Here is a 121,896-nt window from a genome sequence, read left to right on the forward strand (position 1 = left end):
AGACTCTAGAACTCAATGTCTAGGATTTTTTATTACAGCCAATCAGAATGTTTCAAGTTCCACTTTGTTCATTTATGTTTACATTTTTAAACTGAGATTTAGTTTTTGTTTTCTCATTAATTGTTTTTTTTTATTTTAGGCAAATATGCAACACCAGACATAATAGTGAAGCACACTAAGGCAATTGTTTCACTTATCTCATCCATTATCTAGTGACAGTCAAACATAGGGATTACAATTTTGAAAGTTTCTCCTGCATAACCTCTCTTGATTGGCTAGAAATTACAATTTGAAACTAAATTTGTAGTTTTAGCTAAGCACCAAATTTTACTTGTGAATGGTTGTTGCCTAGACATTGAATTCTGGCTAGAAACATGTCTAGACATGGGATTCTAGCTAGACATGCTTGTGAATGCTGCTTAAGAAGATAGCTTCCCTTGCCTGGGTAGCATCATGAGTAAGAATGAAAGGTGTTGCAAATATCCAAGAATTGTAATAGCCTAGCCAAGGTGTAGAGACTTGTTTCAAATGAAACAAGTTTAGTCTTTTAATATTATGGCTCAGAGACTTGGAGAATTCAGAAGTCTGAGGAAGATGTGCAAGATATTTTCCAGAAGAATTGCCAAGGATGGCTTAAGACAATTGTTCAAGACTATAGACTGTAGGCCTATACCAAGCATAAGCTGTATGTAGGGCTATTCATAGGGTTGGTGGTGACCAGGTAGAAACCAATAGTACCAAAACTAATTACATTGCCACCCTCCTGACTCAAATATAGGCTTAGCAAATATCAAAGTAAAAGATTTGATCAAACTGGGCAACCCCCAGTCACAGCACTTAGGTCAGCTACCCCCTCCCCTTTGAACAGCTCTGGCTGTATAAAAATCCCATGATCTACAGCTATAATGCAAGAAAGGTTAGGATGGTTAGGTTACACTTTAGAGATGAAGGGTGATAGGTTGCCAAACATCAGGCTTTTTGGCCATATAAACTTTGTAGATTAAAACCATAGCTTCCAGAATTAAATCTACAACACAACTGAGTCCTGAAGGAAGTATGCTATTTTGAGCCTACTGACTGCTAAATTCTGATTTAGCCCTAGGCTATAAATTTCCTATAGGCTAGAACTCTATGAAAATTGTCTTAAGCAGTGTTCACAAGCATGTCTAGCTAGAATCCCATGTCTAGCCAGAATTCAATGTCTAGGCAACAACTGTTCACAAGTAAAATTTGGTGCTTAGATAGACATGCTAGACAAGGTGCTTAGCTAAACATTCAGTTCTAGACTCTAGAACTTAATGTCTAGGATTTTTTATTACAGCCATTCAGAATGTGTCAAGTTCCACTATATTTTTAAACTAAAATTCAATTTTTGTTTTCCCATTAATTGTTTTTTTTTCATTTTAGGCAAATATGCAACACCAGACTTAATAGTGAAGCACACTTAGGGAACTGGGTAAATTTTTTGTTGTTCATATTATTGCATTACAAATAAAGTAAACATACCACTCAATGCCTTTTTTATGCTCTTTCCAAATATAATAATCATTTTTGTCAGAAATGAATTTTACCCCCACCCCTATATATACCAATTCAGGGTATGGTAAAATCCTACTTTTGGCTATCTTGGATGGGGGTTAGGTTAGGAGAATGAAACTTTCAGAGATGGGTCTACAGGCTAAAGTATGTCCTGGGAAGGTATTTTGAAGTACCTACCTTCACTCATTCTCCTTCTGGTGGGTCCTGAAATTTGCCAACATGACAGGTCTATTACCTATTGAAATTCTGACAAAACAACATTTTACCTTAATTTTCAGTTATCCGTTTCTTTTTCTCTGGCTTTAGTTCTGAAAGAGCAATTCCTGTTATTTGAGTAGATTTTAAGCCATATCAATGTTTTTTTTTCAAAATTTAGGAAATGTATTTGCATATCTTCAAAACCTTATAAATTGGGACTGAGCAAAGTTTTGAAGCTGAAAACAATTTTGTTGTACTTCATTTAAGCAGAAGATCTATTTTGCAAGGTTTAACTTTTATAACACACAGGTTTTTAAAGGTCATCAAAGGTCAGGACCCTCTAGAGAGAGAAGGAGTAGAGGTAGGTACTTCAAAATACCTTCCCAGGACATACTTTAGCCTGTAGACCCATGTCTGAAAGTTTCATTTTCATAACCTAACCCCATTCCAAGATAGTCAAAAGTAGCTAAAGTAGAATTTTACCCAGGGTATATATTTGCACATTAGGGGGGTGGGGGTAAAGTTAGACTTACCTCATATTTAGAAATAAAAAAAATAAAAATAAATAAGAAATAAAAAAAAAGAAATAAAATTTGATATTTGGAAAGAGATTAAAAAAAGAAATGGAGCGGTATGTTTACTTTATTCGTAAGTCAATAAGATGATTTGCGACAAATTTACCATTTTCTTCTTCACATTAATGGGAGGGCAGCTGCCCCTGCCCAAAAAAAAAAACGACGCCCCTGAACGCTGCTTTAGAGGCCTAGCCTAATTAATTAAATCCTAGTTGGCATTAAATCCTACTCATATCACTGGAATTGTATTTTCAACAAACGCAGCCTACCTAAAGTAATTTGGTAATATTAGTCCTTTTATTCTTTTAGTATTTCTTCTACCTTTGGTGGTTGAGGCTGCAAATCAGTGTTGTGAAATCGGCGTTTTTGTGGTATTATTTGATTTTCTAAAATGGGTTTCCAAGAGGCAAATACAAAGAATAATACGCTTCTTAATGATAGCTTTTCAAAAGCTACACTGTTTCGCGGCAATATACATTTGCTCAAAAGAAATCGTCAGCATAATTTTGATGTCACCATATCCCCCCGCCCCAAAGGAAAAGAGGTAGTGAGGCCCTTGCCTAAAATTCCACGTACCCAAGACAAATTTCAAATTTTACTTCTTGACTGATTTCCCCCTCCTTCAGAAAGCCTGGATCAAGCATTTGGGGTTTCTCCATCAAAAATGACAGAAATATGCATAAAAATAAAGCATTGCTGATGTTTGGAGGCATGAGTACTAGGCTTTAAAGACTCCCTCTGATGCCATGCAATCTTACTGGTAGACCCCGACGCCGCGCAGAAAAGTCGGTGGCGCGTCATTGAAAAAAAACGGTGCCACGCCGCCGCGCGTGCAACCGCGCGATGATGCCGTCGCTGAATCGATCGGCGGCGGCGTCACTACTCCGCCTTCGTTTTTTCTCTTTTTTTCTCTCTTTTTCTTACCGATATCGACCTTCGGGCTTCATCCTTCATCCCGGCTGATCTGTTTCTTAAAGATAAAAACTGTCATCTTGGGCTCGTCATCTGTGATTCCACTTCTACTGGTTTTGGCAGTAGAATATTTATTTTTGAACTTTTCTACTTTCAAATATTAAATCTACTTACTCTCTACTTATTTTTGAAGGCATCTACTCAAGGTTGCTACGGGAGTACCAAAGTACTATTTTAATACTATTTTTTTTATCAAAGATGTACTTTCTGAGAAAACAGTACTTTTCGAATACTTTTCAAAAAGTATTCTTTACCCATAAAAAATTAACGATTTCCGGTAATTTCGTTGATAAATATTCGTGTAACAGAAAGTAACGCATAACATATTAAGCTAGCAATAGCATCTTTATTTATCGATTTTTCTATTGTCTTGTGATGCTGAAGACGCTTTTAGATGCTGAAGACCTTAATACATTACAGGACAGGTTAGAGACAAACAGGCCAGACGGCAGACAACATCTGTATAGTATATATTCAGTTTTATTCATAAGAAGAATAATCGATCAGATAGACCAAACATAGGTAAATATTATTTGAAAAGTATAGGCTAATAAGAAATTATAACATAGGTAATTCATTATTAAAATACTGGGTTGGGGGGGGGTACTCTCAAGACACTGTCGTACAATCATAGATATTAAAACCAGTAATAATATAGGAAAGAGCTGTTTGCTTTGTTGGTGAATGTTTTGAAAAATATTTTGAACATTATTTAACCAGATAAGTCTGATAAAATTATTACTGCTCTATATTCTGGAAGTGTTCTTGGTACTTGTCTAATATACCACAATCAGTCGAGAATTTTTGACACAAAAAACTAGTCAAGCAGCTTCTATAACCAGAGAATTGCTATTGTGCGCTAAGCAAACAGGGGTTTCTCACTCCATGAACAATATTCCTTTGGGGTAGAAGGGCAAACAAAGGTACCTAGGTTAGGTTAGGTTACGTATTTAATATATTCTCTGCTTTACCCCCCCTCCCTCCCTAACGCTCAAATATATAGCCCAAAATTGTTTCTAAACTATTGAACTTTCATCATATTGTTTAATTTAACTAGCAGTAATCAAACTTCACTTCTCGAGTGGTTGTTGTGTAACAGACTAGTACCGTGTTTTTCTCGACATTTGCCTTTTATCGGATTTTTTTAAAATCTATTCTTGTTTAACCGTTTACCCTAATCCCTCCCTTACTTACTCCGTGAATATTAGGTATCATTGGCGTAAATTTGAGAAAGGGCTACCCCCCTCCCCCTTTGAGTCTTTGCCTCTATACAATATTAAAAAAAAGCTTTGATGAGTCGTTTTATTTAAAAACTATGTACTATGGATTATAATAGAAAAACACAAGAAGTGAAGTTTTGTGGTACTGGTGCATTATTCGTCATCCACCGCTATAGACTGTACAAGGATATATCACAAGAAAACCAGACACCCGGTTTTTTTCTATACAATTTGATCGCAAAGTGTGGTGTCTCTTTTTGTGCAAAAGATTTAAACTATTTTATTTGGGGGTTGAGGGGGGGGGGGAAGGTACCGCGAGGAGTTGACGTATTTAGTATATGTAATGCTTTACTCCATCGCTTCCCCCTTCATGTTCAAACATATAGCCCAAATTTATTTCTAAACAATTATAAATTAATCATATTTTATTTAATGTTCATTAACAAAACTCGACTTCTTTAGTGGGTACCTTATAATGCACAAGTACCAATTTGGTTAATACTAATGAAATAAAACAAAATATGATGAAAATACCATACTTTATTAGCAAAAATGGGAAACCCACTACAACTTAGAATTATGTGCCCAGAACACAGGTCAGAAATGTTGGTTAGGTTAGGTTTTACAATTCCAAAGATATTGCTTCTCGTACGAGTACAAAGTAATGGTGTCTCCATTGACCCACTGTTTTGTTTTGGGCAACAACCTCTTATCCTGTAAAAATATAATTGCTTGTTCTTCCGTCCTTGGCAAATCCCAAATCTTAATTTGAACATCCATGGTGACACACTTTATTCTATCACCATCAAGGCTGTACCCAAAGGGGGGGGGGGGGTAAGGGGGTTTTACCCCCGCCCCCAAAATTTTTGTTTGACTCGTAAAAAGGTAACAAAAATGGATATAAAAAAATTTTGTATGCGTTTTTTGATTTTTTAACCCCCCCCCCCCAAAAAAATCTTTTAGTAAAACCCCTCCAAGACAAAATTCTGGGTATGGCTTAGATCACTATGCATTGTGAACTAGCATATCATTGTATTATATGATCTTCGCGATAGAAAATTGGTTCCCGTATAACCAATTGTTGCATAAAATTATTCTTCATATTAGATTAAATTTTTTCAACCCCCCCCCCACCGCCTAGGGTTTGAAAAGGACCTTGCGTGTCACCGGTCGTGTATCATTTTGTTATTTTAACACCTCTTCTATACATAATGAAGGAGGGGGATCTTGGGGCGAATTAAAGCAGCGGTGACTTTGAAAACCAATAGGTACCAATTTCTTGTGTAAAAGGTTATAAATTGTAATTTTTAAAGAGTTTACCTTTTTTTTACCCCCCCCCCCCCCCCAAACACTCCATACGATTACTAGCGAGACGAAACATTATAGTTTTTATTTTCATTTGGACCTTCGACACTCTTTTTTAACCCGTTTTAGAAAAAAATATAAAACACACAGACGAAGTAAATACAAAGAAAAAAAAAATTAGGATCTATATTTTCGTACGGTAGTTGGGTGGGTAAAATGTAGTTCAATCGTATTTAAAATCAGTAAACCAAAATTTTTCTGCATATAGTAAATTAAAAACAAAACTTTCTTAACACATGTCCTTTCTCAATGACCCTAATTCTAGGCTTACGCTATTTTTTGAATGTAAATGAATTATAATTTTTTGAAATTGCCTTTAGTTCAGAAAGAACATGAAAACAGACTCGTATCCCACTCTTTAACAACAAAATAAAAGATAAATGATTTGGAATTTTTTTAGTTACAAACAACGGAGGAAGGGCTGTGTGGGGTCTATAGTACTTTTAGATTTTTTACACGCTGCCTCCCCTGTATCGGCCTTTTTTTACAACTTAATCCCCCCCTCTCGACTTCCCATGAAAGTCATAGTGACCTCAAAATTATTGCTTCATTATAACTAAGAGCTTATCATTTTAAACGAAATTTCGGAACGATAGTCGGTGTTTGGGACCAATCCATTTAGCTTTCCGTAGTGTTTTGTTTTCAGTAAAACAAGTTTGTCAATCAAATATTAATGGGCTCTGAGAAATGATCCACCTCAATTTCATTTATATTTGGAAATTTCCCTCCGGTTGAGACTTGGCCCGTATGTTAATCTTAATTATGCCCACTTTAGGTTTAATGGTATAGACTTCGTGTTTCACCTAAGCGTTTGTTCTACCTGACTATTTATTATTTTATATTTGTTTTAGTCTTCATTTTTGAATTGTACTTATTGTATATTTTTTTTAAATTATAATAAGTAAATTAATCTTTTTTACTATGTTTGTTTGTTTACTTTTAATTTACCATCACTGGCTTTTACTTTTTTTTCGAAAATATTATTTTTACGCTTTTTTTCAAAATAATTCCCTTTATTATTTTTCAATTATATTCGCTTTATAAAATATAAAATAAATAAAAATCCGTGGTATTTTTTATAGCCGTTTTTTTATAAGAACCAATAGAGACTACTGAATGCAGTTTCCAATTTAGAAGTTCTACAAAGATTCCCAACTGAAGCTGTTTCCTTTTTAAAAGTGTCAAAATTGGCTGAGAGATCTACTATGTTAGGCACATACTTTTAAGTTCACCTTGATATCAGACAGCAAAAAGGGCTCATCCTTATAGTAGAAATAATTTAGACCTATATTAAAATGGAAATTGACACGACTTTTCTGTGATCATCTTGTATGTATAATTCTTAGTATATCAGTAAGTGTTTCAGCTATCAGTCGGGGCTGTGCTGCAGCCCCTTCGCGAGATAAATTTTATTTAATTGTATTTGTATTAGCCCTTTCCTATTTTTTTTTCATTTGAAAATTTTCGCTTTTATAGGATGCTGAACTAAGCGTTCCTCAAGTTTCAAAAAATTGTCAAAAAATCAAGTTTTTGTGAGCTTTCATATAATTTAGGTTATTTCTGATTGTCAGTATAGCTTGTTTGACTGGATTTTACGGCCAACATGTTTTGATCCTGGATGAAAAGGGCTCCATTCTTGTTATAGCATTTCTGAAGGTGTTTATAGTTTAACTTAAGAGTATTGGTGCGGTTTGCATCATTACTTAGTCTGGAGCGCCAGGAAGTGGTAGTCAAAGCTGACCAAAATTGATTTTTTTTTTTCTGTTCTTGTGTTTTTCTTGATACTAATAACTTAAATATCTTTTTTTAGACTGTATCATGAATATAAATAAGACTATGTTCCTTAAAAATAAAATCTACAAATTAGTTTTTTATATTATACTATTTATATATTTTGTCAAATATTAAAAAAAATTTGTACAAAAATGGTCAAGTGGAATGTTTTTCTATAAAAAGTGCAGAAAAGAATACAATAATCAATAAATTAAAAAAGTTTTTTTTACTGTGGTTTCAACGAACAAAGTGTCCTTTGTCTATATCAGGCATTGTTAATTATTATTTGAATGTTTTGGGGTAAAAAAAAATTAACAGCTTTGTTAAAGATAACTGATAAACATGAAAATATGCACTTCGAAAAACTGCACATCTGCTCACTTATGGGCCTCTAAAAGTGAACATCCAGATATAAGATGTTTTTCCGTATATTTTCATTTCATATAAGTTGCTCTTTTCTATCACATAAGAAATCAGTTGAGAACTATCCATTGAGAATAGGCTGTGAAGTTATAATTTTTGTCCGTTTTAAGTTTCAACTTCGCTCTTTACTTCGTTCAGAAAAAGTTGTTTAAAAAAATTAATTCTATATAGAAGTGTTTATGAACCCACTTTAACTCCTAGAGACTCAACAAATTTTCTTTTAATTAATATAGAGGACAAAGGTCATATGTTGTGGACGGGTTATTTATCATGGAAAAACCCCCCTATATTTTCTCTAATTTTTAATCCTGGTTTAATTACCTCCGCATATTTTTAATATCATTATTTATATAAAACACACGACCGGAAGTTTTTTAGGTCACCCCCCCCCCTCAAACAAACTTTCTGGGTATGACAAGTTAGAGGACTAAATAACTGTTTAAAAATTTTATTGAATGATTGAATATTTAAAATTTTAAGTCTTTCCCCAACACCGATAGCTAAAAAAAAAATATAATGTTCTTGCACGTTAGTCGAATGCAAATCAGGAGACGAGGCGTTCCCTACTCCCTCGCACCGACTGGAGCTCAACGGTGCCGGCAGAATTTCATGAAAAAATTGCTATATCACAGATTTTCATGTATCACCAGCTGTAAACCCCGGCCCTGTACGGGCCATCACCGTGCACTCATTTTACACCAACATATCAGTTAGGTCATCCGTCGTCAAGATGTTATTTACATGTTATTCATCTGTTCTATTTGAAAAATTGAGACACATTAACCGATACAGTTTGCCAGTGAGGCTGCAGTACTCTATTCAAGGTTCCTTGACAAATCCAAAAAGTCATTACTTTTGAACTTTTTGGTGGCCTACTTCTGAAGAAAACGGGGAGTACTAAGGAGATGGAGAAAGACCATTTTTATTGCACGTTGTGTTTACGAAAGGCTGAGAAGGAAGCCCTGTTCAAAGACATTTACCGAGGTTTGGCAAAGTACAAGAGGAAAGTAAGCACGGGAAACTTGATCACACATCTCAAGGTGAACCACGAAGAAGAGGAAGAGACAAAGCGAGCCTTCAAGCTTGAGATGAAAAAAGACCTACTGACACAAAGAAGAAGCCCATTTGGAGCATTATATGGGACCCCAAGGTCCAATGCTAGTATGAATTCAGATGCAAAGTATGTTCTTGGCAGGGATATTGCTTTGCTGTGTGTACAGGATAACCTTCCCTTCAATATTGTAAATGAAAGAGGTTTTTCACAGTTTTGTTTGAAGTATGATATTGTTGCAGGTGCAAGAGAATTGCCAAGTGAAAGAAAAATTGCCATTTCCTGCTTACAGGACATTTATGATGCAACATTTACAACAGTGAAAGAGATCGTTTGCAACAGGGCAGAGTTTAGAAGTGGAGCTATGGCTATGGATATCTGGTTGTATAACCACCGTCATCTTCACTATTAGTGTTAAATACTCATGAACATCACTTCATATTTTTAGATGAAGAATATAACTCTTTCAACCAACTGCTTTGGTGATAAGCGAAATACAGCTGACAACATTAGAAAAGAATATCGTGCCTGTATTAAGCTTATTGACATTAGAGGAATGGAAATAACTGTTGTGCGTGATCAAGGTGCAAATGTCGTAAGAGCCTGTGCAATTATGGATGTGAAGTCAAAAAATTGTATTGCACATGGGCTTCACAATCTGATTACAGTTGAAGGAGTGTCAAAAGTTGCCAAAGTTTGTTCTTTGGTGAAAAAGGCTCGACTTAGTGTCAAAGCCTTGACTTACAGAGGCTCTGATTTAAGCTGCAAATTCAAAAAACAGAAATCCGAAGCCTATTTTGTAATCGAAGAACAGAGCGTGCTTGATCAGGTTTCAGATGCAGATTCAGAGCTGCCCATTGTTCAAGGGGCCGAGAAAATACCCTGCAGTAGAAGAAATGATAATTGCAGGATGCTCAACAGAGATCTTCCCACGCGGTGGAACGCCACTTATACGATGTTGGAAAGTATTTTAATCCATAAACTTGTTGTATCGACTCTCCTTTGTCAAAGTGGCAAACCTGACTTAGTTCTGGACGAAGATGATCACGAGCAAATGACTGCCCTTTGTAAGCTGCTTTCTGCTTTTCTTAGATCAGTTCAAGCACTTGAAGTTGAGATTTTTCGGATACTGAACGTTGCTTTGTTATTTAGAGGAATGTTAAAGGCACAGATGGAAGAAAAGGGCGATGAAATTTCCTCAAGAGTAGAGCTCAAGCAAAACTCGAGGGCCAAGTTTGATCAGTATGTCCCTCGAGACGATTTGATGGTGTCAGCAGCACTATTGGATTTTGAGACCTTTAGACTAAAGGAAATTGATGATCATCTCCTTGAATTGTCTCAGAACCAACAAGATTTCCTCTTTGACATGATCAAAAAAAAGTGTGACAGACAATGAGCTCAAAGAATTCGTTCAAGAGATTGGTGATGGGAAAAATGTAAGTGTCGCTGGTTCTAGTACCGCTAATGCACAAAAGACAGAAAATGAAAACTTGAGTGATTTGGAAATTCCGAGTGATACTGAGGCACCATCAGAACCAATTGTGAAAAGACTCTGTTCATCTGATGGCACTGAGAAAATGTCAATTAAAAAAAAATTACTGCAACAGATGAACGGTCAGAATGTTAAGTCACTTGCAGAACAGGAAGAGATCAACTTGACGATCCGGCGTCAGGTTGATCTTTATTTCTCGTTGGCTGCTGATGCCAACCGGATGAATTTATTTGAAAATGAAAACCAGACGTTAACCTTCTGGAAAAGATACAAACATCAGATCCCGTGGGTGGCAGTTTATGCTCGTAAAGTTTTGGCTTTACCAGCCACGAGTGCACCAGCTGAAAGGCTTTTTAGCACGACAGGACTAATAGTCAGTGAAAAAAGATCAATGCTGGCTCCAAGTAGAGTGAACAAACTCACTTTTATCCATGACAACAATAAACTTGTTCAGGGTGTCATCTCTAAATTAACCTTTTGAATTTAAACCTACAGTGTTACACTTGCATACAGTGTTTTTTTTTGCTGTTGTTACTTATTTTTTTTTACTTCTTTTTTGTATGTATTTGCTGAACAGAATGTGTTTGAACTTAAAACTTCAAAATTTATAAAGACATTATCCCGAATCATTAACAATAATTAAATGACTAAATACGGGATTTTATAGGAACGATGTGATGCTAAACATAAACACAATATAGGTTTCCCTGGATCTAGCGCGTAAAAAGGATAATTCTACTTGGTCTTATTGACGGTGAACATAAAAACTTTCCGCACGGCCCGACAAATTCCTGTTTTGTCATATTGTTCTGGTATGTTTTTAGCTAACCATTCAAAAATGCTTATTAAAATCAAGTTGAGGCTGAACGCGCTTGGTGAAGTGGAATTTGTATTATTATTTTTAATTAGAAAAATCGGCGCGCCGTGGCGCGCCGCCGTTAAGAAATCGGCGGCGCGCCGCCAAAAAAATTCGGCGCTCGGCGCGCCGCCGCCGATACTAAATCACACATTCGCCGCCGTCATGTCGGCGCGGCGCGGCTTCGGGGACTACTTACTGGGTTTGCAGTGACTTTGAGGTCATTTTTTCATTTCAAAAGTCACTTTTTTATCTTTTTGGAGAGTGGGATAGAAAACAGAAAATAAAATTGCTGACAATAAAAATCGTTATTATGATCAAGACTAGTTTTTAATGAGAATCATGGTATTAAGGGTAATAAAAACGTTAAAAAGAACCATTCAGATGGACAGAAAAGGGTCAATTGGAATTAGACAACCTGTCATTAGATTCGCCAACGCTTACGTCCGCTGCACTGTACAGAATATTTTGAGTCATAGCAATGCACTCATTCGAAGTTGCATTAGCCTTTACTTTGACGACCCGCTTAACAAGTCCCGGCTCTAACTCCACCTTGCCATGGCTATCTTTTAGCTGGCGTTTCAGACCATATTTGACTTTTAATGTCGACGAAAGAGTTTCTGAGCTAAGGCGATTTTGCCTGTCAGTTTTCACGTCCTTTAGAACACTGAAAAGGCGCTCGGAAATGACATTTGACAAAGGCAGTGAAAAAAAGTACTGTATCACTTTCAGGACGTTTGGAAACATGACTCCTCCTGTAGGAGATTTCATTGTAAGAATATGGCACCAGACCACTATGTCCAATTCGTCCAAATTTGCAAGATTACACCTTCAGGTAAAGTTACATTTGATATCGACCGCCATTCTTTCTCCAGCTTCGCCTTTTCCAAATACCAGAGTCATAGTGCTCCAAGAATTAATGAAAACTAAGAACTCTTAGTTCGTAGCTAGAGCTTGGAGTCAGGAAATGGAGGAAGTTGTAGATCTTGTCAGAGAAGGGAAAACGATCAAGCATTTGCTTGATAGCTTCAATGTAAAAGTCTCTTACGGAGCAACGAATTCGGAGACTCTCGGCTACAAAACGACCATCAACGACTTCCCTCGTTTCCAGCCTGTTGGGGTTCCACCCCTGTTTCTTTTCTTTTCAGATAAATGACCTGTTTTCGTTCTAATTATATTTGCTTAGATTTGCTTATAGTATAATTTGCAATAACAAATTTAAAAGCCTCGTTGTTAAGCTATAGTTGTGTTACAATAAGTAAGCTTTGAAGTCAATTCTATTTTTGTACTTCCTGGTTTGAGTCATTGAATAATAGGGCTAGAAAGGCAGAAGTGGTTTTGAATTGGGATTTACTGGATTGGCTGGGCCAAGTGAAGGTCCACCCCTATGAACAGTGCTGTAAAGATTATTATTTTGAATTAGTCTGCGTTTAGACCCCGATCAGGGAAACATATTTTTGTGGGATTATTGTGACCCTTTTGGAAGAATACAAGTAAGGTATTTTCTACAAACTGTGTACTAGCTTCCGTAACCCAGGGAGGGTAGGAATGGAGTTACGAGATACCGTCATTATTATATTGACAAGGGGGTTTGTTACCTCCAAGGAGAGAGTTAGAGATTTTCTAGCCGTAACCCAAGGCGGGTACATTTGGCTTTAGAAAGTGACCATTTGACCGCTCGATCACGTTATCATACCCTGGGACAGGATATACTGTAAATAGGGTAGTACCAAAACCGATATTTGCAGAAACGGTGTAGTAGACACGGGCATCACATCATAATTTGGGGCTGGGGCTTCCCCCTCCCAATAAGTGGTGACACCCGTATATTACCACGCCAGTGGCGTTGTGGCCTACCGGTATAACACTGGTGGCGAAATACACGAACACAGCCCCATAAAGAAATCATGTCCTTTATATCCGATATAGACGCTGTTATCGGGAAGATAGTTCTCTTCATCGCACGGGTTGATGGCAAAAGGATTAGTTACTCGAATATAGGAAGGTTTCCTGAAATTCATACCAAAAGTACGAAGGAACTTTTGTACCCTGGGATGCCAAATGGACACTTTTAGTGGCTTTTGAACACTTTTTCACTGTGAGGGACACCGGGACACTATTGGGTCAAAAAAGGCAGCTTTTTGAAAAAAAAGGACACTTTTTGACATTTTTTCAAATCAAAACCAAATGCCTTTGTTTTCTTTCTTTTTTTAAAATACGACTGCTTTTAATTTGTACTTTACTTTTAAGCTTTGGTAACGGCTTGGGGGTTTTACTTAATGTTTTTGCGCCCTGCGCGAACACCATTTATCAACCGAATAGGAATAGGACCAAAAGTCTTAACCAATGTGGTATGCTAGAACTATCGAAACCATCTTTTTCTTCTATCTTACGGTTGACGTTTGTCATCATGTCGATCAACTTCAAAGACCCACCTACTGCTGGTGGCAAAGTTACCAAAGCCGCTGAGAAGGCTGGAAAGAAGAAGGGAATGGCCATTCCCTGCTGGCACGTTCCACGTAAATCCCTGTGGCGTAATAGCCATGTGCATATGACTATTATTACCCTGCTGCCATAGAAAGAAAGGAGTTTCAAAGAAAAGCTGTGTTGCGGCTCAATTTTATTTGTAGCCACTAGCGAATGTTTCTGTTTTATATTCTGTACTTTCAGCTGTGTTTTTTTTTGTCAAACACTGGTCGCCAGTTTCTATCGAGCATAATTCAAGCGAATTTATTTCAATCGGCCTTGTCTTCTCACTTTTTTAGTTATCGGAAACGTCATTTTCGCTCAGGGCTACTTCTAAATTTTCAGAAAACGGCAAGATAGAGGAGTTGTTAAACGACTTTAATCACTTTACCAACTAGTTGACTGAGTGGTTAAGGAGATCGATGTCTTTTGTTTAACTTTAAAACCATGTAGGTCAAAATAGACATTTCGTTGCTACAGCCGTTCGGACCTTGTCGCACCCAAAGATCCTTAATAGCTACCGAAGATCGACGACTCGCATCTTTTTCGCATAACTTATGAAAATGGCGAAGTGAAAATGAATCTCTATGATTGGTTCTTTACATTTTGACTAAGATAGGTAACAGTATCGATAATCGGTATAAAATTTCGCTCTGTTGACATTCTCATGACGATTTCTCATGACAATAAGCTTGCCGTGAAAATGAGGTATCAAGAAGCTTGCCGTTAAAATGAGGTACCAGTGCTTGTCGGGCAATGTTGGTTGCTTTTGTTCTACCCAGACTAGCATGGCTTAGCAAATCTGGACCTGAGCTTCAGCAAATCGTCAGAAAGCGAATAGGGTAGATCATGGTCAACAAGAAATGAGACAAGCTCTGCTTCCACAGTAGCCACTCTTTCACTTCTGGAATTGCTGGAAAAGTGATAGTCCAATGGCAAAGTCTTGGAAGACGAATCTATCCATACTCTTTCGCTTACTTCGTGAACTTTGCTCTGTTTGTGCCTTTTCAGGTCATATTTCCACTTCTTACAAAGAAAGTCCTTTTTGCAATAGAGGCAGTGAGCTATATATGCACTGCTTTGGTTGTTCCGCAACTTTGCCCTCTCTAACCATACTTTAAAGTCAGATTCTCTTTCCCACACATACCATATTTTTGATCTGAAGACTTCCTTGCCAACTTCTGTTTTTTTAAGAACTTGTGGAGGGTTCATCATCCAAGTCTTTAACCCCATCCTCATACTCTTGATTGGGATCTATCACTTCAGCCATTTTAATGAAGTATGTCCACCCTATAAACAAGAAGAATCAAGTCAGAATTTAAGCAATTTGGTGGAATCACCCTATTTTCTTATTTTTCAGAAAACTTTCAGATTACTATTATAAAAGCTATGAAAGCAAAAACAAAGCATTTACTATATGGCTGATCCAACATTTCCAGTTAAAAGAGGAGAGAGGGGGGGGGGGGCTTTGGCGATTAACAAAAAAAGCAATCTTGTCTCAAGCACTCTTAGTTGTAGACAAGGACATTTCTACCCCTTCTCCTTTTGGAAAGGGCAACAAAGATGTGCTGACAAATCAGATTTGTGCAAAACTTTTCTATAAAGAAGGAAGAAAATCCAAAGATTTATATTACTAAAAAGTGTACTATTCCTTATATTTGCATTTTAGACAACTATTTTAGAGAAGCAAATGCCTGTAAAACACTAAAAGCCTAAGTTTAAAAAAAGTTAGCATTAGGAACTATCTTCTTTTTGTTTTTTTGCTAGTAAAAAAAGTGAGAGTCTAGGATGGAAAAGTGTTTTCTGACATGAAACACAGTTTACTTTGGGATTTTTCTTTAAAACCTGCATTTTCTATAGATTTGCCCTACATCCTAGTCATTAAGCAAATACACTTGAAAAGGGATATTAGCCTATGTTGTGAAGATTTATAAAAAGGAGAAACTTTACTGTTGTGAAGCACTTAAAATAGATTAACAAAGTATATAGGAGACAACTGGGACAAATGCAGCAAGCAAAATCCTAGGAGAAATTTGGGGGGTGGGGAGGCCAGTGACCACATTAAACATTACAAAGTGTCTTTTTCTCTTGCTTTTTTCTTCTGTTATACCCATGTTTTAGTGAGTAAGATGACTTCTACACAAAAACAAACTGAAAAGAAAAGAAAACAAAAAAGAGAGAGATAAAATAGTAAAGGTGCAGATTAGGGACCTCTGCAGTAAAGCGTGCAGAGTTACTGCCCAATAGAACCAGAATATACACTAAAAAATGAGTTTTGTTTTACTGGGTACCATTTCTGCAACCTTACACCAGTTGACTGAATAATTGATGTAAGGTACCCAATTGGGTATAAGTTTACAACCACTCCAGGCTATAAGGAGATATGTTAAGAAAACAATTCTTACTTCTTAATATGTATACTAATCCTAGTTAACATATTTCCAAGGGGGAACACCTTTATCCTCACTATTTTGTTGTACAATTTTTTTCAGAAAGTTGCAAAAAAAAAACAAATTTGACTGCATTTATCTGTTTTGTAAATAGTCTATATATGAAAGTTAAACACCATCACTGCCATCTACCAAAAAGATACAGATAGGCAAATATTGATCAATTTAGTTCAAATTAGGTTAGGTTAAATTAACTAGCCACATGACTTGCTAGTTTTGAATTTTGCCGACATTCCGCGTTGAAATGTCATCTATGATTTCAATTTAAGAGCGATTATTTGACTTTTTATGGTGAGTAATGAGGATTTTATTGCTATAGATGCGGTAATAGAAGCTATTTTGCGGTATACGGTATCAAAAAAAAATTGTGCGGTATCTTTCCTTGAAATTGCGTTATTATACTGTTATAAATGCGACGATAGAAGCTATTTTGTGGTATAATTGCGGTATCATAAGAAAATTGTGCGGTATCTTCCTTGAAATTGCGGTATTATACCGTAAAATGCGGTGTAAGTGGCAACACAGCTGCAAATACTGGTCAGCAAATATTTCATCTGTTTCTTCTGCAAATTCGAAAGATTTATCATACGTTCAACAGAGCTTATGGTTCCTTTACACATTCCGGAAATGCATGCAGAAATCCGTCCGTATCTTTTCGAATGATGGCTCAGAAAACGCTTTGTTTTAAGGCATAGTTTTCAAAGAAATGCATCACCGTGGATGAAAAAAGGTTATAAAAGAAAATTATTAGCTAATTTGACTCTCTGTTTTAGTTCTTATACAGCGAAGGAGGCATGGGAGACTAAAAGAAAAAGAAATTCAATCTGAAACAGCAAAGATTTTGATGTTCCATAGCCGCGTTATTATTTATTTAAAAACCTTGCCAAGAATCCATCCGGATTTGACAAAATCATTGCGGAAGGCTAGAGTTTTTCCAGCAAGAAAACGGACGAAATCTCTGGACGGATTTACGCAATGTGTAAATGAACCATTAGCCCGTTGAAATAAATTGCAACAACTTGCTGAATAAGCTTTAATGAACGATTGTGCTGTACTACAAGCAGCTCGGAGATAAAATGTATTTCTTACAAAAAATAAAAAAAAATCTTGCAAACTCCCACAAACTTTGAAACTAATCGCAAATATTAACTTATACTAATAGCTAAATATTCCAAGAACCTCTATATCGGAGATAAAAATGCATTTCTTACAAAAAATAAAAAAAAATCTTGCAAACTCCCACAAACTTTGAAACTAATCGCAAATATTAACTTATACTAATAGCTAAATATTCCAAGAACCTCTATAAGGAAAAAATGCAGATCTTTGAGCTCTGAAGCACAATAAGTAAAAATGATTTTCAAATGGTTTGCATGAGTGCTTCAGGACACAATAAAATATTTGTAATTATCAATTGAACGACGGCCCAAGACCGATTCCAACATGGCAGGCTTTCGTGATGTAAAATTTAACTCTCGACACCTTCTAAAACTATAATTTTTTTAATTCTTCGTTTAAATACATCTCTTCAGATGGAGCTAGGATTAAGGGTAAATTCCTATTCTTTTCAGACTGATTTAAACAACCTCTCATAAAAGTGTTAGGCTAAGAATGCAATTTTTGAGGTTCCTAGTACCCCTCTCCCCTGAAGAAAGACTTACTATGTTTTGACCAAATTTTCATGCTTAGATTAATAATTGAGAAGAGTCCTGAAATTTATAGACTATGACTAAGGAGTTGATTCAGTGATAGAAAAAATTTGGTGAAGGCCCTACCCTGTATAGTATACCAGGTACATAGATTAAAGTGATTAGTGCTATAGTTGCGTACGGGAAAAATATCGCTGTGATTATGATTAGAAGTGAGGTTAGTAGCTGGTTCGGTGCAAAAACAGAGGTTAAGCACGGTCGTGTCTTACCTTCTTTGTATAAATTATCTTCATGGACATTGTTATAAAGAACACATTAAAGGCTTTGGAGGAACGCAATGAGTGTGTTCCAGGTGGAAATCGCAATTTAATTCGTGTTTACTTTAAATTCAATACGAATTAACTGCCAACCTGAAACAGTTTATCAACTAATACCTTAATATGCATTCTAATTTATTATTTAAACACGAGTAATTTTAATGAGCAATGAGTAAAATATGAAAAATATGAGTTTTGATCCCTTAATACTCATTAATTACTACTAGATTGGTCATTTGCCTCCATTTCTCCCATTTGGATCATGAATGTACAGAAGTTAATTCAATAAATACGCTAGTTAACCGTATTCACAAAAATTTAATACAGAATTTAATACGAATTTAATTTTCGATCGTTCCAGCTGTTAATTCGCTCTCACCTGGATGCTCAATGTCAAATGGTAAGGTAAAACTCTTTTGACTCCTAGTATGCAGATGATTCTTGTGTTCTAAATAAAAATGTTAGCCAAACAAATGAATTTTTGGACAGACCAAGTCACTACAAATATAGATAAATAAGGATGAAGAGGTAGTGAAAGCGAGAAACTCGACCAAGCGAATAGCTTCTCTTACCGGGGTCAGGGGTGGATCCAGGATCTTTTTTAGGGAAGGGGGGGAAATATGTTGATCCGATAAAAAAAAGTTAGGGGTAGGGGTGCAAAATAGGTTCATCCGATAAACTTCCATTAGGAGCAAGTTTAATTAACGCAAACTTGAGTTAATTAAGTAAATTACACTACTCTAGACTACGCTAGTGGGGGGACGCCCCCTCGCCCCCCTGGATCCGCCACTGACCGGGGTAGCATTATTATCAACGATGGTGAATATATAAAAGATGTAAAAAGTAGAATAAAAAAGGTATAGAATATTTTATTTTTGCTGCTGAAAAACTTTTGAAGAATAGAAAGATAAATCTTCAACTAAGGTTAGAGCACTGGAAGCCATGGTAACGACAGTCGCTATTTATGGCTCTGAAACCTAAGCCCTTCGAAAGGTTGAGGGAGATAATTGAATCTTTACCAGAGAAATCATCTAAAAAAAAGTTTTAGGTACACGTTTGCTTGACCACATATCAAACAACACGCCTCAGTTTATAGGGTTATAATGAAAGAAACGCTAAGAAGCTTAGGATGACATATTTTCAAAAATTGTCATTTTATGCCATCTATTTGGGGCCAAAGGAAAAGCAAGACGTCCTCGAAAGGGGCGGGAAGAGATTCTAAAAAGGATTTAAGGAAAATGGAACTTCATGAGAGGGATAAAAGGATAGAACTTTGAACAAACTGGGTCAAAGAAGGAGCTTGCACGGTTGTAGTGGCCTCGGGCGGTAATACACTGTTAATAGTAGTGATAGGATTTATTTACAGACTTGCTAACTAAGGGCCGACTTATGGCCAACAAGCCCGAGCCCGCTCCCCATGGGCCCTTGGTCCTCGGAAATTATCTATTTTCTTCTGTGGCAAATTCTGAGATGTCTATTTCAACACCAAATATTTCAAGTTTTTTTTTCAGGATGTCATATTTCTGAAAACCCCATTTCTGAAAAACATCACCAAGTGCTGAAAACCATGTTGTGACCAAGATGGATCCAGGATTGCACAAAGCCCCCATTCATGGAGGTCCCAGGGACTTCTTGCTGTCCAGCTCTAAGCCGGCTTAAGCACTTCGGTGTAGACTTGAGAAGATATGTGATCCCCGTCCTGCACTGGTATCCGGGATCATTGCTTTTCCTGAGGCGAATATAATTTCAATGATTTAAAGAACATGAAAATTGGAACTTGGAATGTTACGACGTTAAAAAATGACTATCGTATCGACATTTTGACAGACGAATTCAAGCGATTTGAACTGGATTTATTAGGAGTTTCAGAAACTCATATCCCAGGGGTAGGAAGTATGAAATTAGGTGATACAGAATTTGTTTACTCAGGCAGGAAGGATGGGGTACATAGACAGGGAGTAGGGCTCATGATGAATAAAGAAGCTGCTAAGTCTTGCTTAGGCTGGGAAAGTATTAATAATAAAATATTAATTGCTCATTTTACGACTAAAAAGTTCAGGGTATCAGTTATAGTAGTATATGCCCCTGTAGAAACGACTGACGGAGATACTAATGACTCAAATAAAATTTATTTACAGTTACAGGAGCAAAAAGACAGGGTCCCAGATAGAAATATAATGTTGTTACTCCTTCTTTGCCTTTCCTTTGTAGCAGGACTCAAGCATCTCCGCTCTCCCTGGCGTCCAGTAGCTTCGTCATTGTAGTAAGCCAATAGTCTCGGTCGTTTGCGAGTGGCTCAATCAAATCAAGCCAGGACTTTCCCATCTTCCATACTTCTTGAAGCCACCGATTGGGTCTAGGTTAGCCTTGATACAGGTGAGCCACGTTTTCTTTTGTCCCCCATGTCGCTTTTTCTATCCCGAAAGAGGTGTACATCTGAGGGCTTTATTTACAAAGGTGTGGTGTGGGCGGCGAAGTGTATGGCCGAACCATCGGAATCTTCTTTGTTTAATTATAGTGGCCAAATCAGAACGTTGATAGCAGATTTTGCGGAGTTTGACATTGCTGAAACGGTCACGGGGTTTAATGCCAATGATTCTCCTTAAACATGAATGGTTAAATACGTTGAGGGCTTGAATGTTGGATACTTTCATAGTCCATGTCTCACAGTCGTATAATAAGACAGACCGAACAAGGGCCTGGTAAATCCTTATTCTTGTCTTCAGACGACCCTTTTTTTTGTTCCATAGAGAGTGACTTAGCTAGGTGAAGACTCCGGCTGCGGAAGAAATTTTTGATTGAATTTCTGATATACATCTTTCTATTGGGTCTACCATACACTCTAGATGCTTGAAGCCGAGTCTCTCGTAGATAGATGACTGTTCTAGTAAAATTGGGCGGTCTTGAGATGATATACCGGACGCCATGACTTTTGTCTGCAGGGAGCTTATTTTCAGGCCGACCAGAGGGGATTCGTCAGCCACCTTCGATAGCATAGATTTGGCTTCTGGACGAGACTCAGCTAACAAGCAAATATCGTCGGCGTAGTCTAGATCGGTGATAACAAAATTGGGACTTACTTCAACGCTTGAAAGAGTCGTCATTGCTCTGGTCATAATCCAGTCGATCACGAAATTAAATAAGACGGGAGACAATATACATCCCTGTCGGACACCAAAATCAAATTGGAACATCGAGGACAGTTCTCCACCGATCTGGACTTGGGCTTGCGTATGCTGGTAGTATGCTTTGATAAGTCTGACTATCTTCCCTGGTACTCCCTCCTCTGCCATGGCCTTCCAGATTCCATCCCTTAGAACCGAATCAAAAGCTGTAATGAAATCTATGAATAGAGACACTGTTGGTTTCTGGTGTTTTGCCCTGTGTTAATCAATCTGGTTTTTTGTTCTACCATCTCTTGAATGCCATGTGGCTCTGTGGCTGGGCTTGTGTTTGAATAAGGTATTAGTAAGGACCAAACATTCGTCATGGCAAAGTGAAGAAGTTTGGATCCTCGGATACATCTAGCTTCAAGGCAGAAGTGGCCAATGGCAGACTCAGCATTGGATACTTTTCCCCCAATTCTGTCGTTAAAGTCGCCTCCAATAAAGATGAGGTCTCGTTTTGGGATTTTCTTAAGCGTACAAGTTAAAACTTGGTAAAAAAAAGATCTGCTTCGCTCTCCAGTACGTCTCTGGTTAGAGTATAAACTACAATAACTGATATGTTGAACAGGTGGCCTTTGGACCGTGCTCTTGCTACTCTATGTGGGAGGTTCCCACTCTAGAAGTGACTTCGCTGATAGGGGGCTTAAATGCCCCCTATCAAAAAATGCCCCCATACGCAGATCCATCAAGAGACCCGGAGTTGAAAAGGGAGAAAGAAGCGTCGTCCTCAAGAGTTCTAATCTCTGAGCCTACCACATTGCCGTTGATTCTAGTTTCTGAAACGCACATTTTGTCTACGTTTTAACGAAACAATTCCCCAGCGATAAACGACTGGGTTGTTAGGCATTTCATCGAGCATACGTTCCAGCACCCTACACTGAGGGGTTGTTTATGTTTCCGAAGTAGTACCTCAGCTTGCCAATATTTCGGAGAAGGCACTGATGAAACCTTCAACGCATCGCTTGCCGGGGATGCCGTAGTATGGGCTTGCCAATTTTTCGGAGAAGGCGCCAATGAAACCTTCAACGTATCGCTTGCCGGGGATGCCGTAGTACGGGTTGGACTCTTTATATTTACTTGCATTTGGACGTTTTGTGGAAATATATTTAACCATGCGAGTCTCCACTCCCTGATGACACCCTCTGCGGTTTGGCCTAGCAAGAATTGGGATAGGCAATTCCGGCCGTTTCCACCTGACTACCACGATGAGGAAACCACAGTAGGATTCCTCCTATGTTCAACTAGTGACGGAAGACTAGACGAACCTGATGGGGGGACCACACCTCCCAAACCATCAGGACCATCCAGACTTTTTCAACCCAACCTAGTTCACAAGAGCTTTTAGTCAGGAACTAAAAGCTCTTACTGGGATCTTACTGGATGTTATTACTGGGAGATTTTAACGCAGAGGTCGGTAGAAATAGGGATAGATGCTATCCTAGCCTAGGTAAATTTGGTGTAGGAAAAGAAAACAGTAATGGATACAGACTTTTGCAATTTTGTAAGTATGACAATCTAGTTATAACCAAAGCGGTGTTTGGTCATAAAATGGCTCATAAGTTAACATGGTATTGACGTGATGGTAAGACAAAAAACCTTATTGGTTATGTTATAGTAAACCGAAGACTGGCATGATCAATAAAAGATACTAGGGTATATAGGAGTGCCGTTATTGATGTTAAAAGTAAAGATCACCATCTAGTAGTGTCAAAGGTTAATTTAAAGCTGAAATATCGGAAGGGTAACTACCTCCCAGGAAGTTATGATGTTGGTAGACTGCAGGATGAGAATTTGAGAGAAACTTTCCAGGAACAGTTGAATACTAAACGTGAGAGTTTAAAATTTGATAATGTGGAAGAAAGCTAGAACAGCAGCTAAGAAAATTAGTGAAAAAGCTTTATGTTTAATAGAAAGGAGAAAGGACTTGTACAAGAATTATCTGAGTGATAAATCAGATGAAAACAAAAGGAATGTAAAGAAAGTGGAGAAAGTCTTAAAATATGAACTAAAGAGGTGTGAAGTGGAGGCCATGGATAAAATTGCCGAGGATCTGGAAGATGCAGCTAGACGGCATAATAGTAAAATATTGTACTGGCATGTTAACAAATTGAGAGGGAGTAGTCAATCTGGACTTGGCCCAGTTAAAGATAGGAATGGGACTGCAATTAGTGATAAGGAAAAAACTAAAGAGAGATAGGCCGAACATTTTGAGAATTGGCTGAACCGAGATAGGGTTGCAGGAAAAGATATAGAGGAAAATGAAAAAGTTTGTGATACCTTGGATGTGAAAGAAGATTTTTTTTTGTGAGGATTAAGAAATAATAAGGCTCCAGGTGCTGATAGGGTGGTAAATGAGTTTCTTAAATATGGTGGCTCTGAGGTTAGAAATAAGTTATTGAAGATTATGAATATGACTTTTGAAAAAGGGGAAGTATCTAACGAATTTAGGAAAACCTTAATTAAGCCACTTTATAAGAAAGGTGATAAGAGCGAGTGCGGTAATTATCGAGGCATTAGTCTGGTCTCTGTAGGTAGTAAATTACTTAGCAATACGATAATTTTCAGACTGAGAGATGCCGTAGATAGAGTTTTAAGAGAAGAACAGTGCGGTTTTAGAAAAGATAGAGGATATGTCGACCAAATTTTCACTCTTAGGCTGATAATTGAGAAATGCCTGAGTTTTCAAACACCTTTGGTCCTCAGTTTTATAGATTATGAGCAAGCGTTCGATTCTGTTGATAGAGGTGCTTTAGTAAAGGTTTTATCCTTGTATGGTATTAAATAAAAAAAACAAGTTTTTTTAACTGAAAGTAAGGAGCGACATTAAAACTTAAAACGAACAGAAATTATTCCGTATATGAAAGGGGCTGTGCCCTCCTCAACGCCTCGCTCTTTACGCTAAAGTTTTTTTATTGTTTAAAAAAATTGAGTTGTGAGAAAGTCAAACCTTATCGTAAGGAGCGAGGCTTTGAGGCGGGGACAGCCCCTGTCATATACGGAATAATTTCTGTTCGTTTTAAGTTTTAACGTCGCTCCTTACTTTCAGTTAAAAAAACTTGTTTTTTTTATTTAATTTTTGATTGTTTTTGAATTAATTCAGGTTTTTATTTTGGCTCACCGTACATGAATAATTAAAAAAAAATTTGCATATCATATTTGGTTAAATGGCTTTCTCGAAACTTGTTTAATTTTATTTACGAACGTTTTTATTAGTAATAAATATACGTAACTTAGAATTAACTTACGTAACGACCTTCTATATTCATAAATTTTTAACACGTATATTAGGGGGTTCGCCCCCTAGTCAATACCCTGCTCTTTAAACTATAGTTCAAATTTTTTTTCCAGTTCTTTAAAAATGACCTCTTAATCACAATCAGTTGATCAGTTGAAAAACTTGTTTTTTTTTATTTAATTCCTGATCTTTTTCTTTAATAATGCTGGGAAATCCGGCGCCCCCTTCATAGCAATGTCCCTTCCCCCATGAAAACTTCCTTCATGGAAAGATCCTTCCATATAGCCCCCGACCCTCTCCTTCCCCCACCTACCAGAAAAAATCTCCTCTGAAAAAGTCTGTATACTTCCCAATAACCAATACTATATGTTAACATTGAGTAAAGTTCATAACTTTCAGCCCTCCCCCTGGGGACTTTGGGGGATCAAGTCATCCTAAAAGACATTTTTATCATATTTTCGACCATGCTGAACAAAATGGCTATCTCAAAATTTTGATCGGGTGACTTTGGGAAAAAATGAGCATGGGAGGGGCCAAGTTGCCCTCCAATTTTCTTGTCACTTGAAAAGGATACTAGAACTTTTAATTTCCGTTCCAATGAGCCCTCCCACGATATTCTAGGACCACTGGGTAGATACGATCACCCCTGGGGAAAAAAAACAAAAAAAACAAACAAACAAACAAACAAATAAACACGCATCCGTGATCTTTCTTCTGGCAAAAAATGCAAAATTCCACATTTTTGTATATAGGAGCTTAAAAACTCTACAGTAGGGTTCTCTGATACGCTGAATATGATGGTGTGATTTTCATTAAGGTTCTATAACTTTTAGGGGGTCTTTCCACCTTTTTTTGAAAATCAGCCAAATTTTCTCAGGCGCGTAACTTTGATGGGTAGTTCTAAACTTGATGAAAGTTATATATTTGAAATCAGCATTGAAATTTGATTCTTTTGATGTATCTATTGGTATCAAAAACCCGTTTTCTAGAGTTTCGTTTACCATTGAGCCGGGTCGCTCCTTACTTACAGTTCGTTACCACGAACTGTTTGATACCAGATAAACACATCAAAGTGATTAGTGCTGCGTACGAGAATAACACTGCTGCGGTTAAGGTAGGAAATGAGGTTAGCAGCTGGTTTTGTATTAAATCAGGAGTTAAGCAGAGCTGTGTTCTATCCCCCTTTATATGGATTATTTTGATGGACTTTGTCTTAAGGAGCAGAGGAAAGGCAATGGGAGACCATGGGATTAAATGGGAAGGAAAAATCCTCCAGGACTTAGATTATGCTGATGATTTAAACATCCTAGATGAAAGAGTGAGCAAAATAAATGAATTTTTAGAGGTTTTACGAGTGCTAGAATAGATTTGAAAATTCATTTTAAGATGACTAAGTCACTAAGGCTAGAAATAATAGAAGACGAAAAAGTGACGTTGTGTTATGAAAAGATTGATCAGGTGGGCATTTCACTTACCTTGGTAGCATTATTAGTAAAGAAGGTGGGAGCAGTGAACATGTTAAAAGTAGAATAGCTAAGGCTCAGGGTGATTTTTTTTCACAGTTAAAAAAAGTTTGGAAGAACAGGAAGATAAGTCTGCAAACTAATATTAGAATATTGTAAGCTACAGTGATGATAGTTGTCAAATATGGCTCTGAAGCCTGGACGCTCCGAAAAGCGGAGAAACATTTGCTAGATGTTTTCCAGGGAAATTGCTTAAGGATTGTTCTGGGTACCCGGCTGACTGACCGTATTTCAAACAATAGGCTATACAAAAAAGGTGGTTCAATACCTCTCTCTAGGGCTATAATGAAAGAAAAGTTGAGGTGGCTAGGGCACGTTGTGCGGATGAAGGATGACAGATTGCCGAAGATTGTTCTTTTCGACCAACCGTCTAGGGCTAAACGGAAAGCAAGTCGTCCTCGTCTGGGGTGGGAGGACGTCATAAAGAAAGATTTAAAGGAAACGGGAACTTCGTGGGAGGGTGTAAAAAGAGAGGCTTTGAATAGATTGGGATGGAGGAGGAGCTTGCATAGCTGTGTTGGCCTCAGGTGGCTTGGTGCTGCGGTGAGTTGTCAGTAGTAGTAGTAGTAGTATTTCACATTTATAGCTGTAGCAGCTCAGTTTCTCTATTCAGTCCACAAAACAAATCACATATAGGTCAAATGCCATGGCGATTTTAGTTATCTTACTCAGGTTACAAGGCAGAGGACAACCTCTAAACGTTGAAACATGTCTTTCAGTAAAAAGAATGCATAAATTTTTCCTTTGCCAAGAAATTTCGCAGCTTTCGGATTAAAATGCCTATGATTTGCAGGGAAAGAATTCAATTAAAGCGACTTTATACTCAAAATATATTTTATCTTTCCCATTCTTTTCCAAATGCGTTCTTGCCATGTAAAAGGATTGACATTGCCAGTTTTAGAAATTAATTTTCTACTTGCTTAAGCTGAAATTACTGAACAATATTTGGCCGATTAAAATAATTATTACAATAACAAGATGGTTATAAACTAACTAATACATAACCCATAATAATGCACTACATATTTGTAATATTTCTTATGAACATTCAAGATGTTTCAGAAAGTTTCCATCATTGTCTATAAAGGCGCTGGGAATGATGCTGGTTAACAGCACTGCAGAGAAAATTTGAAGGTCACCGAGAGGAGAGGAGGTGGGATAAAAAAAGCACTCAAAAGCACTCACTCAATTTCCTGGAGAACAAGATTAAACTTTGTTTTATTTCAAGAATTAATATATAAAAATTCATTAAAAATTATTAACTTGAATATATGATTGGAATGTTTAATTAATTAGCTCGTTTTTGTCAACTCACCGACTTCTTTTTTAACGTGTTTTCATCGGAGGAGTCCCTAGGAGAGTTTTGATATTTTATTATCCTGAAATTACTAGATCCGAAAGGACCTGAATATACAGCCTGGGATGCAACACATAGATTTTTGCAATCCGTTTTGCAGCCCATATTTTCAAATATATTCACAGATGCTCGAGAATTAAAGAAAATATTTTCTACTTTTTAGGCCATTTTGAAGACGAATTAAATTTTTTTGCATATTTATTACTTTATAAACCATATCTACTGAACAAATAAATTATTTTGAATTAATGTACTTTTTCTTGTGTTTAATGATTTGGGGGTTTCGGAAAAAAAAAACTAAAAACAGTGGTACCTGAAACTTCTATAATGCAGTTTTGTGCGCTAAATGAAAGCTAATAAAAAAAAACAAAAAAAAACATTTTGGATATTTTAACCACAGAATTATGTTTCGAGTACTTTTTTGTTTTTTTGGCTGTACTATGATATACCTGGCATCTGGCAACACCGATTCAGCCCAAAGTGTGATTTAATATGATTTATATATCTTAGGTCTTGACAGTATACGATTGTCATATAATGCTTTGTACTAAAAATATTTTAGTATACTATACAAAATATTTTAGTATACTATACTAAAAATGTATAGTATAAATTTCTAAACATAAAAAATGTTTAGTATACATTAATATTTTTAATGTATACTGAAATATTTTTAGGGACTGCCCTTTCCTCAGCTTTAAATCACAATTCTGCACCGTTCTATCAAAACAACAAAATTCACGCTTTCTTATGATGTAAGTTTCATTAAATATAAATATCTCTATCTCTAGCTCAAAACAGGAAACGTTAAATGGGTTTCCTAAGATTTTCAGGAATGTCAGAGTTGACTTTTAGTTTTTCTTGTCGTTTATTCGGATTCTTATCAAAACTATACAGGCTATAGCAAGACGTCCCAATCAATTCTGAATAGTTTGACTACACAAACTAAATAAGTTTAAAATCGACTAGATAGGGTGATCCTTTAAGTTATCGAACGGCCTTAAAAAATATAAAAAAAAACGGTTGGAAAATATTATTCCACAGAAGATATATATAAAAAGTTCTACAAATGGACTAAACTTCACTTTTTGGCTTCTTTATCTTTCTGTGAAGCCAAAAACTTTTCTCGGAATTTTTTACCCTCCACCAAGAGCTTTCTTTCCATTTCAGTAAGCCGAGGTAATATCTTGGTTACAACTCCTGTACCAATGGTTGCAGAGCCATCTCGGATGGTGAATCTCTGTCCTTGCTCCATCACGCATGGCTTTTGAAGCTTCATTTCAACTCTATAAGAAATTTTATTTATTTATTTTTATTTTATACAATAAAGGAGGAAGCCATAGGCTTGTCGCAATACAAACACAGGAAATGACAGCTCAAACAGCAATACTGCAAAACACACACACACACACAAAAAAAAATCATCAGTAAAAAACAACTATACAACAACTATATTACAGAAACTGAATACGTAGAATAATTATGTGGGATTAATTTTGGGGGATGAATAATTCTGCGAAATGGAAAGTTCATTTTTTTTTCAGAAAAGAGACAAAGCTTTCAAAATTCATATATATATTTTTTATATATTATATAATTCATATATATATTTCAATATATATATAAATTATGAGCGTAAATCAGGGTTTGTGTTAATTCTAAAGCAATATCAATGTTGCATTAAAATAGTTGACGATATTAATCAAGGTTTTAACTATAGTTATTCAACTGGGGAGCCACCAATAATCGAATTTTCTTCCAGAGTGAGTTCACTTTTACACTATAAGTTCTTTTACTCATCTTTCTGCTAAGATCTTATCTGCTAAGATCACTTAAAAGTGAAATCTTAGCACTAAGATCTTACATCTTATAGCGCTCTTTTACAAACGTCTATCATCATTCTGCTCTGATCAGCGGTTTAAGAATAATGATGAGTATATTATCAAAGTTCTCTCATCATTCATGTGGCAGAAAGATGGCGTCCTTCACACTTTTTGCTAACATCAGTGAGCTGTAAGATCTTAGAACAAAGATGAGTTAAAAGAACAGAAATCTTTGCAGAAAGATGTGAGATCTAAGATGGAAGATCTTAGTGTAAAAGAACAGGCCTTATATTTTCAAGTTAGATAGGCCTAAGTCATATTAACTCCAACAGAAATTCTGAGGAAAATCAATAATTGATTACGCATAAAAATTAACCACAGAAATTTAGTTCTTCCAAGCTATCAGACATTCTGTGGAAAAATCTTCCAAGAACTCCTAGAGGTTGAAACTCCGTGCAGTTATATTTTTATGATATATTCTTCAAGATGACAATGTAATACCGGGCACAGTGTCACTAGATAGCCTTGTTCTTTTCTTTGCTATCTCAGAAAGGAAGTTAAGTTATTAATAAACAGTGACACAGTTAAAACAGTGACAACCCTTTCTCCATGCCATGAAGTATATCAAAAACTAATCATACGTGTTATATTATGGGAGACAGTCACGTAGCCTTAGCTAATTTTTGCTGAACTCTAAAGCAATAACAATATAGATAGAGTTAGGTTTTATACCTTCACGTGGCAATACTGACAAAATGCGGTACTGCCGTGAAAACTTCATAGTTTTGAAATAACCAAAGGCAAACTGTTAGAAAATAGATTTTTTAGAAAAAAGATCAACCTGTGATGGGTCCAGGGGACAAAAAACATTTTTATTTTTGTTTCCTTGGTACTTTTACAAAAAAAAGTCTACTGTCCTGTGGATAAGATCGACAGGAAGTGTTTAGTCTGACTGCGTTAAGTTTTCTTTCATGCTCTACTCATACTAATCTATTTTTACTCTTTAGTCTCCCATACTCTTTGGGGCTAATTCCTAAAGAGTTACTGGTGCCACACACTTTGAGAGCTGGCTGTTCGCCCATGCAGATATTCAGTGGAAGGGGAGAGGGTCTGTGAAACGTATGTCCCCCTCCCAATCTAAAACTCTTTATGAGTTCTCCCATAATTACTTTGGTTTTTCATGTAAATCATCTATTTTTCGCCCCTTTTTCGAAGTTGTGCCTCCAACACCAGCCAAGAAAAATCCTGTGTACTTGCCTGAACACATACGAAAAAATGGATTATTTTTTCTTACTAGTAATAAAGTCAATTAATCTATGAATAAATTAATTTGCGAAAAGTAAATTTAAACCACAATATCCAATTTTTGCCAACTTCTCTTGTATCCACAATAAGTCTTTTACCACGAGTCTGGGGAAAAGGATCTTACATTCTTCGTCTGCCTCCCTGGATACACTAATCGTTAAAACAATACATCCTATTGACATACTTTAATTGTGTGGAAGATGGAAACACAGAAAGTTTCTACACAGGGGGAAAGGATAGAGAAATACCCCTGAAACATTTTAATACAGAGGGTCTTAGCTCTCACAAGCAAGGTCTTCCGGTATTAGCATCTAAAGTTTCCCTCTTTTTTTTTCTAAGATTGGTCTTTCTCTTAATCATGATAAATATGAATCCTAATTTTTAATGGCCTGGAGTCTTCCCCTGCCCCCTAAGTTTGCCGTAGTTTTCTATACCTTTCGTTCCTATTTCTTGGTGGTTAGGTATTATAGTTACTGCTTCAATTTCTAGCCAATGAAAGTGCGCCTATGTTCTTGATGTGAAAAAGAAAATTCAAATTGACCATTCAAAGATTGTTGCTAATCAAGGGTAGTATAATAGACGTGCACTTGGTAGGCTTTATTCTAACCTAAGGCCTACTGGCCTGTAACGCCTATGAGCTGCCAGGGTCAGCTGTTTGCTGATTTTCGCTTTATCATCCTATAGTCTGTCTGTTCGGTTAAATTCATTGTTGTAAAATTATAGTATATTCTCTCTTTTTTCATCATTTTACACCAAAAGTGTCATTTCTGCATATGGCGTGGATCAAAAATAAATTTCCTAAAAAGTTCATATTTTGGCCAGTCAAAGAGCTCAGGAAATTTCGAGGAAAACACGTTACAATGAAATAGCAATGAATAATTTATTTAAGCGAAATATAAACTCTTACCTTGCATCTTCACCAGGCATAACTAGTTCCTTATCTGGTAGGTTTATTTGACAAGTAATAGTCCATGTTTTGGAAAACATATTCACTTGATTATATGTTGTAACTGGTCTCTGGCGACCACCTTCATCCTTATTCAATACGTAAACCTATATTGAAATAATAGTTAATACAATGATAAAACCTTTATATATATATATATATATATATATATATATATATATATATATATATATATATATATATATATATATATATATATATATATATATATATATATATATATATATATATATATATATATATATATATATATATATATATATATATATATATATATATATATATATATATATATATATATATATATATATATATATATACATATATATATATATAACACATATTTATATATATAACACATATTAAAAAAAAAAGTCCATGAAATTCGATGCGACTGCATCCGAATGCGTCGCTTTTTTAGGCATCCACATCTCGAGGATTCACTCGACTTCTCCTCAAGTGGAAAGGATCACTCTATAAGCTAATATATAGAGAGATGATTGCATTTCTGCTTCTATTTATTACCGTAAGCCTTATTTATAGAATGGCACTGAAAGAAAGCCAACAAAGATAAGCAGTGAATGTGCTGCAATAATAAAGTGCTGCAATAATACATAACACACAGGATCTTGGTCCTCGTTGTTGTGACTCTCGTCTAGTATATTTAGCAAGGTCTAAAATAAGCAAGGTCTTTTAATTATGGCTTCTAAGTATTCCCGTTTGTTTTCTAAGGTCTTTCTCCTAATGGTGATACATATGAGTATCTAGTTTTTAATGGCTTGACTTCTTCTCATACCGCAATATTTATTTAGGGGTATGTGTTCAAGGGTGTGGGGACAGGAGCGTACGCAGCTATGTTGATCTCAGGCGGGATGGTGTTGCAGTGAGTGGTTAGTACTAGCAGTATTATACCACCTAATAAACAGTCCAATAAAAAAGGATTTTTTTTAAAGACATTAAAAGTAGTACCGTTAAATTCTATTTTTTATATGTATAATGCTACAGAAACCGAATTATAGTTGCTGCTACTTATTTTTTAATTTTCTCATAAAAAATCAGGTTAAAAGTTAAAAGAAGAAGCTTTTTTACTCATTTATCGTTAGAAGCGATCTCGTGGCGTGAAAGTAAGAAGTTTTCTGAAATCCCCTATGGTCCTCATGTTATTATTAGCAAAAACTGTTCCAAGGTCTGAAATAAATTATAGCCTTTTTTCATCAAGTTCAAGAGGGCCAGAAATTTCGCCAACTAAGATGTTTTTGAGCTTATAAATTCGGATCATTGGATCAGCTAGGCTTCAGATTCAAACTACAACACTATTTCGTGTCGAAGGTGGTAATTCCAGAAAATACTAGACAATTTTGGAAATTGAAAGGCAAAGCCAGGAATCTCGTCGACCAAGAAGTTTTTCAACTCATTAATTCGGGTCAGCTAGCCTGCAGATTCCTGCAGACGAACACTATTTCGTATCCAAGGTGGCAATTTTAGACAATACTAGGCAATTTTACAGCAATTTTTTTTAGAAACTAGTTAGAACGTAGAAAGTCAATATCCCTGATTTAGCACTGTTTTTTTTTTATAGAAAGTAGTTTCTTTAGAAAGGTAATTTTAGAGAGCAGTTGGAAAGTAGAAAGCCAATTTTAGAAATTAGAAGGCAAAGCCAGGAATCTTGTCGACTAAGAAGTTCTTCAGCTGCTTAATTCGGGTCAGCTAGGCTGCAGATCCAAATTAGAGTTCAATCGCGTCTCCAAGGCGGTGATTTTAGAAAGTATTAGGCCATTTTGGAGTATATTTTCTTTAGAAAGTCAATTTTAGAAAATATTTAGAAGGTAGAAAGGCAATTTTATTTGATTTTGCACCATTTTTTTTAGACAGTTTTTTTAAAGGCAATTTTTGAAAGCAGAAAGCCAACTTTAGAAATTAGTAGGCGTAACCGGGAATCTCGTCAACTAAGAAGTTTTTAAATAAGTTGAACAATAGCAGAGCAAACAAGCATTTTTTTAAGAGGAAGAAGAATATCAAAAAGTAGAAGCACAAAAAAAGAAGGTTACCACTAACATTTTTCCAGGCCATACAATTGTTTTTTGAGCCTGAAAGATCCTTTTCCCAATATGCCTAAACTTATCATTAATAATAACAATATATTATTTACTCTAGATTACAGCACATACGATGTACAGCCCGTGGGATAAAATAGAAATAAAGAGACAAGGGTATAAAAAGCCATACAATTATAAAGCAACAAAAATAGGAAATGATATATAACTAGATATGCGTTGCGAAAATCTCTTACCATGATGCAAATACAAAGGTGACTAGATTAAAAACCCAATCTACCTAGCACTCAATACTTCAACTCTAGTCTGAATTGATATTTGTTACAACGAAAAGCATACTCAAAAGAAGCGCATATTTTTTTAATTTCGTGGTCTGTGAGTTGCTTTAAGAAATACTTTCCGTTCAGGGTTGTTAATATTGGTATTGGAGTCCAGGTTAACTCCAATCTAATTAAAACACAGGTTATAGGTCACGTCTTCAAACTACGCAAGTTCCATCGGTCTGTCCTCTTCCTTTTTTCTATCTTACTTGGTTCTCTAGATATTTAGAGATTTCCATTTTCATCCAAAAAATATGCTATATATCCTCTTTCTTCATTCACAAAAATAAATGCAAATTGCAGCCGCGGATATGAGAATAGTTTTTGTTTTATCTTGGACAAAAAAGAAAAAAATGTTTGGTGCTAATAATTAAAAAAGACTAAATATACAGCATTGGACTTTACAGTCCTCCCCGACGGTGCTGATCTCCGTTTCTTGGCCCATCAGCCTGGAAATATAATGGAGGGTTGGGAGCCAGCCATCCTGTGCTTTCGCATACCCTTCCTGTTCACCTTCCCCCGATTTCGCTAGGTACCCATTTAGAGCTGCGTCGACTCTGGCTGAGCTTACAGTCACGCCATTGACCCCTGTTCCAAACCAAATAGCCACCGACACCGGGACTCAAACCCTGTCTTGATGGAAAAAGAATTTAAAGTTTAGCGTGCTTACCATTCGGTTATGACAACTGGTCCTGAAACATACACAAAGGAAAAGAGCAAAATATAGTTTTCAGTTTTATAGATTATGGGCAAGCGTTTGATTCAGCTGATAGAAGAGTTTGAGCGAAGGTCCTATCCTTATATTGTTTCCCAAATAAATACATTAAAGTGATTAGTGCTATGTACGAGAATAACACTGCTGCGGTAAAGGTAGGAAATGAGGTTAGTAGCTGGTTTCGTATTAAATCAGGAGTTAGGCAGGGTTATGTTCTATCCCCATTTATATGGACTTGTGATAAGGAGCACAGAAAAGACAAATGGGAAACCACGGAATCAAATGGGGAGGAAAAAGTCTCCCGGACTTAGATTATGCTGATGATTTAAGCATCCTAGATGTAAATGTTATGAAAATAAATGAAATTTTGTAGGTTTCAAGATTCCAGGGTGCAAGAATATATTTGAAAACTTATGTTAAGAAGACTAATTAGCCAAGACTAGGAATAAGAGAAGGTGAAGAAGTGAAGTTGGGCAACGAGAAGACCGATCAAGTGGACAGCGTCACTTTCCTAGGTATTATTATTAGTAAACACATGGGTACAGGGAAGATATTAAAAAGTAGGTAGCGATGGCCCAGGGTGTCTTTTTTCATAGTCGAGACAAGTTTAGAAGAATAAGAAGACAAGTCTGTGAACCAAGATTAGAATGTTGGAAGTTATGGTTAAGCGTGGGCACTCCAAAAGACGGAGGAGGATTTGCTAGATGTTTGCCACAGAAATTGCCTACGTTTTTTTTTGGGTACCCAACTGACTAACCGTATCTCAAACAGTAGGCTAGTACGAAAATCGTGGTTCAATCTCACATTCTAGGGCTATAATGGGAGATAGGCTGAGATGATCAGGACACATTCTGCGCACAAAGGATGACAGATTGCCAAAGATTGTCTTTGTTGGGCAACCATCTAGGACAAAACAAAAGCAGGTTGTCCCCGTATGGAGTGGAAGGATGTCGCAAGGAAAGACTAAAAGGAAATGGGAACTTCCTGGGAGGGTGTAAAAAGAGAGGCTTTGAATAGATTGGGATGGAGCAGGAGCATGTGTAGCTGCGTTTGCATCCGGCTGATTGATGCAGCATGATTTAATAATTGTAGTATCACTGAAACAAAAACACAAAAACTGTAACAAAAAGTTTAAACAAAAATACCTGAGACTCGAAATGATCTTGGACTTTTAAGGTTCCTGGTTTTCCCATAAACATACCCCTTTTGACATCGTCACGCTTCAAACCACGAACAAGGGCTCCAATTTGGTCACCAGCTTGAGCTTCATCAAGAATTTGACGAAACATTTCGACACCTGATAAAACAGAATATACATATCTTATTTTATTCTGTGTGATTTTCATGTCTTCTCTCTAATTTTATCATGTCTTGTCTCTAATTCTTATGTTATTTCATGCAATTTTCTTGTCTTTTCTCTTATTTTATTTTGTCTTTTCTCTTATTCTTATATTATTTTATTTTGTGCAATTTTTCTTGTCTTGTCTCTTATTTTATTATTTTGTCTTGTCTCTAATTCTTATCTTATTTTATTTTGAGCAATTTTCTTGTCCTTTCTCTTATTTTATTATTTTATTTTGTATTTTCTCTTATTCTTATATTATTTTATTGCGTGCAATTTTCTTGTCTATTCTCTTGTTTTATTATTTTATTTTCTCTCATTCTTATCTTATTTTTGTTGCGATTTTCTTGTCTTTTCTCTTACGAAACTTCAAAAACGGTGGGAGACATTTATATATCTCTATTCCCATCTAAGAAATACGAAATAATGCACATTGCCAACATAGCTTAGCTCCAAAATGGCGGATATTCATCCCATTTATTAGATGGATCAAAAACAATTTTGAAAAATGTGGACTTAAAAACAAATTTGCAAGTTTTCATCTCCCTCATCTTACGTACATCCCCTAAATCCCCTTCTTTTAGCTCAAACCTGTTTGTATATCTGTTTTAGACATACATTTAACTAAAAAAGAATAAATAAGCATCTACATATTAGCACCACCAAAAGGTCACAGCAATAGCAGCCTAGCAGCCAAGGTCACAGCAGTAGCAGCCGAGTATTTTTTTTTTAATTTTCTTGAAAAAAAGAATTCAAACTTTTATTGGAATGAGTTATATTTCAATCCAATTTCGACACGATCTAGAAGAGAATGTCCGTATTGATTGTCGCTAAGAATTGTCATAAGAAAGAAAAGCGACAAAATAGAGTGGACATAAAGTGAATCCATTTGTGAAGCAGCAACTTCGTGATGTAGTGATTCAGGTGAAATGGACCCATTTGAAGATCAAAATAGAAAAGAAAAAATACAACTTTTATTAACTTTTAAAGCAGAGTATTTTGAAATCGTCGAAATTTCAAAAGAAAGAAAAGAAATACTACTGTCAAAATTTCGCTTCTTACTATATTCAAAAATAAAGATCAAAAAATCTATTTTTGAATGAATTAAGAATGGCTGCAATTCTAATAACTTATTCTGAACGAAAAATACAACTGAGATATTTCTTTTCTTCCTTGAGCGATTTGGGCAATTTGCTTTGACAGTTCACTGGTCTATTGCAAAAATACAATATTTTAAATTGAAAAATGACGCTTCTGTCACCAAATTATTTCTCTACTTACGCGTCCACTTGAAATTTTGGTGTGTATTTGAAAATACTTCTAAAAACTTTCAAAAAGCACATAGTTCTGGGACAATACGAGGAGGAACCTTCAGGAGAGTTTTTCTTTTATTGTTGCTAAGATCCGTTAACTTGAAGTCTAATAACTTGAACTGAGCTAATAATTTCGGCAATTTACTTTACAGGTTCAAAAATTATAATAAAATACAATTACTTCATTAGCTATCCTATCAATCTGCTAGATTAAACTAAATATAACTAGCCAGAGAGGGAATCATTAGCGCATGTCTCGTTACAAGTTCAAAGAGGTGTAAACCTGGAAAACTTTACAAGACCCAAGACTTTCTATTGATCCACGTTCTTATGACTTTCAATAGATCCACGTTCTCAAGGTGACAGGAACAAAAGAATTTCAGAATATTACCTTTAAATATATAATATTGAACTCGATAATGTAAAAATTAAGTTTTATTTAAATAAATTTGACTAATGAAGCCGAATCGATAGACTTAACACTTTAAAGTTTACTAAAATCTCAAGAAACAGAGCGGTTCCTAAAGACCTGAATCTCCATATTCATAAAAATATTTCCCTAAAAAAAAAAATATTTCCCTAAAAAAAAAAAAAATTCCCTAAAAAACAAAAAATATTTCCATAAAAAAAAGTGACATTAAATGCCCCTTAAATGACTAATATATCTTTGGCATTAAATACTGATAATTTTTTAGATGCCAAATTAACCAATTCCATGTAAAAATGCAATAAAACTCATCAACTGTCAGATACATCACGAGCAAAGTATTGTAGAAAGAGTGGGCCGAGAAGGAGTGGATAGACGGAGTGGACAGTACACCTCACCAACCCTATAATATTCTTCGGCTTTTTTTTCACCAACAGCAAATATAGCATCTTACGAGGTAAAAATCTCAGTAGAGTTCAGTTTTTTCACATTTTTAAAAATTTTATTTCTTTAATTATTTAGTCATTTCTCTTATTTTTCTTAACTGTAAATGTTAAAAACCAGATCGGTAATTATCGCGGCATTTCTCACTAGCAATGGACAGGTCGGAGAGGGGGGGGTCTGTTTTACGGTGAATTTCAATCAAAGCCAGCATATTAGACTACCCTATCCACCACTTTTCCTGATTGTTTACTTGTCTATTCCATCGATTTAGCAACTGAGCCAGTCATGAACTACCCAATAATCTTTATGTTGACTAGAAAGGCTGAAAACTACTTAAAAAAAGTGAAAGAAAATCTATCTGTAATCATAAAGCCAGAATTGGATTAATGACACTTCTTGACTACTAAGGTCCTTCGCCATTACTTCGCCACCACAGGACTAAACTTCAGTTTCATTAGCACCATTAGCAATACAAATACACTGTACTGTCAAAGTATCGGCTACAAAAGGTGCTTTCGTGACTCAGCATAATATATTCCAACCCTCATAACTCCACAAAACCTGAGTAAAAGAGGAGTTCAAATTATGTGTGGATTATTTGCTTTATATGGAGATAGGTGTAGCTAAATTACATTGTTATGTGTGTGTGTGTGTATTGGATTAAAGATGTGTGTAATGTGTGTATTGGATTAACGCTTCTTGACTACTAAGGCCCTTGCGTCAGCCCTACTGTGTGTAGGGGGCCTACAGCTGAGTTCAAACTCTAAATTCGTACTGTGTGTAGGGGGCGTTGGCTAAGGCTGAGTTCAAACTCTGAGTTCGTACTGTGTGTAGGGGGTGTCGGCTACAGCTGAGTTCGTACTGTGTGCAGGGGGCGTCGGCTACGGCTGAGTTTAAATTATGAGTTCGCACTGTGTTTAGGGGCTTCGGCTACAGCTGAATTCGAATTCTGAGTCCCGTATTACTAAGCTGAAATCAAGCCTACTGCGCCACCGTAGGACTATAAATACCAGACTCACCTGTGATAACTGATTTGAATTGTTTGCCAAACCCTAAAAATTCCGCTTCCATACCCTTTTTGATAACACCTCTTTCTAAACGTCCTGTAACTACTGTACCTCGACCTGAAAAACAAAAATAAAATATATATATTTTTTTATATGTAAGCAATTAATCTTATTGGTTCACAAACTCACCATTGAAAATAGAAGTAATACGTTTGCATAACTGACTTGTTTGACTTATTTAATACTTCCACGTTTATTTAACACGTCACTTCCAATTTCTTTACTAGCCAGAATGTTTGAGGGGGGGGGCAAGAGTTTTTACCGACTGGCTGGTAATTCTACCGACTGTTTTTTTGTCAATAATTTCCATAATGTCCGTTTCGAATACAATACGTAAAATCACTGCATGAGTCGTTGAAACAGCTGCATTTACCAACCGATATTTAGATTTTGGTACATATCATGTCACTATCTTAAGGCTGATTATTTAACTTGTATAACTGACTTTGCCTTATTTAACAATTTTATTTAACTTATTTAACCTTTAACCTTATTTTATTTAACTTATTTAACCTTTAACCTTATTTTATTTAACTTATTTAACCTTTAACCTTATTTTATTTAACTTATTTAACCTTTAACCTTATTTTATTTAACCTTTAACCTTATTTCATTTAACTTATTTAACCTTAATTTTATTTAACTTATTATAACTTATTTTATTTTATTTAAATTATTTAACAATCATTAAAATTCATCAGCTTCACGCAATAAATGAATAAAACAAAAGTAAGAACAATTCAAGATAAATCAATCAGAAGCTATTGATATTTCGTGTCAAGGCAGTGGAAAATGAACCACAAACCGACAAAAGGGTAAGTTACCATGCAAGTTGCAAACCTCGGAAAGAACTGCATTAAAAATGGAGATTTCTATTCATTTTAAAATAAAATTCAACATTTCAAACACAGAAAATGAAGATACTGTATACCAGCAAATGGGAGATGGATTAGAGGTACTTTTCTTAATTATATTTATCCAAGAACAATCGAAAAACTTCGTACAAAAAAGATAAAAAAAATGCAAAATTTAGAGTATTGGCCTCGTTGCACAATTAAAAAAATTAAGCATTGAACTTTTCAAGTAGTAAAATCATCTGCCCGCCCCCCCCCCCCCAATCTCTATCCACTATTTCTTCTGTATTTCACTATAAAATAATGTTAATTCTTAATTAACCGGGCACTTTTTATAGGCTGGTTGCATTACCCGACATACCGAGAGGAATGAGGTAACAAAAAGGGCATCCAAGAGACAAGTAAGACCCATGATTTTAACAAAACAAAAACTATCCGGAGTTTTTCTTACTGATAGTTTTAATACATGCCTGTTTACAATAATCTATTTTAATGTAAATTATTTTGAATATTTAACATTTTAATATAATTTAATAGTATAAAATTCCACTTTTAATAATTTAATCCGATAAGATTATAAACAGAGTCAAATATCGCACCAATCTCTGAACGTGAACGTGTCAACGTGAACGTCTGTGAACGTGTCAGGAAGTAGTTGAAAACTATGAATAGTTTTCAATAGTTGACATTAAAATAGATTTCTTGGGGTTTTCAATAGATTTCTCATTACCTGGGCTAATAATTTTACCAGGTTTTTTTTTTCACATTTTTGGATATTATTCATTGCTCTATTTTTCCAGCATTTACTTAACTTATGCCCTTTATCTCCTCGACTGGCTTCAAGAACTTTGTCCGTGTCAAGTCAATGGCCCTGCATAAAGAAGCAGTAGCTGGACAGGTCTCACTACCATTAAAAACAACTTAGGTTACAATGGCGTTACAAATTCTTATCTTAGCTTTACGGCTGGATGCTCAGTTTCGACCAGACTAAACGGTACAATTAGAATCATTGGTGACATGTAATTGAACTGCATCTCCAACTGGCTCAAGTTAGTTTCCATTGACCTGAGATGTACTAACGGTTCAATTAATTCATCGAATTGCATAAACATTATGAAAGCAGGTGAATCATCAATAAAACTTATGTCTTGTAGTAACACCTATACCATAATAAAGGTCTTAAAGATGGTGGCTGCTGACAGACGATGTATAGTCTACTTTCAGTTATTTTTCTGAAAGTGCAATGACACAGACTTAAAGCAGAGAGGAATAGAGCAAAAGTTCTCGACGATGCCATATGCAAAGTCACAACAACTCAGAAAATAATCAGCCAAATTCAACTCAGAGCAAAGACGAATTGTGGTTTGATTAGTGATGTTGTCAGTCACGGATTTGAAATGGTGGGAAGCAGCAGCATAGCCATGGCTCCCGCCAGTATTTATTTCGAAGTGTGAGCTTCAAAGACTAGTTATTTGACGACGGTTGTGGCATTTGTTTAAAGTAACTTAAACAGATAACGTGTTTCAGAAGGACCAGTAAGCTGAAGTGAGTCACGCACAAGAGATTTGAAGGCTGCATTGAAGTCAACGTAGCTAAAGATTTACTGTGCCCTGGAACCAATAGATATGAGTCATGACCTGATAAAGGTTCTACTCTAGAGAGGAAAGCTTGTCCATGATTCTTGATGACCACAAAGTGTAATTAGAGCAATCGAAGTGGCCACTTTTGCGTTTCCACACAACTCTTGTCGGCGAAGCGATCTTAATGACCAACACAAAATTTACATAGAATTTCCTTGTCTCTGTCCAATAAGGTCATACTGAAAATGTTGCTAAGAATCGATAGGAGGGTGGTTCCTCTCTAATTAGAGCAGTCAAAGGGGCCACCTTTGCAGTTCCACAACCGAAAAGGTTGGTCCTTCTTTCAAATCCTGGGGTATTCACTCCGTAATCTAAACAAGAGAGAATAGCATATTACTACTACTACTAACAAATCACTGCAGACCAAGCATCCTGAGGTCAACACAGCTATGCACGCTTGTCCTCCATCCTAATCTATTCAAAGTCTCCTTTTTATACCCCCCCCCCAGGAAGTTCCCATTACCCTTAAATCTTTCCTTACAATATCTTCCCATCCCATTCGGAGACGACCTGCTTTTCGTTTGACCCTAGACGGTTGGCCGACAAGGAAAATCTTGGCAATTTGTCATCCTTTATCCGCTGAACGTGTCCTAGCCATCTCAACCTCTCCCTAATCATAGCCTTACAAAGTGGGACTGAACCACATTCTTCGTACAGCTTACTGTTTGAGATACTGTCAGTCAGTCCGGGTACCCAAAACTATCCGTAGACAATTTCTCTAGAAAACATCAAGCAAATTCTCTCCCGTTTCTCGGAGCAACCACGCTTCAGAACCATACTTAACCACTGTCCCACTCTAGCTTCCAATATTATAATCTTGCATGTGCGAGAGAATAGCATATGCAGTCTAAATAGCATCGCAGGTCCTGCAATTTTCCGCAGCTCCGTGTCGCTCCGACGGACTCTTGGTTTAAAGACATCCTGCAAATTTCAGCAGCTCCATTTCACTCCGACGGTTTCTTGGTGCCTCGCTTTTTATATACGTCCTGCAAATTTCAGCAGCTCCATATCCCTCCGATGGATACTTGGCGCCTTTTATTGTTCATTTTCTGCAAAACTTTTTATATTCCTTCAGCCATAACAGGGGATAAGGCTTTTGCATATTTTCACAGTTAATTTGCTGAGCCGTTACTCGGCTCAGCAAAGTTCATACAACAGTTGACTCTTTCAGCTTTCGACAGCTGTGCTAACCGTTCCTTCCAGTAAGACATGCGTATAAGATGTTGTTACTTTTTATGGTCGTAAGAGAAACTAACACGTACATGGTGATGGTAGTTTATATTCAATCTGGTGATTGACTTGACTTCAGGTAAGATCTAGAGCTCAAAAGATCACAGAAAGCTATTAATTCCAAATGAATCCTAAAAAAAGAAAAAAGAACTTAAGCAGGAGCCTTTGTCAGGATCTTCTCGCATTAATCACTTCATTCTTTTTTGTTTTAATTTCTCTTCTTATTCCTAAAGGAAATTTTCTTTCCCAACAGGCACTCCCCACTCAGATTTCGCCAACTCAGGCTACATCTTAGCCTATTCCAACCTTGTCCCCCACTCGCTTCTTTACCTCCAAATATGAAAAAGCGTTGTCCCCTATATTACGAATTATTTTTAAACAAAACATCCCACTAGTTTCTCATTTTTTATTATTTGTACAAGTATTGCTTATATCATGTATATGTTCGCTCGTTTTCCTTTACGTTTACGTTTTTAATGGCCTTTTAAGTTTATTGAGAATTACTCGTTTTTAATCTTCTGACATGTCACGACTTATATAATTTTTTTTGAAGAATTTCATACAATGACAGTTTTATCATAACATTGAGTCACACCATTAACCCCCATTTCAAACTAAATAACCTGCAACACCAGAACTCAGACCCCTGACCCCTGGGTTTCAATCCGGAGCGCTAACCACTCAGCTAGGACGGCTCATTAACTCACACGGTATATAAAAAAGCTCTAAAAATGTGCAAAGATTCTAAAACAATGATTTTGGCGATTTGTGTCAGATTGCATTGCATAATGCCTAAAAAGACTATAATTAAATTCTTGAACTCAGTTGCGACAATATGCGTCAAAAAAAAAAAAAAAAAATCAAAGTTTCAAGAGAAACTTTTTGAGATACCATCTTGTTCATGCATATACTCAAGGACCCATTTTGAAATAAATTAGCGAGAAGCGAGTGGCGTCTTGTGAGCGATTTAAGTTCGAATGCTACAAAAAATGAAAAATATCCGGAATTATGGAAAAAACCTTTATGGAAAAACCTTGATATTCAAAGATTACGGATAGGGGAGTTCTTAAACGCGCCCCCCCCCCCCCCCGGTGCATTCCCTCTTCTAAATAAACATTTTTTTTTCTTTTCCTTTCTATTACATCCAAGATGTCCCTTTGTGTTCATTTGCATTTGAACAGACACAACAACCAAATTCAATGTGATAATTTTGACAATCTTAATATTTAAATTAATTTCAACAATTCTACGCAGCATACATTATGCGTGAGCTGTCTTATGTAGAAACGTAAGAAACTGTATGAACAGAGAATAATAAGAACTCACCAGGAATAGAATAGACAGACTCAACAGGCAGTAAGAAGGATTTATCCAGATCTCGAACAGGTTGAGGAATATATGAATCTACTTGAGCTAGCAGCTCCAATATGGCGTTTTCCCCGAGCCCAGGATTAGTTCCTTCCAGGGCACAGAGCGCGGAACCCTTAACCATTGGAATATTGTCCCCATCGTAGCCCATTGACGACATGAGTTCTCGAAGTTCCATTTCGACTAGTTCGATCATTTCAGCATCAGCTGCATCACACTAAAAAATAAAAATAATCAACGAATGAAAGATCTTAAGCCATGAAAGAGCATACAGCCATTTGGTGTTCTCACTGAAGTAACTCTAATAGCTTCTTTTCTGAACGTGGATTAGTTGCGCAAATTGTATTTTATTGGTGGTGGTTTTATTTGTTTTTAGTTTTAGTTTTTTTTTGTCTTTTTTTTTATCTTGTTCTTCTTATGTTTCTCTTGTGCTGGAGACGCCTTGTTTTGATATAGGCGAAATAGCCACGTTGTTTTACATTTTTCGTCTTTTCTCTCTACTGGCCGCAGTCTCGTTTGTCGTTCTTTTGTTGTTTTGTTGTTGTTTTTTTTTCACTGTGTTTTGTCTCTCAGTTTTTTTTTTTTTTTAAATAATCAAGCCACGAAAAGGTGCTTCCCCTGTATACATGAAACACGGACCATCAAAAGTAAAAAACTACCTACTCTAAGAATTTTCTGGTCAGAAGACATTTCTTAGGCAACCTAGATTAGCAAATTAATGCTTATCTGCTCCTATTAAGAATAACAGGAGCAGATATAGCAGGATATATAAATGAGAACCATGTAATATATTGACCTAGCTACTTCCAGAAAATTCACAAAATACAAATACAATCAAGAAAAAAAGAAAGAAAAAAAGGGAGAAGGAGAGGGAGAGCGAGAGCGAGAAAGAGAGAGAGAGAGAGAGGGAGAGAGAGAGAGGGAAGGAGAGAGAGAGCGTGGGTTCTAGCTTTGAGCGCATCAGGGACATACAAAGGGGAAGGAGACAAACAACAGCATACAGCCATTATTGAGGCAGAATTTGCTGCTTATGGACTCAAAACGGTATACACAATTGTCCTATTATAAGTTTTTATCGCTACGTGTAAAAATGAGTTAAAAACTATCCAGCAAAAAAATTCACCTATAAGACATACTTGCACAAAGAGGAGGGGGATTCCAACATTATTTGCAAATTCCGTTTATCAAAAAATTAACAAATGCAATTGTAACCAAATTCATGCTATTTTTCCCGCTTTTAGCAACTAATATTCCCTTAAAATCTCAGGCTTGTTACTTTTGATAATTATATGGCAGATATTCGAGGAATATTAAACATTTCGATTCAGTAGATAGCTTTAATACCTACCTCTCCAAATTATTGTTTTTGTATATAATTTCAATACCATTAGGTCCAAAGATGAAAAAATAATACCATTTTCGTAAGTATTTCAAACAAATCATCCAATGGCACCATCAAGCCTGCTATAAAAGTAAGTTGCGGCATAAGCATCTTTTGTTTTAGAATTAGTCAATTTTAACATTGTTCAATACTGTCGTCCATTTTGGGGTAACAGCCTTCTGCTGGGGACTGAGAGTATTAAGCACAACTAGAGGTCCGCTACTGCTAACCTCAGTCACTGATGAGCCACTGGCAGTCCAGGTTTAGTGTCTGACCACAAAGCAAGGTACTTTGCGGAGTACGTTGCCGAGATTGGATGAATGAAAGCCAGTAATAGCAATCATGTCCAGGGGGCCCATCTCCCTAGACATCGCTGACCCCAGCGCAAGAAACGATGTTTTGAAGAGCAATCCGAGGTAGGTGAAAGATGTTTTCTTGTTAGTAGCGGTTCTGAGGAACAAGTACCATTTGCCGCTGAAAGCAGGCAAATAATGGGTGGCTCTCCCTCTACCCCCCTTTTGAAAGACGAGTGTTCCCCACCCAAGCCGGTCTGGAGCTGGCGGGTGGGGTTGTTGGAATGGGGGAAGAATAATAGATACCTTGGCACTACCGAGGCAGGCTCCTTTACAAAGAAGAAAAAAGATAGACAAGCCCTGTCTCAAAGCATCTCTGGACTCCTACGCATCTCTCGTCTTCTAGGAGAAACAGGGCTGAAGCCATCAGCACAGCTCTTTGGGTATCGTCTGCTACCACGGATTGCTATCAGACAGAAAATCTGACTTACCTTGTTGATAAATAGAACAACATGTGGGACTCCAATCTGTTTTGCGAGAAGGAGATGCTCCCTCGTCTGTGGCATTGGTCCATCAGTGGCAGCAACGACCAGAATTGCTCCATCCATTTGAGCTGTGCCAGTAATCATGTTCTATAAAAATTGATATGAGTCCTTAAAACAATTTTATTTCAAAAGAAGATAAAGCAAACTTTTTTACAAGATTGTCAGAGACAAATTGGCCCTCCAAAATAAACACATTATGCAATGCACCAAATATATATTTCCTCGATGTCTGGATTATAGGTTAGTTCTATGCTGTAATTGTATTAAATCTTTCTTCACTTTTTTCATCCCCTTTTTGCTAATAAGTATGTTGCAAAAACTTTCAAGAGGATTATAAAGGTCACGTACCACCCGCTGCGTGACTTTTTTTTAGAGAATATAACAGAAATAAACTGTTACAAATACACAAAGGGTAACAAACAACCCACTGGATGAATGCATCGCATTATTATTATTCCATATTATTTATTCCTTATTCGATATTCGATTACTCCTTATTTGTTATATATTCGTTATTCCTTATTGTTTTTTTTTCATATTTACATTTTAACAGCGGGGTAGGCGGGGTTACTGGCAGGTTAAATAATTTTCATTGTTCAATAATAGGTTTAATAATAACTTCTTTTATCATTCATTATTATTTAATCACATTGCAAAAAAGGTCTTTTAGAGCAATTAAGGTGACATGCAATCAGTGAATTTAATAAAGAGCTATAATTAAATATTACAAAAATAAATAGAATAAAAAAAATCTTTAAACAGTTTCTAAAAACACAAAACCAACAGGTTAGAAAAACCGAATTGATTAGTACCCTCTGCCAGTATAAGGAAGTATCTCACAAGGGAAAAAATATACAATCTTTCTTTATTAATTATTATTGTTATTTCTAATTAAAAATAATATTGAAATATTTATAACAAAGACTCTAAAAAGAAGACACAACTAAGAATGTAAAGTATTCACAACGAAGACTCTAAAACCCTAACAATATGGAAGATCATCTTGCTACATGAACAAATGCAAGGTTCGTATCCATGAAAATCGTAGCGGATAATAAGAAACAGCTAAGGAATAGCTAATAAGAAATTAAATAATTTGAAGGACCTTAAATTTGATGGAAGTTATACATTAGTAATAAACACGCAGCACTTTCTGTCTTGAAGTACTAAGAAATAATAAATTTTTTTTAAAACTCGTTTTCAAAATGGATTAAAAAGTAGAAAAAAAATTCTTTCATTTTTTTCGAGAATATAAATTATAAATACAAAATAGATTATAAGTTATTATATATATATCTATAATAAATTGTATATATAAGATAGAATATAAATGAAAAAGAGGGACACAAAACGGATCATGCTTTACATATCATAGGTATCAAACTGATATAAGTTACAAATACGTAAATGAAAAACAGTCTGTGAGTTGAGGAAAACGAAATAAAAAGATTCAAGTTATATTGCAAAATGTTTTCCTTTTTTATCTAGGGCAGGGCCTCCTAACTTTTTTCATTCACGACCCCATTTATGATTGTAAGTTTCCTGGCGCCCTCATATAAGTATAATTGAAAGACAAATAAATATTTTAGATGATTCATTTATTAGGTAACAATATACATATACACATGAAAATATATAGTTTTACAATTCTTTAAGAAACATACACAAATCTAAAATAAAAAATTCCACAAAAGTTGAAAAGTTGTCTTTATTACACAAAATTATATGCCCTATTTTTCATCAAAATTGCATTTTTGGCAATTTTGTAAAAGTAAGTAAAAGAGAATTCTGACCGTTTTAGTTCAATCGAACATATTCGAACGCAGTCGTTGGGTGGTAAATATTGAATTAAACTGAAAGGAAAAACTTGAGTGAGATGAATGTGCCTGTTTTTCACTGCCTAACAAATCAAATCACTGCTGGGCGTAAGACCTCTTCAACATTATTTAGCGATGAACGATATTGGAGTTTGATATGTGTTACAGCTCAGAAAATAATTTTACATAAATATGTGGTGTTGAATAGCAGAGGAACATACAATGCCATATCTGCGATTGTGGAAAATTCAGTTCTAGTTCTGATCAAGAGTTCAGTCAAGGGCTTTTTTAAAAATTGTAGTTTTAAGTTTGAATCACTCGAAAGTTTAGCAAATTTCTTGAGCTTTAAGTGGGATGTGATCAATCTCAGTTAAATCAACACAAAACGGATTTTGACTCTAAGCTCCTTTTTTGAAATCATTACTTAATATAAAATATGTACGGAACTAAGTTTCTAGCGCTTTTAAGTTATCTACAATAATTTTTGCAATTAAAGTTATTCAATGATTTCTCTTGATTATAAAATTGTCGACACTGGAAAACATTTCGAACGATTCTTTTTCTATCCTATATTTCCGAATTTTAATATTTTTAATAAAATTTTCAATTTTATCATTAGAAGTAAATATATCGCAATTTTTTCCTTGAAGAGGCAAGTTGAGATCGTCTAATTTCGCAAAGATATCCGACAAATAACACAGCTTGGATAGCCATACGTCGTTTCGAAGAAAAGCGCAAAGTTCACATTTTCATTCGGTTAAGAATATTTCAATTCCGTCTTTTAATAATAATAATCTTCTTAAACTTTGACCACTTGACAACCATCTTACTTCTGTATGTAATAATAAAGTTGTATAGACTGAATCCATATCCTTTCAAAGATTTGAAAGTGACTGTTAAAGGCATGGCTCTTAATAAAATAGATAATGTCAACAGCATTCTGAAGCATATCGTTCAATTATGGTGCTAATTTTTTGGCTGCAAGGACCTCTCGGTGAAGAAGTCAGTGAGTAAAAGTTATATGATCATAATGAGTAGCTTGAAAAAATGATTTAAAACCAATGTTTTGTCCGTCATCGCTCTTGCAACATTTGTGCATCTTCCACAGGAATTTGTCCATTCTAAACCTTAAGTCTTTAAAAATGCCTCAACTTTACAATATATGTCTTTTCTTGTAGCATGTTATAAATATTTGATTTTAAAACCTCTTGCGACCCCATGATTTTGCTGTGCCATCCCATTTGGGGTCGCGACCCATAGTTTAGGAAGGCCTGATCTAGGGAAATGTGGCAATTTTTTTTTTCAAATTTTCAATGAAAATATTAAAACATATGTTCTTAGAAACCAGGGGGGAGGCAAAAGCTCCCCTAGCCCTCTACCATTTAAAGTTTTAACTGAATCTACGTCTTTATAGCTTTTATCAGACTTAGGATACAGATGGAAAACTGTTCTCCTATGTCTCTAGCTTTTCTGATTCAAAAGTAGCTACAGCTTGTATAAACAAATGTGACTTAGTGAGTATATTAAATTAACTGTCAAACTCCAGTTTTAATCAACAAATTTTGCTTAGGCAGTTATGTTCAGTCAATGTGCAGTTTATATCGACAAAAGTGACTTAGGCATTACATCGGGTCAACAGTAAAACTGCGGTTTTATTGACAAATGTTGTTTAGGCAACTGTATAAAGTCAACTGTCAAAGTGCAGTTTTTATTGACAAATATATCTTAGGCATTACACCAAGTTGTCAAACTGAATTTTTTATTGACAAATGAGGCTTAGGCATTATACCGAGCTAATTGACAAACTGCAGTTTTTATTGACAAACCGGCATTACACCGAGTTAACTGACAAACTGCAGTTTTTATTGACAAATGAGGCTAAGGCATTACACCGAGTTAATTGTCAAACTGAATTCTGTATTAACAAATAAGGCTTGGGCATTACACCGAGCTAACTGAAAAACATCAGTTTTTATTGACAAACAGGCATTACACCGAGTTAACTGACAAACAGCAGTTTGTTGTAAGGCTTAGGCATTACACCGAGCTAATTGACAAATGCGCTTAGAGATTATACGGAGTCAAACTGCGGTTTTTATTGACAAATAGGCATTACACCGAGTTAACTGACAAACTGCAGTTTTTATTGAAAAATAAGGCTTAGGCATTATACCGAGCTAATTGACAAATGCGCTTAGGGATTATACTGAGTCAAAATGTAGTTTTCATTGGCAAATAGGCATTACACCGAGTTAATTGACAAACAGCAGTTTGTTGACAAATGAGGCTTAGACATTACACCGAGTTAACTGACAAACAGCGGTTTTTATAGACAAATAAACCTTAGGCATTAAACAGAACTAATTGACAAACTGCAGTTTTTATCGACAAATGCGGCTTATGGATTACACTGAGACAAACTGCAGCTTTTATTGATAAACAGGCATTGCAACGAGTTAATTGACAAACTGCAGTTTTTATTGAAAAATAAGGCTTAGGCATTACGCCGAGCTAATTGACAAATGCGGCTTAGGGATTATACTGAGTCAAAATGTAGTTTTCATTGGCAAATAGGCATTACACCGAGTTAATTGACAAACAGCAGTTTGTTGACAAATGAGGCTTAGACATTACACCGAGTTAACTGACAAACAGCGGTTTTTATAGACAAATAAACCTTAGGCATTAAACAGAACTAATTGACAAACTGCAGCTTTTATTGATAAACAGGCATTGCAACGAGTTAATTGACAAACTGCAGTTTTTATTGAAAAATAAGGCTTAGGCATTACACCGAGCTAATTGACAAATGCGCTTAGGGATTACACTGAGACAAACTGCAGTTTTTATTGACAAATAGGCATTATACCGTGTTAATTGACAAACTGCAATTTATACTGACAAATGAGGCTTAGGCAATACACCGAGTCTATTGACAAATACGGCTTAGGGATTACACTGAGGCAAACTGCGGTTTTCACTGACAAATAGCCACTACACCGTGTTAATTGACAAACTGCAGTTTTTATTGAAAAATAAGGCTTAGGCATTACACCGAGCTAATTGACAAACTGCAGTTTTTATTGACAAACGAGGCTTAGGCATTACACAGAGTTAACTTACAAACTGCAGTTTTTATTGACAAATGAGGCTAAGGCATTACACCGAGTTAATTGTCAAACTGAATTCTGTATTAACAAAGAAGGCTTGGGCATTACACCGAGCTAACTGAAAAACATCAGTTTTAATTGACAAATAGGCATTACACCGAGTTAATTGACAAACAGCAGTTTGTTGACAAATGAGGCTTAGACATTACACGGAGTTAACTGACAAACAGCGGTTTTTATAGACAAATAAACCTTAGGCATTAAACAGAACTAATTGACAAACTGCAGTTTTTATCGACAAATGCGGCTTATGGATTACACTGAGACAAACTGCAGCTTTTATTGATAAACAGGCATTGCAACGAGTTAATTGACAAACTGCAGTTTTTATTGAAAAATAAGGCTTAGGCATTACACCGAGCTAATTGACAAATGCGCTTAGCGATTATACTGAGTCAAACTGCGGTTTTTACTGACAAATAGGCATTACACCGAGTTAACTGACAAACTGAAGTTTTATTGACGAATGAGGCTTAGGCATTACACCGAGCTAATTGACAAACTGCAGTTTTTATTGACAAACAGGCATTACACCGAGTTAACTTACAAACTGCAGTTTTTATTGACAAATGAGGCTAAGGCATTACACCGAGCTAACTTACAAACTGCAGTTTTTATTGACAAATGCGGCTTATGGATTACACTGAGACAAACTGCAGCTTTTATTGATAAACAGGCATTGCAACGAGTTAATTGACAAACTGCAGTTTTTATTGACAAACAGGCATTACACCGAGTTAACTTACAAACTGCAGTTTTTATTGACAATTGAGGCTTAGGCATTACGCCGAGTTAATTGACAAACTGCAGTTTTTATTGACAAATGCGGCTTAGGGATTACACTGAGACAAACTGCAGCTTTTATTGATAAACAGGCATTGCAACGAGTTAATTGACAAACTGCAGTTTTTATTGAAAAATAAGGCTTAGGCATTACACCGAGCTAATTGACAAATGCGCTTAGGGATTATACTGAGTCAAACTGCGGTTTTTATTGACAAATAGGCATTACACCGAGTTAACTGACAAACTGCAGTTTTTATTGAAAAATAAGGCTTAGGCATTATACCGAGCTAATTGACAAATGCGCTTAGGGATTATACTGAGTCAAACTGCGGTTTTTATTGACAAATAGGCATTACGCCGAGATAATTGACAAACTGCAGTTTGTATTGACAAACGAGGCTTAGGCATTACACCCAGCTAATTGACAAACTGCAGTTTTTACTGACAAATAGGCATTACACCGAATTAATTGGCAAACTGCAGTTTATATTGACAAATGAGGCTAAGGCATTACACCCAGCCGACTGACAAACTGCAGTCTTTATTTACGAATGAGGCTAAGGCATTACACCGAGCTAATTGTCAAACTGAATTCTGTATTAACAAATAAGGCTTGGGCATTACGCCGAGCTAATTGACAAATGCGGCTTAGGGATTATACTGAGTCAAAATGTAGTTTTCATTTGTAAATAGGCATTACACCGAGTTAATTGACAAACAGCAGTTTGTTGACAAATGAGGCTTAGACATTACACCGAGTTAACTGACAAACAGCGGTTTTATAGACAAATAAAGCTTAGGCATTAAACAGAACTAATTGACAAACTGCAGTTTTTATCGACAAATGCGGCTTATGGATTACACTGAGACAAACTGCAGCTTTTATTGATAAACGGGCATTGCAACGAGTTAATTGACAAACTGCAGTTTTTATTGAAAAATAAGGCTTAGGCATTACGCCGAGCTAATTGACAAATGCGGCTTAGGGATTATACTGAGTCAAAATGTAGTTTTCATTGGCAAATAGGCATTACACCGAGTTAATTGACAAACAGCAGTTTGTTGACAAATGAGGCTTAGACATTACACCGAGTTAACTGACAAACAGCGGTTTTTATAGACAAATAAAGCTTAGGCATTAAACAGAACTAATTGACAAACTGCAGCTTTTATTGATAAACAGGCATTGCAACGAGTTAATTGACAAACTGCAGTTTTATTGACAAATACGGCTTAGGCATTATACCGAGTTAATTGACAAATGCGCTTAGAGATTACACTGATGCAAACTGCGGTTTTTACTGACAAATAGGCATTACACCGAGTTAACTGACAAACTGCAGTTTTATTGACGAATGAGGCTTAGGCATTACACCGAGCTAATTGACAAATGCGGCTTAGGGATTATACTGAGTCAAAATGTAGTTTTCATTGGCAAATAGGCATTACACCGAGTTAATTGACAAACTGCAGTTTTTATTGAAAAATAAGGCTTAGGCATTACACCGAGCTAATTGACATATTCGCTTAGGGATTATACTGAGTCAAACTGCAGTTTTTATTGACAAAGAGGCATTACACAGAGTTAATTGACAAACTGAAGTCTTTATTGACAAATGAGGCTTAGGCATTACACCGAGCTAATTGACAAATGCGCTTAGGGATTATAAAGAGTCAAACCGCAGTTTTTACTGACAAATAGGCATTACACCGAGTTAATTGGCAAACTGCTGTTTTATTGACGAATGAGGCTAAGGCATTACACCGAGTTAACTGACAAATGCGCTTAGCGATTATACTGAGTCAAACTGCAGTTTTTATTGACAAATAGGCATTACACCGAGTTAACTGACAAACTGCAGTTTTATTAACAAATAAGGCTTAGGCATTACACCGAGCTAATTGACAAATGCGCTTAACGATTATACTGATTCAAACTGAGGTTTATATTGACAAATGAGGCTTAGGCATTACATCGAGTTAATTGACAAACTGACGTCTTTATTGACAAATGAGGCTTAGGCATTACACCGAGCTAATTGACAAATGCGCTTAGCGATTATAATGAGTCAAACTGCAGTTTTTACTGACAAATAGGCATTACACCGAGTTAATTGGCAAACTGAAGTTTTATTAACAAATAAGGCTTAGGCATTACACCGAGTTAATTGACAAATGCGCTTAGGGATTATACTGAGTCAAACTGCTGTTTTTATTGACAAATAGACATTACACCGAGTTAACTGACAAACTGCAGTTTTATTGACGATTGAGGCTTATGCATTACACCGAGCTAATTGACAAATGCGCTTAGCGATTATACTGAGTCAAACTGCAGTTTTTACTGACAAATAGGCATTACACCGAGTTAACTGACAAACTGCAGTTTTATTGACGATTGAGGCTTAGGCATTACACCGAGCTAATTGACAAATGCGCTTAGCGATTATACTGAGTCAAACTGCAGTTTTTACTGACAAATAGGCATTACACCGAGTTAACTGACAAACTGAAGTTTTATTGACGAATGAGGCTTAGGCATTACACCGAGCTAATTGACAAATGCGCTTAGGGATTATACTGAGTCAAACTGCGGTTTTTATTGACAAATAGGCATTACACCGAGTTAACTGACAAACTGCAGTTTTATTGACGATTGAGGCTTATGCATTACACCGAGCTAATTGACAAATGCGCTTAGCGATTATACTGAGTCAAACTGCAGTTTTTACTGACAAATAGGCATTACACCGAGTTAACTGACAAACTGCAGTTTTATTGACGATTGAGGCTTAGGCATTACACCGAGCTAATTGACAAATGCGCTTAGCGATTATACTGAGTCAAACTGCAGTTTTTACTGACAAATAGGCATTACACCGAGTTAACTGACAAACTGCAGTTTTATTGAAAAATAAGGCTTAGGCATTACACCGAGCTAATTGACAAATGCGCTTAGGGATTATACTGAGTCAAACTGCGGTTTTTATTGACAAATAGGCATTACACCGAGTTAATTGACAAAATGCAGTTTTATTAACAAATAAGGCTCAGGCATTACACCGGGCTAATTGACAAATGCGCTTAGCCATTATACTGAGTCAAACTGCAGTTTTTATTGACAAATAGGCATTACACCGAGTTAACTGACAAACTGCAGTTTTATTGACGAATGAGGCTTAGGCATTACACCGAGCTAATTGACAAATGCGCTTAGCGATTATACTGAGTCAAACTGCTGTTTTTATTGACAAATAGGCATTACACCGAGTTAACTGACAAACTGAAGTTTTATTGACGATTGAGGCTTAGGCATTACACCGAGCTAATTGACAAATGCGCTTAGGGATTATACTGAGTCAAACTGCAGTTTTTATTGACAAATAGGCATTACACCGAGTTAACTGACAAACTGCAGTTTTATTGACGAATGAGGCTCAGGCATTACACCGGGCTAATTGACAAATGCGCTTAGCCATTATACTGAGTCAAACTGCAGTTTTTATTGACAAATAGGCATTACACCGAGTTAACTGACAAACTGCAGTTTTATTGAAAAATAAGGCTTAGTTAACTGACAAACTGCAGTTTTATTGAAAAATAAGGCTTAGGCATTACACCGAGCTAATTGACAAATACGATTAGCGATTACACTGAGTCAAACTGCAGTTTTTACTGACAAATAGACATTACACCGAGTTAACTGACAAACTGAAGTTTTATTGACGAATGAGGCTTAGGCATTACACCGAGCTAATTGACAAATGCGCTTAGGGATTATACTGAGTCAAACTGCAGTTTTTATTGACAAATAGGCATTACACCGAGTTAACTGACAAACTGAAGTTTTATTGACGAATGAGGCTTAGGCATTACACCGAGCTAATTGACAAATGCGCTTAGCGATTATACTGAGTCAAACTGCAGTTTTTATTGACAAATAGGCATTACACCGAGTTAACTGACAAACTGCAGTTTTATTGAAAAATAAGGCTTAGGCATTACACCGAGCTAATTGACAAATGCGCTTAGGGATTATACTGAGTCAAACTGCGGTTTTTATTGACAAATAGGCATTACACCGAGTTAATTGGCAAACTGAAGTTTTATTGACAAATGAGGCTTAGGCATTACACCGAGCTAATTGACAAATGCGCTTAGGGATTATACTGAGTCGAACTGCAGTTTTATTGACAAACAGGCATTATACCAAGTTAATTGACAAACTGCAGTTTTATTGACAAATACGGCTTAGGCATTACACCGAGCTAATTGACAAATGCGCTTAGCGATTATACTGAGTCAAACTGCAGTTTTTATTGACAAATAGGCATTACACCGAGTTAACTGACAAACTGCAGTTTTATTGACGAATGAGGCTCAGGCATTACACCGGGCTAATTGACAAATGCGCTTAGCCATTCTAATGAGTCAAACTGAAGTTTTTATTGACAAATAGGCATTACACCGAGTTAATTGACAAACTGAAGTTTTATTGACGAATGAGGCTTGGGCATTACACCGAGCTAACTGAAAAACATCAGTTTTTATTGACAAACCAGCATTACACCGAGTTAACTTACAAACTGCAGTTTTTATTGACAAATGAGGCTAAGGCATTACACCGAGTTAACTGACAAACTGCAGTTTTTATTGACAAATGAGGCTAAGGCATTACACCGAGTTAATTGTCAAACTGAATTCTGTATTAACAAATAAGGCTTGGGCATTACACCGAGCTAACTGAAAAACATCAGTTTTTATTGACAAATAGGCATTACACCGAGTTAATTTGCAAACAGCAGTTTTTATTGACAAATGAGGCTAAGGCATTACACAGAGCTAACTTACAAACTGAAGTTTTTGTTGACAAATGAGGCTAAGGCATTACACCGAGTTAATTGTCAAACTGAATTCTGTATTAACAAATAAGACTTGGGCATTACGCCGATCTAACTGAAAAACAGCAGTTTTTTTTGACAAATGAGGCTAAGGCATTACACCGAGTTAATTGTCAAACTGAATTCTGTATTAACAAATAAGACTTGGGCATTACACCGATTTAACTGACAAACTGCAGTTTTTATTGGCAAATGAGGCTAAGGCATTACACCGAGTTAATTGTCAAACTGAATTCTGTATTAACAAATAAGGCTTGGGCATTACACCGAGCTAACTGAAAAACATCAGTTTTTATTGACAAACAAGCATTACACCGAGTTAACTGACAAACTGCAGTTTTTATTGACAAATGAGGCTAAGGCATTACACCGAGTTAACTGACAAACTGCAGTTTTTATTGACAAATGAGGCTAAGGCATTACACCGAGTTAACTGACAAACTGAATTCTGTATTGAACAAATAATGGCATTGGGCATTACACCGAGTTAACTGACAAACTGCAGTTTTTATTGACAAATGAGGCTAAGGCATTACACCGAGTTAATTGTCAAACTGCAATTTCTGTAGTTAACTACAATTATAGGCAATTGGGCATTACACCGAGTTAACTGACAAACTGCAGTTTTTATTGACAAATGAGGCTAAGGCATTACACCGAGTTAATTGTCAAACTGCAATTACTGTTATACTGAACAAATACAGGCTTTATTGACAAGCATTACACCGAGTTAACTGACAAACAGCGGTTTTTATAGACAAATAAAGCTTAGGCATTAAACAGAACTAATTGACAAACTGCAGTTTTTATCGACAAATGCGGCTTATGGATTACACTGAGATCAACTGCAGCTTTTATTGATAAACAGGCATTGCAACGAGTTAATTGACAAACTGCAGTTTTTATTGAAAAATAAGGCTTAGGCATTACACCGAGCTAATTGACAAATGCGCTTAGGGATTATACTGAGTCAAACTGCAGTTTTTACTGACAAATAGGCATTACATCGAGTTAACTGACAAACTGCAGTTTTATTGACGAATGAGGCTTAGGCATTACACCGAGCTAATTGACAAATGCGCTTAGCGATTATACTGAGTCAAACTGCAGTTTTTATTGACGAATAGGCATTATGCCGTATTAACTGACAAACTGCAGTTTTATTGACAATTGAGGCTAAGGCATTACGCCCAGCCGATTGACAAACTGCAGTCTTTATTGAAAAATGAGGCTAAGGCATTACACCGAGTATTACACTGTGTTAACTACAACTGCAGTTCTGTATTAACAAATAAGGCTTGGGCATTACACCGAGTTAACTGACAAACTGCAGTTTTTGTTGACAAATGAGGCTAAGGCATTACACCGAGTTAATTGTCAAACTGAATTCTGTATTAACAAATAAGGCTTGGGCATTACACCGAGTTAACTGACAAACTGCAGTTTTTATTGACAAATGAGGCTAAGGCATTACACCGAGTTAATTGTCAAACTGAATTCTGTATTAACAAATAAGGCTTAAACATTACACCGAGTTAACTGACAAACAGCGGTTTTTATAGACAAATAAAGCTTAGGCATTAAACAGAACTAATTGACAAACTGCAGTTTTTATCGACAAATGCGGCTTATGGATTACACTGAGATCAACTGCAGCTTTTATTGATAAACAGGCATTGCAACGAGTTAATTGACAAACTGCAGTTTTTATTTGCGAATAGGCATTACACCGAGCTAATTGACAAATTCGCTTAAGGATTATACTGAGTCAAACTGAGATTTATATTGACAAATGAGGCTTAGGCATTACACCGAGTCAATTGGCAAATTGCTGTCTGTATTGAAGAACGAGGCTTAGGTATTACACCCAGCTAATTGACAAATGCGCTTAGCGATTATACTGAGTCAAACCGCAGTTTTTACTGACAAATAGGCATTACACCGAGTTAATTGGCAAACTGCTGTTTTATTGAGAAATGAGGCTTAGGCATTACACCGAGCTAATTGACAAATGCGCTTAGGGATTATACTGAGTCGAACTGCAGTTTTATTGACAAACAGGCATTATACCAAGTTAATTGACAAACTGCAGTTTTATTGACAAATACGGCTTAGGCATTACACCGAGTTAATTGACAAATACGGCTTAGGGATTACACTGAGGCAAACTGCAGTTTTTATTGACAAATGTGACTTCGGCATTATAATAAGCAACTGTGAAACTGATGTTTTTATTGAAACATGTGACTTGGGCATTATAGTGAGTCAAATGTGAAGCTGCATCTTTTATTGACAAATGTGACTTTGGCATTATAGTGAGTCAAATGTGAAGCTGCATCTTTTATTGACAAATGTGGCTTGGGCTTTAGATAAAGACGAAAATAAAAGATTCTCTTATTCCAAAATTTTTTTTTTTTTTTTATCGTTTCTGCTTTTGCTTCTTAAACATCAAATTGCGTTCTCTTTTACTTTTGGATTATAGCAAAAATAAATTCTGATTTCTCAATTCTGAATTAAAAACAGTTAATTTAAGTTTGTTTTGTGTATTACTAGTTCTACTGGGACAAACACTACACCGTCAGTGGTACTATTATACCCGGGTTAAGGGACCAAATATTCCTTTCTATCCAGATTATTACTTTCTTTAATGGATACCTTGATGTAATCAGCATGACCCGGGCAGTCAGTGTGGCCATAGTGACGATTGTCAGTAGAATATTCAACATGTGCAGCATTAATAGTAATTCCTCTCTTCTTCTCTTCTGGGGCATTGTCAATATCGGCATATTTCATGGCTTTTGCCATTTTTTTATCAGAAAGAACTAGAAAATAAATATACTATATTAAAGATTTTGTGCACGCTATTTGAAAGCAAAAAAAAAAAGAAAAGGGTGGCTTACATTAGAGGTATGCAAAAATTTGATTTTCAGCTGAAACCAGACAGGAGCATTTCTATGTGGAAGTAAAATCCCGAATGAAAAAATAGGGTCAAACTGAACAGATCTACTTTTTTCTTTGGAGGAGGGTCTAAGATAGCATTTTCAGCCTTTTCAAGTTCAACCAAATTGCAAGTACTTGTAGTTGTAGCAGAACTAGAACAGAATTGGTGGGGTAAAGTAAATGACTAATAGCCAATCGGAGGGTAGACTGACATCCTTTGAACACCTAGGAGTCACCTGGGGTCATTGATCCCTAGATGGGTAGACTGCCCTTCTTTCCCCTTTGCGGCTACCACAGTCAAACAAGACATGATCAAAATAGTCATTTTAAACAAAAGGATTAAGACCCACAAGATGTGCCCCCGTGGAAGTCATGATTCCCATAGCCCCAAGGGCAGCCAAATCATGAAATCAGATGTTCAAAATAAGCAGATGTTATTGCTTAGTTTTCATACTCCTAACACAGCACAAGTTCAGCTTCAGCAGAAAGAGCGGAGGTTTAAGGGAAGGCAGTCTCTCATATATAAGGCTATCACATAATGTTCATTCATTTGAATAAAATTGTTTTTTTGTACTTCAATATATTCAGAATCAGCAAATATATTAAATCTTTTCAGCGAAGTTTCTACAAGTTTTCGTAAGAACTTTGGAAGGGGCTCATTCGATTAGAAATTGAAAGTTCTAGTGCCCTTTTTAAAAGTAAAAAGTGACTGGAGGGCAACCACTTAATAATGGACGGAGATCCTTTGAAAAAAAAAAGAATAAATACAGCAGATTTAAATAGAGACACGGACACATCGTCACAGCCAAGTGCGTTGAACTCACCTCCTTCAATCCTGAAAAAAGAGTACTTTGTCCACTACGCTGCGGAATTTTATGATGCAATGGAGGAATTTGAGTGGAACAAAGCTTCACTTTTTCTTATCCCAGCCAGCCCAACGCCATAGCTGTGACACAACAACTGTTTAGAGTCCAATTCACCTAATTTACAGAACAAACGGAATTCCTGAAATTTTCAGAATCGAAAAATTTGTCGACTAAATGTACAATTATCAAGCTTTGTTTATCATTCCCTTATTTGGGACAAAAAAACTAGTAGCCAACATCTAAAAAAAACTTTACAAGGTATAGAAACTCAGGGGGTAGCAGCTTTCATGACCAGGGTTTTATCATTTTATATCAGCCGAAAAAAATAGAAAAAACAAACTTTTATAAAGAATAACAGCTTATATTGAACATATCAAGGAACTATTGTCTCGAAGAGCTATTTTGGCTATAAAAATGTCCGCACAATTTTTTTTCTTGACATACCGAGTAAACAAATAATAGACTACATTTCAATCTGTAGTTTAGTAGACTAAAATTTATGACGCTGACTTCCGAATTGTAAATTTTTACCCCCATAATGTAAATTTAATTATTATTTTTTAATCAATAGAAAATAATCAAACTTTTCTGCATTTACATTTTTTAGCAACATCAGAATTACCGAACTGACAAAATTAATCTTCGAAAAGATCCTTAGCATATCTTTAAAATTTTAAAAAGAGGGGATGGGGTACAAACAGGACTTGTTTACATAAATTTAATTTTGGCGTTAAGCCGAAACTCAACAAATCTTACACATTTTGAGTTTGAGTTAAAAGGGAATTGTGTTTTGCAACGTAGTAAACAAAAGGGTCTAAATAAAAAAAAGCGCCTGTCTGTTAATGAGATTTAGATTTTGGAACTTGAGGCCTCTACAGACAAACCCGGACTCAGAGCAATCACTTCACATTTTATAAGCTTAGACTAGTCCCTGAGACAAACTATTTTAATGGTGAAATGCTCAGGGATGATAATTTTTCAAAAATAGCTTATTAGTAGACACCTAATACGTACACAATTTTCGAAATTTGAGGAAAATCTAAAATTTCCCTAAAAAAGCCAAAAATTACCTTTTTGATCAATTTGGAAATCGATATTTCCAGAATTATTATTTTGATATCTATAGACCCCGAATAATTGAAGAAATAGGTCCATGTTCTATCAAAGTCAGGCAATATATGATCTCTTAGAATCTTACTTCCAGAGCGAGCCAATTTTTATTTATTTTATTACGATTTAGAAGGCTAGCAAAAAAAAAACTACTGAAAATTACGGATTACGGTAGCTTCTCAGCAAATTTCCTTCCCCATTTCCCAAGCTACAGACAGGGCCGGATTTAGAGCTTTGACGCTTCTAGGCCCAAGCGTTTTTGCTGCTCCATTTTAGGAGATTTTCGGGGAAATCCCCGAAAATTCGGCGGTTCTGGAAGCACTGGACAGAACGCAATTGAAGAGCCAAAAGTAATGAAAAAAAGAGGTGATACCGAACTCTCTGCTGCCATTCTTAGGAGACATCTGACAGTTTATAAGTGACCTAGGAAAGTCCAGTGTTGTTTTAAAATCACTTTTCTGTGAATAGGCAGCCCGTCAGCGGAGTGCATCCGGTTTGACAAGTTTTCATTAAGAAAAAAGTCACTCGGTGACAATTTATTGCAACCCCTGGCATTGAGAGTCCCAATGCCAGCAATTTATTGGTAAATCCTGGCCTATTTACAGATTGTGTAGATTGAAAAAGACGGTTTAGCTGAAAACGGACTGTGTAGATTGTAGATTAATTGTGGAGATTGTTCCAAAACTTCATTTTTTCAAAGCAAAAAAAAATTCAAAATTCTATCTTTTTCCATTTTCGAGGTAGAATCTACTGGTAGTCTGAAAGAGAAAAAAGGTAATGCTCCTCCACAGCAATATAAATGGAAACCTCTTCAAATTATTAAAAAAAAAAGAAAAATTTTTTTTGGCAGTATGCAAACCATTTCCTAAAGCAAAAAATAAAAAATCTGCTTCCTAACATAACTACATAGAAATTAAAGAAATATATTTAGAAATAAGACAACATAACAACAAATTTATAAAAAAAACATACCTAGGAACAACCTATTAGAAGGTATGTCGCAACAGTAGCACATACATTACCAATAGTGCGTTCAAGCATTTCAAGATTACTTATCCATAGCGTTTTACAAGACAGAACTACTACTTGAAATGGTCTGGATTATTTGTCAGGTACATAACTCCTGGAAATTACTCCTCGAAAATACATTACTCCCTGGGAATTACTCCTGGAAAATACATTTCTCCCTGGAAATTGCAGGGTTACTGATGACACGTTATGACATACATAAAAAAAATTCAATTTTTTCAAAAACGGAAAAAAATACGTGAAATTATATGCAGAGAACAAAAAGAGACTGTAATTGAGAAATGTGACACACCTTCTGAAATTCATAATTAAGCTATGTTTATGGTGGAGTACACGTGGTTAATGATGTTATTCGCCTAGCATTTCAATTGACATATTGCCAGATATGTATTTCTTGTTATCTTTTGTGGATTACACCCAGGGAACTGAATATTAAGCGGATAAGTCAGATAGATGCTTGAACGCAAAAAAAAAGGTAAAAAAGAGAATCAGAGCTAGAAAAAGGAAATGAAAGTAATAGTATTACTACAGTATAAATGCTATACTATTACTATATTATACTATATATATATATATATATATATATATATATATATATATATATATATATATATATATGATACTATATAATCATATACAATATGCTATATATATATCTATTATATTTAACTATATAATTATTATTACTATATATTTACAACATATATTGTTACTATTCTGTTACGATATAATATACAGAATAAAAACTATTACTATAGTACAAAACATAGTAGCATTACCTTTTGTAATGGCAGCAGTGAGAGTAGTTTTTCCATGGTCAACATGGCCAATTGTACCAATATTACAATGAGGTTTGTCCCTCTGATAGACTTCTTTGGTAGAATAAAGCCTACTAGTTAAGACCAAAGGTTGTTGAGCATCAGGAACAGCTGGGGTTTTTGCATGTCGTTGAAGCACCTAAAAAATAAAAATAAATTAAACAAAATAAGCTTTCTAAAAAGCCAGAATACAAGCTTTCTAAATTAATAGAAAGTTTTCTAAAAAGCCAGAAGAGTAAGCAAAAGGGTCTAAATGAAAAAAAAGTTTTTGTTAATGAGATTTAGATTTTGGAACTTATAGCCTCTACAGACAAACACTAATCAGGATTCAGAGCAATCACTTCACATTTTATCAGCTTAGACTAGCCCCTGGGACAAACTATTTTAATGGGAAAATGCTCCCCAAGCTTTCTAAAAGCCAGAATATAATTTGTACTGTTCTGAAAAAAATTCTAATGATTTTACTGAAAAAAATATGAATTGTCAGTTTAACATATATATATATATATATATATATATATATATATATATATATATATATATATATATATATATATATATATATATATATATATATATATATATATGCCGATATTTATTCCTTAAAATCTTAATTGATTTTTGATTTCTTAAAGTTAGAAAATTGAAAACATTTAAAAGAATTTTTTCAGTAAAGTACAAAGTACATTCTGGCATTTAGAAAGCTTGGTGTTTAGATCCCAACTCATATTAATTTGGGCTCGTTTTGAGTTTGACTCAACTTATTATAATTTCTCTTTGTTCTGGGTTTCATTTATTTATTGATACTGATTTGTGGTAGCTGCATTCTTGGTAGGTTATTTGATTCTATTTTTGTTCATTTTGGTTTAATGGAGTTCTTTACTTTTTAACAAAAAAACTTATTTTGTTGAAAAGGTTTTTTTAATTAATTTCTGTTCGTTTTATATCCACATAGTATTTTTCAGGGAGAAAGATTGAGCCTCTTCTAAAGTTAAACAACCATCCCTTCCATAACAACCTTAAACACCCCTGGGCATAGCTGACAACCCTTGACCCTAACCTCTGGGGATTGTTTCAACCTCAAAGGCCTTGTTATATATGATATTTAGACCATTTTGAATAGAATAAATAACAGTTCCATTATTTTTTTGAATACTTTAAAAATTCCTATTCTTCCCCATCAGAGACAACAAAGTAAAGTTCTGCATATATTGAAAAATTGCCTGCCTAGCCTGTATTCTTACCCTGGTAAATCGTCAATGAAAAGTATGTTTCAAATTTTAAATATCCTTCCACTGAATCTTCTCCCTTCTTTCCATTTTGTCCTTTATATGATTAAACATGTTCAAGGTCTTTTGCCTGATTATTTTTATTCGCATAATATATTTTTTCAACATGATAATCAGGTCTTACATGCATATTTGACCCGTGGCAGTTCTATAGTTCGTCAGGCTTTAATAAAATATGAAAGATACCGTTTTTCACCACGGCATATAATTGGAACGAATTTCATAGGTTTATAGATTTGAATAAATCCTTGGTTAATAATAAAATGAGACTAAAGAATCATTTAATTATCAACAATCAATTTGAATTCTGGTGTGGATACTTTTCATTTTATTTTATTTATTTATTATTTAGTTGTTTTGAATTTATTTGGAGTTTTATTTTTTGTTACCATATGGAGAGTTGAAGAGCAATCTTTTTATTCCAGTATTTGCAGAGATTATTATTTTTCATTGTTGAGTGTGTAAACCCACACATAAGTTATTACTGCCATGGGTCATTAATTTGATAGTCTTGTGAAAACATTTTTTATTGATTAATAAAGAACTTGAACTTCAACCATAATTTATCTTCTTTTTTAGGAAGGGTACAGGGGTTAACAAAAAAATTATCCCAAAAGGCTGTTTTTCTCCTTTTTTTCATGTTTACTAGTTAGTGTGTTACCTTCACAAACGATGCTTTCAAAATAGTTTCATTACCATCATCTATTTGTTTTAATATGGATTGCAGCAGTAGTTGCTTTAATTAGCTTTTTTTTTAACACAAACCCTTTAATAGCTTATTAGTCACTTTACCATATATAGTAATCATAATTATTATAACATCAACATTATAATAATGTTAGCAGGACAATTATGTTGAATAATATTCTATATTGTATATACTTCATTAGATATTAAGTCATTAACACTAAGATATTTATATACAAATTCTTTGAAATACACAATTTACTTTTCCTTTTGCTTCTTTGGTTCCATAATGTAATCACTAAAAATGAGTTTTATGAATTCTGATTAACAGGGGAAAAAATCCAAAAAGGGAAGGGGGGCAAGTTGAAATTTCATCCTGGATTTCAGAAAACCTTTCTACAGCACTAATTGAGCCTGAATGAAATTACTTTTAGGATTGATCCAGCTTAGCCATCATAGCTGAAATGATTAGGAATGGTATCAGGTTAACCTGTTTTCTGATTGTCTGGCTTGGAGAACACAACTAAGTATTTTTTTAAACATTTACCTGTATTGTACAGAGTTGCCTGACAAGGTTTTTCCTAGTATGTTTGCTGAGATCTTGAGCTGAAAGAGAAAAAAAAATAAGAGTAAGCCAAGTGGCAAATAAGTCAAAATAGTTCTTCTGCAGTTATTGGTGTCACCTACGTATTCATCAGTTTGTATTGAGCAGCAAAATTTTTCTTTTTCATTTAAAGAGGTCTATGATACATATAACTATATGCTACTGGCCAAGAAATTAGAAAATTGCTAGCTGAATTGGTGGTTAGCCTTTATCAGACAAGAACTTTTACAAGAAAACACTGCTTATTGACACAAAAAACCTGCCAATGACCTTAGCCTCATTCTTAATAAAGGTGGTGACAATCCTTAATATGTTTCCACGTAAAAATTCAGACTATGAAACAATACCTGTCAAAGTAATATTTTACCAGGGATACCAATAAATGTAACCCAGGCTAATCAATTAGAACAGGGCATGGAACTGGATTGGGTTTATTCTGAAAATGTATATTTTGGCATTTCAGCTCCTCCTAGGAAGGAGTTTTCTAATACCCCCTCCCCCAGTTTTTTCCAAGTGTCTGACTGCTTGCACATGATGATTTTCGAATATGCAAAAATCTAGTCAGAAAGTTTTTATGCATATGTTCCCCCCCTTTCTAAAGTTTTGAGGCCTCATCTATAACATACAAACTTTTAATGTTGTAAAAATGTGAGGATAAAATCTTCAACAATGCATGTCACTGTTTTTTCCCTTACATGAAAATTTCACTAACAATGAAACATTTATAGGCCTTTTTTGGACTAGATTATACAAAATGTTACATACCTAATAAAGATCATACAATACAAGATCTACCTTCTATTTATTTTAATTGGATTTTTGCTGCATTTTTGTGCTGAACAGAGATATATTAACAATGTTTTAAAATAAAACTTAATACCTATTAAATTTTCGGTTTTCAAAATCAGTAATTTTTTTTAGGTTCCTTTTATGCACACACTGGTTTTTAGGGTATTGATTTACAATTGGAAAGAGTTGCTCTTGATTTACTGTTTAAAACCATATTGGGTCCAGAGGTGATAGGGGACCAGCACTTACCAAAACTGCTATGGTATACAGTACAGTTAATACCCTCTATTGGATCAAACTATATAATAAAGAAAATACATAAAGAAAAGTTCTACTTATTGAACTTTCAGAGGTGCTCCCAGTTTATTTAAAATCCCCTCTTCAAAAACTGAATAAAAACCAAGACTTAACACCAAACTTGTTTATTTTATTGGTACACATTCTTTTTTGTTCTTGTTTCTCATCAAAAGTTGTTAATAACAGCAATATAAAAAAAGAAAGAACAACCAGAAAATTTAGGTTTTAACCTTAAAAATTTTCTGATCGTAATGAAATATGAATCATGTTGCTGTAGTGTTTGGCACAGAAGAGGGATAAAATACATTGTTATCCAATTTCTAAAAACGTGAAATAAAATTCTTAAGGCTAACAACACTGCCTGAAGGTAATAAGCAGTTCTCTGGTTGATTTATAGCCCAAAAGTAACAGAATAACTCAAGAAATCCAGTTTGGAAGGAGTATGGTCAACCCTACATATGAACCCTACTTCTCTCTTCTTGTATGCATAAGAATTGGGGACAGCAAGATGTCCTTATTTCCCATTTTATCCCCTTTTCTCCTGTTGAGTGGAGACTCCTTACAAAAGATTAAATGTTGTAATGCTGTATGAGTGAAAAAGCTAGGGCAAATAGTTGTAGCAACAATACCAGTGGCATTAATGAGAGGGGATGTATCCCCCTAAGCTTTTAGCCACCCATTAGATTTTTGAAATATACCTTCTTTTTGGTGGAGGGGGGGCGGTAGTTTCATTGAAAAAAAAGCCTTTTTTGGTATAATTACTGAAAAAATTAAAGATAATGAGAAATTCCCGCCTAGAACCTTAGAAGTGGTCTAGCAATTTAAGCTTTGATAAAGCTGCAAGACAAAATGAAACATAACCAGAAAAGCATTCACATAATTAAAACCTTTGCCAGGCCATAAAATAACAGTTAAACATATGCAGAATCTTGATAAGAGCCAAAAATAATTCTTTAAGTATCTTTGGGAGACTTCCATGTTCTTAGAACAAAAACTTTTGCTCAAAAGGACTTCATTAGCATAACTACATGCTGATTAAAGGTGTTCCTATTTGATATATTTACAATTTCTTCATTTGCAGTTACTTTCTTCTCAAAATCTTTAATCAATGGTCTTCTAATGCAGTATTTTTCTTTTTCTTTTTGGATGTATTAAAAAATTAAAAACTTCCAGATGTCATAAACCTTAACTGTGAGTGTCATGCTAAAATTTTGAAGATAGTAGAGGATCCTCAAGAAAAACATGCCAAGATCAATACAAAGATGATGAAAGTAGTTATCAGAAAAACATGCAAAGAATGGTGGCAGCCATAGCAGGTACTGAATTGGATGACAAAAGAAATGATCAGCCTCACAAAATTGATCATATTGAGCTATTAAGAACAGTTCAAGATATATTTTCTCAAAACCAGATTTCTTAATCTAACAACAATCTATTTTAAAACTTTTCTATTCTAAAACTATTTTAAAAATCATCATAGATCCAGGAATTTTGAACATGTGACTGTTAAATAATAACAGAACACAAGATATTTAAAATACAAGTTAAGGAGGTGTGAAGTAGAGACCATAGATAAAATTGTGAAGATCTGAAAGATGCAGCCAGACAGCACAATAGTAAAATGCTGTATTAGCATGTTAATAAGTTGAGAGGGAATAGTCAATATGGACTTGTCCAAGTTAAAGATATAAATAAGGCCATAATTAGTGATAAGGAGAGCTAAAGAGAGATGGGCAGAACATTTTGAGAATGACCTAAACTGTGATAGAGTTACAAGGAAAACTACAGGAAAGAATGAAAAATTTGTGACACTCTGGACATGAAGCAAGATTTATCTTCTGAGAAAAACTAGTGACATTATTGAAAGGGTTAAAAAACAATCAGGCTCAACTTGCTGATAGTGTGGTAAATGAGTGTTTTAAATATGATGGTTATGAAGTTAAGAGATACAATACTGCAGATGTACAAAATGCTTTTTGAAAAAGGGGAAGTACCTAGCAACTTTAGGAAAACTTCAATAAAATCCCACTATAAAAAAGGTGATATATAGGAAGCAAATTACTTGGCATGATGATACTTTTTACACTTAGAGAGGCTGTAGATAAAGTTTCAAGAGAAAAACAGTGTGATTTTAGGAAGGGGAGAGGAAGCATCAACCAAATTTTCTTTCTTAGATTAATCATTGACAATTGCCTGAGTCATCAAATGCCATTAGTCCCAAGTTTTATGGATTATGAGCAAGTGTTTTATTCAGCTGATAGAAGAATTTTAACAAAGGTTCTATTCTTGTATGGTATACCAGATATACATATTGAAGTGATTAGTGCTAAGTAGACAAATAAGATTGCTGAGGTCAAGGCAGGAAATAAGGTTAGTTGCTAGTTTTATACAAAATCAGGGGTCTAAGATGGGTTGCATCCTATCCCCATTTAGATGGACTTTGTCCTGAGGAGCAAAACAAAGGCAATAAGAGAACATGGGATAAATTAGGGAAGTAAAACTCTACTAGACTTAGATTATGTGATGATTTAAGCATCCTAGATGGAAATATTGCCAAAATGAATAATTCTTAGAGGTTTGACAAGTTCAGGGTGCAAGCATAGGTTGGAAATTGATGCTAAGAAGATCAAGTTGCTAAGACAAGGAATAAGTGAAAATGGAGAGATTATTTTAAGTAACAAGAAGATCAGTCAAGTGGACAGTTTCACCTATCTAGATAGTATTATTAATAAATATTTTCAGTGCAGTGAAGATGTTAAAAGTAGAAAAGCCAAAACCCAGAATTTATTTTTCACAGCTGAAAAAAGTTTAAAAAAATAGGAAGATAAGTCTGTGAACCAAGATTAGAACATTTAGAACTTCAGCAAAGATATTGGTCAAGTGTGGTTTTGAAGCATGGACACTCTAAAAAACAGAGGTAGATCTGCTAGATGTTTTCCAGGGAAATTGCCAATGGATTGTATTGTCAACTGCCAATGTTCAAACAGTAAGCTGGACAAAAAATGTGGTTCACTCCTGCTTTCTAGGGCTATAATCAGAGAAAGGTTGAGATGGCTAGGACATGTTCTGAAGATGAAAGGTGACAGATTCTCCATGATGGCAAAATATCTAGGGCCAAACCAGAAGCAGGTAATCCCCAAATGGGGTGGGGGGGATGTTATAAATGGATATTTAAGAAAATTGGGAACTTCTTGGTAGGGTGCAAAGAGGAGAGTTTTTAATAGATCAGAATGAACAAGGAATGTGTGTAACTGTGTTGGCCTTAGGCGGCTTGTTGCTGCAGGAGTTGCTAGTAGTATTAGTAGCATTTTAGAAAGGCTATCAAGTTGAAACATTTATAGAATGTTAATGGGGTTGTTGAGCTTAAAGATACTATGTGCATCATGGTTGTTGATGGGCATAGCTACAGCATCTCATCAACAGCTAAGATTATCAATTTAAAACTTCAGGAAATATCAAATGTGATATTGAACTATGTCAAAAATCACTATAAAAAATTCTCTTTGTCAAAATACCTTCTTTTTCCAACTTAAAAGAAAAAAAAAATTCAATTTTCTCCATGCTAAAATGCAATGCATAAATCTTTTGAAATTACTGCTATAAATTGTTTTTATAGATAGCATTCATCCCAGCCAGGTTCAACAGATGAGTTCCTGGCTGAGTACATTGATTTTGAATTGAAGTTAGGCTGTATTAATATTTTGTATTATCAGCACTGCTCATTAAAAAAACAGAATTAACAATGACTGGGATGAACACTATCTATAGGACAGTTTATTTAGAAATTTATAGCAGCAATTTCAAAAGATTTATGCATTGAATTTTAGCATGGAGAAAATTGAATTTTTTTTTTATTTTAAGTTGGAAAAAGAATGAAAAAAGGGGAAAGACTTGATGATAAAGGTTTTCCCCTTGGATAATAGGTTAACTAGGATCATTATACATATTTTAAAGTAAGAATTGATTTCTTAACATGTCTCCTTATCAGGAGTACCAATTCTAATTTTATACCTAATTTTAGTAATAACTATATCAATGCATAGCTTAGATTCTTAGCTATTCATTGATATATACAATTCTTCTCAATTCCTCTTTGGTAACAAGATGTGAGGGTTTTAGTTTTACGTAATTTTGCTCATCCAGATACTGGTCTTTTACCCTAAGTCAATAATATGAAATGCTGAAAAATTTTAGTAATAACTATACCAATGCATAGCTTAGATTCTTAGCTATTCATTGATATATACAATTCTTCTCAGTTCCTCTTTGGTAACAAGATGCAAGGGTTTTATTTTTATATAATTTTGCTCAACCAGATACTGGTCTTTTACCCTCAAGCAGCATTCACAAGCATGTCTAGCTAGAATCCCATGTCTAGACATGTGTCTAGCCAGAATCCAATGTCTAGGCAACAACTATTCACATGTAAAATTTGGTGCTTAGCTAAAACTACAAATTTAGTTTCAAATTGTCATTTCTAGCCAATCAACACAGCTTATGCAGGCAAAACTTTCAAATATTATAATCCCTATTTTTACTGTCACAAGCTAATGAATGAGATAAGCAAAACAACTGCCTTACTGTGCTTCATTATTATATCTGGTGTTGTATATTTGCCTAAAATGAAAAAAACAATTAATGAGAAAACAAAAATTAAATTTCAGTTTACAAATGTAAACAAAATGATGAAAATAGTGGATCTTGACACATTCTGATTGGCTGTAATCAAAAATCCTAGACATTGAGTTCTACAGGCTAGAACTAAATGTCTAGCCAAGCGCCTTGTCTAGCGTGTCTGGCTAAGCACTGAATTTTACTTGTGAACAGTCATTCCCTAGACATTGGATTCTGGCTAGACATGTGTCTAGACATGGGATTCTAGCTAGACACTCTTGTGAATGCTGCTTAAGTTAATAATATTAAATGCTGAAAATTCACCTATGTTTAGACATCAGGGGGTTGGGGAGTCATTTGTGATACAAATGAAGGTTATATTTATATTTACGTCAGTTCTACTAAAAGTCATTTCAAAGGGCTTCAGGCTCTTTGCAAGTCTGTTAGCCTATTAAGGGCTCCTAATATAATTTTCCACAGAAGCAATTATGAAATTATGAAAGAGCATTAAAAAGGCATCAATCCACTAGTTTCTTACATATCAAAAAATTTATTATCTACAGCGTTGCTTTTAAAACTTATCTTCAGTTTTCTTACAGCAAAAGTAGCCTAGGCCTTGCTTATGTAATCACTAGTGAGCTGGAATTGTGTGATGGGAAAAAGTTAACATTACTCCATATATCATAATTGTCAATAATACCTTGTCTTAAAAGAATTCTAAGCGTCCTAGATGAAGGCATAATCCAACCTTATAACAGCAGCAAATAGGTGCCTATCCAGGTCTCAATGAAAAAGAAAAAAATCTTTTCTTCTACTAAATAAATATGAAATGTTCTTCTTCATTATCAGAAGGAACGCGCAGTTTTTGGGTATGTCCGATAGATACTGCAAGCGAAAATCCAGCGATATTCACCGTTATTGCCCGAAATGCTACGTGCAAAATGTATTGCTTCCTCTGTAAACAATTACAAACATGTGGGCTTACATATTTGGAATTGGCGTTAAATTTCAAAGATTCTTTCTCCCTTTTTGATTCTGTAGATTGTTTATTAAAAGCCTCAATTACGATTCAGGGAACAATGCGACTAAGGATGTTGTAATACCTTCTCGTAGTGTTTTAACAGTGTTTTTGGTGTTCGTAGTGTTTTAACAGTGTTTTTGGTTTTTGGTGTTTTAACAGTGTTTTTGGTGTTCGTAGTGTTTTTGGTTAGCTAAATTCGAAAGATTATCCAACCAATTATCCTAGTCCTAATAAAAAATCTAACAAAAATCCTGCAACTTATCCAGGATAATTATGAACGCAGAGCTTTCAAACATTCCATGTACTGCACTTAGCATCATATCGCAATGATTTATCCCCGGCCTAAACTGGTGTTATTTTTTCAGCCCTTATGGAGAATTGTTTTGCCAAAAAACAGCAATTGAAGCAAATGCGTGTAAATATTACCAGCATATGGAAGAAAACGTGCTCAAGGATTAAGCAAATAGCTAGTTCTTATAAGAAAAGGATTTCATATAAAACTGACTAACTCTTTTAGACTAATTGAAGTTTATACAAAAAAAAATACCATAACACATATGAACTATGCTTGTCTGTTGCAGCATCTTATTTATGTTTTTATAAATACTAAGGAAACAAAACTGTATTGAATTCGGAATCTTTCAAGTAACCACAATGCATTGAATATGCCAGGTATTTAATCTGATAGCGATATTATTAAAACTACTTGCTCTAATCAAAACATAGCAATCCAAGAAAGCAAGCAAGCAGCATGTTTGCATGTTTTAATTATATGCTGCTTAATGAAAATAGCAACGTAAAAAAATACAGTATTTTGCATAAGTACAACTTTCATTAATTATAAACTCTAGTTGTCCTTCATCAAATAGAGCATCAAAATAGCGTGAGGTACAGAGGTTGCGGCACGTTATTTTAATGTCTGAAAAATCAATAGTTATGTTTTGTTTTTCTTTATTTTCGTTCTGTTTTCTGAAGGGTGTCAAAGAAAAAAAATTATCAACTGGCATTTGAACCTGCAAGCAGTTAGGAAACATACAAAGGAGTCTATTCGGAAGGGACGCGTCACTTCCAGGTGGTTGAATTCACAAAATTACGCATAATACAGGTGACTCATAAAAACAAATATCGTGTGACTAGCGTAGATTTTGAGATTTCAGATATATACGAGTCTGATCCCCACCCTACTGAACACAGACCTCTGTAGACTCACTATTGTAGACATCTCTGTAGACTTGTTTAGAACAAGATTTACATATTCGGTACTTTAGCTCTCTCTCTGAAATGATAAGTTTCACGATTTTCTAAATAGATGTTATGACCTTATGTTGGGTATTACAATTTAAAACGCATCTTGTCTTTCACTAAACAATGTTATTTGAATATCTAACCTGGTACCTATGCAGAAATTTATTTTGGAGGGCCCTGGTACTCCGCAAGGCAGAACCTAAAAAATGAGACCAACAATTTAAAATTAAAAGAAACTCTACATAAATTCTAGCTTCTTTGTGGGGCAGGCATGAGGACCCCCAAATTTACATGTTCAGCCCATACCCTCCCCCCAAAAATAGATAAACACCATTTGAAATTACTCCCCCCCCCCCATAAAAAAAACACTGTAATCATTTAATTTTACATATATGTTACAGTAAATGAAGTGATGTTGACTAAGTAATGAGCGACGTGTCTCCTATGTCTTTTTTTTCTCGGCCACCTTCTAGGGACGATGTGATTGTGGAAACTTTAAAGGGGTTCATTTAATCTGAGATTGAAATTTTTATATTCCTTTTGTAAAGGTCAAAATTAATTACAGAGTAACAAGCCCCCAACGCCCCTTTCGAGACCCAAGGCATCCCCGTAACCATCCCCCCGCCCCTCCTCCCATGACATTCGATATAAATATTGAGATGGCATTTTTAATTTGTATGATAGTAATGTTTATAAAATATGATCCAAGGGGACGTGACCCAAGGAGTCCCAAGGGCGATGGACCCAAATTATGCAATTGATCCAATCTTAAACGATATAAGTGACAGAAAAGGTGGATGTGTTGCTCCTTGTTTTAACTCAGTACAGAAGTCATTTAGCATCCTGAATACTTGCAAAACCAGCTTAGTCCTGCCTCGATGAAAAATAAACTAAGTATAAGTCGAATTTGGACTCGGTGCAAAAACAAGGGAAGTCTTGACTGAATGTAAAAACATACCAAAGAGTTTCAAGCTCCATATCTTTGCTTACGATGAGCAGAAACGATGTGAGTCCTGATTCAGCGCGAAAACGGAACTATGTCCTGAATCACCGCCAAGACGGTCTAAGCTTAAACTGTGAGATTGTAGTCCAATGTGAGAATGTCAGAAATGGTTCAATGTGAGAAACTAGCTTAGCCCTGATTCAGTAAGTAAATGAACAACGTTGTGGATCGATTTTAAAACTATCCGAGCCATAAATTCAGTGACGAGGTGCAAAAACGATTCAAGTCCAGACTCAAAGTGAAAACAAGTTAAGTTCAAGACATGGACTAGCTCAATGGGCATAAGAAAGATGGGGACATTGAACCTTTTTTGAACCAGAATCAAACAAAAATTTTGAATTAACTAAGGGAAGGAGAAATGTGATGCAGTGGTCTCTCCAATACCCCAAGGTCAGCGTTTTAGAACCAAGGCAGGGATGTGGCACAAAATCACGCCACAAAAATCTTTAACATTGCCACTTTAGCACGCCACTTTAACAAAAATCAGGCCATGATTTTTAATCTTTATGAGAAGTAAAGCTGGTCTGGTTCACTTAAGCCCAATAAGTAATAAGCAAACTCAAATTCAGTTACGCCTGTTACAACAACAAGACATCCCAATCCAAATAAAAATAAATATCCACTTGTCCTGAAATTATTGGAATAAAAATGATTAATATTTCAAGCCTTAACTTTTATACGGTACATCGAAAAATAGACATTTATTTACTAATTAGTATAATTAAACCAAAATAATATCAAAACAATACAAAAAGATGCGACGAGACATTATTCTGTGGACAAATATATAAAACAAAACTTGGCAATAATATGACACTTACTATACGACATCGATAAAATTTTAAAAAAGATCAGATGAAAAGACGGAAAGAAAAATCGACTAAAACATCTAACTCAAATTGTAACTGAATCAATAACTCCTACTGAGTGATTTCTAAAAAGAAAAGTTAAAACGGGTGCAAAAGTAACAACAAAACGAAGCACCGTATAGTAAAGTAGCAACAGTAACAGTTAAATTAGGTCCCATAATTTGGACCTGGAGACACCCCGTACCCGGAGACAATACAAGCCCAGTACCCAGTGACATGCCGTACGACTCGCTACCAGCATTCCTTTGTCCCCTTTTTTACAGACATGGTCAACAAATCCTAAGAAAAGTAATATGGTTTTATTCATTTTTTTTTTGTTGTATTTGTTATTTATATTTGTTGTATTTGTAAAAACCCTCGGTATTAGTGCTTTTAGCGCTAAAAAGAGTAAGTTTAATGAAATATGTCTATGTCTAAAATAGAGAAAACGTTTATCAAAAGCATGGCTTTTTTCATATTTTTTTGCAAAGTTGGAAAAAGAAGAGAAAAAAAAGGAAAGAAGTGAGGATAAAGATTCTCCCTGGAAAATATGTAATCTAGCATTATTTTCCATTACACTTGACCTTACACTTAAGGTCCTAAATTTAAGAAAAGCTAAAACGGGCGCAAAAGTAAGAACTAAATATACGAAGCACCATGTAGTAAAGTAACAACAGTGACAGTGACACTAACGACAGTAACAACATCAGTGACAGTAACAACAGTAAATGTCTGACAGTGCCAGTCTGACAGCATAGTTTCGTCTGGATCTTATACTTAAGGTCCTAATTTTTAAATCCAAGATCGCCGAAAATACAACACCAACAGCAGAAATACCCCGTCAGGCAGGGGCAGGTAAAGAACTTATGCTTGGGGAGTGCACCAACCAAACTTGGGCTCCCTTGTTGGCATTTTCACCCTTACTCACTATGTAATAAAAGTATATTTTAGAACTTCATGATAGGGAAGGAAACTTGCCCCTATAAACACCCCGAGGATCCACCCATACACCCTTTGTACATCCAAGAGAGCTTTGTTTGACGTATTGTCATTAGGTGTATTCAACCCTACTAGAATTTATTCAAGAATAAACTTCTCTTGGTTGCTGTAAGAGAAAGTATATATTCAAAAAAAAAAAAAAAAAAAAATGAAGTAAGTGTCAGGGCTAGGGACATAACTTCAGGTGACAGTGGCACGAAACTTGATATATAATACGCACATTATATATATATATATATATATATATATATATATATATATATATATATATATATATATATATATATATATATATATATATATATATATATATATATATATATATATATATATATATATATATATATATATATATATATATATATATATATATATATATATATATATATATATATATATATATATATATATATATATATATATATATATATATATATCAGGGGCGGATCCAGGATAGTTTTAGGGGATGGGGGAGCAAAATAGGTTGATCCGATAAATTTGCGTTAGGAACAATTTTAATTAACGCAAATTTGAGTTAATTAAGTAACACTTTAGACTATGTTAGGGGGTGTGCGCCCCCTTCACCCCAGTATCAGCCACAGATATATATATATATATATATATATATATATATATATATATATATATATATATATGTATATACATATATATAACACTTACTTTTGGAGTTCTAAAGCTGGAATTCATTAATTTGACAAGGGTTTTACTCCAGATCAAAGAGTGTGAGAGCGGAAACTGGTGCTTTCCAATTAGCAAAATTAGTTTGACTCCATTTGAATTTTGGTTTCAGTCCCTTTCTTTACAAAAATAAATGTTGTTATTTGAAAAATTATAAAATACAATTTACTTCCCCTTACCAAAACCAAAAATTCCACGGAAAACAATTCCTGAATAAGAAACTAGTTTAAAAAATTATGAAAACAAGTTCTTTAGCTGACATTTTTCCCTCTTCTTAAACTCTGACAATATCTAAAGTTTCAAATATCATTCTCCCCTTTCCCTAAAAAAGAAAAAAAACATACGGCTTTATCTGAAACTATTCCATCCGTTTTCATGGAAGGGATCAAAACTAAAACTAATAAACAGAATAAATAAAACTAAAACTAAAAAATATTAAACAAAAAATACAATAAATTCAATAAATAAAAAATAAATAAATAAATTAAAAATAAATCAAACTAAATAAAAAATTAATAAATTAAACAAATATATAAAATTAAATAAACCCATTAAATGAATTAAATAAAAAAAACCCAAAACATAAATTGAAAAACATACTAAATATAAAATAAAAGATAAAAATTAAAAATCAAAGACTAAAAAACTACAATTAAGGAAAAAAAAAAAATCAATTAACCCCACTCTAGCGTTCAAAACAGGCATAGCCAAAATTAGTTTGACTCTATCTTAATTTTGGTTTTTATTCCTTCTTTACAAAGAAAAAGATGTTCCTTTGTTTTTTTTTATTCCAAACTTCCTTTCTTCGCCTCAATAAAACAAATATTCCACGAAAAACCAAAGTCCTGAATAAGAACCTAGTTTAACAAGCTATGAAAACAAGCTTTTTAGCTGACGTTTTTCACTCTTTTTGAACTCATTTACTCTTCTTTCCATCTCACCAATTTCCTTTTCCACTGCCGTTCTTAGAGTTTTGTCGCTTTCTATTGCCATATAGAAATCCTTTTTGGCTCCTTCAACATCCCATACCTGTGAATGACACTGACCTCGCCTAAACAAGGCTTTTACATTACCTAAAATACAAATATAGCAGGTCAATCCAACGACAAGATGATAAACTATCTTACGGTAAGGCCGTATCCAGGAGGGAGGGGGGTTATCGTGTATGAACCCCGCACTCCCTGAAATTTATGTCCGATCCGTAAAAAGTGAAAAAATATACACAAACAAATTTTTAATGCACGTAAAACCCCAGCCGAAAAAATACCCCCCCCCTCCCGAAATAAAATCCTGGATATGCCCTTGTCTTACGGTATTTATTAGCAGTATTAAAATAACTTAATAAATTAAAAACTCTGAAGGACACTGAAGGCTTGCAACTAATTAAGGACAAGGAACAAAAAATATTCAGAATGGAATAAATAAAATGAAACAACATTTTTGTGAATTAAGGGTTACTACATCATGGATGAAATAAAGTATCCTCTAAACCAATTTTGACAAAAACCAAATTATTTTAAACCCGTTGTAATTTTAGAATCTACATTAAGTTTTGGTTATTAGTAAACTTGAAAAATTGCAAGCCCTTTTTGTATAAAGAAAAAAAAAAGACATACAACGAAATATTATTTTACGGTCATACATTTTAGTAATGAGATGTCTTTTGGACCAATGTTGGAAGTAATCCCCCCTACTCTGTGCACATAGGCGGTTTTAGAGGGGGAGGACAAAGAGGGCACTTGCCCCAGACGCAGAAATTTTAGGGGCTCAAAATTTCCCATTAATAATCTAACGGTATTAATCATTTTGCAATTTTTGAAGTTGTCTTTTATTAAAAATAGAGTAGAAGGCGCGCAGTTGGCCAAATTTTGTATATGAATATTTTTTTTTTAATTTGGTCTGACAATTTTTGGGAGAAACGGGGAGGGGTGCGCTAATCAAAATTTTGCCCCGAGTGCAAGAGAGGCCAGAACCACCTGCCTGTGCAGGTATGTTAAAACGGACTCCTCATTCTACCTCTTCTTACCGTGGCAAATGCTTATGCAAGGATGGCAGACTGAAGTATATAGTACTTATAGATACTGTGTAACTAATAAAATGTAAAATGTAAGCCAGATGGGAATTTAAATGCCATGCTCCATGCCCAGATAAAACATAATCGGGTAAAATACAAAATATATTTTATTAGTTCCAGAAACCGTACACTTTGTTGAGGTTCGTTGAGTGTATTGCATTCAGCTTCATTTATTACACTCTTTGTCTAAGGCCTAAAACCCTGCACAACCTCGCCCCAAAACACCGTTTCATGATTTCCAAGAATTATTTTACACTTTGGGAGAATCCAAGTGTTTATCCCTCCCTTTTTTTCCCATGAGCACATGCTAAATCTGTAAACCATCTAAAGATTTATCATTTTCATCAGTTTAGTTTTAAGTAGCTTACACCCGACTGGTGTTTAAGCGCCATGCTTCATGGTTCATACCCATACAAAACTGACTTGGGTGAGACTACGAAACCAAAGACTTGACATATTGGATGGTTCAATGTCCTGAACATTTGATTTATTAGTCCAGGATAGCCTGTTCCTTCGGCAGGGAGATCTGCAACTTTGTTTTATTCCTCTGGCTCTTCAGTTTTAGCTGTGGCTTTTTACTTCTCTGCGCTTGAGTTTTTCTTTCTCTTCTTTTATTTTTTTTATTTTATTTTTATTTTTATTAACTTTTTTCACACTTTACAATTTGTATTTTCAAAGAAAATATTCGATTTTTCTTGCATTGTTGGCTGTTATAAAAAAAATATAGGCGGCAGTTGTTCTACGGATTACTTTTTGCTCAAAAAGTAAAGCCTCAGTTGATTAAATAACGCTATATTATATTTATTTACTTGTACTTGTTGCACGTTCAAGCCGCATCCAGGCTCAGCATGGCACCCAGCTGACGACGACATGCTTCTTTCCAGAGATTTCCCTTGAAAGTGGCAGGCTCCATGATCTTCCACGCTGGTAGCGGAAAAAATTTAAGCATTTTTTGGTTATATGCTCTTTTGATCTCCACACGGTGTGGCGAAACCACTTGAGAAGTCTCATTTTGACAACACCAGAGACAGGTGGGCAATCCCCACATGTTCTATTTACTTCGTCGTTCGAGACTCTGTTTGAAAGGCGAATGCCTAAAATATACCGTAGGCATTTGTGATGGACTATGTTTAAGTTAGTCATCACATTAAGATCTGTGACGAGAAGGACCGGTTCAGGGCTAAAACTTTTATACTTGTCGAGGGCCATAAGAATCCAATCGATGACGAAGTTGAATGAGGTCGGTGAGAGGAAACAGGCTTGACGTAATCCTCCTCAAACAGGAACAAATCCAAAAGCTCATCATCGACTCTAACTTTGGCCTCGGTTCCATCATAGTTTGTCTTCAGCAGCCTAATGATCTTCTAAGGGACGCCACCGTGTCCCATTACTGTCCAAATGGCATCTCAATGGACTGAATCGAAGGCATTGATGAAATGAATGAAGATTTGGATTGTTTCGTGCTGGTGTCTGAACAGATGTTCTAGGATCTGTCGTAGACTAAAGATCTGACCACAGTATCCCATGCCTAGTCTACATCCTGATTGATTGGGTTGCGTTTGTGAGGTTTTAGTGTCTCGGACCATATTTAAAAGTATAATTTCATACATCTACGCAGCAGTCCGGATATGCCTCTGGAGTTTTTACGTTCCATTCGGTCTCCTTTTTTGAAGATGGGGACAATTATCGATGTCTTCCATTCATCAGGAATGTATTTATTATCCTAGACATCCACAGTAATTTCAATGACCTCATCCGCAGCTGACTCAGGCAGAGCTTTCAGCAGGTCAGCAGGGATGCTTTTTTAGCAGTTTGATTGCCCTGACTATTTCCCCTTTATTTGGCGGGTCCGTGCACATGTTTTCACAAAAAAAAAGATTTTCTGACGAGCTGAATAAGACTATGGAGTATCGGTTTCCGATATTAGTAACTCCTGGTTTCAGAAATTCTTGGAAGTGTGCCAGTCACCTTTCGCTACGCTACTTGTCTGCAGTTTCCATCCTTCGTTGTGAGCAAAGGGATGGCAGATTGCTTCTTCTTCCCGGTATATTCTCCAAGAATCTGGCAAAATTTCCTTGCATCATTTTGTGAGGCGGTCATCTCCATCTCGTTTGCCATGTTTGACAAGTAGACCTTTCTGTCAGCTCTGATAGCAGTCCTGACGCAGCGATTATACAGCAAACTTTTTACTGCTTATCTCTTTCTTCATTGCAGAGAGTTTTAGTGTTTTCTCAAGAATCCATTTTTTGGCTTTTTGTTTTGCAACTTCGAGGATGTTTGTGACGGCTTCCTTCACACAGCCTTTGAACTTGTTCCATTGTCTCTCTATCTTGTTAGCGTAGTGTTCTGCTGAGTTGAAATCTTGATCAATACCTTCGTCATCGACCTGTAGGGTGATGAAGCCGTTAGATATTTGAAGACCAAAAAATCTTGGGATATATCTATCTTTAGCTTACATTCATTTATTTTTGACATGGTATGAGCGCCTCCTTCGTAATGAATCTGTACCTTAGCCTTGTCTTTAGCAGGAAGTGATTGTCATTGTTTGTACCTCTGTCAGTACCTCTGTGCAGTCTAAAGTCTAGCATCACCATCTTTCATCTTCGGGGTATGGGCAGATAATCAATTTGAGTTTCCAATCTTTAATCACGAGATTCCCAGGTATATGTGTGGCAGGGCTAATGTCTAAACCACGTGTTAGCCATGGCCAGATTGTTCTGCATTGCAAACAGAAGCAGTCAGTTTCCATTGGAGCACTTTTCACTGATTCCATAATTTCCGACCGCCTGCTCAGAGTCATTCAACATGCAACCAATCCTTCCATTAAAATCGCCTCCAATCACAAATATGTATTTTTGAGAGATCCTGTCAATGACCATCTGAATTTCACTATAAAACTGGTCTTTCAGCTGTTCAGGCGCCTCTCTAGTTTGGGCATATAACTTAAGGACGGTTAAGTTGTTGTTATGGCCTTTTTATCTCGTCCATACAATTCTACTAGATACTGCTTCATATTCGAGCAGCCTAGCGGCGGCTTTAGAGGAAAACAGGAGACCAATTCCTGCTAAACCTGAGTCATCAGATGGCTCCGAGTTGCATCATATGCCCTTCTTCCCAGAGGGCACTTCTACGGTAATGATGTCACGTCCATTCATCCTCGTCTCAGTAAGACACAGGATGTCAAGATTACAAATATGAAATTTTGCAGCTATAGAATCTTGGTTCAGAGGCATTTCATCGAACACACATTCCAGCAGCCATACCTTAGACCTTCTATTCTTTATATGATGGTAGCCTTTTGGAGTCTTTTTGACGAGGGCGCAAATTCTGTCCCATCGCATGAAACCGGGGATGACGTAGCAAACTTTTACCTTGTATTGCAATCATCATTATCTTTACTGGACAATTCTTGGAAATAAGGTTCACCACAAGGCCCGAGTCTTGCAGTTACTCGGAGCGTATTATCCAGCACATTTCTCGACTTGGAGCTTAGTAATTTTTACACCCTTCACCTCTTTGAGGAACACTGACAGATTTCCTATGCTGCCTAGGGACAGCTTCAAGGTCGAGTTTCATTGTCTTGAACCCTACCAGCACAGCAGAAATTACCGCAGAAATTTTCAGGCTTAGCTTGCCCCTTGTTCCTATCTTGAGCCAGCGATAGGATTCAGGAATGCTGAAGCCTATCGCTTCAGCAAAATTGTTCAACATAGAGAACATCCTACCACGGCTGATTCTATATAATTGGGATATGCTGAATGTCATTGCACCTACTTCAACGAGTTGAAGCTAAGCCTCCACTGATTAAATAATGCTATCCTATAAGAAGATTAACAGTAATATATGAAAATAAATTGTGGTTCACATACTATCTCAAATTTGCAGGTTCAATCGGAGTTAGACCTAAAATGTACTTAAGGGAGTTTAACTTATAAGTTAGCCTTGATTGGCGAATATATGAAATTCAAAATTGACCAATACTGGTATCATTCTCCCACAGCTAATCCATCTTGAATGGGATACCCAATAAAGACGTTTCTACATTGAATCCCATCACCCCTCCCCAAAGAGGTAGTGGTCCGTTATGTCTCTCAAAAATCACTTTGTTAGTAACACAAGCATTTGTTTTAACAACGTACCTGGATCTCTTTTCAGCACTTTGTCAAGTTGTTCAATTGCTTCATAGTACTGTTTCATTTGAATCTTGCATTGTGCATAATTCATAAAAAATGGAATTTGTTTCATATCTAATTCCTTCCATTCCAGTTCCCCTGGCTTCTCCCTAAGGGAAAAAAAATGAAAATCAAAACTTGTGTATAAAATCTCCAAAATTTCGAAATTAGTACTATAGGCTTTACTAAATTCTAGAGGTTACAGTTGGTTACTACAGAGCGACTTGAATTTCGATCCTTCTTCTCCAGGGGAGAGTCCTGTAGCCGCTGTACTGTAGTAACTGTTGATAAAGGGTGGACTGTCATGTTTGACGTTATAATGTGTTCAAATATAACATGGGTTATTTTTACTATGTTACCTCATAATATAAAAAGTATCCATCCCTAACTTTTCAGAATCAAATTACTACAGCTACTCTTTAAAACAATAATATCGATATATTCATCTCATATAGTATATCATAGATAGCGCAAATGCGGTGCCACAGTAAAGGGAGAAGTGACCCTATATATTATTTGAACGTAACTTTTTGATTACACACACAAGATCTTCTAGTAAAGAACAAACTAAAGGGAGCCAGGCTAATTTGTCTATATTGGTCTCGGTAATCCTCAGCATTATGATAATGGTACTTCATCCTTTTTTTCCCTCTCGAATTTGGTTCCTCGATAGACCTGGTCTGTTAAATGTCTTTTCCCTGCCACTGCCACTTTTTCCCTCCCACTTTTTACTTCCTTAAAATCTGGATCATAAAACAACTTAATACCCATGCTTATGTGTGGTCGAGTACTGTTCTTTTCAGTGGCCTTTTTATTTCTTTTAAATCGGTTTTTCACAATGTCTATGTCTTTTATGTCTATTATTGTTCCAATCATGGCCATATCCACGGGGAGGGGTTACGCGGTCCGAGCCCTGGCATTTATTGTTGTGACCTATGGTTATAACGTCATTCATGATCTTACATGCGAATAAGTATTTTTTTTTTTAATGGATTCAATTTTTAATATTATATTTTGTTAATTACAAAATTCACTAGACATAGCAATTTAATTTGAAATGAGTCTTTAAACAGCTCTCTATGATGTTCCAGTGTCCAGCTAACAATGGAGAAAAGAAAAAGAAAAAAGAGGATGCATCGGTGCTACCCATGCAAAAAAGATTTTCCTTGTTGTTTTCACGTCATGGGACTGTAAGTCTCCTGCATTAGGTTTTCAGTCATGACGACTCCAATGGTGTACTTTTTGTTTCATTCCAACACTATTTTTTAAGGGTTTAAGGCTATTTTTCTAATTCCCAAAAATTTATTTTCGGAACAACATTTATCTGTTAAGACTAATCGAAATAATAGTTACTATTCCTAAATCAGCTATAAATGGCAATTTTTTATCACTAGTCTTTTTTAACGCGGTTCGTCAGCGTTAATCCATGGTTCGTCCTTTACTACGTTGCAGCTACTGCTGCAACCATGATTATACTGACAGACAAGCAGACAAGCAGAAAACGCAGAAAACGGAAAGCAGAAAACGGAAAGAAACTGATTTTGCAAATATTTTGATATTGAGCTTTCATTGCTGAACGAAACTACCAATACGCTCAATAATCGTCACTAGCCATTCTACATAACTATAAAAATAATCAACTATACTAAAATAAAATCAATAGGATTTAAAAACTATATCTTCAGGAGGAATGGGGGAGGGTTTAAGTTTTTGTCAGAAAAACAAAGGAAATTGAATGAAAATTCACCTCCTCTAAAAATCCCCTTTGCGCTTCAATAACGATTCTATTTTTAAATCTAAAAGTATTTGAAAATTTTACCCAGAAAATTTCCACCACAGACAATTCTTCTGCCGAAAATCCGCCGTGGGATTCCACCCGACAATTCCCACCTGGAAAATTTTCCCCACATTTTTGAAAAGTATTTGAAAATTTTATGTTGAATACCAAATTAATGAAATTGTTAAATATCAAATTTCGAGAATTTATCGAAAAAGGAATTTTATAATTTCGGAAGTGTGTAAGATGGCAAAATTCATAATTAAATAACCCGTTAATTAAATATCCAGAAAATATGAATAATGTGATCGAAAGGGACCGCGAAGTAATTGCGTTGAGGGCTATCTAATTTCAGTCAGTGCCAAAAGTATCAAGAGGGCCTTTGGAGGAGGGGGGATTTTATACCTAAAATCTTCGCAAGAGTGTGCCCAATAGCCTCTTAAATTTTCTTGGCGATCGTATGAACTGTGATGTAATGCACGCAGAATACACAGACAGACTGACATGGCAGGCTTGTACATATGTGATTCTCGAATTACGCATTAACATAATTATCGTATTATTCTTCAGTTTTAAGCCATGCAGTGGCAAATCAGCAATTTCAACTGAATTAAGAAATTCTGGGTTTGAATTCAATTCCTCTTTGTTGTTTATTTTTGACACAATCATACATTTTATAGGATTTGTATTCTCCTTTTGTTCGTTGTGATTCTTTCTGTTGCTTTTCTTCTAATCGCAGATTTCGTCGGACGTCGTTTATGTTTACGATTTGATGTTATCTTGCTGTCACTTGTCTTCTAATCGCAAATTTAGTTGTCAATCGTATTCATTTGTGATTCGCTGTGATACTTGTTGTCGTAGAGAACATTCGTTTTATATTGTATTTTACCTGGGTGATCGCATCAAACCGGTGGTCATAGAAAATCGAGTGAGGGAGCACTTACTCAAACAAAAACCTTAAAGTTCTAATGCCTTACTTAAATAGCTCGTTGGGTTACATGAGTACTTTACGGACCGGTACTGTCATGGATCAAAGCAATTCTCGAAATCAGCACGCCTCTTCATCTACTTCGAATAGCCCTCCACTGACGTTGCTAAGTTACACAATAAGAACCTGTTCTTCCCGACTACATAACACCACAAGCAGCAAACAACATTCGATCTTACAAGCAGTAAGACCCAAATATTACGGAGCACAAATTCTAAGAGACCAGGTCAGTTAATACCTATCAAAAAGAGATATATATGACCTTTTTCAGAGGTTATACTGCCACGTGATGGCACGTCCGTCCCTAGATACATATGGAGTCAATAAAGAAATAACAGTTATTACAGACAATTATACTTAAACTTCTTTGTATTTTATTATATTTTAAATAGCTATAAATTTAATTTTTTTGAACTTATTTTTTTAATTTTTTTGTTTATTTTTTTTTTGTTTTATATTGTTATTTTTTATATTCTAATTATATATTAAATAATTTCAAATTTAATCTTTTATTATATTTTAAACTTCCTTTGACCAAGCTGAATCCCTTTAGACTTTGTTAAATTATACATACCACCGTAACATTGACATAAGTAATATAGTGAAGGGGATGGGGCAGGGATAGTTGATCTTTACTCTTGGGGGGGGGGGGCAAAGCTCCAGAAAATGATTCTTAGGCTTAACTTCCCCTTTACCTTTAGATTCTTCCAAAATGAAGATGTATTAGCAGCCCCATAGCCTACCTTCATTTGGAATAATATATTTGAACTAACTGTATAATATGGAGTAATTTTGAAACGCTTTGATTATTAGGTTATTTTCTTTAAATGAATCTATTGATGTTTATTGCAAATTTTCTTTCTCTGTTCTTTTTTCTTTGTGTGTTATATCTATCGTTTTGTATCTTTCTTTGTGTATCTTTTTTTAATAGTTTTAATATTTAGTACGTCTTAAGCGTCTATGTTTAGTGTCGTTGTTGCTTTTCTTGATCATGCATCTTCTTGTACGCCAGAAATTGAACTTTAGCCATGTGGGTCCATTTGGTATTTTTTGTTTTGTTCTAAAGTTTCGTTTACAGATAAAAATGATTCTTGGTGGTGGTAAATTCTTGGCAGGCAGCCACGAAAAAACCTGCTGACAAATCCTTTGAAATAAGCCAAAAGTTTTAATAAGTTTCTTTAAAACAGACTTTTTATTTACCACATTTTGGATTCTTAAGCGTTTGTATATTGCTTTGACAAATCATGAGTGATCAACCAGGGTTGTCAGTTGATCAAGCACAAAAAAAATCACAAGACCAACGGTGAACAGTATTCCGCGTTAATACACTTACTGAAGTTATACACTCTCTTTTTTTTCGTAAAGCCCAGTAAACTTTGAAAAAGTTTTAACTGGAATCCTTCTAAAATTTTTCAAAATAAAAAAGCTAAATTAATAAAAAAGCATAAAAAAACAAAATATCTGAACAAGGTCTTACCACCTGTCAATAAAAAGTAAATAGGGAAAAAAGCAAAAAGTCTTAATAAACACGCTAGAAAAACTACAATGTTGCAAGAAGTCACTATATATGAGAAAAATATCTTTGACCATTAGTCAACACAGAATTAGAGGTAGGCTACAATCAACCAGAATTATCGACAACCTTGAAACAAGCAATTTTTCTTCTAAAAATCCCTAATCTACGCTAAAATTGATGACTAATTAGCTATATATGTGTTTATATTACCTTAATATTAATTGTTCTAGAGTTCCAAGAGCCATAGCATACTGTTCAGCAGCCATTTCATATTTTTTATTTTTATACAATTCATTTCCTGCTTCTTTAATTTTGGATAAATTTGATAATTTTTCGTCTGGGTCCATCTGCCATATCTCCTTATTATAATCTCCAGGTAGCTCCACGCTTAACAACTCTAAAAAAAAAATGACGATCGCAAATAATAGCAATATATTAAGGTATATGTTCCCTCTAAAACAAGTGATTTTGCAACAAACCTTCAGCTGTAAATTGTACGAAAAGAACAAAGTGCTTATATTTATAAAATAAATAAATTTATAATAAATTTATATTTATAAATAAGTAAAGGTAAAGTATCAGGGGGTTCACCTGCGCAACACGGACCTCCTTGGTTTTCACGTAAAAACTCTTTTTTATAGCTTGGTAAATTAGTTTTTGAAATCTGGAATTTTCGAAGTTTGAGGTAATATATTGAAGATTCTAAATATAGTTTTTTAAATGAGGAAGTACTTAGTTATTTTAGGGAAAAAATCTTAAATCCTTTATAAGAAAGGTGATAAGAGTGAACAACTAAATAACAACAATTATCAGTTTTTTAGCATCAAAAAATCCAGGATTTTTGTTGTTGGTTTTTTTTTGGGGGGGGGGGGTTATGATACAAGGCTTACAAAAAGAACTTTTTTACGTGTGTTTTTGTTACTTTTGTACGAGCAGGACCAAAATTTAGGAGGGGGTTCAAAAGGCGATAACCCCCCTCCCCCTGGATACGGCTCTGATTGGTAAAATCCACATATTACACCGAACAGTTTTATGTACTAGGATTGGTTGTGTTATTAGCACATCTCCTTTCTTTTAATTCTCTTGTGATTATTCAGCATATTGAGCATATGAAATACTTTAATTAAACCTATTTATACAAAAGATGACTAGAGTGAGTGTAACAATGACGAGGTATTAACTTTATTTCTGTAGGAAGTCACTTACTTAACATGATGATACTTATTCGATTAAGAGGTACTGTAGCTAAAGTGTGGTTTTATTTAGTAAGTATGGTATGGTTTTGGGAAAGGAAGATTATGGTTTGACCAAATTTTCACACTTAAAATGAGTCAATAGATTCTTTTGGTCCACAGTTTTAAAGATTATGAACAGGCACTTGCTTAACCTGACAGAAAAGCTTTAGTAAAGGTTTTATCCTTGTATGGAAAACCAATAAGTAAATTAAACTAATTTGTGCTATGGAGTGTATGAGAATAACGGTGTGCAATCAGGAGCTTAAGCAGGGCTGTGTCTTACCCCTGTTTATATAAATTATTTTAACGGCCTTAGTTCTAAGGCTGCATAATACACCTGTGTCTTACCGGTCACTCAAGGATAAAATTCCCCTAAAAGCCCACTCAAACTATTCAGGTATATCTACGTGCACTCTAATTCTAGGTTCAAGGCCTATATTTTCCCTAGGGAGGAGGGACGTAGAGTAAACTTTCCAGCCATAATTTTTCAATTGTCGTTAGAGCGAAACATTCATCGCTGTGTGCAGCTAAGATTATGCGTATTTAACTATCTCGACAAAAGAAACTTTGTCCTCAAAACTCCCCCGCCCCCCTACTCAATAGAAGGTCAGTATTAACTAATGATAATACCTATAGTGAACTCTAATTGTTTCGGCTCTTTGAGAAGTTTGTCCAAATCTTCATAGCCAATAGTAGCATTATCTGTCATCAGCATTCCACAACAATTATGATTGCTTTTGTTTGGTGAGGTCTTGTTATACATATCCCGAAGAGTCTTGGAAACAAAAGGATACGACGATACCAACTAAAGAAAAATAAGCTGATATTAAAAACATCTAAATTTAACATTTCTGACATGGCATTTGACTGACATTTGACATGGTAAATTTGACGTTAATAAAATTTTGATAAAACGTAGCTCGGCGATTTAATTAAAAATTTACAAAGTTATTTTAAATTTAATTAAAATTTATTATAACAGAAGGAATAAGCTATGGCTAAAGGGGTGGTCGTTACTACTAAGGACAAATTAAACCATGGAAATTGAGCTTCACAATATCACAGTTTGTGATCTTTAGTCTTAACACCTAAGATAAGATTTTGATTTTTAAGACCTGATTTTCCGACTGCAATTGTCCTGTTCTGTGAACCAATACCTTAACTTTTTTTTCTAATTCTAGTTCCCCCGCTGTGGTGGAGCCCATCTAGCATGAATGGTTGTTCCGTAAGAGCTTTTCTATTTTTTTTTTAAAGGAACTTTTTGCATTTCAGACAAAAAAAACAACAACAAAAAGCAAAAATCCTTACGCAAAACCAACAGAAATTATGAGGAAAGAGGAATAAGTCACATTTTCGAATTCAACCTTAAAAACTACCTTAGAAATTTCTGCCGAACCATTTTTCAAAATATAAAACATTCAATCTTTTTTTTTAACAAACTTAAAACGCTATTATACAAGGTAATTAAATTATTAATGCAATTTAAGTAAAAACCCGACCAAAAAACAAAGGAAAGAACAGAACGTAGAAAAAAACGAGCAATTATATTTTAAACAATGTAGTTACATAATAGAATGCGTGAAAGTAATATGAACGTGGGAAAGTAATTATTTTTGAAAAACTAAACTTTAATACTTCAATTTTGGAAGATATAATACTTTGAATAAACAGCTTAAGGCAAAACAAGTTGAGAAGACTCAACTATTATCCTTCTAATCTGAAGCTTTCCTGAAGCTTCGAAGCATATTTTACTAACGACGGTTGTTGCATAAATTCAGCATAATTTTTTTAAGCTGAATTTGAAATTACGATTAGAACTTTAGCGTCAACACTGTTCGATCTTTTTATATGCATATCCTAAGTAATACTTTTAGAATGCTAATATTACTACTATATCACCAATATTTCGAGTAAGTTTGTTTTATTTTTTTATTTTATTCTATTTTGCTGATGACGGCTGTTGCATATATACCCAAAATATCTGCTTAGGCTGTAGTCACTGTATTCACTAATTTCCTCGTTATCTTTTCTTGTTTTGAATGATGGAAAAGCAGTATGGTCTTCATCAGTAAATGTTTCAGTATTTATGTCTATCTTTTTTATTATTTTTTTGGCTGGGATAAGCTGTTTTTGTTGGCTTAAAAGAAAAGTCAAATACTGCAGGACAAGGGGTAAAAATAATTAATATTAAGCAACTTTAGTAGCCCCACTCCATACGGCTTTCCCAACCCTTTTTATGCATTATATCAGCTTTCTCAATGTGACTATTGTTTCTCTTTGTACGAAGCTTAAAATATTTTACTTAATTATAGAATCTTTCAAAGAAAAAAGTAACTATATAGTAACTTTACAAAATAAGAAGCATTAGTTAAGCTGTCTCAACAAGATTTTTGAGTATTTTGGCTGAACCGAACCTACGTGAGGTGATGAGGCTGAGACTCTTATCTTATGATTTTAACTTTAAAATTTATATTATCAATGAGACTTTTTGAGTAATTTTCTTTCTTTTTCTTTATTGTGTTTTGCTGATTACGGCTGTTGCATATATACCTTATAGTATATTTGACACACAAAAAAACCGAAGGGCCAGGGTCACAAAAAAAGTCATCACATTCCACCAGTACGATGGGTTATACCCATACAAATTAATCGTGCCAGATTCCTAATACGAATAAAATACCCCTTTCCCAACAATTTGTTTCCACCCAAGGTTCACCCCCATCGTCTACTCCAAAAATTTCTTTTCTCAAAACCCTTAAGCCTTCACACTCCCCCAGAAAATGTAATAAATTTTCCTCCCACTCTCCAAACATCGGGCAACTGTAAGGACCACTCTTCATTCTAACCCTTCCCAAATATCTTCTTCTTCCCCAAGTGGCATAAAATTACCTCTGCAAGAAATTACCCACATAATATCCTCCCTAAATAGTTTAGCTCTAAAATATGCATCCTCTCCCCATACCTCTTTTACCCAAGAATACAAAGCAAGAGAGACAGACGTTCTGATCTGGCACCCCCACTTCTGAATTTTCTGATCGACTAAAACAGAATATACTTGTTTGGACACCTCTTCCACTTGCCTACCCCTACATCCTCTATATTCCATTCATAACATAGGCAGTGCAAAAGCGCTGCCTAAGTAAATAGCGATGGGCACAACGTGTTAGTTTTTTTTTAGATCAGGGTACTTCGTATAGAAGGAATTGTCGTAGAAACTTCCAAAAGGGTTCATTCGATTGGAAATTGAAAGGGCTAGTGCCTTTTTTAATAGTCGAAAGTGAATGGAGGGCAACTAACGCCCCTCCCATGCCCATCATTTCTCCAAACACATCCAATCAAGATTTTGAAACAGCCATTTTGTTCAGCGTAGTCGAAAGGTCCGAAAATTATGTCTTTGAGTGTGACAACCCCCCTTACCACAGCCCTCAGGAAAAGGGTTGCAAGTTATGGCCCGGGGGCATATAAAGTTTTTATAGAAAGGGAGGTCGTATAAACTTCTGAGGGGCTCATTGGATAGGTAATCAGATGTTCTAGTCCCCTTTTTAAGAGTCAAAGTGATCGGATGGTAGATACCCCTCCACAAGTCGTATTTTCCCGAAATGCATCTGATAGAAATTTTGAGATGGTTATTTGTTGTCGTAGAGACTTCGAAAAGGGCTAATTCCATTGGAAATTGAAAGGGCTAGTGCCTTTCTTAATGGTCAAACGTGATTGGAGGGCAACAAGACCCCCCCCCCCCACACCCATAATTTGCCCAAACACATCTAATCAAAATTTTGAGATAGCCCTTTTGTTCAGCTTAGTTGAAAGGTCTGGAAATTATGTCTTTAAGGATGACACCCCCTCCCCCCAACAGCCCACAGCGAAAGGGTTGTAAGTTATGCCCGAGGGCATATAAGGTTTTTACGGAAAGGGTGGTCGTATAAACTTCGGAAAGGGCTCGTTGGATTGGAGATCAGAGGTTCTAGTGCCCTTTTAAGAGTTAAAGTAATCGGAGGGGAGCCACACCCCCACGTCATATTTTACATAAATGCATCCGATAGAAATTTTAAGATAGCCATTTGTTCAAAAATGGTCCAAAGATCATATAACATGGTCTTTGGGGTTGAAACAATCCCCCAGAGTCCAGGGATAAGGGTTGTAAATTATGCCCCAGGGGGCTATGAAATTTTTAAGGAAGAGGTGGTCGTTAGAACTTTAGAAGAAGATCATTTGACTGGAAACATATAGTTCTAGTTCCCTTTGAAGTTAAACGTGATGAAGAGCAACGACCCCCCCCCTCCTTGATATCCCTCTTTTTCCGAAAAGCTTTGAATTGAAACTGGGAGATAGCCATTTAGTTACCAATAGTCCAAAAATCATATGACAATGTCTGTAGGATGGACACAACCCTCCAGAACCCAGGGGTAAGGGTTGTAAGTTATGCCCCGGGGCCAATGAGGTTTTTATGGAACGGGTGGTCGTATAAACTTTGGATCAGGTGTAGCTCATTTGATTGGAAGTCGGAAGTTTTAATGTCCTTTTTAAGAGTCAAAAGTGAGGATAGGGCAGTCAGTCCACCCAAGCTTATCATTCCCCAAAACGCGTCTGATCAAAATTTTAAGAGAGCTATTTTGTCCAGCATTGTTGAAAAGTCCAGTAATTATGTCTTTGGGGATGTAAATCTCCTCACAGTCCTCAGGACAAAGGCTGTAAGTTAGACAATTCGTTCATTGTTTACGTATAGTATATGTAATTGAAAAATATATGCATGTTTGAACTTTAATTTCCAAGAAGACAAAGGTGAACCTTTAAGAGAATGTTGAGGGGAGTGTTGAACGAAATCAAAATAGGTTATTTGCATACGGAATAACTCAGTAATAACTGAGTATATTAATTAGGAAAATTCAGGATATGATAAGGGAGATGATCAAAAATGCAATATTTGCATGTTACCAATACTACTACAATTACCACCACTACTACTACCACACTACTCAATTTAAAATAACAATATTGAGGGGAAATTTGACCTAAATCAAAAGACGCTATGTACACGTACATTGTCAAAAAAGCGTATCTCAATAATTGATTTTGGTATTAAGTTTGTTATTAAGTTGGTATTAACTTTCAGAGAATGCTTAAAGGGAAAGATCATCTGACCAAAAGGCAATACGTGCACACTAATACTAATACTACTGTTACTGCTACATTTGCTACTACTACGACTTCTATTGCAACTACATGTAAGGCTAAGAGCATTAGGATGAAAGTTTCAAAAAGTATATGAGCAAAAAGTTTACCAAAGGGACATATCGGCAATGCCATAGCAATAGCTGATAATATTAAGTTGAAACTTCCAGGACTTGATGAGAGGGATGTTCTAGTGACCAAAAGGCAATATGTTACGAGTACTACTGATATTACTATTAATACTAGTTCTAGTGATATCAATACTACTACTATGACTGCTATCACAACTATGCCTTAGAGCATGAAGGTGAATTTTCAAGGAATTTTGTGGGGGAGGGTGGACTGAATCACAACACGCCATCTGTATGCAGGTTGTCAAAGGGGCGTAAAAGCAATATCTTAGAAACAGTTTGGTCTGTGAAGTTGAAACTGACGGGGCCTACTGTGAGGGACCAAAAGAAAATATTTGCATCCTTATGCTACTTCTTCTACTCATAGTATTATTCTACTGCTTATACTGCTGTAACTGAATCGAAACACACTATGCGCACACACGTTGTCAAGGGGACGTATCAGAAATGATTCAGCAATAGTTAATGGTGTTAAACTGAAACTTTCAGCGTGTGTTGAAGGGGATGTTGAAAAAGCCAAAGGTGCTATGCCCATACAGCTACAAATATTGCTACTATGCAAGCTAAGGGCATTAAGGTGAAACTTTTAAGGAATATTAGGCGAATGTTGACCTAAATAAAAACAAACTATGAGCATGTGGACTTTCAGAAAGTTGACAAAGCAATAACTTAAGAACAAATTACATCACTAAGTTAGACCTTTAAGTGTAAGTTGTGGGGGATTTTGAAATGACCAGAATGCACTATTTGTATAGTTTCAATACTACCATTACAGTTACTGTAACTAATAACGCTAAAGGTATTAAGGTGAAACTTTTCGGGAACGCTTAGGGTGAGTTTCAATTAAACGAAAAAACTGTATGCATGCAGGTTTTCAAAAGGGCATATAAGCAATATCATAGGCAGCAACAGTTTTTAATGGCAAGAAATATCTTTTAAACTTTTAAGGAGCTAATTCAATTCAAAATTAAAAGTTCTATTGTTCTTTCAAGACTAAAAAGGGCACGCAGCCCTTCTCTCAAGCCCATCCATTTTCCAACACATCCAGTCAAAATTTTGAGACAGCCATTTTATTAATCATAGTAGAACGGTCCAGCACCTATCTCTTTAGGTATATTGGGCATATCAAACTCCCACACTTATGCAATTGGCCCATTATGCTTTACAACTAAATTTTGCTTTAAAACTAAATCAAAAGGCATTGTATTTATAGTTGCCAATAAGAAACCTCAGCAATCTATCGAGAACTACTGGGGGTATTAAGTTGAAACTTTCGGGGTTACTGCTATTACTACTTCTGCTCTTATAATGAAAATAGACAAAAAAAAAGTTTAACTGTATCACGGTTGTCAAAGATCATAGATAGAATCATTTGGGAATAATATTAAGTTTTGTTTTTCAGGTAAACTCGAGAAGGTATGAAACTAAATTAAAAAATACTATTTGTGTCAGGATTAAAAAAAAGTTTCTCAAACATACAAATAGCAACCCAAAATATGGATTATTATAGAAAAAAAACGACAAGTTACAAAAAAACTTTTTTTCCATGAAAAAGACTATGTCAATAAAAAACGAATAGAAATTAATTTTAAAAAGTTTCTCCACAAAACAAGTTTTTCAAAGAAAAGTAGAGCTTCATTATGCCAAAAATGAGCAGAAACAAAGTCAAATAATCTTCCAAGCATAAAATTACGACAAATAACTATCAATTAAAAAATGAGACTCAAGACGAAAAGAAACTACAATAAATAACCGAGTCAGACTCAAAACGAGCAGAAATTAACACGAGCAGGGCTGATAACCATCATGCATTCTCAAGATCAGAACATAATTTGCACTTTACCGAGAAAAAAAACAACAAAAAACAAATGACCGTGGATTGTCAGTTTAATTTACATATACTGATATTTTTTCCTTGAGTTTTTAATAATTTTTATTTATTAAAGTAAAAAATGGTGAAAACATTTAAAACGTATTTTGTTTACAGTGAAGCGTAAATTATTTGTTTTGTGGGAAAAGTTTTTAAAATTAATATACCCAAAATATCTTCTTAGGTTGTAACCAATGCGTTCACAAATTTCCTCGCTATCTTCTCTTGTTTTCCATGATGGAAAAGCAGTGTGGTCTTCATCAGCATTTGTTTCAATGTTATTGCCAATTTTTTTATGTTTTTTTTTATTGCTGGGACAAGTCATTTTGGCTGGCTTAAAAAAGGGAAAGATGGTAGGTCTACTCCAACCCATCAAAGACAATTATGAAAAATAAATACAGCATTTGCATTATATTAACTTGCAAAGAACCTTACACTAGGCTCTACAGAAAAAATTGCCACTTCTCCAATTCCCATCATTCGGACAGCGGACTCCCACACTTCTAGTTTAAACTCTTTGCCAATAAGAAGTTCAAAAGGCTGTCCAAATTTACGAGAATCATCAACAATTTCGCCATTATGGCTACCATCATCATTAGCTATTCGTGTTTGGAAATGAAAACAGACCTGTAAAATATTAACGCAAATGATTAATTTTGTCACGAGAGTTGTTAAAACAGTGTTCCAATGCATATTCAGCAGGATTCCTTTGCTTACTAGCCAGATACATTACTAGCCATATATATTACTAGCCAGCACATTAATAGCCAGCAAATTACTAGCCAGATACATTACTAGACAGCACATTACTAGCCAGTTACATTATTAGCCAGCACATTACTAGCCAGCCCATTACTAGCCAGAAACATTACTAGCCAGCACATTACTAGCCAGATACATTACTAGCCAGCACATTACTAGCCAGATACATTACTAGTCAGCACATTACTAGCCAGATACATTACCAGCCAGCACATTACTAGCCAGATACATTACTAGCCAGCACATTACTAGCCAGCACATTACTAGACAGTACATTACTAGCCAAATATATTACTAGCCAGCACATTACTTGTCAGATATGTATGGGGACCTACCTAGTCACTAAGGTAAATACTGCTCTGTAAACATACAAACAGAAATTTATTCAGCCTCATCTTTTTAAGTGATTTATTATGCTTTGGTTATGCTATTCATTATCACAATTTCAGTCAAGCCAAATCATGGGCACCCGCATGGGGGCATGCCCCCATGAAATGGTGGACTATAAAGTAATTATGAGGATATCAAAAGAAGGACAGCCAAAACTTATGGTATTGTTCAATAAAACTGAACTCTAGGAGTTCCCATATTATTTTTGAGAAGAATGCTATTGTTTTGTGTATTCTTTTGTGATTAAATTCCTTCTTTCATTTTTTTTCTTTTGGTTTACTTGACATACTTTATTCATTACCTTTCAAAAAAAAAAAAAAAAAAAAAACTCCTGTCCTTTGCCGACCGTTAAAAACCAGACAGAGAACATTGAACTAGCCAGAGAACTAGCCAGCCCATTACTAGCCAGAAACATTACTAGCCAGCACATTACTAGCCAGATACATTACTAGCCAGCACATTACTAGCCAGATACATTACTAGTCAGCACATTACTAGCCAGATACATTACCAGCCAGCACATTACTAGCCAGATACATTACTAGCCAGCACATTACTAGCCAGCACATTACTAGACAGTACATTACTAGCCAAATATATTACTAGCCAGCACATTACTTGTCAGATATGTATGGGGACCTACCTAGTCACTAAGGTAAATACTGCTCTGTAAACATACAAACAGAAATTTATTCAGCCTCATCTTTTTAAGTGATTTATTATGCTTTGGTTATGCTATTCATTATCACAATTTCAGTCAAGCCAAATCATGGGCACCCGCATGGGGGCATGCCCCCATGAAATGCATGCCCCCATATTATTTTTGAGAAGAATGCTATTGTTTTGTGTACTCTTTTGTGATTAAATTCCTTCTTTCATTTTTTTTCTTTTGGTTTACTTGACATACTTTATTCATTACCTTTAAAAAAAAATTGACCGTTTTTTTAGCGTAAGCAAAAGTATCATGTTCATATTTCATAGAACTATGCCCTTTCACGAAGTGTAATTAAATAAAAAACAGGTTTTTTCAACTGAAAGTAAGGAGCAACTTCAAAACTTAAAAAATCTGAAATTATCCTGTGTATAAAGGGTACTATTTCCCCTCAACTCCTATTACGTTAAGCTAAAGTTATTTAGTACGTTAAAAAATCTTCTTTTTCAAATTCAATGGTTCTTGTATTTGAGCAGATTTTCTTCAGGAATTTGGACAGAAAGTCAAACTTTAGAGTAAAGAGCAAGGATTTGAGGAGGAAAAGGTCCCCATCATATATTGTATAATTTCTGTTCGTTTTAAGTTTCGAAGTAGATCCTTGCTTTCAGTTGAAAAAAAACCTGATACGATGAATTGCAATTATTAAAGTATTGGACAAAATTTGAATAAATTGTCAAAATTGCAACACACAGTAGTTTAGTCAATAAATCCTTAATTACACTTTTACTGTAGAACTTCAAGTGGACGAAGAGAAGTATTATTGTTCATGTGGATGGATATTCTGAATGACTCATGATCTTCTACATGGCTGAAGCCATCACAACCTCTACAATATGGTTCTCTGAGCGGGCGTTCAGACGCTGGATCCTGTCTCAGACTCTGTCCACGTTTCCTGCTCAGAATGGTTGAAAGTCCTAGGTATTTTAAGAAATAGCAAATTCACAATCATAATTGTCACCTAAATAGGTGTATACAGTTCTGGAAATGTTGCTCGATAATTCCTATTTTCAGCTTTCAACCATTCTGAGTTTCATTTATTTATTGATAGTGATTCGTGGTAGTTTTATGCTTAGAAGATTATTTTACTTTATTTCTGCTCATCTTAGGCTTTATGGAGCTTTTTACTTTTCTTTCCAAAACTTGTTTTGCGGAAAGTTTTTTAAATTAATAAATACAAAAAGAGAAATATTAGCCTACCATTCAGAATGTCTGAAAACAAAGTTCCTTGCAGCATGTGCCCCCCCCAAAAAAAAAACTTCCTGGCAGGCTCATGATTGCCAAGCTCGTCTTTTCTATCTCTGTGCTGGTAGTCATATGAACTAGTATAGCAATCAAGATGGATGCTATACTAGTTTTCAGTCCCCCCTCCCGCTCTTCCCAAAATTCATTCTATATTCTTAAGGAGGCTTAATGAGAGTTAGGATATTTGGCATTAAAATTGACTTCTTGAGGCTTCTACCCCCCCCCTCCTCCTCCTTCACAATAGCTGATGCACACTCACAAATCCCTGTATATAATTTTAGGAAATAAAAAGCAAATCAATTTACTAAAACAAAGCTTTAAAATAATTGTCAGTAATCATCCTATTGCTCGCAAGTGTGATTTAAGGTAACGTAGGGTAATAGTCTTCTGCAATAAGAAGGGAGATATCGCCCTGCAGGACAATTATAAGGCTTAGTCTAAACGAAAGGAGGTGAGACGTAAATGCCTACTCCCCCTTAACTCCTTTCTATATTTATCTGAAGGTTCAAGGAGAGTTGGCACTTTGAGAGAAAAATCCCGCTTTAGGGGCTTTTGAGATCTTGGAAAGCTGTTGATTTAGGACAGATAAAAAACAGCTTCCGGGAATAAAATTAGAGCCTAAAATATCCCCTTGGAAGCTGTTTTTAAGTTCCAATCTTTGTTCCTTCTGTTGCCTATTTTAAGGCTTAAGAAATTGCATAAAGACAAGTTTTAACAACTGTTCTAATCACAGGCAGCGCGATAGCCCAGCCTAAGTAAAGAACGATGGGGGAAAAATTTATTTTTTTTTTTTTTTTTGTTTATTTCTCCATACCCTGGCACTTTGTATCGATGGAGTTGTCGTAGAAACTTCGAAAAAGGCTCATTCGATTAGAAATTGGAGTGGCTAGTGCTCTTTTTAATATTCGAAAGTGATTGGAGGGCAACTAGTCCCCCCACGCCCATCATTCCCCCAAACACATCCAATCAAAATTTTGAGATAGCCATTTTGTTCAGCGTAGTTGATTTCAAGATAGAAACTTCGAAAAGGGCTCATTCAATTAGAAATTGGAGTGGCTTGTGCCCTTTTTAATAGCCGAGAGTGATTGGAAGGCAACCAACACCCCTGCCACGCCCACCATTTCCCGAAACACATCCAATCAAAACTTTAAGATAACCATTTTCTTGAACGTATTTAATTTCCAGATACAAACTATGGTTTCCGGGCAAGGGTAGTAAGCTACTCCCTGGGGAAATATAAGGTTATTAATGTTTTTATAGAAAGTATTGTCGTAAAAATTAAAAAAAACTCATTCGATTGGAAATTCAAAGGGCTAGTGCCCTTTTGAATAGTCGAAAGTGATTGGAGGGCAAATAGCCGCCCCCCCCCCCCACTGCCATCATTCCCCCGTAAACATCCAATCAAAATTTTGAGATAGCTTTTTGTTCAGCATAGTTGATTTCCAGATAGAAATTTTATTCAGCGTAGTTTTAAGTTTTATAAATTAGGTCTTTGAGGAACACAGCCCCTCACAGCCCTCAGGACAAGGGTTGTAAGTTAGGTCCTGGGGATATATAAAGTTTTTTATAGAACGCGTTGTCGTAGAAACTTCGAAAAGGGCTCATTCGATTGGAAATTGAAATGGCTAGTGCCCTTTTTAATAGTCAAAAGTGATTGGAAGGGAACTAACATCCCTTCCACGGCCACCATTTTCCCAAACACATCCAATCAAAATTTTGAGGTAGCCATTTTGTTCCACGCAGTTAAAGTTCACGAAATTATACCTTTGAGCAGGACACTCCCCCCACAGTCTTCAGGACAAGGGTTATAAGTTATGCCCTGGGGGCATATAAGTTTTTATTGAAATCTTTGTTGTAGAAACTTGAAAAAGGGCTCATTCGATTGGAAATTCAAAGGTCTAGTGCCTTTATTAATAGTCAAAAGTGATTTGAGGGCAACTAGCCCCCTCTCTCATCCACATTTTCTCCAAACACATCCAATCAAAATTTTTTGATAGCCATTTTATTCAGTGTTTTGGATTTCCAGATAGAAATTATGTTTTTGAAGAGGACACTCCCCCACAGCCCTCAGGGCAAGGGTTGTAAGTTATGCCCTGGGGGCGTATAAGTTTTTTATAGAACGCGTCGTAGAAACTTCAAAAAGGGCTCATTCGATTGGAAATTGGCATGGCTAGTGCACTTTTTAATAGTCGAAGATGATTGAAAGGCAACTAACACCCCTTCCACGCTCATCATTTCCCCAAATATATCGAATAAAAATTGATATATAGCCATTTTGCTCCAAGCTGCTTATAGTTTAGGAAATAATACCTTTGAGCTAGACACTTCCCCCACAGTCTTCAGGGCAAGGGTAATAAGTTACGCCCTGGGGACATGTAATGTTTTTATTTAATGCGTTGTAAAAGGAACTTGAAAAATGGCTAATTCAGTTGGATATTCAAGAGCTCGTGCGCTTTTTAATAACCAAAAGCAATTTGAGGGCAATTAACCCCCCCCCCCTCTCACGCCCCCCTTTTCTCCAAACACATCCAATCCAATTTTTAGATAGCCATTTTATTCAACATAGTTGAAAGTTTTGGGAATGAAGTCTTTAAGGATGAAAACCCATCCCCCCCCCCACAACCCTCAGGGCAAGAGTTGTAAGTTATGCCCTGTGAGCAGGTGAGGTTTTTATAGAAAGCGGTGTTGTAAAAACATCAAAAAGGGCTCATTCAATTGAAAATTGAAAGGGCTAGTGCTCTTTAATAGTTGAAAGTGATTGAAGGGAACTAACCCCCTCCCATGCTCATCATTTCCCCAAGCACATCCAATCAAAATTTTTAGATATTCATTTTGTTCAACGTAGTCAAAAGTTCCAGAAATTAGGTATCTCATGATGATAACCCCCTCAGAGCCCTCAGTGCAAGGGTTGTAAGTTACGCCCTGGGGGCATATAAGGTTTATATAGAAAGTTGTTGTAGAAATTTCAAAGGGGGCTCATTTACTAACAGAGATTAATAAAAAAGAGCATATATACAAAAAGACCAAATATATAAAAAGACCAAATATACAAAAATACCAAATATGTAATAAGACAGAATATACAAAAGACCAAATAAATTGAAATTTATCATTTAAAACATTTGAAGTTCAAGTGACCATTCATGAGCACTGCTTTTGCATAAAGTACCCAGAAATTTTAAATGCACTCTCACAGGGTACTGAAACTGCAGGCACTCGGAGATGCATGCATGCAATTTCACTTAACTCTGGATAAGTGCAGAAATTAATATGGAAATAGAATCAACTAGAACAGAATACAACCGAGCAAGGAACAAGGTGAGACAAGTCGAAAAAGAACAAGAGAGGAAATTTGCTGCTTATGCAAAATCAGTCCCTAAGAAATTCTGGAAAAATGTAAATGCAAAGCTGACTACAAGAAGAGAAATCACCACCCTCATAAACAGAGATGACTCATCCACAAGTTGCCAATCTGAAAGGACAAATGCTTTCAATGATTTCTTTAGTTCTGTTTTTAAGCCAAAGCAAGCAGACTTGGAACCATCTCCAGAAGACCTGGAAACAAATTACTAAAAAGTCTTCATCACAAAGGAAGAAATCAAAGTACAACTCCAGAAACTTCAATCAGACAAATCCAAAGGCCAAGAGGAAATTGAGGCACTGTGGTTCAAAGAGAGTGTGGAATGTATTGTTGAAACTTTGCTAGACATCTTTCAAAGCTCTATAGACAAAGGTGCCATACCATCAAGATTGTCTAAAGCAATTGTTGTCCCCATCAACAAGAACAATCAAAAGCAGAAGACTACCAACCTGTGTGTCTAACATCACTAGTCAGTAATCTTTTTGAAGGATGCATAAGAGACAGGATATTGAACCATGTATTACAGAGCGATATGATAAATCCCAGCCAATATGGGTTCCTACCAAACAAAAGCTGTACAAAACAATTATTAGAAACGTTCAATGATTGGACACAAGCCCTGGAAGATGGTAAAAGCACACTAGCAATACTATTTGATGTTGAAAAAGTTTTTGAAATTGTATTGCATGCAAAGCTAATGGATGAACTCCAACAGCACAATTTTCTAAGACAAATACTATCCTGGATAGAACCATTCTTCAAAAATTGAACTCAAAAAGTTAGAGTGGATGGCATCATCTCGAATCCAGCAAAAGTAAGCAGCGGGGTGATAGAAGGTAGAGTGATTGGTCCTTTCTTCTTCATATTCTTTATCAACAAAATTATCATCAGCACTACCAAAATCTATGCAGATGACACAAAACTCTATAGGAACTTCATATCATCTCAAGATGAAACAACACTACAAAACGACATTGACACCTTAACTGAAAACCTCCAAAGCCTAGGTCTCAACTTCAATAGATCAAAAACCAAGATTGTGCAGATAGGGAAGAAAAATACAGCTTCTGTGCCCCAACTAACAACAAACAACAAAGCAGGCTGCAGAATACCACTGACACTTGTTGATTCTGAAAGAGATCTCAGAATTAATGTTGATTCAATGCTAAAATTTCATAGGCACACCCAGAAAACTATTTTCAAAGCATCACAGCTCATTGGGCTGATTGGACAAAGTTTCAAGCACGTGGAGAATGATACTTTTTTAAAACTCTACGAGGGGATTGTCAGACCTAAAATAGAGTATGGGAATTTGATTTGGAGACCCCACTATTAAACAGATTCAGCCACCCTGGAAAAGGTCCAAAGACGTGCCACCAAACTTCTTCCTGGTTTGAAAGACTTAAGATATAAAGAACAACTATTCAAACTGAAACTGAACCCACCCTGAAATATAGACAAATGAGAGGAGACCGGACACAGCTGTACAAAGTAAAGCATAAACTGCAGAAACTGTCTTTCCAGAAGTATTTTCACCCTTCAAAAATAAATACCACAAGAGGACACCATGAAAAAATATTCAAACCCATAGCAGTAAATTGATCAAGGGCCAATTTTTGGAGTGTCTGAGCAGTGCCTGACTGGAGCTCACTCCCAGAAATAGTCGTGAAATCTGAAGCCTTAAATAGTTTCAAAAATGGCCTGGATCAATTTTGTAGAGAACATTTTTACACACATGACTCATAGACTAGGGTAAGGGAGACCCTTACCCTGAGTTTTAATTGCAGAATCCAGATAGCCATTGACTCAGAGGAACACAACTTTGATGAACCAAGTGACAGCCATCTAGAGAGTGCTGAAATAGGGACATGCCACTAACGGAACAGAAAATCCTGTAAGTTAAAAGTTGATAGTCAAAATTCTAGAGGATCAGAATAATTTTTTCTGGTCTTTGTCTCTTGCTCAAGAAGACCAGAACTCTCTTCTCATATGCTATGATAATATTTGCTGCTACCTGGGCAGTGTTTGTATTGTTACTAGTTTGACTTGAAGAGTTCATCCAAAGCCCAGTTGTGTCAAGAAACCTAGCAAGCAAAGCTAATTTCTTGATCTGAAGTTGGTAATACATTTTGGTTAGTTCCCTATATTGGTAGGAGTGTACCGTGAGTGAAATGCGATGCATTTAAAAAACCAAAATAAAGTTCCTTCTTTCTAAAGATAATTCCGACTTCCTATAATTAAGTTAAACCTAGTTTCAAAAATGAAAAGTCCTTAATCAGCAAAGAAAAAAAACTGAAGTTAGCCTCAGACAAAGAACGGCGCTATCCAAGCTCTGAATTCTGCTAAGATAGTGAGCAATAAAAAAAGATGCTACGCACAATTTTTCTAAGGAAGTTTAAATGATAAGAACCGTGTGAACGTCTAAATCATCAAAAATAGTTAAGAAAGATTATTGGACGAAGGGTTCACATCCTTGGGCCACTTGGGCCAATGGTGAGCCAGTTCTTACAGCGCAAGATTAAAGAGCTACGTTTGATAGTGGGGTAAAAGTGCTTTTTGAAAATATTCGTAATTTAGAATCAGGACCATTCAGATAGAATTTTTTCGCCATTCAAGCTTGGCAATTCTTTCATGTTGTATCTCAGTCACCATTGTTGTCGCTTGAAGTGACTCACTGCTGTTCACCTAAATATGTAAGTCTCAATAAATCTATTGTTTGTTACCTGTGTTTATTTCACTTTATATGTCTGTAGCCAGCCTGATAACAGGTAATTAGTTTCGCAAATCTCCAAGGACGTTCCCAGGGAATCTGATCTACAGATCGCTCGAAGAAAAGAGGTCACATTTATATGGCTACACATGTTATTTTCTTTCAATAATTGAGGGTGGCGCGGTTATAAATTCACTTCACTCCCCATTGTTGTGGCGCAGGGCTCGATTACACAATCTTTAGCGCTATAAGCGGCGCTATTGGAGGACTTGTAAGGTGTAAGTTCACGGCTTTCAAGGTATAATATTAGACTTGACGCGATCAATCTTCATTACCGCTATTAGGACGGCCATAAAACTTTTATTGCTACAAATGGCATGGTCGGAAATTGGAGGAAAACTTGCGAACTAATTACGCTATAAACTTTGTAATTTGAATTTAATTATTGGAGAGATACAGACACATAAGTAAAGTGATTAGGCCTATAGCCGCTAAGCTACCACAGGAAACCCTTTAAAATATATCATAGGAGATAATAGCCTCTCCCAAAATAGGTTAAGTGAAAAAATTAATTTAGCTTGAATTGATTCCAAAAAAATGGCGGACGACCTTAACGAGTTATTAATAGTGCAGAAATTGGTCGCGAAAAATATAGAAATAGCGAAATCTATCCCGGAGTACAATGGTCAATCAGATATTGACGAATGTAATATCCAATTGGCCCAGTTTGTACAACTAACAAAACAGAGCTAAGAGCGTTAGTCAACTTGCTCCATCTACGATTGGAAGGCCAGGTCATAGCCTTTCTAAAACAAATTGAACATACCTGATTCAGTAATACCAACTTTCCAATAAATACAGTTGATAAATGGATAAAAGCAATCATAGATTGATTTATCGTAACCAGTTCCATAAATAATTTATAACACCGAACAGTGTGATTTGACTTTTCACAAAATATAAGAGAATATATTGATAATATACGCATTTCGGTAGAGGCAAAATAAGGAACAGGTACTGGGCAACTGTATGAAAAAGTCAAGCTAAATACCTTTTTGCAAGGGCTTCCCCGAAAACTATATAGTGGTAGTATCCAAAATATTCAGAAGTTGGATCTCGTAGTTCAGGAGGCAGAGCAATTGATAGAAGTCAACACTATGGTTACAAATCAAAGTAAAACAAACATAAATAGCCTAGGCGATTCAAATGCGAACATAAACTTCAAGAGCGACCAGGAGTCCCCAATTTCTTTTCAAGGGATAACTCCCTAGTGCCACAAAGAAATAAAACGCAAGAACCCGCTAGGCAGAAAACAGTACTTTTTCAGCCTGTCAAACAATCCAATTATGAAAATAACCATACAATAATAAGATGCTATAATTGCAATCGACCTGGGCACATCGCGAGAGAGTGCCATTATGTCCCCAACTGCATACCAGGAATTACTGTGGCAGTAGGCAAAATTATGGCCACCATTTGTTTGAAAGAACAAATTTCAGTGCCGGTGCTGCACTGGGCTACAACCAGGGAAGATTGCAGCAAGCAGTACCTTACAACACGTACCCACCAAATTTGTATAACCCTCCCCCCAACAGACAAATTAATTACCGATTTGAAAACACAAATACTCGCCAAAGCCAATATAATGCGAGAATGCTATACAGAAATCATGAAAATTTGCCGATGGGAAATGAAAATCTTGTAAGCCGACGGCATTGGCAGTCAGCGCCAGCAAGCGGCACTGACACAGGACATCCACGTTACCATAATAATACATGGCGAAGGCAGACAGACGTAAATCAATTAGATATGCCTACGGAAACTCATACGTCTGAATATCTATTACAGGCACCGACAAATGAAATAAATCCTCGGGGAAACGTTTCAGGCCCCTCAGAAATATAAATTGGACCCAAAAGGTGCCCAGAATATTCAATAGGTCCAAAACAATAGTAGTGCCGTCTTGTAGTGATAGTATTAACAAGTTACCTATATTTAAGGATTTTTGTGTAGAAAACGTTTACTTTAAGGCTTTAGTTGACAGCGGAGCTACAGTTAATATTATAAGCTCATGCATATTTAATGTTGCCTCTGCATATTAGGCGACAGAGGAACCATAATAATCCCAATTTAACTAGTGTGACAGGGAATAAATTGGATGCAAGAGGTTCAGTTTGCCTAAACGTAAAAAGGGACAATAGGATCTTTACGACAAATTTTATAATATGCGATAACTTTCCGTACGAAGCAATTATAGGAGCAAATTTTTTTAAGGTCCAATAAAGTACTATTAGACATAGCAAACGAGAGGCTTGTCTACCCGGCTAAGGTAGGGGAAGAAATTTCTACCTTAAGAAATCGTAACAGAGCTTACGAAGACAACATAACAGTAAACAAAATTTCTGACGGTATAATGTCGCAATCTTTTGAACCTTATATCTCACAAAGAGGAAAAGGAATAATAAGAGACTTGTTCAATTATTCTGGAAGACATTGCAGAGATGAAGTAAATTTAAATAATAAAAGTATTGAATCGGCGAAAATACAAATAGGAGATATGCGACAGTACAGGTCAAACGAAATCAAGAAAATAGCAGAATTATGGAAAAACATAGTGAAACCCAACGTTACGCTGCAATATGCCGCAATGGCGCAAAATAGCGCCAGTAAGAATCTAATAAAGAATGAAAATAAAGAAAAATATTACGAATTTGCGATAAGGAAAACAAAAGTCCCCACCCCAAACGATGCAAAAAATTCAAATATCACAGATGATTGAACCAGTGGATAGCAATTTTGAAATATGGTTTGCGACCCCATCTGAAATTCGCTAAAATCTGATATGCGAAGAACATATTATATCTTACGACAAAGGAGAAAGTTTTATTTTGATAACTAATAACCACGAAAATGATACAATTACAATAAAAAGGGGACGTGTTTAGTTCAAATTCAAGTTTTATCAGAGAATTATTTAAATACATGGGAAAATTCTAAAAGAAACCTAGTTAACGGCATTAAAACTTCAAATAACAAATATCCTTTAACTAAATCGCAATTTTTAAACAAATTTAATATGGATCATATTATGGATATGGAAATTAATAACAATTTATGCTAATTTTTTTCTATTTTTATGTACTAATTTTCTGAATCTTATTAAGACAGCGGAACGATGACATTTAATGAGCCTTCATTTTTAACGAACGGTAATACTGTAGAGAAATAGCCATATTGTTTGCCATAGAGTGGTTAAAAAATAAAATCCAGTAATTAGAAAAAAAAAATGAAATTATACGCCCAAGTATAAGTCCGTATAGTGCACCAGTGATCTTAGGGCCAAAAATTAATGGAGATCTTAGACTTGTAGTAGATTATAGAGCCCTCAACAAAAAAGTAGTTAGTGTTAAATTTCCTCTACCAAGAATAGATGAAATTCTTGAATCTATTTCAAGCAAAAACAAAATTTTTACTTCCTTGGACCTTACCCAAGGCTACCACCAAGTGAAAATAGCCGAAAAAGATGTCCATAAAACTGCATTTTCAACATGTGAATGTGGTTCATATGAATACTTAAGGGTGCCTTTTGGACTTAAAACAAGTTCAAGCGCGCTATGTAGACCCCTATTACACCTGTTAAGAGGATTAAAGAATATAATTCATTTTGTCGACGATGTCATACGTGTGGAACAAAATGCTGAACAACACTTAGCAACATTAGCTATGGTGTTCGAGCAATTCAGACAGGGCAATTTGAAATGCCGGCCTGCGAAAGTAAATTTATTTCAATCTAAAATTAAATTTTTGGGAGTAGAAGTAACACAAGGAAAGATATCCCCAGACCCTGATAAAATAAAATGTGTTGAAAACCTCAAACCCCCAAGAACTAAGAAAGAATTAAGGGGAATTTTAGGTCTTACTGGCTACTTTAGAAAATTCGTACGCAATTACGCCCAAATTGCAAAATCCCTCACGGAATTAACTAAAGGGAACTCCCAAAATGTTACCTGGTCCCAGGAAGCTCAAACTTCCCTAGACCGTCTCAAAAAGGCGCTCACTTCTGAACCAATATTGTCACTCCCTGATTTCGAAAACGGAGAATTTGTGGTCACAACCGATGCTAGTTCAAAAAGCATTGGGGCTATTCTTCCGCAAATAATTTCCATGGGAAACCCCGGTCCCTTAAAAGGACCTTCTAATCAAAAAAAAATAGAAAAAATTACATGCTATTCGAGTAGAACCTTATCAAAGGGTGAAAGTTGTTACTCTACCACAAACTTAAAATTACTATCTGTAATCCATCACTTGAACAGATTTAGATACTATTTAATCGGTAGAACCTTTATACTACGATCAGACCATAAAAGCTTGCAGTACCTGCGCACATTTAAAACCCCCACGGGCATTCTAGCTAGATGGATTATGAAAATCCAAGACCTAGATTACGAATTTGAACATTTAAAAGGTAAACAAAATGCAGCTTTTCACTTTTTGAGTAGATTCCCAGAATATATTCCTTCGGAAACTGAGGAGAATGAAGTTAACACTATCATTGCTAAGAGCAAACATGGACGTAAGAAAAACAAAGTCAAGCAAACAGTGAATGAAAATGGGGCTTACTATTGTCCCTTATCGTTAGAGAATATAAAAAGAAAGCAAAAAAAGGGCGAAATGTGTTCGGCACTTATTAATTATTTTGTGAATGACGATGCGTTACCGGATAAATTCAAAACTCTTAGAAAAGAGATAGATAATTTTTACTATGATCTTGATGAAGAAATACTGAGTAGGATCATGACTTCTGAGACAAAAAGAAATCAAACTTCAATAATATCTGTATTACCACAAAACTTAATTGCACCTGCATTTGAAAGTTTTCATTAAGATATGGGTGGACATTTAGGAGTAATGAAAGCATTCCATAAACTAAAACAATATTTTTACGTACCGTCGGCAATAACAAAACTTGAAGAATTTATAAGTACATGCGAAGCGTGTAACTTAAGAATAATCCCCCCAGCTTATCCTCATCCTCCAATGGGAAGGGTCCCGGTAGCAAAGTACCCCTTCGATATTATCTCATTTGACTTATACGGAACGAACGGAGGCTTGCCTGTTTCTAGCAGAGGACATACTTGCATTCTTTCAGTTATAGACCATTTTTCAGGATTTACTTTTGCAAAAGCATTAAAAAATCAAGGTGCTTATGCCACCAGTAAGGCGTTAGCGAAATTATTTTTACAATTTGGCGTTCCAAATAAGATTTTAAGTGACAACGGCAGCAATTTTGTTTCAAAAGTAACAAAAGACTTAATGAGTTTTCTTAATATAGAGAAAATGGTGACAGCTCCGTACCACCCACAAGCTAATGGTAAAATAGAAAATAGACATAAAATATTTTCGAACGTATTAAGTGTTTATACGAAAGACAATAGGAACGACTGGGATCAATTTTTACCTTATTTAACTAACGTAATCAACACTACTTATTCAGAAACAACTAAAGATATTCCATTTTTTTACTTTTTGTTTGTGATTTTATAATCCCGTATAATAAGATTATTGAATCGTGGCAGTATTATAATAGCTCGGAAGATTACAAACAAGAACTCATAAATAGGATGAGGAAAACTTATAAAATAGTGAGGGAAGAGTTGGAAAAATGTAAAATAGACCAAGAGCTAAGAAACCAACCCAAAGTCAAGGGGAGTATAGATTTCAAAGTAAGAGACTGCGCCTACCTAAAGAACGAGGCAAAAACGGAAGTAAAAAAACTTTATAACAAATATTCTGGACCGTACAGATTAGTCAAAAAGTACGATAACGATTATACTTTTAAAATGGAAAACCCCGATAGTGGAAGAACTTACAAGGCGCACGTTAGCCAAATAAAAAGAGCCAAATTTCTAGAGAGATGGGTATCACATCCCTCCTCTACAGATTCGTCAGATGCAGAAAATGAGCCCCCTAGATCAAGATTGGCAGAGCTAAAACCCTTAAATTTTAAACAAGATTATTTTGAAGATGACAGTGATGAGGAAAACTTTGAAGAATTTTTAGCAATGAAAAATCTAGTTGTTCCTAAGAAAAAATCCCTAATACCAGGATTTTTTCCTGAAATAAAAACACCAAAAGATCCAAAGAGTTATTCATCGGCGAGCGCAGGAGAATTAGATTATACAATATCTCCAAAAACCCAATTTTTCCCCGATAGAATTTCGACCCCATGTCCCCCCAAAAGATGGTTTCCCCTGCAACACCGATAGAAAGGCCCCTGTCCTTACAGGAAGAATTAAACAGAGCTGTTGAAACCCCCGGTATTGCTGTAAAGAAAACTCCCCCCCAAAGATTCAACTAAAATAAACCTCCGAGAAGCTAGGGATTTAATAAATTTTCGCATCAAAACGAGTTAAAGTACATTACCCGAAACTAAAACTCCAAAGGATGACTAGCAAGGTCAATATCATGACATAATTGTTTCCAAGATCTAACCTTAACGATATACTTCATAGAGGGAACCCTTAGTGCAAACAATTCTCCTCTCGCTTGAGGATATGGCCTTAAAACAGTGGAGGAACCCTGCAAAAACTCTTTATTCCTCGCAAACCTCTGAAGAGACTGTCAAATCCCCCGAGTTGAGAACTCAAGACGAGGACTTAGGGAATAAACCTTCTACTTCCAGAGGAGTAGAAATTTACGAAGGAAGGGCAGGTGTCACCTCAAGAAGTGCCACCTCTAAAATTTTTAATCCGGATTCGTCGGAAACCAGTTCCGAAGAGTCTGATGGCGAATCAGACCATATAGTAGTTAAAGAAATAGGGAAATCAAGACCGACATAAGCAGCCGCACACGCGAAACAAACGAAATCAAAACGACAATATTGCTTTAAAAAACAATACAAAAAGTTCAACCTTATTTTGCTACAAATACCGAAAAAGAAAAAACCGCAAGATCCCGAGGTGAAAGTAATGACACATTGAGACAGAACGGTCAAAACACCTGACTTGTTGAAATATCCACAATTAATGTAGACAGATCTCAAATCTAATAAATGTAAAACCATAATAAATTTAACAGTGTTCTAGTAAAGTTAATCTAGCAAGCATTAATGAAAAAAAAATAATAATACAAGCAATGTCAAAACATTAGTGAACAGAGAGAAAGGTTGGAACAGAAAATAACCAAAAGTAGGAAGCACGTGCTCGACTTAAAACGACAAGTGGTGTTGGACCACGTTTTGTGGGAAGTCTGGGGAGGAACTCAACGCCCATGTAACTTTTAACTTGTCTTGGGCGTATTCGCCCTTGTATTTTCTATGAAAAGGCAACCCATGTCCTAACTAAGATAGATATTATCAAAAACAAGAAATTATCAGTAAAGAAGCGTCTAATTATATGAAATATTTTGTTTTAGTGCAGATTATAGTTATTTTCAGCCTGTACATAAAAAAGTATACGGGCAAAATTAAATCCTGCATGAATGCTTATTCCTATGTTTCTTACATGAGAAATATATTCTAAAATTAATTGGTGTAAAGATTATTAGCCACGCTTTAAAGTTATATCTCAACCAGTCATACAATTATATCACAAACAGAATAAAGCTCGGAAATCTTAACTTTACTTTCCTAACCTATCTAGTCATAAAATATTTATTCTGTTTTACGCCTACAAATCAGTTTTCTTTGGCCAATGCCACAAAATGATTACATAATAAGAAATAACATAAGTAAAAATTAAAGTGCCTTTGAAAAAAAACTTTATAATAATAACACAGTAGTAAACAAACGAATTTTGTAAAAAAAGGGGTAAAATTAATGGTAAATTAATTCTAGAAACAAACAATAAGATGAGGCTTAAGAATATCATCATAATACTCGTTGTTCACGCAGTGGCCCAAGATATTGTAAAACATGGAGCAATATCCAAGCAGGAAAATCCATTGCTAGCTAGCCATGACGCATGGAAGATCTTTATGAAATTGGACCCCAAACCCTTCAAGACCTTGTTTCAACAAGTAACAAGACTAGAAAAAAACACGAATGAACTCAAAGAATCGACCAATTTCTGGTGGAACATACTATTGGCCGTATGTTTCGTATTCGCGACTTCCCTGACCATAAGAACCCTATTGACTTTTAATTACGGAAAAATCCTGAGACTAAGAAGACGAAAACCAAGAGAAGAACACGGGGAAACAGCTGAAATGCAGAGGTTAAACCCGGAACCCCCTGAGAACGTCTAAGCCAAGAAAAAGGGAAGACATTAGAAAACGAGCGGGTATAGAGATCTCCACTCGTCCTTGCTATGTCTTGTTCCCTCATTGTAAGGATGTTTACGTAAAACCGTGTGGTTATGACGCTGCAACATGCGTTTCTTAAACAGCACGGACGTGCGTGAACAATGCAGGCGTGAAATATGTTGTAAAATTAGACCTCAAAATTAACCATGTAGTATAAACTCTGTTTGAAATGATTATTTTAAATCTAATATAAAATTAAATAAGTGTTGAAAGAAGTTAAAATAAAGTGTATGTAGCAGTGTATATTAGAAAGCATAAAGTTAAAGTATTAATCTTTTATATCGTCTTTATGCTATAACAACTTACAAGAAACTTCTATGTATTGAATTTCCCAATTTGGAACTTTACATATATATTTCCACCAACATGATAAAAATTTCGTTTTCTGTACTAATATTAGTGTATATGTTTAACCCTGTCTCATAGCGTAAAATTCATGTACCCAATCGATACGTGACTTATTTGTACTATGAGTATTTACTTTAAAGAACGTGTGATCCTGCCTCGTTATTTTTATTACAGGAAGTGGATTAACACATTGGATATCGACCATTACAATGAGTTGCCCAGTGCAGATACAACCTAGTAGCATCTATTTTCATCATACCTCAACCAACGAAGAATAATCAACATACACTCCAGACAATTTTCATCCCATCTTCGTCCACGAAAACAACAGTTACCTTTAATCATTGTTTCTTCGACCACAAACCATATTACGTATCAGGTAACATTATATTTGAATCTCAGTATCCAGTGCACTATCGAACTATATAATCACATAAATTCTGAGAACCCCATCGATCAATACAAGATACAAGTACATAAATGTCGCCTTTGATAATCATTATGGACCCATATACCATATGACCGTATAGTCATGATACTTGACGACCCCAAAAACTATTTATGTGTCACAGACTCACGCGTCGAATCCCTTTCGACCATCACTCGAAATCCATCCTATCCCCTCTGTGTGGAAAATTCATATCTGTTATCCCATGAGTGTTACGAGATAATTTCTGAACAATGGACATGGAAACCAAAATTAACCCCAGTGACCAACCCCTCAGTGACAATATACCCCTCCCACAAGTTAAAGACAATATGTTGAAGGAGTCACTACAGTTTGATGTCGACCTGTTCCAAACCCAAACTTCAATTCCCCCATGCTTAACCTAGGAATTACCGCAAAGGTAATAGACGCAAGCCATGAGCTAACAATTTTATAAGAGACACAAATGAACAATTTTGTGCGAGAATACATTCTCTATGTGCCTCAAAATATCCCAAAAATGATATGCTGAGAAGAAAATAAACGCACTCCCAGTGTTCAACCCCTTAATGATAAGGCACCCTATGAACTATCGAAAAGCAGGTGAGAATGAACTCTGATAGCATATTCCCACACCTGTAGTTGGAAGCATCATTTCCCAGTTGACAATTAGAGAAAGCCTGTCGTGTGAACACAATCGTGCTTGAACTGTCCCATGAAGAAACCATAACGTAAGTGCTTCAAAAGTTTTGCCAAGATGAAAAGAGTGAAGGAAAATAATTTACAACAGAAGGATTGAGTACGCTAAAAAGACTCGAAGGTGATGAAATAGATGTGAATTTACATATGTTACCTCTCACTAACTTTGATAACTCAAAAATTCCAATATCCTATCATTAACGTTGCGTAGCAAACATCCCCAGTGAAAGCGTTTTAATGTTACCAGTGAATATGGTAAACACAATATTGTATGTTTTAAATCGTTCTTGCATGTAGTGTTAGATGTTCAGATAGAGTTATGTGTAGCGTTGTCGAGCTATTCATTTAATGTAGCGTAGATAGAAGGCAGTGTGCTATAGAAACAGCAAAAAAAGCCTTGTAAAAAGTGAATTCAAAAAAAAAATCTTATGTGAAGGTAGAGTAGACCCAACCTTGTTGGAAACGTTAAAGTAATTAGTGTTCGACGTAGAAAAAAAAATCTTTAGTATAGTAGCTAGCCTAAAACCATGAATAATCTTATTGCGGTAGATGAATTTTATATAGGGATGTAGAAAAAAAAAAGAGAAAAAAAGTAATAGAGAAAATTTTTAGCACTCCTGATTAAGCCATAACATAAATATAAAATAATTATGTAGAAGAAATAGTTAATAAATGGCGAACATTTTAAAAGCCCAAAGGCAAGCAAGTACTAATGACGGGACGTCATTAATTGATGGGAAGTGTAATATGTACCGTGAGTAAAATGCGAAGTATTTAAAATACCAAAATAAAGTTCCTTCTTTCTAAAGATAATTCCGACTTCCTATAATTAAGTTAAATCAGCAAAGAAAAAAAAACTGCAGTTAGCCTCAGACAAAGAACGGCGCTATCCAAGCTTTGGATTTCGCTAAGACAGTGAGCAATAAAAAAAAGGTGCTACGCACAATATTTCTAAGGAAGTTTAAACGATAAGAACCGTGTGAACTTCTAAATCATCAAAAATAGTTAAGAAAGATTATTGGACGAAGGGTTCGCATCCTTGGGCCAATGGTGAGCCAGTTCTTACAGCGCAAGATTAAAGAGCTACATTTGATAGTGGGGTAAAAGTGCTTTTTGAAGATATTCCTAATTTAGAATCAGGACCATTCAGATAGAATTTTTTCGCCATTCTAGCTTGGCAATTCTTTCATGTTGTATCTCAGTCACCATTGTTGTCGCTTGAAGTTACTCAATGCTGTTCGCCTAAATATGTAAGTCTCAATAAATCTATTGTTTGTTACCTGTGTTTATTTCACTTTATATGTCTGTAGCCAGCCTGATAACAGGTAATTAGTTCGCAAATCTCCAAGGACGTTCCCAGGGAATCTGATCTACAGATCGCTTGAAGAAAAGATGTCACATTTATATAGCTACACATGTTATTTTCTCTCAATAATTGAGGGTGGCGCGGTTATAAATTCACTTCACTCCCCATTGTTGTGGCGCAGGGCTCGATGACACAATCTTTAGCGCTATAAGCGGCACTATTGGAGGACTTATAAGGTGTAAGTTCACGGCTTTCAAGGTATAATTTTAGACTTGACGCGATCAATCTTCATTACCGCTATTAGGACGGCCATAAAACTTTTATTGCTATAGGAGTACCATCAATTGGGAAAGATACAAAGTTGAAATTAGAATTGAGCAAGAACTATTATAACTCTTGGCTTGGAAATGTACTGGTGCAGAAGTGAGAAGATGAGCTTACAAGGTGAAACTCTACCTATATTACTCATTTTTTTGTACATTTCAGGCTCAAAAAAGCCATCTCTTGTGAAGAGTAACATATCAAACTTAGAACTAGCAAAATAATATTTCTTGTGCTGAACAGCTAAAAATTCCTTCAGGTCATTGACTGACTCAGCCATAGTACTAGTATCCAGAGTCTGACAAAACAGCTGAAGTTCTTTATTCATCAGCACAATCTTTGCTTGCCAAAACATAGTTATATCCACTAAGCTTTAACTGTTGTCTGTTTGGACAGGCAAAGAATCTCAATGCCAGCTTCAATGATGGGCCACTCTTTGCTGTGAAGTTCAAGCTCTCTGACTTCAGCTTTGCAAAAGTTTTGGTAGAAGAAGTCATACAGTGCCTCTTTTCAGGCGCAATATATTTTTATTGTGGTAAGGGTGCTGTTCCCAGGGCCATCTTGTGTGGGGAGGGGAGGATCTACAGAAATAACAAACTTGGTTGGTAAATGCAGCAGTTTTACCAACTCCTACCATGATTTTACTGATGGTGCCACAATTTTCTATTTGGTTAAATAAAAAGCATGAAAATAGTGATATGACACATACCAAAATTTCAATTCCTGGTCAGTAAATGCAGCATTTTTACCAGCTTGTGCAGCAATTTTACATATTATATTCAAAATGGACATTATGCTAATTATTTATAAAAAACAGTTGGTAAAAATGACCAGCAAGTCAGTAAAATTTCTTGCTCCCCCCACCCAAAAAAACAAAAAATTTTGGTGAATAACAACCCTGGCTGTTCCATCAAATATTCATGTTCTTTATAATGGATGGACTAGGGTTATATATCTTGCAGATAGCTACAAAAAGGTCATGGCATTTGGAAGATACTTTCAGAATTTTAATCAGCTTTTGCATTTTTAACAGTGCTGCTCCTAGCATTAGTACTTCACTAGAGATGCCTCTTTGTCTAGGTGCTCCTCACAGAGCAACCAGGAAACTATCTACTTACCAAAACTAACCAAAATATGCAAATCCAGGTAGACTGCTTCAGTAACTTTAATGATAAAACTGCTTTAATTTTGGATTAATTTTTACAGTGACAAATCTTTTTTTCAGAACATGTAAGGATGGCACTATTCCCTAGATGGTGAGTGTTGCAAATTCAATGAAATTTACTGGAATACAATATGATGCAACAAAACATTAAAAATGAGTACTTATCTGTTAAACAGAACACATCCAAGAAGTGAAGTTAATCCTAATGAATTATACCAAACCATGACAATAAAATAATACTTGAAAAATAAGATTATGGAAACTATGACAGCAAATTACCAAAAGCAGGCTGTAAAGCACACAGTATATTAAATACCAAACCCTCTAACCACCTCTATAGCCTATATTAAATATTTAGTTAAAATATAGCTACATCATAGTTTTTCTCACTCAAATTCAAGCAAATTATAACAATTCCAGAGAGGCAAACAGGTTACTGTCAGATCTTACACAGTGTAGTTCTTGAATGTGTTTCATTTAACAGACAATGACCAAAAAATGGGTTTGAGGAAAACAGGAACAACAAACATGATAAAATCAAAACAGAATAGAAAATGGTAGAAAAAACAAAAACAGAGCCAACCTCCAGTGCAGAAATGTGAACAGAAATTAGCATCAATCATTAACTTTTCATTTTCTATAAACAGAATACTCAAGAGTGAAGCTGAAAGGAGATCAAAGCAGACCCAAGAAGGCTCTTTTGTTGAAGAAGGAAACATAAAATCTGATAATAGAAACTTTCTGAATATTACTAAGCATTAATTTTGTTATTATAGCATTTTATTGAACTCTGCATGCAGCCTAAAGCTATATTTAGTCTCATTAGAGGGGGGAAGATATGGTTCAACTGTCATAGTAGTAACCATTTGAGTAAATAAACAGAACACACCCAAGAAGTGAAGTTAGTCCTATAAAATAGGACTAAACCAGATTTGGTTAAGATATGGTCTTGTTTGTTCACTTAAAATGGCCCACCACCCAAAAATAAGGCTACATTCTTCTGAACCATGTGTAAATCCCTTTGATAGGCTTACTTAGCCAATAAGAAACCACCAAAAGAGTTGAGGAAATATATCCCCCCCTTCCATGCCCCTTTTTCCCAAAGACATATGATCAAAATTTTAATTAAGACATATTGTTCAGCATAGTTGGACAGTCCAATAACTGACAACTGAGCCTCTGGGGATGATACAACCTCTCTATAGCCCTTGGGAAAAGGGTAAATGAAATTTGCTTATTCTTTACACATTGTATGTGGAAATTTCCAGTCTGATTTGGTCTACTTTGAGCATTTTTCAAATCTACGTTAACCAGGGAAAGTCAAACAGATCATTAAAAATAGAAAGAATTGCCTCAGTTGTCACTAAATTTTTATATTGGTCAAAATTCCTGTAAATCTTTGATTTCTGATTTGATTGTTATTAGTTTTGTCTGAAATTTGAAGGCAGTAAATGACTGATTGTCAACTGTTCTATTAGAATTATGTCTAATGCCAAGATAATTTTGTAATGTGGCTACCACATGTAGTCTTGTAAATTGCTATTAATAGTAAAAGGGGGGATCATAAATATTCTTCTTAATTTATTTTGGTCACAGCTGAGCATAGAACATAATACTGATACCCATTGTAAGAAATTCTAGTTATTTTTAATGATACTTTTGGTAGCAGGGCTTATTTTGAATGATGAACTTTACCTCTACTCCCATGATGTGCATATATATAACCTGATTTGGATATATTTAGGGGTAGGGGTAAAGTTCATTGTGATGCAAATGAAGGTTATATTTAGATTCAATATGTAATTCTGGGTATATATTAGCACATTAGGGGGGAGGGTATATACTCAGTTAAAATATAGGTTCACAAAAATTCATGTAGAAAAACTGGATAAACAAGGAAAGAAGTGAAGATAAAGGTCCTATGATTGCAAAATACATTAACTAGAATTATTTTGTACATTATGAAGTAAGCATTGTTTTCTTAACATGTCTCATTAGATGCTGGACTGCTCATACATCTAAAGCAACAGGGGCATATCCAGGATTTTTTTTTTAGGGGGGGCAAAATAGGTTGATCCAATAGACTTGCATTAGAAGCAAGTTTAATTAACACAAACTTGTGTTAATTAAGTAAATTACACTACTTTAAACTATGTTAGGGGGTATGCACCCCCTGGATCTGCCACTGTATACCAAGAGTAGGCCCATTTTTTAGCACTAAGGTCTTGCCTCTTTCTGCAAAGATTACTGTTTTTTAACTCATCTTTGTTCTAAGATCTTACAGCTCACTGATGTTAGCAAAAAGTGTGAAAAACGCCACTGTTCTGCCATATAGAACAATGATGAGAGAACTTGGATGATATACTCATCATTGTTCTCAGACTGCTGATCAGAGCAGAATGATGAAAGACGTTTGCATAAAAACAACAAAAGATGTAGGCCTAAGATCTTAGTTCAAAGATTTCACTTTTAAGCATTTTCTGACAACATATGTAAGATCTTAGCACATTGATGAGTGAAAAAAGGCCCTAGTGCATTGTCTAGGAAGTGATTATCCTACTTGAGGCAGCTCAAAACTTAGCCTATAATCACTGCAGTTGAAGTAGTTTTCCTTTGCTTAGCTAAACTCTCGTTTTCAGTAATTTTATTGATAATGGATTATGTCCTTACCTTTGCTCCCTTTACTAATTCTGGCGCTGGGGCTCGTCCAGGATGAAGAATCTTTTTTGTAATAGGGATATTTTTCATTTCCGCATGCGGGTTTATTTGAATATTTTGACAATCTCTGGCATCTATTATTTACAGGCGTGTTCCCGGTCGATGAAAAGTTAATAATACTTAATAAAAATTTAATATTTCGTTCCAGGTGAGAGCGAATTAACAGCTGGAACGATCGAAAATTAAATTCGTATTAAATTTTGTATTAAATTTTTGTGAATACGGTTAACTAGCGTATTTACTAAATTAAC

At 35.5% G+C, this 121,896-nt stretch overlaps 3 protein-coding genes across 3 annotated transcripts in view; all 3 read right to left on the reverse strand.

Moving 5' to 3' along the window:
* Fibp (acidic fibroblast growth factor intracellular-binding protein) overlaps window positions 1-2,718 on the reverse strand; it is a 76,650-nt gene extending 73,932 nt beyond the window's left edge. The window contains exon 1 of the mRNA XM_089096151.1: window positions 2,582-2,718. The gene's annotated coding sequence lies outside the window, so the exon portion shown is untranslated. The remainder of the gene's footprint in view (window positions 1-2,581) is intronic.
* A 25,928-nt stretch (window positions 2,719-28,646) lies between these two features.
* LOC148947569 (uncharacterized) lies at window positions 28,647-73,268 on the reverse strand. Its single transcript, XM_089096154.1, has 10 exons — window positions 73,134-73,268; window positions 66,677-66,735; window positions 64,115-64,292; window positions 60,046-60,212; window positions 46,663-46,803; window positions 44,456-44,714; window positions 39,358-39,462; window positions 35,958-36,109; window positions 31,664-31,809; window positions 28,647-28,914 (listed from the first exon to the last, which is right to left on the reverse strand). Exons 1-10 carry the CDS (start codon window positions 73,171-73,173, stop codon window positions 28,710-28,712), a joined length of 1,452 nt encoding a protein of 483 aa, XP_088952280.1. The 5' UTR covers window positions 73,174-73,268; the 3' UTR covers window positions 28,647-28,709.
* Window positions 73,269-78,023: 4,755 nt separating this feature from the next.
* Window positions 78,024-121,689, reverse strand: LOC148947570 (AH receptor-interacting protein). The gene is made up of 6 exons (XM_089096155.1): window positions 121,598-121,689; window positions 97,619-97,810; window positions 90,641-90,815; window positions 88,986-89,172; window positions 84,462-84,604; window positions 78,024-79,321 (listed from the first exon to the last, which is right to left on the reverse strand). Exons 1-6 carry the CDS (start codon window positions 121,673-121,675, stop codon window positions 79,119-79,121), a joined length of 978 nt encoding a protein of 325 aa, XP_088952281.1. The 5' UTR covers window positions 121,676-121,689; the 3' UTR covers window positions 78,024-79,118.
* Window positions 121,690-121,896: the final 207 nt, after the last annotated feature.

This window comes from Artemia sp. Qi Xiang Cuo, chromosome 10 (genome assembly GCF_049724085.1).
Source record: "Artemia sp. Qi Xiang Cuo chromosome 10, ASM4972408v1, whole genome shotgun sequence".
Taxonomy (NCBI): Eukaryota; Metazoa; Arthropoda; class Branchiopoda; order Anostraca; family Artemiidae; genus Artemia; species Artemia sp. Qi Xiang Cuo.

Excerpts from the sequence above, each read along its gene's own strand:
- LOC148947570 (XM_089096155.1), bottom strand. The coding sequence starts at position 121,675 with ATGAAAAATATCCCTATTACAAAAAAGATTCTTCATCCTGGACGAGCC. Across the intron at positions 89,173-90,640 it reads ACAATTAGAGTTCACTATAG|AGTTGTTAAGCGTGGAGCTA; the intron begins GTATTATCATTA and ends TTTTTTTTTTAG. Across the intron at positions 84,605-88,985 it reads CTAGAACAATTAATATTAAG|GGAGAAGCCAGGGGAACTGG; the intron begins GTAATATAAACA and ends TTTTTCCCTTAG.
- LOC148947569 (XM_089096154.1), bottom strand. The coding sequence starts at position 73,173 with ATGCCTTCATCTAGGACGCTTAGAATTCTTTTAAGACAAG. Across the intron at positions 39,463-44,455 it reads GTCTGTCTATTCTATTCCTG|GTCGAGGTACAGTAGTTACA; the intron begins GTGAGTTCTTAT and ends TTTGTTTTTCAG. Across the intron at positions 28,915-31,663 it reads ATGCCTGGTGAAGATGCAAG|AGTTGAAATGAAGCTTCAAA; the intron begins GTAAGAGTTTAT and ends AATTTCTTATAG.